This window comes from Pieris rapae, chromosome 18, assembly GCF_905147795.1.
Source record: "Pieris rapae chromosome 18, ilPieRapa1.1, whole genome shotgun sequence".
Lineage (NCBI taxonomy): Eukaryota > Metazoa > Arthropoda > Insecta > Lepidoptera > Pieridae > Pieris > Pieris rapae.
In genome coordinates this window covers 2874992-3018776 of record NC_059526.1, presented here as the reverse complement: position 1 = coordinate 3018776, position 143785 = coordinate 2874992, and the positions used below count along the sequence as shown (strand labels likewise).

The 143785-nt window shown below is 31.8% G+C and overlaps 13 protein-coding genes across 32 annotated transcripts; 5 read left to right on the top strand and 8 right to left on the bottom strand.

The window, feature by feature from the left end:
* Positions 1–4443: 4443 nt before the first annotated feature.
* Positions 4444–17106, top strand: LOC110995132. Of its 5 annotated transcripts, none has more exons than XR_002600239.2 (16): positions 4444–4710; positions 4859–5030; positions 5360–5542; positions 5969–6220; positions 6976–7096; positions 7625–7795; positions 8402–8516; positions 8850–8983; positions 10036–10167; positions 10480–10589; positions 11364–11499; positions 11873–12039; positions 13107–13264; positions 14400–14505; positions 15595–15691; positions 16881–17106. XR_002600239.2 is itself a non-coding variant. In XM_022262173.2 (16 exons), exons 1-15 carry the CDS (start codon positions 4685–4687, stop codon positions 15637–15639), a joined length of 2028 nt encoding a protein of 675 aa, XP_022117865.2. In that variant the 5' UTR covers positions 4444–4684; the 3' UTR covers positions 15640–15642; positions 16881–17106. The 5 variants fall into 5 exon arrangements, 3 of the variants coding, with proteins under 3 accessions (XP_022117865.2, XP_022117852.2, XP_022117844.2); XR_002600238.2 differs by having other exon boundaries at positions 15595–15805; XM_022262173.2 differs by having other exon boundaries at positions 15595–15642.
* Positions 17107–18432: 1326 nt separating this feature from the next.
* Positions 18433–27589, bottom strand: LOC110995004 (exocyst complex component 7). Its single transcript, XM_045632065.1, has 17 exons — positions 27350–27589; positions 27077–27242; positions 26610–26737; positions 26101–26175; positions 25742–25859; positions 25105–25316; positions 24864–24928; positions 24615–24715; positions 23129–23305; positions 22657–22838; positions 22078–22216; positions 21818–21913; positions 21507–21613; positions 20837–20943; positions 20043–20136; positions 19329–19523; positions 18433–18595 (listed from the first exon to the last, which is right to left on the bottom strand). Exons 1-17 carry the CDS (start codon positions 27395–27397, stop codon positions 18554–18556), a joined length of 2052 nt encoding a protein of 683 aa, XP_045488021.1. The 5' UTR covers positions 27398–27589; the 3' UTR covers positions 18433–18553.
* A 648-nt stretch (positions 27590–28237) lies between these two features.
* Positions 28238–29215, top strand: LOC110995044 (protein transport protein Sec61 subunit gamma). 2 transcript variants are annotated; one of them, XM_022262011.2, is made up of 3 exons: positions 28238–28397; positions 28481–28577; positions 28872–29215. In XM_022262011.2, exons 2-3 carry the CDS (start codon positions 28484–28486, stop codon positions 28982–28984), a joined length of 207 nt encoding a protein of 68 aa, XP_022117703.1. In that variant the 5' UTR covers positions 28238–28397; positions 28481–28483; the 3' UTR covers positions 28985–29215. The 2 variants fall into 2 exon arrangements, with proteins under 2 accessions (XP_022117703.1, XP_022117711.1); XM_022262019.2 differs by having other exon boundaries at positions 28258–28397; positions 28467–28577.
* On the bottom strand, positions 29088–33114 carry LOC110995024 (glycine N-methyltransferase). Of its 2 annotated transcripts, none has more exons than XM_022261984.2 (6): positions 32976–33114; positions 32309–32536; positions 31330–31457; positions 30523–30782; positions 29877–29992; positions 29088–29673 (listed from the first exon to the last, which is right to left on the bottom strand). In XM_022261984.2, the coding sequence occupies exons 2-6, from the start codon at positions 32515–32517 to the stop codon at positions 29511–29513; spliced, it is 876 nt and encodes a 291-aa protein (XP_022117676.2). In that variant the 5' UTR covers positions 32518–32536; positions 32976–33114; the 3' UTR covers positions 29088–29510. The 2 variants fall into 2 exon arrangements, with proteins under 2 accessions (XP_022117676.2, XP_022117684.2); XM_022261992.2 differs by lacking the exon at positions 32976–33114 and adding an exon at positions 32631–32747.
* Positions 33115–35961: 2847 nt separating this feature from the next.
* Positions 35962–47174, bottom strand: LOC110995201 (zinc finger matrin-type protein CG9776). The gene is made up of 14 exons (XM_022262260.2): positions 46239–47174; positions 45860–45945; positions 45407–45473; positions 45113–45279; positions 44767–44873; positions 44412–44546; positions 44103–44206; positions 43351–43469; positions 40940–41099; positions 40286–40340; positions 38969–39741; positions 38373–38419; positions 37946–38076; positions 35962–36986 (listed from the first exon to the last, which is right to left on the bottom strand). Exons 1-14 carry the CDS (start codon positions 46471–46473, stop codon positions 36533–36535), a joined length of 2640 nt encoding a protein of 879 aa, XP_022117952.2. The 5' UTR covers positions 46474–47174; the 3' UTR covers positions 35962–36532.
* A 1801-nt stretch (positions 47175–48975) lies between these two features.
* On the bottom strand, positions 48976–59139 carry LOC110995157 (zinc finger matrin-type protein CG9776). Of its 3 annotated transcripts, none has more exons than XM_022262182.2 (14): positions 58781–59139; positions 58510–58681; positions 57746–57939; positions 57499–57629; positions 56837–56968; positions 56442–56545; positions 55538–55656; positions 53123–53417; positions 52693–52801; positions 52288–52383; positions 51688–51926; positions 51324–51454; positions 50834–51036; positions 48976–50181 (listed from the first exon to the last, which is right to left on the bottom strand). In XM_022262182.2, the coding sequence occupies exons 1-14, from the start codon at positions 59033–59035 to the stop codon at positions 49785–49787; spliced, it is 2577 nt and encodes an 858-aa protein (XP_022117874.2). In that variant the 5' UTR covers positions 59036–59139; the 3' UTR covers positions 48976–49784. The 3 variants fall into 3 exon arrangements, with proteins under 3 accessions (XP_022117874.2, XP_022117894.2, XP_022117882.2); XM_022262202.2 differs by having other exon boundaries at positions 51688–51908; XM_022262190.2 differs by having other exon boundaries at positions 56442–56542.
* A 2822-nt stretch (positions 59140–61961) lies between these two features.
* LOC110995178 (neprilysin-4) lies at positions 61962–101100 on the top strand. Of its 2 annotated transcripts, XM_022262227.2 has the most exons (17): positions 61962–62146; positions 72605–72663; positions 86255–86397; positions 89691–89936; positions 90382–90584; positions 93318–93494; positions 94308–94415; positions 95041–95185; positions 95865–96079; positions 96464–96640; positions 96846–96949; positions 98086–98144; positions 98212–98260; positions 98558–98625; positions 99124–99257; positions 99917–100087; positions 100570–101100. In XM_022262227.2, exons 1-17 carry the CDS (start codon positions 62135–62137, stop codon positions 100744–100746), a joined length of 2247 nt encoding a protein of 748 aa, XP_022117919.2. In that variant the 5' UTR covers positions 61962–62134; the 3' UTR covers positions 100747–101100. The 2 variants fall into 2 exon arrangements, with proteins under 2 accessions (XP_022117919.2, XP_022117928.2); XM_022262236.2 differs by lacking the exons at positions 61962–62146; positions 72605–72663; positions 86255–86397 and adding an exon at positions 88875–89024.
* A 280-nt stretch (positions 101101–101380) lies between these two features.
* Positions 101381–102807, bottom strand: LOC110995192 (probable U3 small nucleolar RNA-associated protein 11). The gene is made up of 4 exons (XM_022262248.2): positions 102423–102807; positions 102152–102277; positions 101887–102078; positions 101381–101636 (listed from the first exon to the last, which is right to left on the bottom strand). The coding sequence occupies exons 1-4, from the start codon at positions 102651–102653 to the stop codon at positions 101427–101429; spliced, it is 759 nt and encodes a 252-aa protein (XP_022117940.2). The 5' UTR covers positions 102654–102807; the 3' UTR covers positions 101381–101426.
* Positions 102808–102909: 102 nt separating this feature from the next.
* Positions 102910–107444, bottom strand: LOC110995015 (sodium channel protein Nach-like). The gene is made up of 9 exons (XM_045632047.1): positions 107353–107444; positions 106661–106858; positions 106045–106314; positions 105837–105972; positions 105063–105230; positions 104714–104843; positions 104205–104310; positions 103729–103835; positions 102910–103518 (listed from the first exon to the last, which is right to left on the bottom strand). Exons 1-9 carry the CDS (start codon positions 107442–107444, stop codon positions 103388–103390), a joined length of 1338 nt encoding a protein of 445 aa, XP_045488003.1. The 3' UTR covers positions 102910–103387.
* An 888-nt stretch (positions 107445–108332) lies between these two features.
* On the bottom strand, positions 108333–112358 carry LOC110995172 (E3 ubiquitin-protein ligase TM129). Its single transcript, XM_022262213.2, has 5 exons — positions 111647–112358; positions 111410–111539; positions 111064–111318; positions 110626–110741; positions 108333–109910 (listed from the first exon to the last, which is right to left on the bottom strand). The coding sequence occupies exons 1-5, from the start codon at positions 112060–112062 to the stop codon at positions 109748–109750; spliced, it is 1080 nt and encodes a 359-aa protein (XP_022117905.1). The 5' UTR covers positions 112063–112358; the 3' UTR covers positions 108333–109747.
* A 1014-nt stretch (positions 112359–113372) lies between these two features.
* LOC110995059 (coatomer subunit beta) lies at positions 113373–130614 on the top strand. Of its 2 annotated transcripts, none has more exons than XM_022262030.2 (20): positions 113373–113532; positions 113609–113703; positions 113974–114203; positions 115450–115619; positions 115887–116094; positions 116918–117055; positions 117926–118124; positions 119552–119697; positions 120409–120549; positions 121350–121505; positions 122137–122222; positions 122953–123137; positions 123584–123759; positions 124158–124290; positions 124470–124616; positions 125528–125689; positions 126456–126601; positions 128422–128511; positions 128779–128931; positions 130377–130614. In XM_022262030.2, exons 2-20 carry the CDS (start codon positions 113613–113615, stop codon positions 130464–130466), a joined length of 2847 nt encoding a protein of 948 aa, XP_022117722.2. In that variant the 5' UTR covers positions 113373–113532; positions 113609–113612; the 3' UTR covers positions 130467–130614. The 2 variants fall into 2 exon arrangements, with proteins under 2 accessions (XP_022117722.2, XP_022117730.2); XM_022262038.2 differs by having other exon boundaries at positions 113382–113532; positions 113594–113703.
* Positions 130615–130889: 275 nt separating this feature from the next.
* Positions 130890–138109, bottom strand: LOC110995074 (troponin T, skeletal muscle). 10 transcript variants are annotated; one of them, XM_022262058.2, is made up of 14 exons: positions 137962–138109; positions 136429–136468; positions 136186–136227; positions 135702–135719; positions 135456–135473; positions 134859–134886; positions 134665–134790; positions 134372–134590; positions 133975–134193; positions 133712–133804; positions 133115–133195; positions 132830–132908; positions 131151–131374; positions 130890–131056 (listed from the first exon to the last, which is right to left on the bottom strand). In XM_022262058.2, exons 2-13 carry the CDS (start codon positions 136449–136451, stop codon positions 131151–131153), a joined length of 1170 nt encoding a protein of 389 aa, XP_022117750.1. In that variant the 5' UTR covers positions 136452–136468; positions 137962–138109; the 3' UTR covers positions 130890–131056. The 10 variants fall into 10 exon arrangements, with proteins under 10 accessions (XP_022117750.1, XP_022117742.1, XP_022117769.1 ...); XM_022262050.2 differs by lacking the exon at positions 132830–132908 and adding an exon at positions 132515–132593; XM_022262077.2 differs by lacking the exon at positions 132830–132908 and adding an exon at positions 132515–132593 and having other exon boundaries at positions 134859–134883.
* A 2751-nt stretch (positions 138110–140860) lies between these two features.
* On the top strand, positions 140861–143555 carry LOC110995216 (ribosomal RNA-processing protein 8). The gene is made up of 5 exons (XM_022262278.2): positions 140861–141163; positions 141249–141927; positions 142248–142422; positions 142725–142961; positions 143329–143555. Exons 1-5 carry the CDS (start codon positions 141095–141097, stop codon positions 143537–143539), a joined length of 1371 nt encoding a protein of 456 aa, XP_022117970.2. The 5' UTR covers positions 140861–141094; the 3' UTR covers positions 143540–143555.
* Positions 143556–143785: the final 230 nt, after the last annotated feature.

The following is a 143785-nucleotide window of genomic DNA, read 5'->3' as shown; positions in this document are numbered from 1 at the left end:
AAGACGTTAAATTTTAGATTAATAATTATAGCTTATTAATCTACAAAATTTTAAATGACTATATACACACTAACATTACTTTCACTAAAAAAATCAAATTCAAAAGCGCAGTTCACGAGCCCCTCATAATTTAATTCTACCTAAGTATAGACCCAATTACGGCAAAAAACATTGAGCGTTGGGGGAGTGCTGCGGTATAATAGACTCCCACAAAAAGAAAACAAGTGCAGACAGCCTAGCAATATTTAAATTAAGATTAAAAGACCATCTCTTGAGTGATCCCAATCTACGGAAATGAATGTTCATCCAAGTTCTAACACCGCAAATTGTAACGTTAGCATATAAGTCTCATGTACATGACTAATGTCTATTATGAATTTATGAAATGTATTTAAACCTAATTTGTTGTAAATTATTTACACATTATTATGGCCTAAAAAGGACCAAAAAGGAAAGTTAAGCCTCTGAATTTGTATAAATTTAAATGTCTCGCGGCGTCGCACGAGTCAAAGATAAGACCCACACCTGCCTGCTTCTGTTGGGTTTGACAGCTTTTTTATTGGATTTCCACTTTCCTATTCAATAAGTTTGGGTACCACTTACGAAGATAACTGAACCGTGAAATGCTTTACGGTTATTCAATTACAAATAGATACACACTCTATTATTTATAACTTACAAATCGGTGTTATTGCATTATTTTTACTTCCTCATAATTCTTATATGTTTACAATATAATTTAACATCTTAGTTATACTAAGTTTTACTGCAATAGACATTTTTTCTTAACCTAACGGCCTCATAGCAAAACTTGTATTAACGATTTTAGAGTTTGTAATTATTTTCATTTTTTTATATAAAAGCGACTGAGAAACACGATATCTTAAGTAATACAAAGTTAAACATAGTTTCGTAGAGTCTACGCCGTAGCTCAGGAGCTACGAATGAAAGCGTACACTCCACTAAATTTGCAGAAGCATTTTCGATGACAATCACAAAGGAGTCTGGAAGTCCATTATCCTGCTGTCTGGTCACGACATATCCTCACTCTTCATAATTAATTAAACGATGCGACAATTTTAATCGTGGTCTTATGGATATATTTAAATAAACAAATCCTTGATTTAAAAGTATAATTAAACATAGGGGCCGTTCAAGTATTACGTAAGCACTATAGGGGGGAGGGGGGGGGGGGGGGTATTTGATTTTCATATTTGGTGATCACGTCAACAATAATTAATTACTGTTTTACACATATGTGTATTAACCGCAGATTGTCTATGCTTGAAAACAAAATGCATTTTGTTTCGAGGATTATTCGGAATACTATTATTTTTCAGAGCTTTGCTTACTTTTCATGACAAGAGGAATAGGGGGGAGGATAAATTGCAGTTAATTTGCGCACGTAATATTTGAACGACCCCACACTGTATATAATACATACACAAATTGAAAGAGTATTTCACTATAAATAGTAAGTAAGCATTTTTAAGCCATTGGAGATCGTATAAATCTCAAGATTTCCAATAATAATGAAATATTGCATTCGTATCCAATTTTGAGCAGCGGACATCTCAATTATGCTAACACATTTCTTGCAAAATCGTATCGTATGATAATTCGAATCAACCTTATACTACGCTACAGTATATTACATTAAGATTTTTTCACCAACCAAAGCTCGCTTTGTGCGAGAATTCGAATAAAGGAATGTACGGGTAACAGGCAATGTATCGCAGGACATTCTTAATTGTAAATAGGGAGATAGCAATTTGATTTCGATTGGTCGGAACGCGGCGCAATTGACGCGTTGCGAAAAAGAAGTGCGCTATAATGGCGCTTCGTTTTCCGGACACCTCGACGTATCCCTGATTGGGTTCTGTGTTACAAAGAGATGCAGCGTGAATTGCAATTCTGTTCCATTTAATGTCGATATTAAACAGTTGGATCGGTTCTCGCAAATGCGTTTGATGTAGAGTACGTGTTCTAAGTTTATTCTAGGTAATTATGTGTATATTGGTTTCTACCCTATAGTCTGCAATAACACGTTACGGAATTATATTTAATTTATCCTATTACATGACAGCTGTCAATGTCAACGTGTCTTAATCTTTGGTTTAATCCTAGTGCATTCTATCTAGATAATATTATAGTAGATTTATAGACATCAGTCTAGGACACTAACGAGTAATTGGACTCGAGACAGATCGCTATTTTGTCTTACGACGTTAAATTGCTCCCATAGCTATTATCTCCCACTGCCTGGAGAACAATAAGTATTTTGTAGATATAGAAATCATCTCAAACACATTATTACTTGTATACATAAATATTATCCACCTCACCAAAGAGGTTGTGAAGAAATATTTAAAGAAGCGGGAGAAATTTGTTTTTTTTTGCATTAACAATTTAGTGTATTCTGTGAAATATTATTAATTGTTGTTTTTTTAATGTTACATTTAATTAACTTACTATTTTTTTTCTATTTCATATACATATATTGTTCATCTCTGTAATCGGTTTTGGCTTTGTATACTGTGTGTGTAAGTGTTTTGTTTTATATCATGTATGTTTGCTGATGATTACTAATAAATAATAAAAATAAAAAATAAACTTATTTCGTAAACATTAAGAGACAAAATTTAAAGTTGCATGTTAAGTGCACTAGAGACACTATGCTAGTTTGGTGCAGATATCAACTTCTTTGACGTTTAACATAAACGAGTTAACGTAACAGTTTCCGTGAAGACTTGACTGTTTCTTGATATTTTTATCATAGGCAAGTAGGTAATCTGCCTTATTTTTTGCCAAAAAACATTAATTGTAAAACCGATTTCAAAAATATAAACTGGTCAGGTTTAGTTATGTAGGTTTTAAGAAAATCTACACCTTTCTTTCATGTTTCATACGGTTCAAAATTAATCAACTATATAACTAATAACTCAATCATTCTATGAAAGCCTATTTACGTTGCAATAATCTGAATGATTTTATATTAAAAGCATAGTCAAAGTTGTTTGTTTTTGCCACTCACGTGGGCACGGGTACCTAATGTCACCAAAAAGCTGAGCATTTGGCTCGGCGCCTGCTCCCGATGTTACTGAATTAGCCAAATTCGTTAATGGCATCTGATTTATGCTCTCTGGCTTATGCTTTTATTACTTTGAATCTTACTCCTTGTATAATTTAGCTGTAAACGAATAATACGCAAAGGGAATGTAACATATATTAGGTAATTTACCTTTGACGTTATTATTTCAGAACATTAAGATATAGGAAAAAATTACTAAGATAATATTATTATAACATAATTGGATTTATTATAAAATTACTCTACTTCTGAAGCTACAATAAAGACTTATATAAATGTTTATTTTATGTTAGATTTTAATTATTATTCTTCGGTTTTATAATTTATGTTAGTTCAAAATCCTTAAATTTAGATTGATTATGGTTGATTGTTATACGTTTGTTGGATGCTTTGTTAACGACCCATTTTTTTCGGCATTTTTCATAGTAATAAAAAAACTACGGGTTTTAACAGTGATGGGCATGGGAATATGACATGATTTTGAAAATCATAACAGATTCATTTATTACTATAAAACCTATACAAATGGCTAATTTTTCGAAAATTAAATCAAACATCACTAATTTCCAATCAATCACCTCAGGTAATTCAAAACCCTTCTCTAGAAAGATGGCGTAGACACTTACCATGCCAGTAAACACGTTAACAAACGCATAGAGTTTATTATCATTACCGAGCCATTATCATTATTTAATTATATGCATATAATATGAAAAAACGATGAAAAACGGTCTCCGACAATATTTAACTCAAAAAGTTTTAGGAGACATTTCAAACAGGAGTTACATTTTTAATTAAGGCATTTTTGATAAATTAATGATAATTTTGTATACCAGTTATATACTTTATAACGTTTCTGTCATATAGCCCATTATACTACTACGCTTAAACATCTTAAGTAGACCTATATTATATTGTAGAGACCCTTATATCGCTTCATCCGTCCTTCTTGCAGTATCAATCTACAGGGGCTAGTCAGAGCCAGCCAGCACCTTTCACTTTAAATATCCTAATGTCCGCTACTATAGTGTACTCTCTCTAGTTTTCCGGCCCAGTTGGTGTTTAGACCGCTCGAGAATGCCCTTTAGGTCGAAGGAAGAGCAGAACCTTCCTTCCTTGAAAATATTCTTTATGTTGTTTCGACATATAATTCTTACGCTCTTCAGTTTATTAATATACAAATTTTACAGTAATTTACAGGTATAGAAACATAATTTTAAATATCAGCTTAAGTACATATTAAGAGTTGTCTGTATTTTGTTGTACATAATCTAAATTTTTGTATCCTGTCACATAGCTTTAATTAGTAACTAATGTCACTGTTATCTGTCAGCTATCTTCATTCTTGACAGAACACAATTATCCAATAACAAGTATTCCGTGTTGTGTTTAGATTTTAGAATTTGGATTTGTTTTTCTTATCCTCTATAGTGGTTCTACTTACAGTACTTAGTACTAACTGTAATTATGATTTGATAACTGATCTAAATGTATGTTCCTTAGAACAAGAATAACCGTAATTGATTTGAGCATATGGGGCCTGCATGGGAGTATAATTTGTGAAAACAATAATAAACAGCACATGTTATCATTATGGAACAAATATTACAATTCGATTGGTTTGTAGTTAAAACTATTTATATAATTAAGAGTTTACTTAAAGTGAAAATAAACTATGGTCGACATTTAATCTTAAAAAGTCGACTTTAAAAGTCGACCTTAAGTACATAAACACCCATATTTAAATACAAACATACATTGTTGTAGGACAAATTTTCAGCCGGAGACCGACAAATATTTCCTTACTGCTGAGGCCTTGGAAAATAGTGTTACTGAGAAAATTCTACAAAATAACTTTCACGATCCACTAATATCCAGCAGTGAGGATGAAGAGCAAGAAGTTATCAACTGGGATGAAATTTTCAGTAAAAAGAAAAATGTAATTATTTTTTATACTATTTAATTAGTTTCTTACTTTCTTTTACCAGTAAAATTATAAACTATCACCATAAATGAACTTAAAATCTTAATCTTTGCTCATACTTATAATTCTAACCTAACTTGAGATAAATTGAAAGAATTGCATCAAAGGCTTGATAAATTTAGCTATCTATTTATCAACGGACCTATTAAGAGTCTAATCGCGGAAACGGAGTCCCCACATACACATACACGCTATCTATTTATCTTTTGTTATTTATTTATTAATTAAACGTAATGTTTGACTAAATTGCTATATTGTTCATAAAACTATATTTCTGCTTACAGGATCAAAGGAACAACCACATTTTTGTGCCAGGATTTAGAGGATGTCCAAAATATCCAAAACTGTCGAGTCTAAAGCCCAATCAACAAACACAACTTCTGAAAGTTATTTGTGCAAACCATTCGCATGTTCTTCCACAGAAAACTTTTCCAAGACCTACTAAGATAGATTTTAAGCTATTTGAGGTTGGTACTCATTAATATTGTGTGTTCTATTGTTTGACCTATAATATTAATTTAAATTTTTTTATTTGATATCATAATAATTTCCTTATTATATTATTTAAAGTAAGTGCTTTACAACAGCTGTGGAGGTAAGTCACTGAACAGTGAAAGCAGTTAATTTGAAGTGTGACAATATTATAAATTACTCTGGTCTTAAAATAAATAACTGTTTTAAGACCAGAGTAATTTATAATCTAGGCTATTTAAAATAATTGTTACTATGTTGTATTTATTAAAACATCATTATTATGATGTTATATTAGGGCAAATAACACAAGAAATCTTGACATTAATCTTAGAATAATTTTAGATAAACCATAATTGCATTATTTCATTTTTAAGAGTTGTTAAAAAATTAGGGTTAAGCAAATTGTTATATTTTTACAGGAATTAAAACCAGTCTATGAACAAGAACAGAAAGAATTTATAGCCTGGGCTAAAAACCTTTGGACCACAGAACATTGTGTTAGAGCATTACGACCCAAGCCACCGGTGGAGTTAGTTTATGAAGCATATTTTAAATTAAAAGCTAGTGAACTTCAATGTTATCCAAAAGTGTATACCCTAGCAGCTCAAATACCACTTGAGGCAAATCAAGAAAACTACAATGAAATGATTTTTTGTGAAAATTTAATTGATGTAAGTATTTCAAGAGTAATAATAAGTCAAAGCAGAATTTTATTGCAATGTTTATATCATCAGAACGTCGTGAAGCGCGTCGCATCTGCCTCTTCTATTACCACTATTACATAGCAATCACAACCACTCTGTCAAGTGTGTACCGGATAAGAAGTTTATATCTTAACCTACTGTAAATTGTTGCTGCACTTAGGGCCTGTTTCACAATGTCCGGATAAGTTCCAAATAAGCTATTTATTACTTATTTGTAGGATAAACACTATTTTTGCGTTTCACGACTGTCAGATAGCGCTATTTGTTATGAAATGCCAAGTATCTTATTCGGAACTTTTATCTTTCGAATAATTTATGTGTTGCATAGCTATTTGGCACTTTATCCATACATTGTGAAACAGGCCCTTAAAGTAATTAAATTTTAAAGTTGGTCTAAATTACATTAATATGTTATCTTAGTCTTATAGATAATGGATATGGATTTGGTAAATAAAAGATTTAGACAAGTATAAACTAATAATGTATAAACATACATAATATATAATCTGTATGACTTATAAACTATGAAGGTATCAATTGATGATCTGACTTTATAGGCGTAAGTTGATATATCCTGTTTAGCAGATTTTTATATTAAGATATACAGAAGATTACCTGTAGCGAGAGTTCATTAAGTAGTAAGAAATTAGACTCAGGACTTAATTATTCAGACAACAATAATTGTCGTCTGAATAATTATTAAAAATATTTACATTTTTCAGGTTAATAACTTAGATATGCCAGAAATTCAATATGAAGCAATTGAGGAAAAAATTTTAATTGTAAAAAATTGTTCTGTGCCTGAGCCTTGTAATAAACATCCCTGTAGATTTATTCTACCAAGTAAGTTACTATTTTGATACACAATATATTTTCTTGAAATTATTATCTATATTCTGTAAATTTTAAATATAATGTTATACAATAGTACTTTGCTACTAAGTATCTAACAAAATTGCGAGTTAGTCTTTAACATCTATAAAGAAATAACTTAGCATATATACCATATATACCTGTAGTTAAATACGCAAAACAATATCTTTCCACAATGATTATAACTTTATGACTGTACTGAGATGCTGTAATTACAACATATTCAAGAGCTTTTGATGAGAGATGTGACTAAATAAAGCTTGTATTCACTTTGATTAGTCATTAGTAGAAAACAAGTGTGGACAGCGATTGATTAGTCCAGGTGATAAGTTGTCTGCATAGTAAAGTGATTAGAATCCTTTACTCATTAAAAAATAATTTTAAAAATAGCCAATTTTTTATTCTATGCCTCCATGCTGATAAGTTGGAATAATTAGTTTATATATTTTATTTATAGAAAAATGATGATTAAAGTAAAAATAACAATTTCAATTTTAGCTGAAAACTCAGTATCGATTCTACCAAAAACAGAGATAGAAAGAGAGCTAGCTCAATATGCTTTGGAGCAAGGCGCACAGTACATTGCTAGTGAGAGTGCGCTTAAATGTCTCCTTACAATCGATCAGCCCTGGCATATAACTATTTGCGTCAGTGAAGCCATAGATTCAGGTAAGTTAAAGAAGAAGTTCATTGTGTTCTTTTTTCAAATATAATGTAAGGCACATAAAATTATTACGCTTCGCATATGTTTTTTCTATTTCGACTTATCTGTGTCAAAATTAAAAAAGGTACTTCTCACATGTGTCATGTGTGGTTTTGCCGCCATTGTTATATTTGAATTTTCTAAGAATTTTTTTTTAATGTATAATATCAAATCGCCTCACAATGTTATAAAGTAAAATGGTGTATGAAACAGTTTTATAAAGTTTTTGTAGATGGAGATAGTTTTTGTAGTTGTTCAATTAAGTTAGAAAACAAAAGCGTCATATAGTGGAGGTCGCAGCTAGTTTTGGTTGTCACTAACGTCAAAATAGTTCAATAATTATTATTATTTTGATACATATTTTCAATCATAATTTTTGTTTTTGAGGATTATTGAAATGACGCGGAACTAATAAGAATTACATATATTATATGCGAGGTAAATGTGATATCGCTTTCCATTATGACTACGGCTTTCAATAGTCGTAATAGTGATCTGTGCTCAATTCTTTGACTATGAATACAATACGCGTGTAAAATCATACAGAAGTCGTAATGCGATGTAAATTTTAGATGGCGAGCGATCAAATGTCGTTGTGTTAGGTGACGAGTTCTCTATCAAGAAAGAGTCAGTGCTTCAACGGACATACAAAGCTTTCCAATATCTACTTGAAGACGCACTTGTGCCGTAAGTAACCTTACTTATTATTGCAGTGCTCCAAATTCAAATGTGACGGACTTTTTTTTTTCCTATAAGTAGGTTTTATTTATTAGCGCGTAAGTTGTATGTTCATAAATGATAATGAACATACAACTTACGCGCGGATTAAATTAAAACTAACAAGCACAGACTACAGAAATCATTTCATAAATTCGCATTTATATCTGTTAAAAAATAATTATTCCCTATAGCTAATTGTATTATAAACTTGATAAGTAGCTAACAAAAACCTGTAAGTATTAAAATAATTTGATTACATTTTAGCTGTTGTCAAATTAAATTTTCTTATATGACTTCCAGTTTATCAGAAAGATCGAGATTAATAAGCCAGAAAACATCTTCAGAGGACGACTCATTAAATGTCAGCAGTATGGATATTCACGAAGATTTGGAGCCATCCAGTGACGATGAGGACAACTTATGTATAGACACTGGTATGATTTATTTTAAACAGGGTGGTTAGGCAGAAAATTAAAATGTGATGGAAATAACTTCAGTAGTTCATTATAGCTACTATAGAGGGCGCACCAAGCGGAGACCAAGTGACCATTAAAATGGCTAACGTAACTTGACTGTTACGGAATGCGTAACTAATAATGATTACTTTAATAAGTATATGTTTGAAATGAAACGAACTTTCAGAGTGAACTTAGTAATAGATACATAAAGGTAGAAATGTAATTTTTTGAGTATGGGTTCACAATCATACTTTATAGGTTTATATAGAGTTGGATTCACTGCAATATGATTCCAGTATGATGGTAGTGAAAGCGGTGACACTGTCTTGTTAAATTTATTTCGTTGGTTATTTTAATTATTTTCTCGTTAATTTTCGTCACTCAATGCAAAGTCATTGACGGTCAATATATATTTTATGTATTTATAACTATAAATAAAATTCTTGTTTAGAAAAACATAAATTTTTTTTTACATTATAAATTAAATATAAATTGTGAAAAACACAAATGCTACGAACATGTAAGGCAAATTGTAAAAAAAAATTTTTTTTAATAAATCGTGTTCGTTTTAATACGATATTAGATTTGGAGCTTAGAAATTCAATTTGTTTTTTACAAACGTCAAATGCCTTTTTGAGCGATTCAATTTTAATGTTATTGTTTTTATCTGTAGTTTATGTATGTCAGTGATTATGTTATAATAAACGATGTCATTTGTTTTATTGGAATGGCAACACCACGCAATATCATTGACATCTTCTGTAAAATGCCGATATGTCAAAGTCAATTTGTCCGTAGTGCGTAGAATCGGTCGTTGAGTACTTGATTTGCTTGCTTATCGGCGCCTGCACTGGACGTTTGCACTGACTGTTTACATATTAAGTAATGTCGGACGACGGTAGTTCCCCCAATATTGTAATAATCAATCGCGTTGAGTCTACGACATGTATATACTATCTTGTACATAATGGATGGTTTCAGTGTTCTTTTTTTAATGAAACTTTAATAAATAAAATTTCATATTACAGGAGACGATTTACAAGAGTGTGTGCCACAGACTGAAAATATTAAAGACAAAAATGATAAGGAAAGTAGTGCTATCAATGGCGATAGTTCGTCAAATAAAAAAAATATAGGACCATATGTTTGCACTTGTAAAGGTAAATGTATAAAATATTTAACTACCTACCTGCTATAAATATGATTTTCTTAATAATTAATTAAATATAATTCTTCATAATAATTATAAAATAATAATAATAATACAGAGTTTTTCTAATATTAGAATGACTTTAATTACTGGCCTAATTAATTACATAATTCTAAATTCAAATAATACCATTTTAAATTTTGAATTTTACTTCGAAGTTCTATTTTTTTTTTGTTACATACCAGTAACTATAAAAATAAGTTTCGCTAACCAGTGAGTTTTTATAGATGCAGAAATAGATTTTTTATTTGAATGATTTCAGACACAATATTCGAAGTCCCTCCTCCGCGCTCGTACAAGAAATGGCGCATACGCAATAAAGTCACAGGTGAACGACATGATATTATCGTCCACTGCGAACATCGCGTTAGAGTAAGTTCGCATTAATAAGCTTTTGTCAGAACTACTGATTCGAACTTGATTAATTTTTGAAGATTTTCAAAAATATTACATTGTCATAATAGACGGTATAACCTTTTGTTTAATCGTTGTATAAGAACTTTTAAAAATCGTAAAACAGAATAGCTCTTTTGGAATAAAATATAAACATTATTAAACTATAAAGCTCGATTAATCAGATAATTGTAAACTTAACTACAGTACTATATTATAGGTAAATATTAATTAAATAAAAAATTCGTACACACGTAAGAAGTGAAACTTAATTAGGACCTTATTTTTCGAAAATAATCTACGATATGAAACTTTACAGAAATTGTTTAAATAAAGTTATATTAGATAAATTTTTAGACATGAATACAAATAATAAAATTAATTCATTTTACCTTAAAGATTATTATATAACTTCATTAATTGTAATGGAATAATTAGGTTCATTTTTATCATTATCATATAAGTATTGTTGTTATTAATGGCTTTTGGTAACTGAAACATGAAATATATTGTTTAAGATGGCGTGTAACGGAAAAATGTGACAGTATATTTTTCCGACGCCTACAAAGAAGTTTCACTTTAGAAACTAAAAATATTGCTTTCGGTGCCTACTCGTACTCCCTACAAAATATTTAGAAACATTTTCGTTTTCATACAATTACGGTGATTCATGGAAAATATAATTAAAAATAATTTTAATGTCCAGAATATCTGTATGAAATTATTATTATTATATATATTAAATTATTGCAGCACGCCACAGGAGAAATAGTTTTGGAGCCGATTCCCGAGTATCAACTTGAGTGTGGTGCTGTCTCGCTCTCGCGCCATAAGATCGCCGCTCTTGCTCTCTCGCTTTACTTGAGACGGAAGGCAAGTCTTCTTAAAGGTTAGTCGAGAGGCTTATTCGATAAGAAAACCTATAGATGACTGTAATGTTTCTAGGGACAGCTTTTCTTGCTTGCTTCACAAATCAACTGAAAAGAAAATAAAATTAGAGATTTAAAAATATATCATGAATTGTTATTTTTGTGTTCGTGTGAACTGGCTTTGCGTGTTCGGTTTTAATATTTTTATTTAATTAAATATTCATATACTTCTATTAATTTTGAACACGCGGTATTCTTTTTATACTTTAAAAACATGGAGTTTAAAACTTTTAATAGGAAATACTGTTCATAATGCAAACAGATTTTGTGATTCACAAAAATAAATGTTCATGAAAATTCTAGAATCTTAAATTTAAATTAAATAAATTTCAGTTCGAATAGATGGTTCTTCAGGTGAAATAGTGACAATGGAGAAATTGAGTTCCACAGAGTGGAGCGAGAAACACGGCGAAATGTTGCCACATATAGCTAACGTTTTACACACCACATTGAACCAACTTCAGGGTCTATTACCTGGCAATTATATACTTCAACATGATGTAAGTAAATTAAGTAGAAATAGATTTACAAATAAGAACGTAATTTGTTTATTTAAGTTATTAATAGTAAGGGGCCGTACAAGTATTGCGCGGTACTGGCAGATTAAGCAGAGTTACTGCAATTTATCCCAACCCTCTCTCCTCTTGTCAAAAGTAAGCAATGATCTTAAAAATAATAGTACATTAACGTATTAATTTTTTGTTAAAATCTTCGAAAATGCATTTAATTTTCAAGCTTAGATAATGTGTGGGTGATTTGTGTAAAAAAGTAAATAATTACTGTTGACGTAATAAACAAATTAGGAAATTCAAATACCCCGTCTCCCCTATAGTGCTTATGTAATATATACTTGAATCGAACCTGGTTAGTTCTGCGAGGCAGAGGCGGCCTTGGGTTGCAAATATAAAACCTTTGAATTTGATTCTTAATTACTTATTAAGGTTATAATTGCAAATTAAAATAAGATAATTAATTCTTTATTCACTCAAAATATAAATGTAATTATTTAGTAACGTGACAAACTGATATTTAAATAAGTTCTGGAAATTATGGACTTTCTATAAAACCTTTTTTCTTTTTCTTTTTTTTTGAAGTGAAACTTCTTTAGAATCGTTGTGATTTCAAACCGGATGCAACGAAAAAGCGACAGTAAAAAGAGACAGAAACATTAATTCATATGATTTAACGTGGGAGAAAATGAGATAGATAAACTTCTTTCGAATCGTCGTGATTTCAAACCGGATGCAGCGGTAAAGAGAGACAGAAACATCAATTCATCATATGATTTAACGTGGGAGAAAATGAGGCATTATACAGCCTCTCTTTACTGCCGCTTTTTCATTTGATCGAATTTCAAACTTTCGATGTTTTAGTTTTTCCCAAATTAAAAATTTATATTAAACTTATAAATTAAAATTTATCATTAAAATATACTGTTTTAAAAGAACACACACATTTAGATAATGGAAAATGATTAATTTATATATGATTAATAATAAAAAAAATGTTTTTGAAGGTTTCACTTCTACCATGTGTGAATTGCACATATGTTTTTTTTTAATTGTAGCCAAGCCACGGAACCAACGCCATGTTATACCGACCCGGCAAGTCGAATGCGGATTCGTTGGTACTAAACGTAGATGTGAATGCGCCTGCGCCGGCCGATCAGTCCGCGGACGTTAAAGTACCGCCAACGCTCTGCGACGACTTGCTGCCTATACATAAGTATGTATTATTTCTACTATTTAAGAAAACAGTCTTAATAAATATTTTTTTTACCATTTATTCAAAATAAACAAAAGACAAATAATTATGAACATCTCCAATGAGAACTGAAAATCCGCGCTGTTCTGGCGTTGGAGTGTATATTTAGCCCTCTACTTGCTAAATTTATTTGATAGCATTTCTATATTAGGGGGCGTCCAGAAATTACGTGAGGTGTTTTTTTTTTTAATTTTCTGTACCTCCTGGTAAGATGTCATGAGATTTTATTCAACCGACTCCACCATCCCCCAATCTCACGTGAGAGTTTTCTCTCTAACGTCAGATTAAATGAAATTTGACTCGACCCTTTCCCCCCCTTAAACACCTTACGTAATTTATGGACGCCTCCTAATGAATAATTAAATAATAAATATCATATAATGTGACTGAATTAATGCGTTTCTTATTATACTATATTTGTACTACACAGAAACACTAGTGACATTTTTTTTAAATCAAAATGTTATAACGTATAAAAGGCGTACGTATCCATATAACTTGATCGATTTGTCTTGATCTTTTTCATATTATGTGTGTATCTAGACTCAAATGTTTAGACTCGTATTGAAATTCCAAAATGTGCCCGGCTTAAAAGGTTTGTCATCTCTTACATATCAAAAAATGATAGCTGTCAAAATTCTACGCAATTATACATCGGAGTATACGTGCCATGTCATATTAATTTTTTTTAATTATGGATTTTTTTTTGTTCAATTAATTACTTACAATATTGTCCCGTATTGTCAAACATGGAGTTTTTAAATCACTTGATAATTAGTCTAATTAGTCTATTGCACTGATCCCCGTTATCCAAGACGTTGCGTTTACTGGATGCTATCTCCGACAGTATCGACATATTTGTATGTTCGCAGAGTGAATTCACAGTAGCGATATTATTTATATTATGTGTTTAATATTATTATTACTTTATTATGTTTTATTAAATGTTTCTTGACATTATCGCACTGGCATAGTCTGTAAGGATAATGTATGTATTTTGTAATAAATAATATAAAAAATAAAGTTAAATGTATAAGTTATATATCAATTTGATAGGCTTAAAATTTTTAATTTATCAAAGTTTAAATGTTTTTAGATATCGAAGAATTCTGCCTTGTGCGTTTACACCGTATGAAGACCAGCTTCCAAAGCAGCCACGCAAGGCCCCAACTAAGAACAAAACACCGCCTCAAGCTATCAAGGTAAACCAAATTATTGAGAATCATCTATACAATTCAATATCATTATCCAAAAAAAAAAAAATTTTTTTGAATCATGTCATATTTTTTTAATACTAGCGAAATATTTAAATTGTTGAATTGTTTATAATCTGTAGAGAATTTCGTATGATACAGGTTTAATTGCCATTTTTTATATTAAAGTTTAGTTCATCAATACAATTTCTCATCCAATTGAAATATATAGGGATATCAGAACCGTATTTCAAAACGTATTTCAAGTGTTGTCTTGAGTGCTTAAGCGTCTAGTTTAAATAAAATTTTGACATATCCACCTTCAACCTAGATTTGAATTTGACGTCGTATAGGAAAAACTAAATATAATTAGACAATTAAGTCATTACATTATTCACTCTGTATATAGCTTAAGCTTAGCTTTAAGAAATTAAAAATAAAATCTAAACTCTAATTTAGGGGGCTTCGCTATGTTTGCTGTTTGCGAATATTTTAAAATCATTCCCATTTTCCCAAACCATATCTTATTTAAGCTTCTTTTTCTATAAAACACTCCAAACAGATTATCCTTAATTCAACGTCCCCTTAAAACCATAACTTCAAAACCACATGTTCGACACATTACTATTTCCATACAATATCTGCTCTATGGAAAAATTAGTTTGTAAGATATCATCGAGGCGCCATTTAGCGCGAGTATGGCTCACTTATGTCAAAATTCAATATGTTTTTGACACCACAGAGCCTGACTTAGCGTTCAATCTTGTCTCTGAATTTGAGGGTTTATCTGTGAAGCAAAAATTTGTATGCAGCGAATAAAATCGCTAGTATTTTAAAATTTCTAAATACTATTCTTGTTTTTTTTTATTATAGTAAATTCTTGAGTTCGTCAAATCATATGATAATTTGATTTTTTCCAGGGAATTGTGCTTACGATATTATGTGTAATTTATTCGTTTGTTTTTTTTTTATTTAAAAAATATATATTTTGCTGTCATAGCGTGAGTCATTGAAAATGTATTTAACCTTCAAAAATTATATTATCGTAAGCGCATAGTAATTTAACGATAATGACGATTAAACAAATCTGTTCGTTAGAGCTCAGCAGGACGAGGCCGCAAACGCAGGAGAGGGCGCCACTAATCGGTATATCAAGTCAACTTAGTGATGTGCCAGTTTGTCGATAAGGGTATTGGTAAAGTTTCGACCTTAATTACATCGATGAAGCTGACGTTGACGTAAGACTATTGAACGTGATTTTACTTAGAAACTATCGAACCATCCAGCTATTAAAGAGGATTTGCATTCTGTAAGTAATACATTTTTCATATAAATATTTGTGCAAATCGTCTTTAGGTAATTACTAATAAAAGTATTTACAAATTTCTTCTCAAGAAATTTAATCAATTTCACAATGAGCAAATCAAGTCGCGTGCATTAATATGTGCAAATGAAGTCGCAGGCAATAAGTGCAAACAAAACAAATTTGTCAGTATCATTCAAAACTACATTTCTTCCATTTAATGTTGTATGTAATCCATCGCAAAGTTATAACTACAAATGAACTAAAAAAAAAAGTTTGGTAAAAGGTGCAATTAATTTTAGCTGCAAGTAGAGGAATTAATGTTTGTTAAATTAAATTCGAAGTGTTATAATATATACGAGGCGCGGTTAAAAAGTTCGCGGAATAGCGGGGCTGAGTTTACTCATCCAGGTAAGCGCTAATTGAGTGACTCGTTGTTAATTTTTATGTCGCTGTAAAATAGTTAAATCAGAGAGTTAATTGTATCTCTCGACAGTTAATAAAAGATCGAAATTCAATCCAGTCGCTAGCATTTTGATTTAATACCGCATTTACATTCAGCCGTAGTGAGCAAGGAAGTGATACTTACGACGAAGAATTTTTCGACGGTGTAAGTTATTTGACAGATCTGATAAATGAATTTGGGGTAAGTTAACTAACATTGGACAGGAAACACAGTTAAATGTTTCATTAGATTACCCTTCTCTGTCATTCCGCGAACTTTTTGTCCGCCCCTTGTATTCCTCTTACCAAGTCGATTACCATTATATTAATTCCTAATACACGCAGCTGAAAGGTCAGGTAACCTCATTAACCTTGAGACGAATGACCTTATGATCCCGATACTCACGCGATAATTTCGTTTTATTGTGTCGAATTAAAAAAAAGGTACTAATTTTTTTTTTACCAAGTTAAGAGGTGTTAGAATGCATTTTTGAAAAACCCAACGATATGTGTTGTCTAGATAGTTTAAGTTTTGTGAAGCTGTTGACAAATTACAATAATTATGTTTCAAAAATGTTTTCTTGCGCCCGGATTTATTTTGGATTTACGTTAGTTGTCTATGAAAATCTTGTTGCAGTGGCCAGCACGTTTGAGGGCAAGAAAGAAGAAAATCCAAGACTGACATTCTTTAGTATTTTCGTGTATAATAAATACAAATTGACCCCCTTATTTGTACGAAGTAAATCATTCTAATTTAATATTATAGCATAAACAAAATTATAAAGATATAAGAATAAGCAGCTTAGAATTGAATTGAAAGAATTGTATTATTTGTATAAATCACAAAACTGAAAAAATAAATTGTATACAATATTTTTTACTTTTATTACACCATATCTCATCCCCATCTAGCATTATTAGGGCATCTGCAAAAGCCTGTTATTAGCAAATATATTCTTAAAGAAATTAAAAAATTCTTAAAGAAACTCTCTAACTAAATGGGCCTTAAGTTACTTAATCCTTAGAATTGTCAGATATCTATAATGATCAGACAGAATCGACATTTTGTTTTATTTTAATAAAAATAGTTTAGAGGACTTTTTTGATTGATTTTACAGCCCGGCGGCAACCAACATATAAATGTTATCTTTATCTATATTTTTATGTAATTGTTTATTTGTTATATTTAATTTAATTTAGCTGTAGAAGTATGATATAAATAAATAAATCTTACGAGGCCATAAATTTGAAGATGAATTACTAATCTAATCCAAGTACAAGTATTTAGAGGTTATGAGTACTCTCATCACGCCAAACTGGATAAAGACGAAGTGGCTTAAATAAAAAGTTAAAAAAGTGTCGGGAAAGGGATTACATTTCCCACCATGGGGCCTAAGCCACACAGGGCAGGGTAAATTATTAAGGTCTATTAAAAAAAAATTGGAATTTGAATTTCAGTTTTTGAAAGTCGTTTCATGTTTGAAAATTTACTTACTGTCTTCGTAACTATTTTCTAGTAATTTCTTCATACAAACCTATAATTTAAGTTTTAGGTGAACAATTAAATTACATAAGAATATTCATAGGAAAAGTTTAAGATATGCTGGAATTACTAGAATATGTATTTAACGGAAAGAGTATATTGAATAGGCTTTCTTGAAAAATAAGTTATGACGTTCAAAACAATCAGAAAAAATTAAATTGCACATTACATCTAATTATTATCATATACAATTTCAACGGGTTTTTGTTGGATCTCAATTTTTAACTAGATAAATATACGTAAGCAGTGTTGGCCGCAAGCAGAAGTGGCTTCAGCGTGCGACTCTCATACCTGAGGTCGTAGGTTCGATCCCCAGCTGTGCACCAAAGGACTTTCTTTCTATGTGCGCATTTAACATTTGCTCAAACGGTGAAGGAAAACATCGTGAGGAAACCGACATGTCTTAGACCCAAGTCGACGACGTGTGTCAGGTACTGGAAGCTGCTATACTTGCCTATTAGATTTACTAAAAAAATGGTCATGAAAACAGATTCATAAATCTGAGGCCAACACCTAAAGAGGTTGTAGCGCCACTGATTTTTTATTTATTTTTAATAAATATACGAAATACGATGCTATGAAAGCCACAATCGTACTAACATACACTGCATAACTTAACAGCAATATAATAAATAAAAAAAACACATGATAAGGCCACTATATATTCATAAATAATAAATATGCTTAAACATAACAATGTAGCACAGTATTGATTAAATAGTATACAGAGTTTTTAACGGTTCGTTACTTCTTCTCTCTCAATTGAGCTAAGCGGCTTCATCGAAATAGCCATCTAGTTGGGTCGAAATCTGTAAAATACAAGTATTTTTAGAAATTTGTTGACTTTTTACAAAGGTGTAATTATGCCTTAAAAAACTATTAAAAATGAAAATAGTAACTGCAGTAAAAATTATTAAAATTGAAAATAGTAACTGCAGTAAAAATTATTAAAAATGAAAATAGTAACTGCAGTAAACATTATTATAAATTAAAGTAGTGTGTTCCAAAGTGTCATAAATTAATTCGCAATTATTAGTAAGACTGATTTATTGATAAACCCCGAATTTTTAAAAGATAACATTTACAATGTTAGAATAATAATGTAGCCAAAACGAATTCGCCTCATACACGAAGAACGTTTAAGTTTTTAGTTTTTTTTGTTTTTTTGTTGCTTTTGTTAATTGATTTTTTTTGTACTCTACCCTCTGATGGTTTTTCTTTAACGTTGTGTTTCTCATTAGGGTTGCCTGGAAGAAATCGCTTGTAAGCGATAAGGCCGCCCTTTGCCTTATATCTTTTGTTACTGTTTTTTTTTATTTTTTATTTTTGTTATGTGTGTTTTTGTATAAGGCAATAAAGGATAAATAAATAAATAAAATAAATAAGAACATTATCTACTAATAAAGACAATTTAGTATTAATTTATTGCTTAAGGTGTGTGGTTGTGTGTGTGTTTTATATATAAATCATCAATCTGAATCCATTAGATATATAGTTAAGTAGATAGGATCGGATATAAATATTGATTAAAACAAAACTTACCTGCATTGGTGTGTACTTAACGTACTTGTCGGGGTTCTTAGAGAAAGGCAGATGCGCATGCGCCTGATGGAAGGCAGAATAGGGCGGTAATAACGCCGCCTTGTTATCTCTTTTCAACGATTCGCGTAATTCTACGTCCGGGACGCTGTAGCCCCGTTGCGCACGCGTCGTTTCATCCCATTCGCGGTTAAACGACTGAAAAAAAATAATTAAATTAGTTAGTATATATATTAGTTAACATTATTACACAGATTCCTATGAAGTTTTGTGGATGAACAGACTCGTCCGAGGTACACAAAAGAGGTTAGATTAGTAAAAAACTTCAGCAAAAAATATGTTTAAATCTATACAAGCAAAATAATACATAAGTATTTAAAATCTGCATATAAAAATTAACAAATATTTAAAATATGTTTAATCTATGACACAGAAAGCACTCAAATTACATAAAAAACAATTTTCACACTGCTAAAATTGTTAACTATAATTATTTAAAATAAAATTCCATAAAAAACGACTATGAAATTGCGAAAAACAGCTTTAAAATAAACTTATTTTATCAACCTTAATTTTTGATACAAAAAAATTAAAAGTAAAAACCTCGTATCAATTTGGGGTCGAACTCCTCCCAAACGGCTTGACAGATTTTTATAATTCTTTATGAGAATAGGCCGTTTATTTATTTCATAGCTGAATTTACATACAAGGACTTACCGAAAACTTATCTTTCAGTAGCTGTCTGTCTTTGTCCCGTAATTTAGCTGGCAACGGCTCATCCAGAGTTATATGCGATAGCAGCTTATTCCAACTAAAGTACACAAGATAGAATAGAATATAATAGAATATCACTACATATTTTAAAACAAAGTCGCTTTCTCTGTCCCTATGTCCCTTTGTATGCTTAAATCTTTGAAACTACGCAACGGATTTTGATGCGGTTTTTTTTAATAGATAGTGATTCAAGAGCAAGGTTTATATGTATAATAATAATCATCCATTAAATAGTGGAGAAGTACTGTTATTTTTGAGGTTTCTAATGTGATGTCGTAAATAATTACATTTTTTCCGCTTACATTGCAAACGCAGGCCGAACCCCTACGAGTTTTATCAAAATAATGTACTGATAATAAAGTATTGTACACATTGAAAAGGTCTACAGAAAAGTCCGTGATGGTATATGTCTATCTCTTATGGATAACCCACATTTTTATATACATACAACGTTCACAGATTTTCTGTACTGTATTTAGTATCAGCATTGCACCCGTGCGAAGCCGGGGCGGGTCGCTAGTTAAAATAATAAATTGTTTGAATTAGTTTTATTATTTTTTAAATTTATTGAAATGCAGTAGAGATGTAATTTATGAAATAAAAAAGGTGCATAAATGTTTGAAGTATGAAGACTTTGTTTGCACTTTGAATAAACTACGAATAAGTAGTAGGTATGTACGTTCTTTTGTCTTCCACAGATAATACATGCAATAGAAGTTCTATGGATAATAAAATACCTTTGCAGATAATTATTCTTATAATCGTTGATCATACGTCGGTATCCGGCCTCACAATCCGGTTCAGACAATGCCAACATGTCCAAGAGACCGCTTCGTTGGAGACCCTAAATATGTAACACATATAAGATGGTTAAAACTTAATATTATACCTGGATCCAGACTTATTAATATCAGTTGGACACTCACATTGCCTGAAGGATAGCAATGTTCTTCTTGAACCGTATTATATTTTGTATATACATTATATTCTAATTATTAAAAAGTATGTATTAGAAAAACAGCTGAAATGGAATTAGACAAAAAGAGACAAAATAGTACTTTCGTGAAAAAGAGCTTTTTTTGCGACTTCTGTTAAATTACATACGCATATTTCCTTTAAAAGCCGTCTCCGACGAAATTAAACTATAAAAGTTTTCTAATTTAATATACGAAATCATTATTCACAAGCTTGCTACGCTATCGTCGATTCGACTTATACGTACATTACGTACGTACTAACGTACAAAATGTATATTTTTTTACATAATTGATTTCTTACAATTCTGTGCTAATAGTCATATGGCCTAGACTTAACTTAACTATGTATAAATATACATTCAAAATCTATATCATGAAAAATATGATTTTTAGAAATATCTTATTTTCGAGATAAATAACAATGAAATACCTGTAACAAATACAAGGTGTTGTTCAAAAGGAATATAGCTTTCAATGCGTCAGGGTACTGCTCGCCTTTGTTGCGCAGAGACAAATTCAGTTGCGCTAGCACCTTACCTGTATACAACCAATCTCATTTGAAAATTAAGTTTTGCGATATAAAAAATCATCATTCTTTACTCGAAAAATAATTCACAGTTATGTATCGAGTTCTTCAAGAAATATCTAATTATATGAATAATGTAATAATCATGATTATTTGAATTAATACTATGACATTGAATACAAAATCTACATAAATAAAAATGAAAGTATATTTACGGAAGTATATAGACAGCATTAGTGCGTTTCTATCTTGTACGCCGGTTATTTGAGATGCCGCGCGCGCATACGTCGGTTCTGCATTTAGGGCTGGACCTAAAAAAATACGTTTATTTAGTCAAGTCTAGTACGAGTACGTACGTACGTACAAATTTTTAGTGGCAGACCAATATTTGGGTTGAGTGAGATGAGAGTAGAATAAGAAGGGGTATTTTACATAAGTAAATTTAAACTAAAATCAACTAGATTTAAACTCATACCAATGACCTGTAGATGGGCAGCAAGGGCCTGGCAATAGGCAAGGGCTGCAACGGGCAACTGATGCACTGTGCCATCCACTGCCCCAGATGCACTATCATTGCGAACACCCTCTACCCACTCTTCCAAGGAACGGATACACTGAATACCAGAAATAAGAAATTAAAAACACAACGCATAAGTGGAGAAAACTCTTTAATTAGTACAGCCAAGATAACTATGTATCTGTTTTATATTCGGTTTAAGAAAGTACGTCCTTCAATCCTGAAACTCCATACCTCAAAAAGGATTTTAAATTCTATAGCCTACGTCCTTCCGATGACTATATCCTTGAAATCCCATCACATAACCCTTTCCTTCTTGACAAATACTTGAAGACCGTAGTGAGGCTATGAAATTCAGTTTCTGTCTCTATCCACTTCCCACCTACTCTATCTTCTTTTAAACCTCTACTGTACAAGCATTAACTATCCACATGACATCTAACTTCTTTTTATTTTAACGCATAAAATTCACTTAAAATGTAATAAAAATAGAAGTCGAAAAAGTATTTCTCTATTTCTAAAATTTGAAATTCTTACATGATGCTGACAATTCTGCAGTAGAGCTGTATAGGGTGATGGTGGGGCGGGATGCAGAGCTCGTTGCAGGTCTGGCTGCAACTTCTGCAACCGAGCCAATAAGGCCCAGCTGGCAGCGGCACTGCTGGAACATCTGGACGCTGCTTTGCGACTGCGGGAACACGCGCGTTCCACCTCAGTTGCTATACCGAAGCATTATTTTATTTAGAATGACATGATACATTTTTTTATATGTATATTTTACGCAAACCTCAGTTTATTTTAAAAAAATTATACTACACAAAAACTTCCCATACCTCAAAACCTTGTAAACCGATCTTATTGAAATTAGAACTATTCCTACGTTGGAAACGGTTTCTTTGCTTTGCCGAGGAATTTGTGGACAAACATATTCCAAAAATATCAAAGTACATGTAACTGCTAAATTGCATAATGTCTATATAAATATAAAATAAAGACAAATAGTCCTCACCCAATATTCCCAAACAATCCTTGAGCAGGGCAGCGAGCAGCGCGGGCAATCTGGGCAAAGGCACCAGCCCCAACGCGTGTCGTTGCTCGCGGCGTGCGATACGACACACGGCCGCTGCCAACGTCCCCGCCGCCTCCACTTCGCGCTCGTCCAGGGTTTCACTACATTCTTCCATATCTAGCACAAATATATATTTTTTCAATCTATGTAAGAATTTAATCCATGGGGGAATAAATTTGTGAAACCCGTCATAGATGAAAAACTAAATCTTATATCTTTAAACGAGCAATTCTTGTAATTGGAATCTCGGGATCGGCTCCAACGATTTTCATGAAATTTAGTATACGGGGGGTTTCGGGGGCGATAAATCATTCTAGCTAGGAATAAATGATAGAAAATAACAAAAAGGTGGTGTTTGAGTAGTCCCAATTTAAACTGAAAAATGAATCTTCCTGACATCTATCGGCGAATAATAATACTATTTTTTTTAAATTGCTTTAACGACACAACAACACTAAAGCTATTCCAGCATATATAATCTATATTGTTTATATTTCATCATTTTATTAGTATGTAATTCGTACTTATATATAATTTCCAAAAACACAATTTATAAAAAAAATAAAATACCGAGTAAAGCTCGGTCATCCAGGTACTCAGTATTAATTGCGTTTAAACCGTGATAGAAAGGGACAGATTGCGGATAGTCTTTCAAACCCTTATTAACACAAGTCTGTCGCCATGTTGCCATATCTAATCCTGTTTAAATTTACTTAGAAATTTAAAAAACGCGCGAATATCGTGAGTATTTTTAGGTTATAAAATGCCTAAAGGAGTTACTATTAAAAAAAACTACATTTATCTTCTTACGACATTTCACAGTGAATCAGTAGTATGCTCTTAATAATTCACCTTTATGTAAAGTGAGTGATCTTTTCTTTGCATTTCTAGTTGTTTTTTCGCTCATCAATTTAAAGTAATTAAAAGATTCTACTGGCTTCGCTCGGTTATTTATATAAAATAGTTAGACTTATACAACAAATTACTTTGCTATATTTGTTTTAAATATTGTAGTATTGTTGGATGATTTGCTTTTTTAAAAGAGTACCGAGAGTTTTTTACGCCAACTTTTTCTCTCCGCCTGCACCCTCCTTCTTTGCCGATGAGCAGGGATGCCTACAGGTTCGAATTTAATGACGTGGAATAAGTGATACCTAGATAATCTTACGTTCCAAAATAAACGTATGTATTTTATTTTATAGTATCGCGAACCTGATATAAGCACTATTATTAGTAATTTTTTTACACCTATAGGTTATAAAATCAAAGATTTCATACGAATCTCTAAGTCTATCGAAATAGCCTATGTTCATTAGGGCTAATACCGGGTTCTAGTGGTGAAAGAATATTTAAAATTGGACCAGTATTTGGAAACAAAAACTCAAATCCAAATTCTTTATAATACTAATGTAGATTAATATCTCACAAGCATCATTGATTGATCTCCTAGGTCCAATGGCCAAACCCGTGGACTGCTCCAGTGTTTGTGAGGCTTTCATCATAATGTTTATTGCACGCTTTTCTAAACTGAAAAATTTAAATAAATACACCTATAAAGAATTTATTATTCAAAGACAAATGTTACTATATATAAAAAAAAGTTTTAATAATTTAAATTGTTAAGATTGGTTATTTTGATAACAAACTAAAAAGTTAACTAAATAAACAAACTTACACTTTCTGTATTTTACTAGTCCTTCTTGATGTACTATCAGCACGATTTAACAAGTTTTTGTTTCTCTGAAAAAAATTTGATAACTTATTAATCTCATAAAGCCATTATCAGCAAAGTGCAACACAGCAAAATGTTAATTGACTGTTTTTCTGTGTCTCAAAAATTTTTTGTTTGTCATTAAATATTTATTTTCTGTTAGATGCTTAAATATCTATTAACAAATATTTTTAAAAAAACTTACCATTAATGGAGAAGCAGCCATTGATCTAGATCTCAAATAGTCTTTGAAAGCCACAAGTGAGTTCTTAGCAGCCGGTGCCCTGATAGCGAGTAAGGGCCCTGATGGAGGCCGACCAGCTGCACTGAGCCATGCAGCAGCCGCCCGCATAGTTTCAACACTAGTCACAGTTGTTGAGTTACTGCCACTCACTGATATACTGTCTACACTTGAATCTGAAATTTTAAAACATTAAAAGAAATAAACAACATTCTTAATGGTGTTAGTTACGGACCAATGCAAATGCATACATATTCAATGTATAATTTAATACACAATTCTAAATTTTGTATTAATTAAAAAAAAACTATCATTCAAAGTCCCAAAAATCACATATAAACAAAATTTTAAAAATACTTTATGCTAACAAAAATTGCCAATTCATATATTTACTTATATGACACTCAGTTATAAATTTTTTTTTTAACATGAAATTCTTTATTATATTTTAAACAGGGTCACGGTGATAACATGCACTTAAAGAGCAGTAACAAAAATGTGTGTAAACTCTTAAAGCATTGGTTTTAAATACTATTCATATATAACATATGTCTGACTACAAGATATTATTTTCCTTTATGTAAAAATCTATTTATAATACCTTCCTCAAGAGCTATCATATCCATGAGTGTTGTTGGAGAAAGAGGTCTTGTGTTGCGACTGAGAAGCTCCTCAAATGATGCTTCTAATTTAAGAACCCCAGTATTATATAGTTGGTTCTAAAATCATCAAGTCAAGATTATCTTGTTATATTATTATCTTGTTGTTCATATATATAGCTGTCTTTTTTTAATTCTCACTATATTGTATAAGCACAAGACAAAAATAGATTGTATAAAATTATACAATATAGTCTTGAATCACTGTGAACTTGCACTTGGCCCCATACAGGAGACATACATCAAAGTTATCTTATGTTATAAATAATTTTATTATAATATTAAAAACTTGTATACTCACAATATTTTCAAGTTCAACACTTTGTGGATTGTTTTTATTGAAATAATTTTGAGCTTCGGCTAGTTTATCCAGTGCCTAGAAATCCAAAATCAACTTACTTAATGTTAATTCTATGAAAAGGAAGAATGACAATTATTTACATACATATGAAGTTTTGTAAGAAAATAAAGATAATTTTGATATAGTGTATACTGTTCAGTTAGCGGTTATGCAAGATATTCTTTTCTGTTCATCAATGGTAATTTCTTGCTTTATACGCAATAAACCTACGTAAAACACCTTATAATAAAAAAAACAACATTTGTCTGGCACTGATAGTTGATTACATTCTTGCCTATAAAGAGTAATGTTCAATGAAACTGATGACAGAAATCTTAAGCTTTAGCTCTATGCCACTAGAAAAATATAAACCCTGCTTTAACAGTAATGGAAAGACACTAAAAATTACTTATTTTATTTTTTAAACATGAAATATAGCTATAGACCAATTTTAATAACGTAAATGTCACCTCTAAGTAAATATTGAGAGCTTCTGTAGTAGAAGTATGAGGCCCATTCTGGATTAGATCAGCTAATTCTCTAGACACCATGTAATAGTTTATTACATGTTCTAAAGATTTTACTGTGCGCTCCATGTCTAGAATTACACATAAATATTAAAGCTAAACCAATATAACATCTAGCAGACAGAATACTATAATTGCTACACTGCAGCCTAAATATTGGCATAATATCTCTCTGTTTTGCTTGCTTTGCTTTCTTTCTTTCTATGCTTTCTTTTATGTTACCAAATTCTAATCAATTTCTGGTAAGTCAACCTATCTCCAATGAATGGGCTTACTCAAAGACATCATCCTAAATCTTAACCTGGTGATATATTTATTATTTTAGCATGTATAAATGTTAGCAAAACATTTCTGAAATTTTAAGTACTAACAACAATTTTCTGAGTTTTAACAGCCAATCAAGTACTCACTTTGATGTATGTGCTGAAGTCGTGCTGTATCTCCATACAGTGGTAAAACTGCTTTTTCAAGCTGTTGAAGTCTTTGTTCGCAAGCACCTAGTACATTACAGACATCATTTGCAATCGACATACTGCGATTAGCAGCAGCCTTAAGCTCTTGCATGTTCATCATCTCCTGTTAAACAAGGACACGCCTCCTTTTACTACTTATAGTATAAGATCTTCTGTACCAAATGTTATCGTAATTACTAATTAAAACGTGTTATTTTGGTACCGACTCACCTTCTTCAATTTCATTTCTATTTCATACTTTTTCTCTACGGCATACATTATGAAAAAATTAAGTATATACCTCAACGATTAGCACTTTGTAATTACGAAGGTATAATGTATAAGAGCATGCTACAGAATATTCCGACACTTTCTCCTGTAATTTAAAACTATAATAATCTACATTTAGTCTCAGTATTGTTTTTTTGATTAATTATATAAATAAAATGTAATAACTAATAAACAAATAAAACTATATTTGCTTATCAGTCTTCAGTCTTTACAAAATATGACAGTGACAGCCTATGAAGTATAATTGTTATTTGTGAATTGACCCCTGACCGCTTAGTGCTAACTGCCAAACGCGGCTGTGTTATATACTTATTTCCATGTCTATCTATGGAAAGGAACAAAATAATTGCATTGAATTGATAAAATGTGCCAAAGGCTGCATCACAATGTTAGTTATGAAAAATTCAATAATATGCTCTACCGATCCGTTATCAGTATTGTATTAACACATGAAAGGTTAAATTATACACCTTCTTTACAATATTGAACTTTAATAATTCGGCCTTTAATTTTTTAAAATATTTTTGAATGAAGCTAAGAAATATAGTAAAATATGATTTATCATAACTCATAATATGTCTTGAAGATATGGATATGATGAATTAAAATTTAATTGTTCAATACATTAGTGAAGTACATAAACAATATATAACTAACTTTTATAATGACATTAAAAATATTATTATAAGGTAGTATTTTTTTAGATTTAATGAAATATTATAATTTAAGACAAACTAGATAGAGCTGTACAAATTTATAAAAAATAATCTCATTAAAATGGTCACCTATATTTAGAAAAAGTATCCGATCGCAGTCCGATGACGTGCCGTACTTGTTCGAAACGTGGCTGACGTTTTGAAAGCTGTCTTGTTTTGTCTTTTACATTTCACGTACGTTCACCAGAGAAACATTACGAATTTGAGATTTTTAAAGAAAATTCATACCTTTGTGGCTATTCCACTGTTGAGTGTACATATCTTTTAAATTTGTAAGTATATAAAAATATTTTTTTAGTAATAACATGTTTACTTTCTACCATTTTAATATTACTAATTAGCTAATTTATTTCAGAAAATGGACCAAATCGTAAAGTTCGTAGAGCCTGGCAGACAATTCGCTAAGGATTCTATCAGATTAGTGAGAAGATGTACTAAGCCAGACAGAAAAGGTCAGTGAATATATATATAAAATTGGATTATTCCGAAAAATGCTTTGAATATCCATTTGTATGTTTCGCAGTTGTTGCGCTGGCAGTTCGCCACTTTATTAAAATGCGAAATTTAAAGTAGTTTTAAGCTAGTACATCGAAATACAATATAATAATCAGCTATATTGATTAGTGATTACAAGCTAAAAATAAAAAAATACTTGTATTCATTAGTATAAAAAGTGCTTCTCTAACTTACTTTTTACAACTCCTAAATATAGAACTTTTCAATTAAAAGGACACAAATTATTTCAGAGTTCCAGAAGATTGCAATTGCTACAGCTATTGGTTTCTGCATCATGGGATTTATTGGTTTCTTTGTTAAGTTGATACATATTCCAATCAACAACATTATTGTAGGCTCATAGATAGTACTTTTAGCTCTAGTTTTAACTTATCTTTAAGTCCTCTGGTTTCTTTAGTTTATTCACTTTCATATTTTTATTTGCAATAAATTATTTCTTTTTTTATGAAAAATGTTTCTATTAAATGTTATATTGTCAGTTAACATGTTTCACTATTTCAATTGAGGTTTATGTTGGGAGCTTTAAACTTTTACTCACAGTGAATAGATCAATAATAAAAGATATTTATAACTATTCTGTTTATTTATTTACTCCTGGAACTTACATACATTAAATATTATGTACCTACTAGTATTAAGAAACTAGTAATACATATAGCCTATTTGTTCTCCTATCTTTATATATGGAGAAATAGTAGGCTTCATAAATCTATGTGCGCATAGAGTAAATAAGTAAATTTAAATTCTTAGCAATTTATTCAGTGAAATTTTTAGCAAACAATAACATTGTAAGATCTAATCAAAAAAAAGTCCAGATAATTGGACTGAAATAAAAATAGTTTTTTATAAAAATATACAAGGTTTTCAAGTCATTCTTTTTGCATGACGTGGATGTAGTAAGCTGGCTCCAGTACTTCATTAAGCGGTTTAAAGTCAGCGTATATACTGTGTTGAGCTTTATTTGAGAAAGCCTCATCTAACATTTCTGTGAATTTATCTAGTTTGTGAGGGTAGTAGCAGAGACGGAATTCACTGAAATGAAAAAATATATTATCCTACATGAAAATGTGGTGGCTTTGTTTAGTGATAGCAGATTATTAACTAATCATTCACACTCTAAATGATGAATTTCATAAGTATTGCACAAATATCCAACATGACTATAATGGAATTGAGTGAAAAATAATTAATAAATTTAATTACTGAAAAGTAGCGATTAAATTGTTTACAATTACCTTTTCTCAGCAATATCCCCATCCTCTGTGGGGCAAATGCAATAATCTAACGCAACTAGTTCCGGTTTACCGCGAACGACTAGCACCGATGTCTTGATATCTACTGGGTAAGAACTCTGAAAAGTAAGAGAGGAGAATATTATTTTAATTGGATTTATATTGCTTATAATACATGGGGAAAATGTATTTGTATATGTGTTACTGGGTATGTAATAAAGGAACTTCCTTCATTAAAATTTAAACTAGCCTCGTTCGTCTCTCGTATTAATAAAAACATATTGATTGCATTCTATATACATACAATGTTGTTTCTAATTTTTCTGAGTATGTTTTGGTTGTTGGGGATAAAACTACGCTATTAAGCAAATTTGCATTTGAACAATGGTAGGCGCAGAGTTTTACCAATACTGGTGAAAGTATATATATACTCTCGGATGTCAAACATAAATTGAATTGACGCACTGTATTTTTACTTCAGGCGCAGCGCCTATTAATACGTATAATATACATACTATTATGTACTACGTACGAATGGGCCAGGCCACCTTAAAGCGTTGCACTTCATATGTTAGATATTTCTTTATCTTTACGCTGTTTTAAACACATTAAAGTAATGTAGAAGCAAGATTTTTTTTTATAAACTTACATTATAATAAATTGAATGTCCTGGCGTAGAGCCCTTATCGATCATCGCATCGTAATTTCGATGGTCTATTATCAACAACCCTCCAGGTTTTAGGACTTTTGCGAAATTTTCTAAACACATCTTTTGTGTTCTTTGATCATCGTATTCATCTAGAAGATGGGCAAACGAGTTTCCAAGACAGATAAGGGCATCAAACTTGGCGCCGGGCAGAAATGATTCGATGTCTTGTGGAAGAGTTTCCCAACTGGCCTCTTCAATTACTGAAACATATTGTTTGTTTTTTAATTTTTCGAACGGTTTGGTTTTTTAAACTAAAAACATTATTTACACTACATTCAAGGTTTGTATTAAGGTGTTTTATTTAACTCGTTTTAAGTCACGTGGTAGGGCTATAATTAATAGAACATGCCTTCTATTAGTTGGCTTGTTGGGGTTAGATATAACATATAAATAAAATACTGGTACTCAAAAAAATTGTACTCGGCATTATAAACAATTATTATTATCGTCTTGCCAGATACATTGCAGTTGACCGCCTGAAGAGTTTTATTAAAAAAAAACTAGCGATTAGAAAGTGACGGAGAGTTGCTTGCCAGTTCCTCTCTTCCGTTTCACCCCCATAATTTGAGGACTTTTGTTTATTTTAAATAAAAATAAATTCATTATTGCTATTCGTTTATTACCTATATGAATAAATGTTACAGCGTCCCTGAGAAACCAACTACACTATTGATTTCAGTATCCAAAAAAGGGATACACTATAAAATCAACATTGAATTAGATACGCAAACTACACAATTTACTTACTCCACTCATCATATTTCTGATCACGCCGTTTCTCCCATCGAGCCTTGAGGGCGTGTTTCAACATTTTGTCGGACGCGTCCACTGACACCACTTCAAAGCCTTCGTCGACGAGCATCATAGAGTCTATACTAAAATTAAGTATAAATTATTTTATAAAGACTCCAATTGTGCTTAAATATCCCGAGAATAATTAGTAGATTCCTGAAACTGAGACCATGTCAGAAACATTTAAAAAGCATCGCTCATTCAAACTGTTAATAACGAGTGAATTGTTTTATAAGCACATTTTAAAATTGTCATATAATCGTAAGTCTATTAAATCAGAAGTAACATTATTATTTTTTAACGTATTGCATGTTATCTTAAAATTTTGACCCTCGGTCACCGCGATTATTCGGTCATAACTTCAAACTTGATGTTAAAAAGTTTATAAATGGACAATTCAACTAAAAAAAAATTGTTCAGTTCGAACCATTAGTTCCTAAGCGCGCGTTCAAGTAAAGATTGTATAATATAACGTATAGATTAGCAATAAAACCAATATTTCCTTTACTAAGAATTAGGAGAATAAGTTAGAGTATAAGAAAGAGGCAGTATAAGTTACAAGTTATTAATTTATAAGATAACAAAAAACGATAATAAGTAAACTTAACAAAAATATATTGTAACATAAAAACAATATTATTATTCTGTTTATCTCAATAATGAGAGCGTATTTATAAACAATGTATTAATGTGTAAGATTTTTATCATAACTGATTTAACTAGACTGGTTTATCTTCACAAATAGATCTTCGAAGTAGTTCGCGTATTTTTTTTAGAATTCGTACACATATTCTAACAAAAATTTAAAATTTGAATTTGTTTAACATATTTCTTTGTGAGTTTAACTGAAGAATATATACTATTTTTTAAAACTAAATCTAGATTGTACAAATTGTGGGTAATTTTAAATGAGCTAAATAAATAATAAACTTACCCTGTCCCGCATGCTACATCGAGGACTTTTACACAATTATGTTTTCTGAGAATTCCACTCAAAAAGGTCCTATAATTCTGTGTCCGTTTGTTGCTATCACCAATGTACTTCTTCCATATCCTCGCAGCCTTACCATCAGCATACTGATCTTTTACTCCCTCAGAGGGAATACCTTGAGAGCGGGAATGAAAGACTTTATCCGACGCCATGTTTTACGAGGGATGATGTCTGGAAATGGAATTCGCAGTTATAAATGTTTATATTGTAAGGACTACGGACCTCCAATAACACCCTATAATATTTATATACATATATAATTTACATTTTATTAAATTGTGAGGACCAACACAGATAACTCTTCACAATATTATGAGTAAACCATAAAATCTGGCCGGTATGAAACGCATTAGATTATTATGAAAATAATGCTAAGTCATCATCTATCAGTAGATAAATAATATAGCTCACAGTGACGTTGATTTATTTACAATTAATGCGATAACAAAGATAGTATGTATATTTAGAAAATAAATAAAACGTGTCCTATGTATCGTACCTAAACTATTAAATCTGTCTTATTTTATTTTTAAATATCGAACGAATGCGTTAATCTATTTCCTTGTTATTAACTAAACCCTTCTTTATGAAATAAAAATATTTTACTTACATAATTTATCTCCGTAAATATTTTTCGTCACACTGTGACGACGAACCGAGACGAGTTTAAGATGGCATCTGTTAACGTGCCGTTAGGTACATGGCATTTAATACATATGTATGATGTAACATTTTTCGTATTTTGCGTCGATGGCTTTCCTGTTATTTATAAGTTCAGTTATACATATAAACACCATTGAAAGATGTCGATATAACGATAAAGAGATTCCATCGATCAAATCAGAACTTGCAAAGTCTAGTTCAATGTTCTAGATCTCTTAATACATTGTTCACATGTGCGTTCAATAATATCAAATTATATTTGAACATAATAAAAATTAAATAGTTAAGGAAATTTTCCTTGTTTTTTGTCTGTCTGTATGCACATCGTATATCTTTTTCCAACCAGAAGAGTACAAGCCAAAGTAGTTTATTGTATTGTATTTTCTTTTTTAATCTTAGAATGTTTACATCTGGAAGAAGCTGATTTTATCATTTCGACGACTCTTCTGTTTTGTAATATTGTGAATGTGATGTAAACAAAGTGTTATTATTACTATTACTTCCTGTTTATTCATAAGTAGATACTGTTTTTAACATATACCTAGAAAATACATACATTGTGTGCTAAGTGTAAATCATTGTTTTCATATACGTTTAACCCCAATAATTACGCGGTCCGTGGCTGCAAACCTCCATAGATGTTAAGCCTCAGATATCTGCATATTTTGTATTGGTCTATTCTTAATTATTTGGTATATCTTTGTAAACTAGTAGAATGTTAAGCATAATAATTAATAATAGTTGCGTCGTGATATTTTTGAAGTGAAACTTCTTTAGAATCGTTGTGATTTCAAACCGAATGCAACGGAAAAAGCGACAGTAAACAGAGGCAGAAACAATAATTCATAAGATTTAACGTGGGAGAAAATGAGATAGTAGGCATTATACAGCCTCTCTTTACTGCCGCTTTTTCATTTGATCGAATTTTAAACTTTCGATGTTTTAGTTTTTGCCAAATTAAAAATTTATATTAAACTTATAAATTAAAATTTATCATTAAAATATACTGTTTTAAAAGAACACACACGTTTAGATAATGGAAAATTATTAATTTATATATGATTAATAATTAAAAAATTGTTTTTGAAGGTTTCACTTCTACCATGTGTGAATTGCACATATGTTTTTTTAGTGCAAGCAATAATTACGCATAAAGAAAATCCCGACGTTTCAACTTAGATTAACATGAACTCTATCTACCTAAAGAAAACTAAATTCACATGAATTAAAGTGTAAAACAGCGTTTTCTATAAGCTGCCTTTTCTATTTATAAAAATAGGTGTCTAATAGCAACGGAAAGCTCACCCGATGTAACCCTATACATCATTAAACGCAACACCTTCAAATTTATTTTTATTTATTTATTTTCCCGGATTTTACACTAGGAGTATATAGAATATATAATCAGTTCAGAAGTTTATCCATTACAAACGAACGCAAAAGACAAATATATCATATTGCTGTAGATGAAAATGTTATCAAAAGAAAAAACTAACTTCTTTTTCATATGTCTGTTTTATTTTATTATGTTTGGTTGACCCACAGTCCATAGATAGCTTTTATCGAAACGTTAGTGTTTTAATCGGACAATTTTAATTATGTTGTTGAGTAATTGTTTATAAATAGTTTAGTTAAAAATCTGTCTGTAAGTACTAATTAAATTTTATACTAAACATTTATTTATTCAGAAGATTTACATACTTAACTAAAAATCTTCACATATAGTTTTTCTTAAATAAGAACATGAAACAATAAATATTATGGCTGTAGAACAAAAAAGAAAATCAGAATATAATTTAGTTGTCAATAAAAGGTTACGAAGTACATCATAATCGAAACATTGAGTGTCGGAGCTTGCTGCCTTGCCGTCACCACACTCGCGGCGAACTTAATGTCAATTGTCAATACCTCATTAAATCTGTCCGCTGCTCTAACCATAAAGCTGCTTCCTCTATAATTTGTATTTAATTAAGGTACATTGTAATAGGTTCATGTTTCTTAGAGTTTTGTTATGTACGTAGGTTTACTTTGCTTAACAACTCTACATTCGTCCGTGTAGCTATTTTCATAAGGTTGAGAGTGTCCGCAATATACGCAACATGTTTTATACATCTATCTATAGCTTTGTCAAACTTATTAGAACTGTATTAAGTAAAACTTCCTTAATAGAGTTCTAATAAGAATAAGAAAACTTTGTCTCAAAATGTGTGTTGGACGTGCAGTTCATACCTAGTAATAAATAATTACAATATTATATAAGTACAAAAATCAGACAGCTGGACCAATTCGAGTATTTTTTTCATTTATTCCATGAATTAAAAAAAAGTGATGAATTATAGAGAGGAAAAAAGTAAAAAAAAACATAAAAATTGGACGGGACTAAAATATTTTTTTTTAATTAAATAAAAATCTATGATTTTTTTATAATTTATTTACGTTTGTTTCTATTACAAAAAGCTTAAATATATAAGTCTGTATGGTAATATACATGATATTTAAGGCACAAATCTAAACATTAAATATAATGCAAAAATACCAAAAAATTCAAACCTTAGAGTACCAAAGTTTTCACCGAAAAATACTAAGGTATGTAACTTCGTAATTTATTTCGACGGAAAAACAACTTTTCTTGTTTGGATTCGCCTATTCGCGCATCATAGCTCGCAGATATTTTATTATTTTAAGTTTATAGAAGTGAAACTGAACGTTTGATTCGAAGATTCGAATTTCTTCTCTAACAAAAATATATAATGACGATAACAATATAATCATTCAATTACAATTAATATTTTTTTTATTCTATTTATGTAAAAATTTGTTAAATATTTTACAAAAAATATATATTTGTTTTTTTTTATTTAATTTAGAAATTCTCTAATTTAACATTATTTAAAGTTGCATCTCATTTTTCGAAAAATAAGGTCATAAATATAGTAAAGTAAATAAAGTTTCACTTCTTACGTGCTCACACTAGTACACGCACACAATTTTTTAATTTTTTAATTGATATTCTTTTGTGCAACATATTTAATGTAAAAGGGACGGCATAAAGGAAGCTTGTTCGCTAAGTTTCGACTTTAAATCCTACGCTTAAAGCATAAAAAGATTAGTTCAAGATTTGGAAATCATTTTATACTCGGTATGATGCAAAACATTCCTGACTGTATACTGGAATGCCTTAAATTCCACGTGAAAATCTAAATCACCATCACCTAGCTAACCTTAATCTAAATCAGGTTCTTTTTGGAGGTAAACATAACCATGTTATTTTAATATTTGAAATCGGACTGTTGTGGAGACGGAACACCCGGCCGGCAGGATAATATAATATGTAGGTCCCTTTTTGATATGGGGCTCAGATTACTGTATATATGCCGTGATCATTTCTAATTGGTGATCAACCTTCTGTGCCTGACACGTCGTCGTATTTTTGGGTCTAAGGGATGCATATCGAACCCATTAGGCCAACACTGCTGTATGTAATTTTACTATATTTGCTTTGCATTAAGGTTGAATAGATGCGTTTTGATTATTGTCAGATGGTTGAACATCAATGTTTTTCTCATCATTAGGAGGCTGCTCTTGCAGATCCTTAACAGTTTGAGATTCATCTCTAATACCCTCTAGGTTTTTTTGTACTATTGAATTGTCTTCTATTCCATTTTTCTCTTCTTCATTCCCTTCTTGTTTACAGGTTTCATTTTCTTGCTCCATTTGTTCGTTGGAGTTCTGCGATATTATATTTATCATTGTTTTACTTTCCTGATTCATGCTATTATACAAATGTGAGAATGTTTTATTAAATTCGTAATATATCGGTGGTTCGCCCAATAAGCTTGTTCCGGAGTTAACAGTAAAAGGAGGTATCATTCCAGGATTCATCATAGTATCTAATCCATAACCCGTTCCCATATAATAAGGATACCCATAAGGATAATACTGATTTATGTCGACGTCACTGAAATATAAAAGTTTTAAACCAAAAATATATCAAGCAATTTTTTTCGAACAAAAGGAAGGTATGGAATGTTGCTACTAGACCGCTACCAATAAAACTAAATCGTATTTTAATATTATTTTAAGGAAAAACATTTCTTAAATACAGGGTGGCCAAAAAGTCGTGGATAAAACGCAACTAGATGGAACGCAAATAGCTAGGTCATCAGCTGTGAGAGGACCTCATCTATCCGCTAGTAACTAGTTGTATTTGATCCACGACATTTTGGCCACCCTGTGTATGATCATCATCTAGTATACACTTCTGGGCGTTTACTTCTTCTCAGAACTCTCTATAGTTACCTGTATTAATATTATTAAGGAGAATTATTTGTTTTTTATGCTTGTAAGTGCTAGTATCAGGATTCGAATTTCTGGAATGAACTTTATCTAAAAGCGCATGCGTATTTAACACTCGCATTTACGGTGAAGGAAATAATTGTGACACAAAGCGTCGACGACGTATCACAGAAGCCTGATAACCTACCTATTTAATTTTTTTTTCTAGTGTTTGAAACATACCAACATGGAACATTTGCTTTGCTGCCCCAGAGCACTTAGCAAAATTTCTGTTCACTTTTCCGAAATGGAAAAACTTTTTAGGTTGTTCTGTGATATTTTCTCCATATGAACCCCGGAGTTCATATCATAAGCATTTAATTAACAAATAAAACGTAGTGTTAATAAATAATTTAGGGTTTTAAAAAATAAATTATTGGGCTGAATACCCCTTAAGGGTTAGATAGATAGATAGTAGCCGATTCTCAGACCTACTAAATATGCATAATAAATTTCATAAGAATCTGTCTAGCGGTTTCTGTTGAGTATGGGAACTAACATTGTAACACGAGAATTTTATATATATATATATATACTATATATATATATATATATATATATATATATATAGAGACAACTTACGGTACAGCTATTGATGGATAGATAGGCAAAGGATTGTTGTTTAGCCAAGTGGCAGCAAGTTGATAAATGTTTTCGTTCTTTTTGCGTTTTCTGTTACATAAATCCGTCGCAGTCTTATTCAGTTCTTGCATCTGTAAAATAATTGGGAAAATGACATGGTCGAAATACGAAAATCATATCATTTCTCTTAGGAAATTTGGAATTATGTTTCCCAGTACACGCTAAATGTCACCGAGAAAAATACATAAAAAGAAAGAAGAAAAGTTTTTTAATGACGCTTTCAGGTACCACGCACCTAATAAACTCTAAGAAGACACAGTTCGAAGCAAAGACAATTGCTTTAGAGCATGGAAGATATTTCAGAGTTGATTCGATAAACACATTCCATCATAAAAGGTGATTTAAGTTAATGATAAAAAAAACTTACGTTCAATTTTGGTTTCCCTTCTTTTTCAGGTTCCGGCAACATTTTTGCTATAAGAAGAGAAGATGTTAGAAAGGGCAGTATTTTTCAATCAATTTGTTTTAATTTTTACCAATTTATAATAATATAGTCAATAATTCCAGGACTTGATTTGGACTTGATTGAAATAAGTAAAATAAAACTTTGGGATAACAAAAAATCTATCTATAGACCTCCTTAGTACACTTTACATCACCAAAAGTTATCTACGCAAGTGAATTAAAATATACATACTTTTTTTACACACTAGGGTTTAAATACAAAAAGATCTAGTCCTTTATGGTTTTTAAAAATATCCAAGTACTTATACAAAATAATATATATAAAATATTATAGAACTTATTTTAAAAGAGTGGAATTTCTTTCTCATTCTTCTCCACACGAGTTTCGTTAACGCTTTACGCTACGGAAGTTGCAACTAGAATCAATTTTATATTTTATTTAACGTCCAAAAGCCATTTTAGGTGGTCTAAGCGGAATAAATGATTTGACATTGAGTTACACCTATCGTTCCAGCTATCTTTACATTCACATTTTTGAGAAGAGAAAAATAACTTTACCATAATTTTCCTTGAATTTGGTTTTAGTTCGTGGTGTCTCTCGTAATCGATCACGGTCCCGCGAATCGCGTCTGTATCGATGCTTATATCTTGAATCCTGTCGATGTCTTCTTTCTCTGTCTTCTTCATCCCTCTGTCTCTCTCTCTCGTTATAACACAGTTTCGATTTCTCCTGGTGTCTCTCTCTATCGTTCATGCGACTCTCTTCTTTACTATCTTTATCTTTCCAACGTGCCTCTAAACGTCTCCTTTCAATATCATCTACCTCACGAGAGACAGAACGGACATAAACACATCCCTCTCTATCGTCAGAATACTTCCCTCTTTTGTTCATCCGTCTCTCTCCCTCACTATCTTTATCTTTCCAACGTGATTCTAAACGTCTCCTTTCATTATCATCTACCTCACGAGAGACAGAACGGACATAAGTACATCTGTCTCTATCGTCAGCATATTTCTCTCGTTCGTTTATCCGACTCTCCCTATCACTATCTTTATCTTTCCAACGTGATTCTAAACGTCTCCTTTCATTGTCGTCTACCTCACGAGAGACAGAACGAACATAAGTACATCTCTCTCTATCGTCAGCATATTTCTCTCGTTCGTTCATCCGACTCTCTCTATCACTATCTTTATCTTTCCAACGTGATTCTAAACGTCTCCTTTCATTATCATCTATCTCATGAGGAACAGAACGGTCAACACGATCACTTGTAAATGTAACTTGTCGGGATCGCGTTGAATCTATTTCAGCTAATTTTTCTAAGTTTGTTCTACAAAATTTTAAACAATGTATAAACTCGTACATGTTTTTTTTACAATTAACGTAGTAAGTAAAACTAGACTTTGATAGCTACAAAATACAAAACTCCAACTCTATGCTTTTGTATATAATAATAATATTTAAATCGATATAATAAAGCAAATTACTTATAACGACTTAAATATCGGGATCTAAGCCTTTTTTTGAACGTTATAGTGGGCAGGAGGCACATCTCATGTTAAGTGATACCGCCACCCATGGACACTCACATTGCCAGAAGCCTCACAAGTGTGTTGCCGGGCTTTTCACTTCAGCGGGCAGCTGGTTCAATTTAGTGGTGGTGCGTGGCAATAACTGCTTTAAAAAAAACAGTCAGTTGTGGAACAACGGACGTCGAGGTAATATATGATATTTTGTACTCTTGACGTCCGGTGATGACAATCGGTTATTTTGACTGTAATTAAATAACCTTTACTCAAGAGTATTTAATTTGCGTTTTCGATAAACAAATGAGATATAAACTAAAACTTCAATATTTTAAAATTGTAACTTACTTCAATATATTCTCTTTCCCAGGCTTATTGCGACGTTTTTCTTTCATACTTTTTTCTGAAACACATTAATAATATTAGTAGCTTTCATTAAAGCAGCCGGCAAATATTTTTTTTAATTTTAAAGATTAAGTCTTGTTGAAGAACTATATACGAATAAAGGTCATACATCCGTTATCAACACCGTAGGTAATAGCAATACGAATATACACCTAACCCTTCAATTTATATAGGGGCACTACAACCCTATATTTTGGTTAGCAGATTGCATCCGATTCCTCGATAATTTTTAATTTATAGACAAGTAGGTTTAATTATTAGTCTTCTGTCTAAAATTTGTTTACCGGCATGCCTCAAACTTAAAAAAAAATTTAAGTTTGAGGCATGCCGGTTTCCTCAAGATGTTTGCCTTCATCGTATGAGCAAGTGCTATTTGCGCACAAAGAAAATTCCTTTCAGCACCACCTCAGAGCTGAAGGTACGCTTAAGCCACGAAGCAAGGAAGTCTAATAAAAACGTTAAAGTAGGATTTTTTTTGACAAGACTGTCGGATCCGCTAGTATAATAAATATATTAAAGTACGATAAACAATAGTCATTTCAATATTGTCTCTTAACGGAATATTTTTCTCTCTAAGTCCTGAATTCCTCAGCTTACCCTTCTTAGGAGTAGGTTCACTATCTGAGTCACTACTGATACAAATGCTAACTATCTTCTCATTTTCTATGAGCCTATTAAAATTTCGAAATTTTTCATACGCCTTCTGGCGATCGGAAATCCAGTCAGTCTCAAAATGTGGGTTATGCTCTATAAATTCCTGAAATAGAAAAACACTTATATTGTTTAGCCGATTTTTATTCAATTTATGACATTTAAATCAATAAAGTTGATTAATTCAAAACATTTTATTCATATTAGTGCAATGTACACTTCGTCTGTTGAAAAAAATGCTTATAAATTTACTGACAGTTCTAAGACGAAGGGCGTAGGACGGGCAAAAAGAAATAATGGACACTCTTTTAAATCACTTTTTTTTTTACAAAATGTTTGTAAGTTCCTGAAACCATTAAATCACACGAAAAGCATCGTTGCATGGCAAGACTAGTTATTATGTTTTCCAATTTATATTTTATAAGTAAATTATAAATCTTTCATTTAAACAGTATTAAATGAAAAAAAAATAACACAAGAAGACAGTTTGTCCGAACAGCGATATTCTTCCATTATTTATTACCAAAATTAGGTTAGACATAAATTGCATATAAGTCTTAATTTAGGCTGGATCGTAATTTTTCCATTATGTCTCAGTGGTAGGGGAGCCCACGATGCTAAATGGGGATTTACTCGAGCGTCGTGGAGACCTATTGGGTTGCAAAGCTTAGATGATAAGAAGAAAAAAATGTTATATGATATATACCTTTTCATCGGTGGGGAAAGCGGCTATAGATGTTTAAATATGTAAAAAAAAACTGTTGCATGGACATACTCGAGCGCGTCAGATATTGATAGCATCAATGTCCTACATATTTTTAATAATGTACGTATGTTAATCTGATCATTTGCATGATGGGGGTGGTTGTACGTAAGGGTTAAAAATGAAAAAAAAAAATTTAATCGAGCGCGTCAGGTTTTCTAAGGGGGTGTTAAGTGCACCAAAAAAAAAGCTCTCATTCAATAATCTGACGATTTCGATCTGACGCAAACTCGCAGCCATTATTATAATGTGCAAAAAAAAATCGCCATTTTGAAATACTCGAGCGCGTCAGATTAAGATATATATGGTTCAGATTTATATTCTAAACGTACTGTCTCATAATCTGACGATTATCTAGAGGGATTTGCCTAATCTGACAAAAAAAATATTAGAAAAACGGTTCACCCTAAAGGCCATCCCTGCAATTCCATTCCTGGGCGCTTAAAATTGTACTTATGAGCTCGCTGAGTTCAAAGAAATAATATTTCTATGCGTTTGAGTTCTCCCAGCTCGAAAGTCTGATAGAAGTTTGATAGAACACTAGTTTTGAAATTTTCAAACCCCAATAACTTTTGAATGGATCAAGTAATTTTCCCGCGGTTGACGGCGATCGACGCATTTTTTAAGCTGTAATTATTTAATTTCATCAAAAACGATAATCCGATATGAAATGTCGAAGTTATGTGATAGAAACACTTTTTTCGGTTTTCTTTCGTTCACGATATCTCTCGAACGAATCAACCGATTTTGACCAGTTTGGTGGCGATCGACGTCGTTTTTCAAGCTTAAAGGTGGATTAGTTTTTAAAGTTGATGGATAAAGCCGTTTAAAAGTTATTGCAAAAAAACACTTTCAAAAAAACAAATTGTTATTTTTTTAGATTTTTCAAAATTTCTCAAAATCTATCGGTCTGAATCGGTTCAAATTCACATGAAATCTAATTTTGAGGGAAACGCGGAGATGGAAATGTAGGCATCACGCAGCTGCACGCGTTTATCGCACGAACTTTATCGACGAAATTTTGTTATTTCGGCTTGCGGAAATCGTCAGATTATATATTTTTCAATATTCTTGAATTATTTCATTCAAAATAAAAAAAAATTAGCTACGCTCGAGAATGTCAAGATGACGTTTTCTTTTTACAACTTTGCTGCCCTCCCCTCTCTTTACGTCACTCTCAAATTGTCAGATTAGTGGAATATACACTTTTTAGGATGTGATTAACTCACACTACCTTAATCTGACGCGCTCGAGAATGTCTGATGATCAATTTTTTTTTACTAATCTGATCCTGTATCCTTCACGGGCGGCCTTATATATGGGCCTCATATTTGGTGGAGGTACCTAACCGGGTACAAGGTATCCCCCTGTATATTAATCTGCCGCGCTTGAGTAAATCCCGAAATCCCCTCTTGGGCTCCCCTACTACAGTAAAGACACATAAATATAAAAAAAACTCTCACGTGGAACAAAATGCAATTCTATTTTTTTGCGAGTGATCTGCGAGTAGCCCTAACCTCAGTCGCAGAGTGCCTGTCATGAATTAAAAAAAAAATTATATCATATTATAAGTATTTTGATTATTGACACTTACATTATACTTGTTAGCGTGTATGATTGACTTCAGATGATTTGAGGCAGATTGCTCGTCGCCCATAAAGTGCTTGCACAGCTTACAGTACCACGCTGTTGATGGCACATAGAACTGAAGACCTAAATATATTCGTTTATTCAATCGATTTCTATTATTTAACACAAATAACAACTCAAAAATTAAATTATTTTCTCTCTACTCTCATTTTCTCGAAATATCATAAAGAATACGGACTTATATAAATAATAAACTAATATGTTTAAATTTTAATATAGCTAAATATTTTTTAGCAGACGTTATGATTAACCTGACCTGTGTCCCCGAAATGAATTCTGGGACGCAAATTTATCCCGTAACTAAACATTTTACCTAATATTAAGGGTACCTAAATTATGTGATTCGTAACTTTTAAACCAATTCTAAATAATTACTTTAAAGTGTTTTTTTTTTCATTGACTATTTATTATTTCACCTATAAAGTGTCCCGTTTTGACTATAAGAATCCGAGCCACATCGAAGTGTCAACCAAATCTTTAAAATAGTTTTCCCTCGCATCTCCACAGCGTAGCGCACATATTTCTTGTGAGATCTAATACACGCCAATTATATATGTATGTATTTATATAATTAATTTTTAATACTTAAGTTTAAATGGCTGCGTAAATTTTCCCGTACTTAAATGTGAAATTGTATTTGTGCAATTATTTAAAAGCTTTTTATAAAAGTTATTTTATTACAAACTAACAACTAACCTTTAATAGGCGTTCGTTTTGAGGGAGCAGAAGGCACATGAGGGAAACCTTCGTCGAAACCCGTCTCTTCGCTCCACGGCTTCTCAATGTGGTCTGCACTTTTTCTATGACATCATTAAAGACATGCGTTTCATATTCAAAAACACGAATCAGACAGATTTGTGAAATCACCACTAAATCATTCAGCATTAAGTTCTTAAAAATACTTTTTTCAGCTAGTTTAAAAAAAACACAAATAGATAATATCCAAATAATAATCCAAAAGATTAAGTAGTTTAAAGTAACATAACTATTAGGAAAATATCTTACTCCTGATGAAGGCTGGTATGCAAATGTTTTAGAAAATCTTTCGCAGTCTGTGGGAACATGTTACAAATCCGACACCAGTGTAACTCCGGGTCATAATATTCGTAATTATATTTATATTGTTTATGTGCTTGGGTACTACAAAAAATGATTAAATTTTAAACACACTTGATGCAATTTATCTAATTTAAATATTTATATGAAAAATCTTAAGATGTGCTTGTAAGCTTTAGCTAACTTAAGAGGCCATTTAAGTACTTATAACTAAGTTAAAGACAGCATTAGTGAACTTTCTTTTCACTTCCATTTAATATTAATTGTAAATAAAAGTCAAATAAAGGCGGTAATAAAACTACACCTGTCTTTTATTTCTGGATTGTAAGCTTCAGAACATTCTGCTTCTATGATTTCATCCAACAACTTTATAACATTGCCGGTAGCCTTCAACTTATTATGGAGGTCCAACTATTGACATGCAAGTGACGACAATAAAAAAAACACAGAAAAAATCACAAAAAGAAACATATTGAATCTATAAATACTTCATTACTATAACTTATTAACAAAGTTTCACATTTGAATCAAATTTAGAAATAAAAAAACTTGATGTTGGTTACTAAAAAAAATGCACTCCTGGTACAAAGTTTTACAAGAAATTTAAAAACTTGAAGCAACTAAGGCTGAACTGTTAAGACTAAACATACCTGCAGTTTATTATTATTTTTGACCAATTTATCAGTACTAGGTGATTTGTTGCTTTTACTATGAAGCTTTAAAGCTTTCAATTTATTTTTAAGCACTGTAGCACTTTTCTTACAATTGTCCCTTTGTCTTATTAATATGGTGATATGCCGTGAATTATCCAATTGTGCTGTGAAAAAATAAACATTGCATTGTTTGATATATATGATAGTGATATAGGATAGTGTAAAATGCAATCAGAATAAGCTGATAGACACATTATTTTTAAATCTGTTTTAGCAAATCATCATACTTACTTGAATTGTTTGACAAAGTATTGTATTTCAATAGATGTGATATATCATATTTAGTCTGTGAAGGCTCCTAAATAGAAAAAAAAATATTATGGAATAGAACTATATATAATTTATTCATAAATATGACTTTTAAGTCTAATGTCCTAATACTCCTCTCCTCGCAATCATTTCCTTCATCATACAAACAAGTGTTTAGTAGTCTTCCTGAATACATGTTAAATAAGAGTTGACGGCTAACTCTGTAGGGGCTTTGGCCTCAGCTACCAGCATTTTTTCAAATTATAGGGCAACTTTGATCAATCTTCTATGCCTGTTATAGATCGTAGATATTTGGGTTTAAATATTCTTTGCAAATCTTTAATTTCACCAGACAGTTTTTATTGTAAACAAAAGTTAGGAACCAAAAAACTGGGGATCCTTAAATTATTTAGACAAAATATTTTTAAAGGGAACCTGAGCACTAGTAGTTTGCATATCTGTAAAAAGTTTGAGTCTATTCCTTTGTAAATTTCTGTGATAGACATCAGATTTGGACGTCTCTGAAAAATTAAAATACAAATATCAAGAACATTTAATTGTGGTTTTAATAATATATATTAACATACAAAAACAATAAAGTATAAGTAAGTAGTAATAACTTTTATTAATTAATATAATTGATAGATTTGAAACAAAAATTCAAAGACATAATAATTATGGTTTTAAAAATTTTGCAACTGATAAAATAAATCAAGGGAGCAGTTTGAACTGTCAGGAAATAAATACAAGGAGAGAAAAGTAACTAACATCAAATAACTAAAATAAAATAATAACAATCCCAAAAATAACTCACCGTCATTTTTTTCTGTATAGTCAAACGTACATATAGAAGTATCTTCTTCATCTTCACAATATAGTTCACTAAGGTCGGGCAACTTAGCTATTTCGTCTAAAATGTAACTATCATCATTAACAGCTTCTGAGATAATAGGGCTACGGTCTCTTGCGTTCTTAGACTGAGGATTTTCATGTCGTTGCAATAAGACATCAAAAACTTCTTTACTTTTTGTCTTAATATTTTCAGACATGGTGTTTTAATTATTATTTACCTATTTTAAGGTGTAATTGTATGTATTTTAGAAAACATCAATATGTTAAAAAAACAACATTATTGAAGTACTGATCTTACTGTATTTATATTTGAACAAACAAGAATTCTTTACTAATAAAGTTTAAGTTATGAGTTATGACTCTAGTTGTTACTTGTTTAGGATTTGCCTTGAGAAGCTTCAAGCTATCTCAAATTCGATGGTGGTGATAAATGACAATTGACAACAATGAAAAGAAGCGCTGGCGCATCTGAGACATTTACGGGAATTGCAATAATATTGAAGATTTCGGGACAAAAGGTAGACTTCAGAAAGAAGAGCAGGCGCATCTGAGATATTTTTAAAAAACTGGCCCTAGTGTCTTTTGCTAATAGACTCTTTTGCAAATATCAACTGAGTCCTTCCATTTCACCGTGAGTTCTCCAGCTTGTGCACGAGTGGTCGACCAGTTTTCTTCAAACAAGAAGTTATTCTATTATTTTTATAGTGCTGAATGATAGATTGGAGACCTGGGAATTATCAAGTCTTTAGATATTTGGTAACTTGATTTGCCAGCATCGACCCCACAAACTATTTTCAAAGCTCACACACGAGTTTGCCACGACCCATTGTTATTTGAAAACTAATGAAACACACTGGAAATTTCAGAAGTTATACTGTCTCACTTGACAAATGAGACGAAGTATTACTTTTACAAATTTAAAATATGCAACATAATTACTAATAATATCTAAGGACAAATAAGAATAATCTTATTTTAATCACCGATAGACGATCTCTTTTACATCGATTAACAATTAGACGATTTATTTTGCTTATAACTACTTCGAATTTAAAACAGGATATGTGCCGTGTGATATGATTGTGTGTGATCAATATTAGGCCCCCTCTTGTTTCTTATTTATATTAACAGTATCAGTGAGTTGGGTTCAAAGGAGACATCTGCCTTTATACAGACGACACAAGTCTCTTTTAATTTGGAAACTCGGTCGAAGCTCTAATCATAATGATCTTAAACTGTTACGATTGTGAGTGGTTTCAGTCAAAATCTTTTAATATTACAAAAACAAATTATGTTCTTTTTGCAGCAAAAAACTAGTAAAATTTACTTTAAAGAAAAACCAAAGAAAAATATCTCGGACTTATTTTGGACAGTAACAGTAACTTGGAAGCCACACCTAGAAAAAAATAAACATAAACTAACCCCACTTACAGGTGCACTATGAATTAATAATATAAGAAATTGTCTCCCTCGAAAAGTGTATCTTATCTATAATTCTTTGGTAAAGCCTCATATCGACTACCTAATTGAAATCTAGGGTACTGCAGTGATGACTTTTAACTATAAATTACGGACACCAACTGAAAAGATATACGTAGAAACAAAAAAAAAGGAATATAAAACGTACATACACTGCACTTCTATTCTAATACGTAAAATATTAAATAAGGAAATTCATTCCAATATAAATTGTAACCAAACAAAAGACACGAAAGATTAACTTAAGACATGCTATTTACTTGGTAACCCGCTCTCCTAGAACTACGGAAGAATAAATTTGGAGTTTGAGGGTGTTACAATTTATAATAAGTTACCATCTCTTAAATAAAATAAAATAAATAAAAGGAGAACAAAATTATGGCCGGTTTAAGAAGCTACTAAAAGCTCACTCAATACATACAAATAAGTGATTAAAAATAACACACCTATGTAGATTAGATATACACTGCTAAATTTTAAATATTAATTACTTCTATTTAAATAAATATAAATTTATATACACATTATATATGTATAAATAAACTAAAAATAAAGTAGTCTTATAAAAATAATTAATATAAACTTGTTATAATATCAGACTATGCCATAAATGCCACATCTAGTAAAAAAATCCAATCCGAACATCTATCTTCTGTTTGGTTGACCAATCGAGTTTATTTTGTCTACCTACATTTTTGTAAGTTTATATACCTACGTACCTACATCTGTGCGCTCTAATAATTATTTATCTTATTTTATATTTGTTTCTCAATAAGTGAATGTATGCAATTCTAATGAGAAATAAAGTTATTCTTAACCTAACCTATGTATAAATTTAAGAAGCTAAAGTAGCATATCGGTTCATAACTAAGAATCGGCATAAATAACGCGATCGTAGAACAGTTTAATATTTTATAGATTTATAAAAATAGTGAAGTTAGAAAATATCTCACAGAAAAAAATTCACACTATAAAGAACTATTTTGCATCGAGGCTCGTATGTTTTTGGAACATACTCAGTAAATAATAACTTTAATTAATACTTTTTTTTAATTTAGCTAATGATTTATGGAAAATTTTTATTTTGTTTCTATTGGTTTTTCGGGTATTAATTATAATTTTAACTTTACTACCATAACAATTCTATTCACTCTAAAGAAAGTTTCCTAAGGATTACTCGTAAACACGATTTTAAGTAATATTATGATTAAATAAAACGATTTCATGAGAACTACATATAATCAACTGCCCTGTAATAAAAAAATAGAACATCGACATTTTTAAGTAATCTTAATTCATAATTGTTACTAATTAATATCCAATAAATGTTAGCTTTGCATTATTTTATTGCTTATTACAGTTCTTAAGGCATTTCATAAGTTTTAGTCTATCAATTAGATTTATATAAAAATTATACATTGTTAAAAATAAAATTAAAAAAACCTGGGTAATAGCTTTTAAGGCATACATTTAATGTCAGAATATTGTATATAATAAGAAGTGCAATTTGAATATTGAGTTTACAATTGTATGAACTTAAATATAATATTTAGGGTCTATTTCACAATGTCCGGCTAAGTTCCAAATAAGCTATTTGTTACTTATTGGTATGATAAACAGTATTTTTGCGTTTCACAACTGTCAGATTCGCGAAGTATCTTATTTGGAACTTTTATCTTTCGAATAATTTATGTGTCGCATAGCTATTTGGTACTTTATCCATACATTGTGAAACAGGCCCTTAGCATTGTTTATGTAAGCGACAAATCTATTATTTCAATTATGTTCTGGCAAATGCAAATTTAATTTAGAAATATTTGTGTAAAAATCAGAATATTTTTTAGGAAATTTAACTTAATCTAATATGCAAACAAAAGGAATCTACTCATACCAAATGAGAAAGTCACTGACATAATATCCTTACTGAAAAGTAGTTTAGATATGGTAATGGTAACATACATACAAAAATAAAGAAAATTTCACACTTTTTAAATTGTGTTATAACTTTATACATGCTATACACACAAAATCACATGCCAGCCCCGACATCAGATGCATCAATACCCAGCATGGCCAATTCATCCAACTCTTCTTTATTCCTCTCCATCTTCTTCTCATTCTCCTCTTGATTCTGCTGTCTTTTGTCATTTATTTGATTTTTCGGCAATATTGGGACATGGGTGTCATACAACTGTTGTCGAGGGTACATAGATGCATTCATTTCAAATGGTACCATCATTGGAGTCTGGCCCAAAAGGCTGATCTGCTGAAATTGAGGAACCATTCCCATCCCACCGAAGCCTGGGATTTGCTGGTTCATACCTTGGAATAACTCCTGTTGTTTCATGTCTGGTTTCACATCAGATGGAAAAATTATGTCTAATGCGTCTTGGAAGTCTTTGGGAAGGTTTGGAGGTTGGGCTCCCCTGTGAATATTTATTAATGAAATTATTAATTCCATATACATTTGTGTAGATGAAAAATTTTAATTGGTTGGTATCAAATGATTCAAATAAAATAGTATTAATATACATATATGTTTTATATTGAAAAACTAATGAAATGTGTATTATCTTTATATATATAATTCTTCTGTGAGTGTGTATGTCACTGAACTTCTCTCAAACGACTGGACCGATTTTGAATAATTTTTTTGTGTGTGTTCAAGGGGATCTGCGAATGGTTTAGATTCACAATTTTATCCGCTAGACGGCGCTACCATCGCAGTGTCAAATTGTAAATAATAATCGAATTTTAATTTTAGTCTGTCCCGACAGTTAGCGCTGCGATCAAATTAAAAAAAAGTTTTGTTATCATTGTGTTATTGTAGACCATGTGCTGGATCGTTAGATATTGTCATAACATTTGAATAATAATTTTCATCAAAATGGTCCAGAATGTTTTAGCTTAATAAAAAAAGTTTGAAATTTTCAAATTAAAGACGTGTAGACAGGACAAACGTCTGTCGGGTCCGCTAGTATATTATATTTTGCAAAATAGGTAAAGCTTAACCCAATTAAGTGGCCAGATAAGGAACATATAGTTCCCTGACCACTTGATCTGTTTTATGATACTTACTGGTGGTTACTTGGCACAATCTGTGGTGTTGGAGTGGGCATTGTTATAATGGGAGCAGGAGGGCATGGAGGCACCACGGGGGCTGCTGAAATAGGGGCTCCAACTAGGTATGGGTTCAGGAGCCCTGACATCAGCTGTTGCTGAGCTTCTGCTTGGGACCTTTCGAGCTGAGACTTAGCGATTTTCTCTTTAAACTCTGCTACCTGGAAAGGAACATGATGATAATGATTTATTTATATATCTGAAAATATCTTTGGAATATAGCTGTTATAAATTCCAAATACATTAATTTACCTTAATTTATTTAGATTAATAAATTTCATTTAGTTCCTCACATTTTATTATGATTGTTGACAAATGAAATTAATATGTATTTCCATATAAAATGTTTTCAAAAACTTTTGACTGCTGAAAACCAAATGTCGAATTTTGAAAAACAGCAAAACAATAGATTCATTTATTTAGCTTTAGTTTGTTAACAAAAACTCACTTTTTTCTGAATCTCTATATCCATCTCCTGTTGCTTCTTGCGGATAGCTTCACCGTCTATCTTCTTTTCATCTTCCTTCTTTATCTCCTCTGTTTTTGGCTTTCCAAGATGTTTGTAAACGGGCATTTTTCCTTAAAAGATCGTAAGTTTTGGTCGAAAATATAATATAAACATACATTTATAATTATAAAAGAGGAATCCTACCGAGTAAAGCTTAGAATACATGAAAGTTTAGAAAAGTCTGTAAAAATACGAATTTGCTGTTTACAGTGGGGTGAATTCAGCTATTTATAAGTTAATAGATGTATATCATTCTAAGTTTTTTTAAGTACGTATTTAAAATGTTTAATTGAAAGCCGCATACCAATAAAGGGCATCTTTTTTATCTCAGGTTTCTTAACTTCTCGTGGCTGTGAGTTTCTTCTGTCATCTCTCCTATCACGTTTCTCTTCTCTTCTCTCCTCACGTTTGATTTCTCTTCTGTCATCGAGTCTCTCATCTCTTCTATCATCGTGTCGATCATCGCGACGGTGAGACTCGACTAGACGACGTTCTTCTCGCGAATCAGACCGACGCATTTCACGGCTAGAATCATATTTGGATCTATGGAGATTATACTATGTATATTATTTTATTTGACATGTAGACTATTTTAGTAAACGATATTAAATATATATATTTCTGGTACATATTATCTTGTTTTTAATTATAAACTCACTAAAGATTTTTATAACATTGCAACCCTCTAAATGTAGTATTCCAAGGTATAAAATTATTAAAAAGAGCTGTAAAATGCTGCCGTTTATAAGGAATATTTTCTATAATTATAACATAATTCTGTAAAATATTAAGTAATTGGGTTGATTCCATTAATGCAGTTTAAAATAATAACTTACGTTAATTTTTGACATCGTAACATTTCTATAGTACTAATATTTGTCTATTAAATTATGTAAATAAATACCGATCTCTATCTCCTTCCCTTGGCGGAGATCTCTCTCTTTCCCTCGCATTGCGCTCCCCGCGACGGCTTAGACTTTCCATATGTTCCATCTTTATTCTACAATTATATGTAACTGAATTAAATTTTATATCACTTTTGTATTAATTAAAATCTTTTAAATAATCACGATATGCTTGATGGTATGATTGAATGCCTCAATTACATGCCTTCTATTACAAATATTAAAATACTACTTTATTGTGTTCATAACAATATAAACAGTCTAAAAAATATTAATTTTAATTAGTTTTAATATAAAATATATACTATTTGACCAAATCTATATTATTATCTGTGAAATGTTCCTTGCCGTTCTTTGTATATCTGTATAGTCAGTTTGTGTTTTGCTTCCTTGAAATAAGATACCTTTTAATGTTCTCAATGATCTTCCTCTCTGAATCGTGATGACGCTCTTCATTGTGTGAGATCCAGTCTTTTGCGCGGCTTTCTTTCATTTTTTCTTTTTCTTTCCTGTCTGAAAGGAAATAGATCTTATAGACGTAAAAAGAGAGGTTACAAAAATGCCAACGCATTAAACATTTATGTTAATGTATTTTTTTAGTAATTTCCTTCGTTATTTATTCGCAGTAAATAAATACATAAATGCTTTTTAAAATCAGTTATCAAGTATTGGGCGACCTAAAATTACTTCACGGCGATTCAGACTCAAGAATTATAGATAAATAATTGTTATATTTTGCAACCACAAGACAAAAAATACTGTCCTTTTTCCTTGCTTATCAGCCTAAATATATACATAAAAATATATTTAAATTATATAGAATCCACAACATACTTTTCTTCTTCTTAACGGGCTCACTATCAGAATCGCTGGAGGTTGTCTGCGAACTGCTGCTGCTACTACTTCTCTTCCTATTCTTCTTCCTCTTCTTGTCTTTTCTCTTTTTGTCCAGTTCTCTTTCAGGAGTCTTGTTTTTGGTATGAAAGCCATCTTTACTGAAGGTGATTGTATGTGCTGTATATTGGCCCTTATCCTCTTTACTCTTCTTGGTATCACGAGATTTCTCAAACGCCTTCTGACGATCAGACATCCAGTCTGTCTCCCAGTGAGGATTCTGTTCTACAAAGTTCTGAAATAGTATATTTCATTACAAGTGCGGAAAGCCTGTCATTGCAACGAGTTCCGACGAATGTCTACCCGAGCCGAGGCGCAGCCGAAGGTGAGGGTTGACAGTCGGAACAAGTTGCAATGACGGTTCCGCACGTGTACTGAACGACTATTTTTAATACAGTTGCGAAAAAATTAAGCAATTTTATTAAAGTATTTGCTTTTTTTCTCTTCTGTCTACGGAATAAATTCGTTGCACGTAGATATGTAGCGACTTATATGTTTCCGGTAAATTGTTCTCCGAAGCATTTTGTGCAATTATACTGCGTTCGGGTGGTATTCATTCAAATAAAATATCGTCTAAATTACTCATTTTGTGCAACAAATAACTCAACTCGAAAGATCATTTTTGGAAAATGGCGCCAACCATCAAAGAATATGAGCAAAGCTTTTTTTTCTTTTCTTCACCCATTCTGGGTAGGCAAAGGGAACTTGGCCCATACAGCCAATTCTTCAGTAGACTATTTTTATTGAAAGAAAAGCAAATCTAACTCATTGAATCCAATCATAAAATCTGATATTGTAACAAATTAAGTAGTAGCTTCTTTTTAAAATATTTGCATGAATCATAAAAACTTCTGTGATTTTTTTAGTAAAAACTTCATGGTTGGTTTTTTATTTTTAATATTTTTTTATTGATATGAAATAAAATAAACCTAACCTAACTTATTGAATCCAATTATTAGTAAACTTTTTAAAAATACGTATTTGCATATATTATAAAATTCTTTTTAATATTTTTTTAATTGATATGAAATGAAAAGAAACCTAACCGAACTTATTTAATCCAATTATTATAATATTTAGAAATCATATATTATAAAAACTTCTATGAATCTTTTTAATAAAACCTTCGTGGTTGGTTTTTTCTTATTAATACACATTGTTTTGACAGTTGGCAAAGAAAACGCACGAGTGCGGGAATGGCAAAGAAAAAGCACGAGTGTGTAATAGCCCACTTTCCGAACGCTATACCTCCCTGCAATATGCCACTTTTTGAGCAACTGTATTAAAATAGTATATTTCATTACAAGTGCGGAAAGCCTGTCATTGCAAAGAGTTCCGATAAATGTCTGTGATTTTTTTAGTAAAAACTTCATGGTTGGTTTTTTCTTTTTAATATTTTTTTATTGATATGAAATAAAAGAAACCTATTCTAACTTATTGAATCCAATTATTAGTAAACTTTTTAGAAATACCTATTTGCATATATTATAAAATTATTTTCAATTGATATGAAATGAAAAGAAACCTAACCGAACGAATTGAATCCAATTATTATAATATTTATAAATCATATATCATAAAAACTTCTATGAATCTTTTTAATAAAACCTTCGTGGTTGGTTTTTTTCTTTTTAATAGACATTGTTTTGACAGTTGGGAATGAGAACGCACTAGTGCGGGAAAGGTAAAGAAAAAGCACGAGTGTGTAATAGCCCACTTTCCGAACGCTATACCTCCCTGCAATATGCCACTTTTTGAGCAATTGTATTAAAAACATATTTTTAGCGTAATTTATCTCCTTCGTTTAAGATCTTATTTACTACTTTTATTACGACCTAACAAATAACCTATCTCCATCTTTAACCATCTGAGATAGACATCTTAATCCAAATATTGATAATCAACGAATTGTAATATGTAGTCATAAGTCAATACAAGTTATCCATGGTAGGTCGGATCGGTGTATGTGGCTAGATCTCTGTTTGAAAATCACAGTTCAACTGTGCCAATATCCTATCTTAAGATTTGAACTCACACCATTTTTAAAAATAATTAAAAAGCTTATTGATATGTTTTAAACATAAATATTTTAAAATTGTATGTATATTTTAAAATTATTTGTACAGTTTTATTTACTTTATTTGGTTTATATTGTATATCAAATATGAGTGTATACAGCCAAGAGATTGCATTCTATCCGTCGCCAAAAATGGATTGTCTTCGTAGGGTATTGGCTTGTATTTGGTTATTGGGATGGATATAGGAGATCGATAGACTGTCATGGTCTGATCTCAGATTGTGGATTAATTAATTATTGGGTTTGGGCGTTAAGCATTCAATATAAAAATTACTTACTGTATAATTCTTTGCATGTACTACAGATTTAAGATGAGCAGAAGCACAGTGTAGATCACCAATGAACTGGTCACACAATTTGCAGTACCAAGCCGTTGATGGTACAAAGAATTGTAGTCCTAGGAATATTGATTTAAACATGAGCACAAAATTGTAATAGCACAGTTTATCTTTCCAATTGAGACATTTTTGTGTCTGTTTCATTAAGGGTACAGTTTTTTATTTATTGGATAAAAAAAACATTTTATCCCTTGAATTTGGTCTCATATGGATAAAAATTATGTTTAATCAAAAACTTCATTTTTTACGGAATCAAAATCTGTGGTTTGTATTAATTTAACCATAGCAGTCTTGTTGAGGAGCGCGACAAATGTAGTTTTTTAATTTAGAATTTATGTTGGTTAGTGTTAGGCTATCTGTTATGTGATTGGGTAGACTAAACTAAATATGTTACTTCAGAAGGAAATATAAAACTTAAATTAATCTTATGGTTTATTATACTTACATATAAGAATTAATAAAAATTTATATTAAATTTTGAGCATAACAAATTATATTCAAATACAGGCAATAATGCAATTATAATTTACTTGAATTCAATGACATTAAAAGGGCTGCTGGCAAAAATTGGATGTAAAACATAGAATAGGGAGGAGAGTTGGAGGTCTTCCCCAGACAAGGGCCGCAGATTTAGTGTAACAAAATAGTATATGTATTTTTTTGTATAATGTTTCTAAACTAGATGTGGATAAGGAGTCTTAATAATAATAATAATTTATTTATTGCAAGACTATGGTACAACATGGTACAATTAATGTTTATTATTAAAGTAGACACTCGGCGCCTTGAAAATTTATGTAGCAAGTTACTGATACGGGATATTTGGATGTAAAACTTAACTTACCTTTAATAGGAGTTCTTTTCGTTGGAGCAGAAGGATAGTTAGGAAAACCTTCATGCATTCCAGTCAATGAATGCCACGGAGCTTCCATATGGGCTGCTGCACTTCTGTCAAAAACACTTTCTATAAATGTTTGCAATGATTTGCAAGTTAACTTTTGACAAACATGAACAAAGTTAAATATCTTTTATTTTATCTTAAATTTACTGGAAATAAATAAATAAATCTTTTGGGCCTTAGAGATGACGAGTATGAGCGAGTGTTTAATAGACAGAAAACCCCATTCTCGCCTCCAGGTCAACACTACTCTCATTCAACAAAACTCAGTTTAAATAATCAAAGATGGAAAATCTGCTGAAGATTTTATATTTTTTATTAATAATATGCTTTAAACTCACTTATGATGTGCAACTGAATGCAAATGGTTTAAGTAATCTTTAGCCGTTGGAGGAAAGTCATTGCAAACCCGACACCAGTGCATTTCAGGGTCATAGTACACATAGTTACATTTGTTTCCCACTGACGGCGACCTAAAAAAAATTAAAGTTAAATACCTTAATATTATTAACAAATAATTAGGGATTTTTTTCTTTAAATAATTAATCCATGAATATATAAAAGGTAAAATAAAACACAATACTTTTTTTTGTTTTCTTTAATTAGAATATTAATGAAGACAAACATTTTCATGCTTTTATTTATTATAAAAATTGATATTCTTTACTATACTTAAACATTTCTCATATATACAATATTTTACATGCACATCACATAATTACATTTTTTTCTCTTAAAAATAGGTGTAGTAAGCCATTAACAAACAAAAGCCAAATTCGGGGCATTCATAAAATTGATTTCATCTCTTTCCCAAATATGCTCCTTCCATCTAGCCCGCCACCTCTTGCAATTCTGTTTAAGGAATAGCTATTCAAAATAAATAAGCTTATTATTTAAACAACTGAAACATAACTTACCTGTTAAATAAATAAATAAAGTAATTTTTTTAACAATTTTGAAAATTCAATAATTTCAATATAAAATAATTTTAATTAAAACAAACCTGGATTTACGTTTCGAGTTGCGATCGGGAGAGCCATCTGAATCATTTATATTGGCTGCTTCTTCTCCGATGATCCCATTAAGCATGTCAACCACATTATTGATGGTTTTTAGTTTATTCTGAATTTCCAGCTATAAAAACATACATAAAGCAAACTTGTTTCTATATAGTACATAAGATATAGAGAATATTTTATCAAGCAAAACTAAACATTTAATTGAATACACAGAATAAAAGTAATCCGAACCTGTAACTTTGTATTTTCCTTTAAAAACCTTTTAGTATCTGGGCTTGGTGAACGCTTGGAGTCACCACGAAGTTCACTGCGCTGATCTTTTAATGTATCTAACTCTTTCTTAAGAATGCTGGCTTTTTTAATGTAGTCCTCCCTTTGTTTTGATAGAGCTGCTTTTTGATGACGCATTTCTGATTCAATTGCAGCTGTAAAAAATATTGTCAGTAAATAGCTATATGTAATGTAATTTAAGTCTTCAATTTCAAACTTATCAGAAAGAAGATAGGTGCAAGGAGAGTTTCTTATTTGATAACACAGCCATTTTGAAGGTAAATCTTTGCTTTATACTAGATATGAAAGTATTAGGTTGTTGGAACCTGAAATTTCTTGCCTGAAAAGTAAAATATAAAATCTATATTAACATATATATTAATTTTTTCAACACTATAGTTATCTAAACCAACAATCACATTTAATAATTGATTGACAGATTATTTTTCTGCAGCATTATTGTGTATTTCAGTGGTGTAGTTTACCTAGTTTATTATGTTGTTATTTAATCATACTACTTAACTTTAACTGCAACAACTTTGCTTTTGATAAACACACAATACAAACACAGAACTTACAGAGACCTTATAAAATTATTCCTTATATCATCACATGTATAATACTTATAAATAATATATAACTTACTTTGAAATAATTATTTTTTTCTCACTACAAGTATACACAAAATTATTTAACACTTCATAAGGATAAGGTGTAAATTGTACCTTCTTTTTTTATTTGATCTTCAACATTGTACACCTGTGGAGCAGGTGGAGGAGGAGGAAGAGACATCTGATTCCAAGAAGACATTTCATTGTTGGAATGTGGCGGTGCAGATGAGAACTCATCATAAATACCTGAGTAAGATGGCTGATAGCTTTGGTTGTATGCAGGACCCTGAAATTTAACAGTTTCTTTATCCTGTAATTGGATATATTCGTTTGAATTATAAAAACGCACGAGATAAAGTTTAAAAAAAATTTAAAATAAGCTTACATCTTGAGTTGAAAAACTAGCTGGAGGAGGAATTGAAAAATCTTGTCGATGGTTATCCCAAACTTCATGCGACTTTGATTTACTATTCATAAGATTATCGTCGATATCCTTCTTCGTTCTATGTGGAGAACTACTCCTTTTGTCACGAAGAGGACTGTGGCTACGCTTCATCGGCCGAGACTTTTCATAACGCCGGTAGGATTCCCAGTTACGATCGCGAGTATAAAAATCTTTTCGTCCCATATCACGGGACATCTCGTTTCATAAAACACCTCTTTTAGGTTTAATTGTTAACTTAAACTTCACAAATACTTTAATAAACTATTTAATATTAAACGGACGCTAATAAGTAATAACAATGCGTTTAGGGATGGCGATCTGAGATCGATTAACCGAAGAATCGATTTTTCGAGCAGAAAATATCGATTTTTTAAATCGATATGAAGTACTGTGTCGATTCACTGAATCGATATATCACCCTTGAAAATCGACATTCGATTTTTTCTGTTTTGGTATAAACCATACAATTATTTGCATTTAGTTGAATGTGCCTGAATTATAAGAGTGCTGCCGGTTAAAGAGTTAACTACTCATAAACTCGCGAGATGGCTGTATGTTTAGTATCCTTTACTCGCCTCTCTTTAATAAAAAAGTTACGTTTGTAGTCTTTTACTTTATGTATTTATAATCTGTGACGATTGATATTGCATTATTCATTTGTTGTTGTCGTTTAATGAATACTGTTATTAGCGTAATATAAGTATTTTCATGATTGATTTTCATCAGATTTTCATGTAGTGTTTGTTGCGAAATAATAACTAATTGAGAGTAGGTAAGTAAATAAGTAAAGCGCTTCTTATTTTTTACTTTGACGCTATTATTTTCAGTTTGTTCTGTTAGTTGTGATTATCATTTAAATTTACTTTTACACAGGAATAATCAGCATTGAAATAACTAATAAGTAATATGTGGAATTCTTATTGATGGAAGTGTTCATACTTCATTCACGATTACTTTATGTCCAATTATCTATTTAACGTCAAAGCATCAAATTATTCATCTTGTTTACAGAAAAAATAGTAAAGCTCCCATTATCATTTTAAAAATAAACTATCGCTTTTACTCTAATTTTATTTTAATCAAGTAATCGCCAGGCTAGGGATGGCGATTCTTCCCGAAAAATATCAATTTTTAAAGCAATTCGTATCTTAATTAATCGATTCACATTTGGTGCTATTTTTATATAAAGGTTACTTTTTTATAAAATGTTAAACTATTCTTTCATATAAAATATTCTTTTAAATTCACTAAGAAATTATGCTAACTAATCCTAATAGGATTTTGAATATTACTCGAAACTAGTGACTAATTACTTAAAATATCATTGTTTATCAAGTTTAATACATATAATAAATGAGGAATAAATATATTTTTTTCAGCATGTCGGGTAGAAGTGATTTATGGAATCATTTTATTAAAAAAGACTTCGGAGGCACATGCAAATATTGTCACCAGGACGTAAAAACTAAGGGACCCTTGGAAACGCAAACTTGAAAAAAAGATCGATTTTTTAAGAATCGATTTTGTAGGCCTCGATTTTTTCGTGAATCGATTCATTAGACTACGATTCGAATCGATTTAAAAATCGATCTTTTTCGTAAAGAATCGCCATCCCTAAATGCGTTATTAAGAAAATATAAATTTAATTTTGAGTTTTGACATTCCTATTTAGTTTGACGTTGACAATTAACATGTTTACGCCCAAATGGGAGCCTAAAAGTATTTCGGGCAAACCGCTATACGGTTTTTACTTTATGTATATTTATATGTATGTTAAATAAAAAAAGTACGTGAGACAAAGTACACAAGCCAGAAGTGAAACTTCTTTGTAAAGTAATTATTACTAAGGTAAAAGCCCCAATATATGATCATGCACCAGTATATGATCACTCTAAGTTTTTGTATATTTATATTTACACTGTTTCCACTCTGCTTGAATGATAATATAAATAAATAAAAAATGGCGTTTAAAGTTTTAATTTGTAACTACTAAACGAATAAATCAACCAATAGCGTGTATTTTTTCGATCTCCCTCACTCTCTCTCTCTCTCTCAACTCTGCCTCACTATACCTCTCTCCCACCTCTCGCTCCATGGTACTGTGCACTTGTGCAGGCATGTTTGCCCTTTCTCTCTCTCTCTCTTTCAATCGGTCTTAATCACTCTCTCCCTAAACGCTGCACAACTTCGCTAATATTATTGTTATGACGTGTCATGCTTTAAAAAATTACCCTCTTGCGCCTAATGAAGTTTCACTTCAAAATAATGTCAATATTTACTAATGAAAAAATTCAGTAAAAAAAAGTAGGCCAAATTTTTTCACATTAGGAATATCTGTCATAAAAGCAAACCCCAAGTATGTGGGACTCAGCCACTGCGTCCTATAACCCAACGCAACATTACATCCCGGTATTCTCATATGTAAATATGGCATACAAATCTCAAATAAAGTTATATTTTTATCCTCCGTACCTACTAATAAAATAGATTTTATTTTAATTTTAATCTTAAAATAAAAATATTTATTTTACCTCTTGAATAATAATATAAATATAATTTTTTCACATTATAGGTGTATAATAGTAAAGTGTAGACACAAAGATTTGATGACGAGTAGTCATCTATTCTTTTTATTATTTATACAAAAGCTCTTTCTATCGACATTACTACTATTTGTACCTGTTTTAGGATCTCAAAACTACTCCATAAGAGTATCATTGTAAAACGAAATTATTACCAATTAAAAAGTGATAAGCATTAAGGGTTTACCTAGAAAATATGTATTAAAAATTAGTTTCACATAAAACCCTCACCCAGATGTCAGAAAGTTGGGTGTTTTAGGTTCCAATAAAGATCCAAAATTTACCCTTTTAAAGGTGTAAATTACGGCTTAAATTAAAATGTTGTCACATTTAAAAGTTACATGAAGATACGAGCAAATCAGCAGTCGACAATATTATTTAGTACCTACAAAATAATAAATAACTATTGAAAAGTTTTAGTGCCTTCGATTTGAAAAAAAAAATTCAATTGACTACTATTTTCCGGCTGAAGGAAGTCAGGGTGTCGATCACGGGTCGTTGCACTTCATGGCGGGGAAGCAAAACCACCGCGATAGCTGAAACGCAGCCATTGTCGCTTCGCTACAGAGTACGCATGCGCGGCTGTTGACGTTGCCGCCAAAACTTCGGAGTTATGATAAAAAAGTTTATAAAATAAATTAAAATAAAATTCCGTGAACAAATCTAATTTCATTGTTATAAGTACTTGCTTAAGTGTGATTTTATATTGAAGATGAAATATAAGGTAAGAAATTAATTAAACAGTTTTTAAGATTTTATTTTGGAAATGCAGTATCTACAATTTATTTTACTCGAATTGTGCATTTTAATGTTATTAATATAATATATGATAGGAATATAGTAGTACGTTATACGACTTATTATTATTATTAAAGATGCTTTTGTCGTTTCGATTTCCACGTTCTTTTAGGGATTTTTAGGGTACCTTCATCTTTTAAATATAGTAAGTTTTATCATTAGAGCTGATATATTTTTTTGCATACTTTGTTCAAACTTTATTTGTAAGACGTATTATTCATAAAGCCATTAAGTAAAAAAATAAGAAAAACCCGCAAATAACTTTGTTATCTTTTTTGAATACACGCGAGGCGGATTCCCGCTTACCATAATATATAGTTAATTACTATTGAACTTTTTGTTGAGTTTATTATAACTATTCGTAAGCAACATTTTTTAGCAGTATTTCGTTCCTAAAATCGGTTAGTTTTCTAGGATTGTTTAAATCGGTCTTACTTGTAAATTAACTGGTATTGACTGACTTAAAAATAAAAAGGATGAGGTTTATATTATATTATTATTAGGTTATTTTAAAAGAACAACAAAAAAGAACTTACAACAACGTATCTTACGCGTTGTGTTTAAAGTTCATCTTTAGAATGCATCTATCCATATTATACCAAATTTAGTGCTTTATGTATAAAACGTCAACAAACATTCACACGTTTATAGAAGTAAATTTTTACAAAAGAAAATTCGTTATCTAATTTTTCAATAAGCAACATCCGTTAAATATTTGTTTTCGTATCGTAACTAGTATCTTTAATCACAATTATCTTTGAAATCGAAATTTCTTATAATTTTTGTTAGGTTATTTTCTTTATAAATCAAACAAGTAATCAATGATCTTTCACCATAAATGTCAAATTGCTAGCAAATAGTACTGCAGAAATTTCTTCGAATCGTAATTAAAGCATGAAGTTTAATTCTAATTGTACATGACAAATGCGCAAATCATTTTTCTTTTTTTCAATCCGCAAATAATTTTAATTTACTAAAACTATTCTACACATGGCTTGATAGGTGTGATTCTCATAGTGCTTCGAGTTTTATTTAAAATCATGCAAAACTTATATTTAATTATAAACTATGAATTTTGTTTCCTTCTTTAACTGAATCTGAACTCAACCAATATCGAATGAATACATTTATATGTGCTATCTAATTTAAAAATAAAACCCCAAACAATAAGAAAAAATATAACAACTTGAGTAATACGACATCAAATTAAATTATGAGTAAAAATAATATGGAATTGTAATAAAAATCCAGTGGCGCTATTGTGGTATCTGCTTCGGTTTCATTACTTTTTTCTAATAGTCAAGTACCTGGTCAGCCTTCCAGGCCTAACAGTTGTCTGGCGTCGTCGATTATTTCTTTCCTCGTGTTCCTTACCGTACGAGCCAGTGTAACGGCACATAGATAAAGTTCATTGGTACACAGCTGGGAATTAAACCTATGACCTCAGAGATGAGAGTCGCACGCTGAAGCCTGTAGGCGAACACAGCATTTTTTACTTGGGACTTGGTATAATACCCTAACTAATAGAATGTCACGTTTATAATCATACCAACACATTCGTAATTAACATAACTGATTAATACAGCCGGTAATTAAAATAAAGATTCTTAAGGGGGCGTCCATAAATTACGTGAGGTATTTTTTTTAATTTTCTTTCTTTTCTTGATTTCAACCTGAAAGTTACCATAAACAACAAATTTAATAATAAAAACAGTATTGTAAGATAAAAGAAATAAAATAAGGAATACGACATAACAATAGTTCAAAAATCACATTTACGAACAATACGAATTTACGTTTTGGCTTTCATAAACATTTACGAATATTTTAATACTACCATTGTTAAAGTTAATATCAAAACAATTGAAAGATCGTTACTAAATGAAAATAAACGCGTGTAAACCTAACAAGGCACTTATGACCTTTCATAAGTAAGTAAACATTTTTTTTTTATTATAGAACAGGAGGCTCACCTGATGTTAAGTGATACCGCCGCCCATGGACACTCTCAATGCCAGAGGGTTTTAAACAGAGCTATGTAACTATGACACAATGTTAACCCTCTATGTTAATAATGTCCCTTTTTAGAAAAGGAGAGATCTCGACACTCCCCTGCCGCTTAGCCACTCGGTCACATATAACCTGATTGTGTGCCTGATAGGCTAGGATGTAGGGGTCCCCGTAAAACAATCTATTAAATAAGTTTATCTTATCTAGCCGCTTCTGAGACTTACTGAATATGCATAAAAAAATTCATAACAATCTTTCGAGTCGTTTCGGATGAGTATGGCAACGAACATTGTGACACGAGAATTTTATATATTAGATTTAGTCTCTTGACAATTGCTGAAAAGCACTCGAAACATTGACAATTGACATACATAATATAATAAATGCCCTATTATATCTTATATAACATATATTCTTAAGACTCTCTTATAGAATAAAGCAGTTTTGTTTGAGAAAGGTGACTCTAAACCCTTTCAAATACAACGCTGTCAGATATATGTGAGGCAGACACAAAAGGCTTACCTATAAAGTACTATAATCAGTGAAATATATAGATCCAAAGCCGTGGATTATAGCGGCTAAATTTTTATGACCACGATACCTCACATGCATCTTCATTAATAATCCAACCTTAATTCTGATTGTTAGAAAAACCTAAATTTATGAAATACATATTTTCTATAGTTTATATTGTAACTTTCTCTATTCTATTTATATGTTATGATGATAAAAATTATATTAAAAGAACCTTAAACGTTTACGTAGCATCTCTTTAACTTCATTAGTCCTGTAACAACAACACAACCAATCCACTTATAGCATGTTTGAACAATAATTTTATATATATTTAAAAAAATGTGTCTCAACCAATAGGATATATTATGGAAGACATATTCTGAGTGTCACCGAACGTTCAGTTGTGGCAAGGAGCGATTTTGTTGACAATTGTTGTTTTCCGAACTTAGAGAACGCAGTTCATTGGATGTGTCCATGTGGATAGACCACACAATAGGGATCGAAGTAAAAGTATTTTTAATACAGTTGCTCAAAAAGTGGCATATTGCAGGGAGGTATAGCGTTCGGAAAGTGGGCTATTACACACTCGTGCTTTTTCTTTGCCATTCCCGCACTCGTGCGTTTTCTTTGCCAACTGTCAAAACAATGTGTATTAAAAAGAAAAAACCAACCACGAAGGTTTTATTAAAAATATTCATAGAAGTTTTTATGATAGATGATTTCTACATATTTTAATAATTGGATTCAATAAGTTCGGTTAGGTTTCTTTTCATTTCATATCAATTAAAAAGAATTTTATAATATATGCAAATACGTATTTTTAAAAAGTTTACTAATAATTGGATTCAATAAGTTAGGTTAGGTTTATTTTATTTCATATCAATAAAAAAAATATTAAAAAGAAAAAAACTAACCATGAAGTTTTTACTAAAAAAAATCACAGAAGTTTTTATTATTCATGCAAATATTTTAAAAAGAAGCTACTATTTGTTTCAATATCAGATTTAATGATTGGACTCAATGAGTTAGATTTGGTTTTCTTTCAATAAAATTAGTCTACTGAAGAATTGGCTGTATGGGCCAAGTTCCCTTTGCCTACCCAGAATGGGTGAAGAAAAGAAAAAACAAGCTTTGCTCATATTCTTTGCGGTTGGCGCCATTTTCCAAAGATGTTCTTTCGAGTTGAGTTATTTGTTGCACAAAATGAGTAATTTGGACGATATTTTATTTGAATGAATACCACCCGAACGCAGTATAATTGCACAAAATGCTTCGGAGAACAATTTTCTTCAACTTCGGAGGACAACAAACCGGAAACATATAAGTCGCTACATATCTACGTGCAACGAATTTATTCCGTAGAGAGAAGAGAAAAAAAGCAATAGTTTAATTAAATTGCTTAATTTTTTCGCAACTGTATTAAAAATAGTCGTTCAGTACACGTGCGGAACCGTCATTGCAACTTGTTCCGACTGTCAACCCTCACCTTCGGCTGCGCCTCGGCTCGGGTAGACATTCGTCGGAACTCGTTGCAATGACAGGCTTTCCGCACTTGTAATGAAATGTACTATTTTGTATCTAGCTTGTTTCGTCTTTATTTATCTTCTGAATCAAATACGATACACAACATTACTAACAGAACAATAGATTGACCCGTTGAAAGTGTGTCGTTCTGAAACCTACACAATAACTGTTATTCAATATTTGGTCCCGTTACAGTAGCCCAGAGGCGGTCCGTTAAAATCCTCACAATATCCTTTCGGGGCTGGACATTGACCTTGCAACAATGGTCAAAAATTTAGGTTACCATAACGTTATTTTTCTTTAGTGAGTCAAAAGCTCACTATCATATTATTAACAGATGTACAAAATTCGGTGTCTTTACGATATCTCTTGAATTCATTGGCTTCTAATGCGGTTATTAATAGATTAATTCTATAAAATAAAGCTTCCGTTGACGTTGAAAGACCGTTGCTTAGGTCTTTTAAACTTCGCTTTCATATTCTTCTCGAACATTTGTTTAAGTTAAAAGCAGTATAAAAATCACTTTTTGTTTATTAAATATTTAGTATATTTACGGCCCCAGATTTCATACATCACATGTATAGTTATTAATGCTTGTAATAATACCGTGACTGACATCTTCGTTAGCCTACGGTTAATATTAATTATATATAATAACAAAAATAAAAATTTACAATCCATAATACATTTAACTACGAAAAGGTTCAAAAATTTACAAAAAGTAATAAAAATGATTCATACATTTAACTAAGTGGTACCTAATTTGCCTGTGTGATGGTCTAAAAGTGAGGGTATGTGAAGGTGTGTATGTCGGGTATGCTTGTTCATCAAAAGATATTGATATCTATTTACATATCATTAATTGAGCTTAAAAACTAACACAATATATGACGTGATTAATGGCACTGTGACGTGTTTAGTAATGACTGTTTTAGGCTGAGTATTATTTTCATAAAAGCTATTATAAGAAAAGGTACAAGGTAGACATATTTCTGTATCTGTTTTATGGAACTTTTTGTACTGGTAAGGGATTTACTTTACAGGAGAAGGAGTCAATATGAGCCAACCCCTTACCTATGGAGGTCAATAGAAAAGTATTCTATTTTTAAGTAGAATGTTTTGTTTTGCCGCCCAAGTCACTGCCTTATCATGAACCTAGTCATTTCACAACTTATTGTAACAATGTGTTTACAAATAATTGTTTTTCTAGTCATTAATTTGTTTATATGTAATGGTCGCAGAATGAAGATGTTCTATACATAATTTATGACACGGCGCCATGACCACTTATCCGCATTCTAGTTTAATAATCTATTACAATCGGTCGTCTTTGAGAACATCAAATTATTTGCATTACAAATATAATCTACGCAATTAAAAAAAACATAATTCTATGTGTATTTGTTTTATTGAATCAGGCAAGGAACAATTATATAAGCATTTTAAATACACTATGACAGTATTGCTGGGAAAAGTACTTTTTTTAATTTTAACCGGTCTAGTACGTACGCTTTTATTAAGATTATCGTATTTTTAAATTTAAGTTTAATGTTGTTTGAAAATTCATTCAAATTGAAACTTTTTATTCAAATAGTATTGCTTTAAACAAAGGAAAAGTTACTATTAATATTTTAACCACGAAGTCGGTAGCACAAAAATTTATGTACATAGATTTCCAGACATTTTTTTAAGTATTAACACAGCAATAAAATTGAGTACCTACAGTCGTAATACTTAATTGTATAGAATTTATTAGCCATTTTCATTCAAATTACCATCAGATAACCTATTCTGATTGTGAAGTAGGGAGCTTTCGTAAACTTAAGCATCTTTAGTGCTTTGTCGCAACTTAATTTATTAATAATTAACTCAGTATGAATATTTAATGAAAATATTTATATAGTTTAGCACTCAATATATTTTTGGCGATTTTAGTTAAAAGTAAAATACATCAATATAAGTTAGATACTAAAATAAAATAATTAATTTTAAATTAAATTTTTAAAGGCAAGGTTTTGACAACAATTATAGATAATTAATGTGACATTTGCATGCTTATTTTTATATAGCTTACTGTTGTTATAAGTAATTAATCTGAATGTACCACTTACACTTTTCTTATATGTGACAATATATTGGCATAAGCTAAAGAATTTAACAGATTCGCCTAATCACGAAACATATACTTACTATTTAAATTCTATTAATTTATTCTAAAAACGCCAACGAGTGTTGAGTTTAATTTGATTGATACATTTACTTGTTTTAGAAACGTACGCAAAAAACAATAGTTGCGCAAGCCCTTGATAATCAAATAATTGGTAGTCAATCGCCTAGATCATGAACTTGCTTAAAGAAATTTTCAATTCCACCATAATTGCGGTTTTCACTGTCCATTGGCCTTAGAGATTGTAACATCGATGAGAAATCCATGGCAATCAGACGTCAGTTGCAACATGAACCAGTGCAAAATTGCAAATTCAGGGGTCACGGAACACTGTCACATCTATTTCGGGTTAATCAACTGTGAGTCACCCTGATCTTTGTCTCACTGGTCCTATCTTATCATCAACACAACGTCTAAGTGTTCTTACAGACATTCATGCAATTCGCTAATGGGAATTATTGTTATTCCTGTTTTTAAGTATCACAAGCGATAAAAAATACAATATGTTTTAGTATGTTTATGGCGGCGTACTGCCGCCGGGTTGTCTCAATCCATAAAATGTATCTCATGTATCTAGTAGTAGTAGTACCTTCAGATTATAACACAAATTACCAGCAAATATATATATTTAATTTGACTAAAAAAATTATATAAAAACTCTGGTATCTTTTATTAATAGTGGCTTTGTTATTCTTCTATATTAAATATTTATTATAAAGATGAATGAATCTTAGAACCTATAATTTGAATTTAGTATGAAGTTATGTTTTTTTTATATTTTTTGTATAAATAGTTTAAACTGTGCTTTATGTTTGAATGTGTATTCCGTTTTTGGCTTTTATGTAAATTACTTAAATAAAATAAAATTAAAAAATCGGATGCTACTTTTGGTGAATGGCTGGTTTTGTATACATGTATGCGGTGATGTTAGTTATTTCGACTATGTATTTGCGTGTTGTTCACACGAGAATGTAAGTGCGTGTTCCTATTTCACCATGCCTCCTGCGGATAGAGGACAATTTTTTTTAATAATCTTATTATTATTAATTACTAAAGATGTCATGTGGAACATGGTGTAATGGTTACAGCTCCTTACAAACATTGTCTAAAAAATCTTGGCGTTTAAGAGTGGCGGAGAGTTTATACCGGTTCTTCTTTGCCCTTATTTGAGAAGTGGCAGTAAATTTAAAATTAAACTGATTACAACTTTTTCAAGTTCAAGACATGTATATAATATAATTGCAATAAACTCGATGACATAGATACACCAATGTGTCATCCTCGTTCCTTATTAGGAACTATAGAATTTAACCCAATTTTTTTTTATAGAACAGGGGTCAAACAGGGGGGGGGGCAGGAGGCTCACCTGTCAAGTGATACCGCCACCCATGGACTCTCGATGCCAGAGGGCATATATAGTAAAGAAATATATAGCAGACGTGTTTAGTGTAGATAGTAATGACCGTCAAACAAGCTTAAAGATTACACTGATTTCAATTTACAGTCATATTTACATACTTAGTGAAAACTTAATGGACAACCGTAATGTAGACACGGTAGAAAGATAACGAGTGCGGTATCATATAGTAATTTACCTTTGAATGAGGAACAATTTATATGTAGACAATACAGAACAATGAAAGGGAAAGCAAAAAGAACGACAAGCCAATTCTCTCACGGACGGAGAAAACAGCCCGTGCTATACGCTCGCACGTTTATTTACTGATCATATGTATTTTGTGACTTAGTACTTGCTATATTTGAAGGCCCTCTCGCTAATGAAACGGTTTTAATATTTTAATTCAAGCCTGGGCTAAATTTATCTGGAGCAAAACGCTTCAGTATTGTCATTTAACCAACTAGTATTTAATAATTACAAATTTAATAATGGTTTAAAACATGAAGGCAAAATGCAATTGCTGCTTCAATTAGAATTGACGCAGCTGCTAACATATATTATGTTATATGTATAATGATTCTGTATCGAGAGCAAACAGTGTATATGGCGAGAGAACGAGGTATTTATTTAAAGTAACGTTGTGTAAAAAAAACTTGGCGATTAAAATGAGTGGTGGAGAGTTTATTGCCAGTTCCTCTCTTCCGTTCTACGCCTTTGATTTGAGAACTGGCAGTAAATGTAAAATTAGAAGCATTCAATGTATATTTCTTATTTGACGTCCATAAGGGTGCCTTATGTTACCTAAACAATGATTTATTTTTGATTTTGATTTTTGATATTTGCTACCGCGGCTAATAAATAGTCTACCCGAACAGATATAAGATAGCCTAACGCTTACCATCATAAACTCTTAATTAAAAAAACTATTTTCATATCCATTTGCTGCGCTTCTAAACAAGACTGCTATGGTTACATTAACACAAACCACAGTGGTTTTATAATGCAACATACTGTGATGCATTATATTATTTGGAAAAATAAAGGAAAAAATGTATATTTTATAATTCATTCCCAAAAACCTTTTGAAGCATATGAGTAATGAATTTTGAGATTAGGATCATATTATATGAACGAAAATACACTTTTACAAATCTCGCTTGCATTCACAAATCACAGATCACGGACATGGGTGACGAATATATTATATTTGCATATTTTTACAAGCATAACAATGGTGTCAGTAAGCCGACACAGTGCGATATGACATAACTATAAAAAGCGTGACAATTCAATATACTGCATTGTGAGCTCAACCGTTTGATCTAGATTTCATACCACTAAAACAGTTTTACAGATTTTTATCTAGTGAAGGCTTTATAATATTTCGGTCACATCATACTCTGTTCTATACAACAGTATCGTTCTGATTGTATGCAATTTGCGAGCCGTTTTTTGCCGAAATTCTAACAAAACCAATTTTTTTAAAACTATAATTGGTCAACAAAATACTATCTATTATACAGGCGTGTGAATATTGGTAGCTTTTCGTATCTTACATGCAATAAAAAAACTATACTTTCAAAGCGAAAAGTAGTATAGAGAAGGTATACAAGTATTTATAAGGATACTGCGAATAATGTCGTGCTACCTTGTTGATTGTAGTTCCTGTCTATTCGCGATCTGTCGTACTTTTGCAGCAATAAACGCTTTCACTCTCTTTCAAAACTGAACTAATAAATTTGCTAATAGCTTGCTATTGAATATCGCAATAAGAAACATGAATATTTAACAACATTTTCATCTTTAAATTAAAATTTATATCAAATGACTAACGATTACTTGCTATACGCCCTGCCCTTTGAAATAGACAACTTTTGCTTCTTCTACCGCAATTGCTAGGAGTTAGTTCAGAGGAGTTGCTCGAATACCTACAGCTGAGATTAATCAGCGAACGTCGAGGTAGAATGTGATTTACGTCCATCATTTTTCTGGTACACCACCATTATGTGGAAGCAGCTGCTCATTGAGGTATTTTCCACCCGACACGACGAAGGCTGTGGCATTGAGAGTGTCCATGGGCGGCGGTCTCACTTAACCACAGTCAGCCTCATGCCCGTTAGCCCTTTGTTCTATTCAAAAATTAAGATTCCATCCAATTCCAAGAAGTTTCCATTAGATTTGCTTCAATGTTCCTGAGATTAGCACGTTCGTCCTAACAAATTCTTCAGCTCTTATAATGAAAAAGTATAATTTTAAAATTGAAAGATACTATTAAGTTGATTGGATTCTTAAATTGTAATTGAAAACATAGATATAGATAAAGAGATCAAATTTTGTACTCTAAAGAGTGCTTCAAAAAAGATTAGGTCTTCGTGGTAAATGTAAGTCTAAGAGTCTAAAACAGTCCCTCGAGACAATTGCAGGCTAATGCGGTGACTAATGTACTGCAATACGCTAAACGTGTAGTATCTCGATTAACAACTCATTGTCTATACACAATGGACTGATCTCATTTATCCTTTTTGTTAACGTCAGTACTAGATTTTTAATGAAACCTAATTTGTGCAATAATAACTGTGTAATTGCATACAAATTGTAAATGGGCACTATATCATAGACATGTTCAGAAATTAAATGTTATTGGAATTAATAGTAGTTTTATACATATATAGATTATTTATAAAAAAAGGAAAGAGAAAAGAGATTAAGATAAAAACGATTTGTTTTGCAATTAATGTTTATTAAATCGTAAAATTGTTTTATTACAGGTGAAGGACGCCGACAGTGAGAGTCATCGCCGGTCAGACTCCGGCCTTGAAGAGAAACTGTAAGTAAAACTACTGTTATGGAACTTTACTAACTCATTTGAATAAAACTACTTTAATGGATATTAACGTAATAAAACGTAAATTTTCAAGAAAGCTTAATAATAATTACCTTATAATAGCTTTCCAAGATCTGACCACCAATTAACACCTTCCTAAAAGGAATACATTATGTATTCCATTTTTCGAAATTTGACTTAACGACCTTTGTTAAAAATATGTTCTAGAAATCTGACTCGGCATATGAGCATTTCAAATTAGATTTTTTGTACAAAATAACTACGATTCCATACGTTTAATTGTATGCAGAATGTTTATTGTCTAATTTGAACTAAAAACCTTGAGTTTTTGCTGCTCAACAATGTACCTCATAGTTTTTATGGCGTTTGCCAAATTATAGGCAATTTTTCGATATTCTGGGTAGCATATATATGTATAGAAACCTATATTATTTTAAATCTAAAGTTAATCATTGAGATGCAAAGTGTATTCAATGTTTCATAGTAGTAGCAAAGGGTGTATCAGTGTATAGGAAAGATATAGATTACAGTTTTCAGAAGCAAAAACTAAGAAGTAAGCGAATAATAAATAATTTGTTACCAAAGCATACAATATTGCGTACAAGATTGTCATCATCAAAATACCGTTACCACATTTTACTTGTGAAAAATTAAACTGTTCGCGTCGCTTGATTGTCATTGGTTGACGTTGACCAATCATAATGATGCAATGCTATCGGATGTTTTCAATACAGTGAATCCCTGGTAATCCAGCACCCCTGTAATCCGATGTCTTTTATTTAATATCAAATATATTTTCGACAATCATCGCCAATGTATGATTGATTTTTTTAGTAAAACTATCGTATAAATATAATATAGACTATCGTGTTGAATAATTTACTAAAATTGACATATATAATAAAGTATGATTTGTGCTTCAAAGTACATAAATATATCATTTATAATCAAATTTTTTTTTTATAGAATAGGAGCAAACGGGATAAACTTAATTATATATTATGACAAATTATAGACGATGGGATCTGTAATTTGTCAGATTACAAGGGACTCTTTTGTAAAAAAAAAATATCCGTAAGTAGGCAGTACCCTACATTTCAACAAAATCGATAGTCTGACATTACCCTGCAAAATTTTTATTCGTTCGATTAACGGGGGTCAACTGTAGTTGACATTTCAGCTTCTCAGTCTATTTGCTGTATCTTTTATATATATTGTGTATGTATTACTTATGAATTGAAGAGCAAAACGTGGTTAGAAACATAGGAAGTGTACAACCAGCTAACCACATCGTATTCCGCACATCGTGTTATGCAATGTTTCGCATTCATACTCGTTTACATTATCTTACTTGTATCTCCTTCGAACCTCATTAATTTTATTGTTAAGTATCGTCTATCTTATATTAATCTCTATGCCTTCTTGTAAGTACTTATATACCTTAAACGATTCCTTATAAAGGAAAGAATTTTTCAATAATTATGTATTCAGCATCGCTGTACGGAGTAGACGCAATAGGTAATAACGTAGACTCCACAATTTGTGTCAATGTTTTATAAAAAAAAATACCAATTACGATCCCAGAAATAGCGAACGTCGTTTTACCGTTTATGGGACCTCTATCAAATTAATTAGCAAAAAATTATAATATTTGACGTAGAAACTGTTTTGTATGTTATAATTCCCGTCTGTCTGAATGCTGTCTCCGACACTATCGACATATTTGTATGTTCGCAGAGTGAATTCACAGTACTTTATTATATTTTATCGACGTCCTGGTGGACAGAAAAACTGTGTCCAGTTTGTGTTCCCACCACACCAACTTCTATTTAAGATTATGTATACAATAAATAAATAAATAAATTTAATGTTTCTCGACATTATCGTATTGACATAGTCTGTAATGATAATGTATTTCTGTAATAAATAAATAAATTTTTACACAATTCGACTTTTCTGCTGAATTGTTTTCGAAATATTTCATTCATAAATATTCAAAAATATGGTTTGATAGTAACGAAATTTACCTAACAAATACGGGCAGTTAATCCTCTAACAAAGGTTTGTCACATTCTACGTAAAACATCAATTATACATTGTATCGTTACCGTAATGCGTAAGTTATATGTTATCTTACACAATGATACATAATCCATGCGTGTGTTCAGGAAATTATTTTCATGTAAATACGATACGTTGATGGAATACTCAATTAATGATTGTACGCCCTGACCTTCATGATGCGTTTTCTTTAATTATAAATAGGCAATTAGAATTACACCATTTTTATTTGTTATCTATGATCTGTACCACAAATCGATCGTTGCTAAATCTGTATTTCTAGAGAGGAAGTATTTATATGAAAATTTTGTACATTAAGTTAGTTGAAGTTCCAAAATGAATAAAAGGCCACGCTTAAATCAATCGGAAAACGATTTCAGTCACATTAAAAGATTGTACCCTATTTATTGTTAATTAATTGTATTACTATACTTTCTGCTTATACTTTCATTTAAAACCTTCATATGGAAAATTTAAACAAAAATTGAATAATGAATAAAATTTTACAGCCATGATCTAGTTACATAGTAAAGCATCTTATCTATGCTAGAACAGGTGACATAGGAAACAACTCATTACGTTTTTATCAGGCCATTGTCTTCGTTCGCTAATCGCTGTCAATTGGCACGTTTTGCATCGAGTTGTTGAGCTAACAAGTGTATAATGAAATAATTTTAATCATAATAATAATGTTTTTTATTAATTTAGTTATACAAACGCCTAAAATTATGTGTCACAATGTACACCTATGAACGGTAAAAAACGAAATAAACTAGCTGCCCACTGAAGTATTTCCGAACCAATTTGACTTAGGGTCCTTCAAGAAAAGAGCGTACCAATTCTTAAAAGACTGGCAACGCACTCGCGAGCCTTCTGGCATTGAGAGTGTCGATGGCGGTATCAGGTGAGCCTCCTGCCCATTTGCCCTCTGTTCTATAAAAATCCACATTTCTAATTTTACATTTACTGCCAGTTCTCAAATGTTGTAGAACGGAAAGAGGAACTGGGAATAAACAATCCGCCACTCTTTGTAATCGCCAAGGTTTTTTTTTGTTTTACGCCACGTTTGTAAGGAACCATGTATATTGTGTTTGAGTCTAATTTCGTATTTACAAAAAAGTAATGTCATATTAGTAAGATTTCCTCAATTTTATTTGAAATCATAAAACAATAATTTTAATATGTTCTTACTGTTGTAGCTACAGAATAAATATTTTGCGGTATCAAAAGTGTTTACTTTTTGCTTTGACAAAGTCGTCATTTATCTGAATCTACACCAATATTTAAAACAAAAACAGTGGCCAGGCCTCATTTCTCTATCTGTTTTATAATTACTTGTAATAACACACGCCAATGATTGTTTTTTGGGACTTAGCCCTAAGGATATTTATTTAATTACTATATTTCCTTCCGTACAAGCTAATAGACAGATAGTCCATTAGTGTATAGCTGGAGATCAAACCTTTATTTTGGTTCTAACCTGTTTTTTTATGTTCATTATCAGCACGATATAAAGTTTCACTCACTTTAAGATTGTAATAAATTACCATTTCTTGTTTGATTTTTTAGTTATTAATTCAAGAAATAAATTTCATAATATATTTTAAACACATAGTTCTTCGAATATAATATATCTTCAATTTTGAATTTAATATTAATAATAATAGAAACAAAAACAAATTAATATTTTTTTAAATTAAAATAAATAAATCAAATAATGTAACATTGCGATTAAAAGGTGTGGAGTGAAAAAAAACTATCGTAAAATTACTGCTGTCTATGTGATGCATACTGTTTTGCATACTATGCAAGAGGGAAGCTCGGATATCTTGATCATTCAATTTGCATATTAATTATTTCTGTACCAAAAGTACTTTACTATTGTATAAATTATTAAAGAAATTAAAATGTTTCTTATTTGTATAGTATTTTAAAGCAATACAAAAAATAAATCTCACTTTTTTATGTCAAGTGTGAGTAGCCACAGAGCAATTTTGTTAATAGGCCTTGTTAGGTTAAAACGAAAGTTTTAAGCTTAGTGATTTTGAAAATAAACTCGATATTAAGTCACAAGAGTAATTTAAAGCATTTTATCGCAAACCTGCATATCACGACTCGCGTGCGTGCGTTTTCCGTTACTATTTTAAATTATGCAATTAGTCACAGCATCGATTTTATATAAATTACGTAATTATTCAATCAATGGGTTTGATAATACGCATCCTTTTGACTTATATTATACTCAATGAGCAATAAAAAACTATGGAAGTTATAACATTATATTATTATAACATTGTTCTTAAAACATATAAACACTTTTTCCAGTAGCAGTTATTTGTGTCTTGCATCCGTTTCTTTGATCATTTTTATTTCATAGACAATTGGGTTATCAGCCTTCTATCTGATACATGTCGTTGTATTTTGGATTTGATTCATGTTTTCTTTTACCGTACGAGCGAGTGTTATTTGTGCATATAGCCAGAAAGTCTATTGGTCCACAGATGGGAACGACCTACTAATAAGGGTTTGGCTCATAACTTCTCTTACTTCATAAACTAAATCAGTCTTCCTAGCCTAATTTAGATATAATTTCGATTACTTCTCATCTCAACGTAATAATTGAGGAATGACTCTCTCATTTGACTCGGTAAAAACAATGTTATACGAATATAGTTTGAGTATACAAAAACAATTAAAATATAAACCAGTTTAGGCAATATTTTGTATGAAAAATGAGACACTTATTTTAATGAAGTTCGGATTTTATCACAGTTCTCAGAACTAGAAAAATACTGAATACGGATCTAACTTATTAAATAAAAGAGAAGGTAATGTAAAATATAAAGTTGGTAATGACGAGTTTATTTTTACTATTAAGATTGCGGATTCAACAAAAGGGCGTATTTGAATAATTTTACGATTATATAGATTGCGGATACAAGTCTTTTATCACCTCCATATGACGATCATAAAAGCAATAATTATATACATTTAAGATTATAATATTTTGAGTAAATCGTAAAGAGTACATCGTGACTGCGATCGTTCGTGACATCGGAGACCATACCGTCATAATATTGATTAAAATTGTGGTTAATTCATATTATTGTGGACATATATTAAATGTCTCTAGATTACAGTTAACTTTATTTTATAAACCAGTAATTAAAGTGCAACTGAGATTTTAGTCACTAAATATTCAAGGAGGAAACTCGAAAAATATGTTACATGAATCCCGTTTAAACCGTTATGCTTTTTAACTGATGATAAAAAGCACAAAATAATGCCAGTGACCAAAACTTGATAAGAACAGGCAAAAGTTCTTTAACCTTATTATTTCTCCTTTGTATTTGTTGCCGTCATTGCATTTATGCGGTCTGAGAAATGAATAATAATATTATTTATATTAACTAATAATATACATTACTGACATGACAAAATATTTAAACAATCTAGATTCTGGAATAATCTTGAATAGTTTAGTGTGTCACATTTAGTGATGATTATGTTTTTATATAAACGGTATAATATATGAAGCGTAGTTGATTTTGCGACTGGAAGATACGAATATTGCACAAAATGTGCGATCGTTGATGTCTTTTCTATGGGCTAAATGTAAACTTTTTAGTGCTAGCCGCTCGTATCAGATTCAGGACGTTAGAGAAGGGACACGTCAAAAATACCTATAACTACTACTACTACTACTACTACTCATTCATGGTGAATTTCATGAAAGTCGTTTAAGTGTTAGTCAGGGCCGTAGTAAGTCTATCCCTTCATGAAAAAGGCCTGAGTATAGATAGATAGATACAAACTAGTGGCGCTATTTACCATATATTGTTTAAAATTGTAATACATATTAATATTGTACTTAAACGTAATTTAAAAAGACTTAGCAATGTGTCTATTAAATAAATTTACTAAAAAGGTTTTTGTCCATATAGTACAGACACTAAAAAAGATAATTTACTATTTAATATTTACATCCGGAAGTGGCAGGAAACGACAAAGACGAGGTCATGCGAGGACAATACGATAAATAATGGATGCATAAAAGATGCTGTTTATAAATTCATTGTGAATAATTTGCGGCTTTCTTTAAACAAAAGTCTTTGTTTGACTGTGTAGATATAAAATAATCAATTAGTGATCAAAAGCAAGACGTAATACGAGCTTTTAAAATTTATCGAAATATCACAGAAACTTATTAATAATCAATTGGTTTTTATTACCTATGTATATAATACATTCTTTTATATATAACGAGGCAAACGCCCATGGATACTCACACTGCCAAAAGGCTCGCAAAAGGCCAGCCTTTTGGAAATTTGTACGCTCTTTTTGAAGGAGCCTAAGTCGTATTCGTTCGTCAATACTCCAATGGGTAGCTGATTCCACATAGTGCCTTAAAAAGTACTTTAAAAGGTGTGTAACGACGGATGTTCATGTTGTACGGATATAATGTTGTATTCTGCCTGGACGGCCAATTATGAATCTCAGCTGCAGGCATTAATTGAGCGCCTTGAGTTAGATTAAATGAATAGAGTAAATACATCTTCTTAGTGATCACTCATTAAAAAAACACATTCCCCATATCATGGTATAGAAACCGAATTCGGCGTCTTTAAAGATCAATTTATTACCTGATAAGTAGGTGACCTACGCTGTCCATACAAATTTAACAAGTGCTTTTGTTTTTAAATAATGTTTCGCGAAACTTTCACCGTTGTTCCAAGTATAAAGTACTTGGAACAAACGTACTACACGATGTGACCGATTTAGCAAGCATAGGAAAACACCTCTTTTTTTCGTTTGATTTTTGAAATCCTTAAGTAAAATAAAGAGACTTAGGTAAGTGGCATATGTAATTGATTTTTTTGATTCTGAAATCAGATTTAAGTTAATTATTCTCACGCCAAATTATCTATGTCAAACATTACTTCTTTATCTTTTGTTTTGTACTTCTATTGAATTCTTAATAACATGAAACTTTTCACCTTATTGAGTAAATCAATAAGGTTTTAAAATTATTTTGCCTTTCTATTTGTCAATTGTTATTTATGATTACTATGTAGGTAAAGGATATTGTAAATACGCTAAATTTGTGTGTTACTATATATAAGTTATACAATAAAGTCAAATCATCCAGCCGCAACAAGTTAATTAAATATTCCACGATTGATCAATTAAATGTTAAATAGAGAACTTATAACTTAAAAGTATGACAATGTATGCAATAATAGCAGAGTTTGAAGAGAAAGTGAGACCCTTAATGGGGGGTGTTGGTAGTAATGATTACTGTTATATCATCATCCCATAAACTTTATAGCTAGAGCAAATGATATAATTAAGTTTTAAGCGTAAAGCGGATGTATCTTTAGTCTTATTAAATAATATCTGTATTCAACACTTGTAATAAAAGCACTGAAATATACTTTACAGATTTAAAATCAATATAGTGGTATAATCCTAAGGTTGTTATGTATATATTGTGATGAAAGGTATGCAAATGAATATATACTATCTTTTTTCTCTTAAATGATTTTCTAAGACTTTAAAAATACTATTTTAATGACAATAGTATTTATTAGATTAGTAATATTCAATAAAATGGTAATATATCAGGAAAAAAACAACATTTATTTCCATGCAAACTTAACTACATTTGGCATTGTTGCTAAAAAAATATATTTAAAAACTAAATCACACGCTACCGCTTGTGACTGAAATCGCACTCAAAGGCTAGAAAGTAGCGAACGTGCACGGATTTAATTAAATACAACCGCTGACCGACCGATTTCCGCCGTGGCAATGAACCTGACGTTGAATCACTTGAACAATGATCCTTCATCATTTATTAATGTCGTGTGGGTGGAATTGAACACATATCGTTGTCATCTGATATTGAATAAAACGATTTAAAATTTTGCAAATTCAGAAGGACGTTATAAAGCATGACGCCGCGCTTACAATAGAGAAATAATTATTGTTTTTTCAGGTCTTCTAAGTCAGGAGTTAGTCAGGAGTTTCTCGATGTGCACTAATTTACTTTTAAAGGTCAATTCGATCAAAACAATAAAAATCAATAAACAATAATAATCAATAAACGTCTAATGGCAAAATTACAATTAACTTAACCAATTTCTTAATGACACTGGAAGAAACTAGCGTTAGATACAGGCTAGGCCTAGTTTAAACGCTAGTGGTCACAGAAGTATATTATGTATAAGGTTAACCACAGTGAATATTGTATATAGAATGTAATGTTTGTTTTGAGTCGAATAAAGAAATTTATATTTAAAAAAAGGAGTTTTAGAACGAGAGAAGTAGACATTGTTTGCTTCACACTAATACTTATTAGGAGACGTTAGTTTTGTTAATTTACTGTAAAAACCGAGGTCTGTTAACAAAGATTTTTTACGAAAAGCCATCATACAGTCATTTACATACTAGTAAGTATGTATATTAATACAGGAAAATTTTAATATAAGGGCAATACACTTTAAACTCCTTTGCATTATTTACATTACCACGAAACAACTTGTCATACAGACCTCTGCAGTGTTCTTCATAGAATAAGTTTTGCAATATCATTGTTATAAGAAGCCTTTGATGTCATACTAGATGTTACCCTCGCTTCTGAGTATACCTTCCTCATTACATTGTAAACAAATTTAGTGTTGTATTTATTTTATGTACTCAATCGTTGTCGCTAATTATATTGCTTTAGACCTGCTTGGAAAATGACTCAATAGACAAACGATAAAATCATTACATGTATACTACCTACATTTTGTCTTTTAAGTAGTACCCTCATATTTTAAGTTGAACGCCAAAAAATAATGCCATGATACAATGTTTTCATGTATGGTGCGTTTGAACATAATTTATGAATTATTTGCACAACATGTATTACGTGCTACTATTTAATATATTTATATAAATAATTTTAAATTGAAAATAATTTTGTTCTTTGGAGGAAACCCGTAGGAGTACTGTTTGTTGAGTACCCTACATGCCTTCGTACCGTTAATTCAGTTATCGTATTGAATTATCAAAACAATAAAAAATATATTTATCCTAAGTATACATTAAATTAGTACTATTAGGCACCTATCTGTTAGTGAAAAGTAATATTTCAGTCGCAAAATTTCTTGTTCACTTATATTTAACTGGTAACAGTACTTTGACATCAAAATTTAAATGAGTGTTTAACTACATATTATATTATCTTGATCTCAATAGAAAGTGTAAGAATACAGTACTTACGCCTACATGGGGTACAGTTACGTGATCGAATATGTTATAATAGTAATCAATACGCCTGTCTGAATACAATTCATTGAATACAGTATCATAAACTGTTATGAGAGTTTGGAAAAACTCTTATAATAATATTTTAGTAGTATTGTGAACGTTTCATTGATATTTTAGGTATATGAGTGTCTTATCAATCGAAACATATAGTTATTCTATTAGCTTTAATGAATATAACAAAAATATATAAAACTGTAGGTTATGATTGGACAAAAAACTGCTATCTTCAAATATTTTTACGTGTTTTAGTGTGTATAATATAAGTAGGTAATCGGCCTGTGTGACACACCGGTGTTTGGGTGCAAGGCATGTTTCCTAACGATGTTTTCCGAAGAAACGAACTAGTGTTGGTGGCACTAGATGTAAAGTACAGGCTATTTGTACATGTGGGTTTTGAATCTCAGGGATAAAAGTCGCACAACTAAGCAACTACGCCAATATTGCTATCATTATACAATATTTTACATATTTTTTTTAGTGTTTTTGTTAGTTGTAACACAAGTGACAGACGAAATTGTTATTACTAAATAAAAAGCATTTATTTTATTTTCACTGTAGGAAAATAAAATATACCTGGAACGTGTTTAGAGTCTCGATTACTGAAGTGCTCAGATGAATACAAATATTTACTACAGCTTGCAAATGATAGTGTAGGTCAATGAAATTTGAAGCGAAGTGCAAAGTACTCATGGCAGTAGGTACTTTTATTGGCACTTTACACTTTTCTTTATGCTTAGACGACTGGCTAGAGCTTAAAATGTAGGTAATTATTTCCTTTATACATATATGAAATAATAACTTACTATATGTTATGTGCCCCTAATACAAATAATTAAAAGAGGATGAAGGATGAACATAGCATTCAATACATGGAAACTACTTTTTATATATTTACAATTTATATCTTTTAGGGCCTGTTTCACAATGTCCGGATAAGTCCCAATTAAGCTATTTGTTACTTATTGGTAGGATAAACAGTATTTTTGCGTTTCACGACTGTCAGATAGCGCTATACGTCATGAATTGCGAAGTATCTTATTCGGAACTTTTATCTTTCGATTAATTTATGTGTTGAATAGCTATTTGGCACTTTATCCATACATTGTGAAACAGGCCCTAAGTGTCATCTATTTTAATAATTTAATGATACTAAAGATTATCAATGAATATTACCTAAAACTGTACATAATAATTAAAACTAAATAAATAAAACACAAAGGACAGCACCGGGTCTGGTCATCCGTATTCTAATTATGGTTCAATAATACAAAATGTTGAAATTTTTTCACCTTCACGTAAAAAAAAATATTTTATCTCAATAAATCAAGCTGGCACATGTGCAAGGAAGGCGTGCGTTGGCGTCGCACGTTGAATACTAAACACAGTACAGTCACCGTTAGAACAAAGTGATTATTATCATTAACAAGAAATACGTAATTTTCCTCATTAACATATGTTTACTTTGAAAAACCAGGACACTCACATTTTTTATCAAATTCTTCTAAGGATTTATGTTATTACTAGTTTTAAGTCACTCAATTACTATTGAACCCAAAAACTACGATTTTATAAGTGTCATCGCCTTAAATGAGTAAGTTATTATACATATTTGCGTATCTCTGTTAATCTTTCACTTTACTTTCACCTGAGATAATTCACAATTATTACAAACATAAGTTCACAAACGGATCTCGATTTTCCTACTTCCTTCTTAAATTATACTGTCATGTAATTGATATAATACATAATACAATTAGGTTAGGTATTTTGAATTTCTAGAAACTTACCAGGACTAGAACTTGATACTCTATAAAACCACTAGTGTTTTTAAATTTTCGCATGGGGTCCAAAGCTATGCGCTTCCTTATACTTGGGTACTAACAAGTCGTAAAGAACGATAGAAAAAGGTTAGGTTAGGTTAAAACCAAAAAAATAGCTTAAATTAACAAATCATGTTTGAATTTATGTTACATTATTGGATGGTACACCATTGCCGAGTGTCAAAAATATGAAGAAATCATGGAATTGTTTTAAGGTAAACCGTGATTCGTGATAAATTTATTAAAAAGCTTTTTTTACACATCACGTAAATAAAAAAAAATATGTTGATGCGGTGGCCTCCTTCAATATCACATATTGTGTTGTCCAACTAACTTTAGATTCCTTTGGATCTAGTTCGTTCATTCGTTCTATGGCGTTCTTCTATTTTAAGTGAGTCCATTATTTGCCGCTAGCTTATTATTTTTTGCTTGTATTACTAATTGTGTTAAAATTATATTTTATATATTTCAGCGTCTTTACACACATTCAAAAATATACTTAATGTAGATTAAGAAGCGTCTTTATTCCCCTTTTATATTTTCCCGTTACATATGCAAATAAAGCACGCAAAATATCTGGACAGCTTTATAATTTAAACAAAAACAAAATGAATACTACCAATTAATAAGCAATACCAATTAAAATATTTCACTGCCAATAAATTATTAACTCACGATTAAAAAATTCTCGTCGAGCATCGTTCATACAAGACAAGCCAATTTGTACAGTGACTTCCGGTTTATTCAAGCCTTCTTAGGGGGTTAAATCTTATCCATTTTATCTGGTTATAATCTGTAATTGAAGACTTCCCCAATATCTGTTTACATTTTGCGCGCGTCATTTTAAAAGCTTTATATAAAAGCCTATGATAAATATTTACGTAAAATAATTGAACTCTATAACAGTGTCTTTTATTAAACGCTTTTACTCACACAAGTTTCTAATATTATTAAGAATCATCACTTGAAACTTCTAAAGATCAGTATAAAAGATCAAGATCAAATAATAATTCGGAGAAAGGCTGATCAAACAAAATGCATTTTACCATTAGTAGTAAATTTTCATGTTATTAAGATTAGAAGAAATTATTAAGTTTTTTTTATTTTATTCAAAATGGAAATAGCTGATGTCGTCATTAAATCCCATTATAGCTCAACAGATAAAGTAAAGTCAGGTCATAATCGTACCAAAAGAATTGAATATCTTAAATTAATAAGCAATTTGCAAGAGCTCTTCCGTACGAACCGCCATCTTTGTCGACTGACACAAATATTGTAATTGGTTATTACTAAAACGGCGCTTGGTGAAATTAAATTGTATAACATTAAAATTATTATAATAAATTGAATATTTTCATCGAGAAACTTAAATTAAATCAGTACATATTATAAAATACATAAAATTGATACATATTAAAACCTTATTTTATTATTATTGTTTGAGTAGTAATGTTTATATTAATTGTTTACCCTCAATAATAACCATCAAATAACATCGGAAAATTGCAATGGTCTTTGAGATCTGAGATTTCTTTTAATGGCTTCATAAATTTAAGATTGTTGGAATATTATGTATAAGGAATAGAAACATTTTAAAGTTATACTTCATTTGGCGCGATAGAGAAAAATGATGAGATTGAATTTTCACGATGCGCGCGCACACCAACACCGAAATTCGACATCGTAAAGTTAGGTCTAGGTGGCATGGAAATCGATAACTATGTTCAAGTTGTATATTCTAGTGTTTCGTATCAGTACAATTAAACAGGGTGAATAAATTTATTTATGTAATATTTATATTTTTTTGGTGTTTTTAAATCAATTTCATATACGACGGTGATAGTATTTACTAATAATTTATTTATTTAAATAAAATCTTTTTGATTAATTTTAATATTTATCGTTAATCACTACTGCATTTTAGTTATTTTTTTTTCCATACACCAAAGAAGTATAACTTCTAGCGCGTGTACATAAGTACACACTCTTTTTTTTCTCTTTTGTTGTAATGTTTATGTCTCGTTTTTTTTTTATAAAATTTATATTGTGGTGTAGCCCTTCAGGCACCGACTTTATGTATGTATTAAGCAATAATAAATAAAAATAAAAATCTTAATATATAAAACAATGTTGGTTTTGAACGAAAACTGAAGATCGACTGAACCGATTTTCATGGTTTTCATTTATTGTATTTGTCTCCGAACCGAATAGCTTTTAAACAGCTTCGATACAAAATGTTCATGGATTTCGTAGGAAGTTCACCAACTGCTGCTTGCAAGCTGGTAAATAATATACAAACCCAAGGATTTCGAACGAAAAAAGTACAGAGCCTTATTATTTCTTATAATTCTAATACATTTTTCCTTTATTTTCAGAGAGAGAACAGTTCGCTGCTCATCGGTGCTTATCATAGCTTTAGGACTATGCCTTATCGCATTAGGCTTGTATACTACAGTATTGGTTATCACCGAGTATACAAGCCCGAAGCCCTGTCTTAGCGAAGTCTGTGTTGGTACTGGTAAGTACTTGAGTTACTATTTACTGATGTTTGATGACTACTACAAAATATCACGAGTTTACCATTTTTTTCTATATATATTTTTATTATTTATATATGTCGGTTAGTATAATTAGAAATACTGTATATTTGATTGTTATAATTACTAATTGTGAGCTAACTAGCGCAGAAGATGTACACTAAATTATATCGTAAAAGGAATACTCTGATACCGTTGCCAAAAGATGGCCTTGCTTATTTAAGAAAAAGCACCGTAACAATGACTAATGGAGCATGGCGCAACGTGTTTATTCCTAATGATATTTTTATGACTGAAGGCCTGTTTCACTATGTCCGGATAAGTTCCAAATAAGCTATTTGTTACTTATTTGTAGGATAAACAGTATTTTTGCGTTTCACGACTGTCAGATAGCGCTATTTGTCATGAAATGCCAAGTATCTTATTCGGAACTTATATATTTCGAATAATTTATGTGTTGCTATTTTTTAGCTATTTGGCACTTTATCCATACATTGTGAAACAGGCCTTAAATCTGTTAACTAAGTCCTATGTTTTGTGTAATCGGATTGATAAATTAACAGCTTATAATATTTTGTTGAATAAATCAGAGGTGATAAATAAAATAATTAATTTATATAAAATCTCTTTTTTATTAGAAATTCTACTGGCGTAACCGTATTTGTGCTATTTTGAGCTAAAAACCGATACATAGAATTGTTTAGATTCGTTGCGTTTATAAGTAATTAAATCTGCTAACGATAAACCAATTAATTCACGCGTAAGATGATAATTGATTAATAAGTTTCCATTGAAACAATCTATCGTCGCCACATCCTTAGCATTATAGCATTAGCAAAAAGTCTTGATTTCTCATAAAATCTGGTAGATTTACTTCATGGAATACTTATATATAGGAAAATAATAAGATAATTTTCCACACATAGTCATATTTATGTCAATTCATCTGCAGTTCAGTTTATATGTAAATATAATGATATTATTGGAACGTTATTGTGACAAGTTGGTTTCGTTAAAATTCAACATTGGTTTGACAAAATTATTTATTTAAAGGCCTAAAATATTGGTTCTTATATTAGACCAGTACTGCTTTTTATAGATTAACTGTTTTTCTAGCTTAGGCGCAAGCGTAAAAATCCCTTCATATTCAATATCGTGTACTATACACGTTGGAATAACATAATAATTAAGTAAATACATTTCCATATTATGTATGAGCTAAGTTATGTGGCATTTGCTTTGAATACCGAAAGAATGCATTGAAGAAGTTCCACCCCATTTGCATACGCATCTGCAATCATCACAACCGCTGTATTTATGCTGTAATTATGTAAATTACTCACGAATTCCTTAGCCATATGTATACAGAGCTTAGCATAATACGCGCTAATTAAAATCATCATAATACTAAATGAAAATAATAGATTACGCTTTTGCTGAGGAAGTCGGTTTAACCATTTGAAATTCAGGCTAGTCACTTTAAAAAATGCACACTACCCGTTTAAAAACTAACTTAATACACTAAAATCAGCTTATTAACAAATCAAAGCCTATTTAATATAAAATGTAATTAGCCAGGCGAGCAATGTAAAATATTATTATTAATAATAACGAATGCTAATTATATTGTTTACTCGAGTTGTTAGTGACCTATGATTTAGTATACAAATTAATTATTCATACCATAGATGGCACGTGTGAACCAATTAATTTTAAACTGCGCCATTTTCATCAATACTCTACTGTTATTGCATCAACCATAAGAAAATGCGCAGTGATATAAACTATCTCCTCATTCGGCTTTGCGCCTACGATTTACCTCTACAAGGTATATGAAGGTGTAATTAGTAAATCTTTTATATCACATTTAGGTTTAAGCATCTCCTACATTAAAATTGAAAATTTAATAACTTTCATTGCACGTAAAGGATAGAATAGTCAAGTTTGATTTAAAATGTGGTTCGAGATATGGGAAATATTAAACAATCAAAATGGTTGTAACTATTTGAAAGTTTTTTGACTATACATCAATATCAATGGAGGAAAATCCTATGGCGTGGGTTGCTTTAACATCCGTATCACCTTGACTTCCGTCGTTCCACGACTAAGCGATTCTTAAGGCAATTTCTGCCGCGCACCACCACGATGTGGAATTTGACTTAGGGTCCTTCAAGAAAAGAGCGTAACGATTCTTAAAATGCCGGCTGCGCGCTTACGAGCCTTCTGGCAGTGCGAGTGTCCATGGGCGGCGGTGACGGTGTCAAACTTCAGGTGAGCCTCCTGCCCGTCTGCCTCCTGTAACATAAATAATATTGTATGGCGCTGATTTTAATGAGAGTGACTAACAATTAGTGGTTCAACACGTGCCCACGTGTTATTAGGGACAATATATATTATAAACAAGTTCTAATGCGCTTAAATTCTTTGGAAACACCATAAATATAAAAACAATATGAAAATAGATCATATTATATTCTATAGTGGTCCTTTTGACACTTATAAAATACGGGTTCTTTGTTTATAAAATATAATTTTATATATTATAACTAATCGTTGTGATAATAAGGCTTATAAATGGCCGCAAATTTGTGGTTATTAATTGAAGTGGGTATGTATCTGTTACTTCATAATTTATAGTTTAGAATCTACGTGTTATACTAAATTAGTATAATATTAACTTTTACAGTCAAATAGACAGCTATAATACTTTATGAATACTTAATTACTTATTAACATTCACGGAAATTATGATGGTTTGTATATTTAATAATTTAAAATTATTGAATAAATTTGTACGGCATACATCCGCTGTATTATTAGTGCATGTCTTGAGACTTCAAAAAAGGGCACTTCATAGATTAGGCAGACGTTGATTAATATATGAGCTATTAATTAATTTCTGGCAATCTTTGTAGAAATACTATATTTGCATTCTGCATGCATTTTATTGATTATGCTAAAGGTGTAAATTGGTGAATGGTGATGACAAACGAAATAATACATGCAGATTATTATTACCTTCTAAAATATTGTTATATTTTTTTTGGTATAGAGAAAATTTTATAAACGAATATGTATTGGAAAATTCTGACGCCCAAATAGACAATTACAAACTAACGATACGAAATCAAAATTTAAAGAGAACTTAAAAATGCGATCGGGGCTATTTGATTTGGCGATTAACTTTAACTAACTAAGCTTTTGATGTGTTAATTATTTGGAGATATGCAATATCTGCAGCGTTCTATAACTTACAGTAATTATTATTTTTCAGCATCAAGAGTTTTATCAGCACTCAACAGAGATGTGGAACCATGCACAGATTTCTACGAATTCGCATGTGGGGGTTGGATTAAGAAGAATCCAGTACCAGAATGGGCGACTTCCTGGGACCAACTGGCGAAGCTTCGAGAGCAGCTGACCTCGGACCTGAGAGAAGTGCTGGAGGCTGGTGATGGAGAGGATCTACCCAAGAGTGTACTTAAAGCGAAGGCATTGTATAGGACTTGTATTGATACTGGTATGTGCTTGTTATTTTGTATCTTTTTTATAGTTTTTACTTTCTAAGTCAGTAAATATATTATTAACATATTAATAAACGCACTATAAACATCAATTAGATAAAGAATGTACAATAGTAATCTCAGTATATATTATTTATTTATTTATTTATTTATTCGGAAGCCAAACAGAAACATCCTTATAATAAAAACAAAGTCAAAAATAAAACACAAAACAAACACACTGGACGCATCCACAATAGGTTACACTTATACAACCATATGATACAAAAAAAAAATGACAACAAAACACATAATAATAGAGTTAAGACATTAACAGTTGCTTTATTTTATTCTTAAACAAAGCAGTAGTGGAGTGCGAAAAAGGGTCAATGTTTTTGATAGAATCTAAAGAAGAACACATCCTGTGAAGAGGCTCTGATCTTATATGGATTATTTTTGCAGACAAAATGGAAGCTGAAGGTATCAAACCTATCCAAGAACTGTTAACTAATCTCGGTCTACCACCGCGGCCTCCCAGCACAGTTAGCGCCAACTTCACCTGGGAAGACATTTCAGCTAAAGTGAGACGAAGACTGGGACTTAACGTGCTGATCAGTGTACAGGTGGCGGAAGATGTGAGGAACACTAGCAGGAACCGCGTTGTGGTAAGTTTTTGGAGTATTTCATTATACATTGGTTTATTTATATATTTATTCTTAAAACTAAATAATAATTAGGTTTTAGAAAACTTAACCCAGAATCGATGAGATTGAGGTATTATATATAATATTATTTTTGTCTAATAAGCTACGAGTAACTTATATGGGTATGGGTTATTTATGGAAATTTTATTTTCACTTACTTTCCTTCAGGTTGTTTTTATAAGCTTCTACTTATTGTAAGTCCTAAAACAACTGGAATGCTAACAAATAAAAAAAATATGACCTTACAACTTGTATAGATAGATATTTATCAAATATATTTAAATATACGTATAGATATTATATTATTTATTTCCTGATCCACTAATATTTTGTTATCGTATGTGTTAGTAAATATTTTTAACACTTAGTATGTATCAGGAACCTTCTCCGATAAGGGCCTCCTCCAAGGCTTGCTATCTTTCTCTATCCCTAGCTATTTACATCCATCGGGGACCCGCGATTTTTTTAGATAATATTTCATTTACTATATTCTTTTATAAAATGTAATAAACAGCACATAAAAGCAAGGAAATTGTTTTTAATTTATGGCAAATCGGAAAAACGCAATATAAGACTGAACCTAATACGTTCGTGACTAAATAAATGCAGAATTGAATGGAATCACATTCTATTACGCCCTCAAGCCTTCAACTTTCAGAGATATTCTAGTGATAAGGCGAACATCTTTTAGCAATTAATATTTGATCGTAGGTTTATTACCTCCGACCGTACGCTTATTAAAATTACCCTTTCGAGCGCAAAGTTCCAAAAAGTACTTTCACTTCAACCGTATTACGTAAGTGTGAACTTACTACGTACTTTCATACTTATGATTATTATTCTTATTTTATTCTATAATCTATATGAAAATTAAACAATATTAGTTTCGATGTTTTTCTTAGCCAAATATCGTAGATACATAAAAGGCATGAAAATCAGATGCGTTGTTAACTAAAAAGACGTTATTTTATGAATGATAGGAATTTTTTTTTTTCTATTCTATGGAGATTCATATATACCAAAATTCAACGAAGTATGTTCATTGATAAAAAACAGTTAAGTAAAAATTTAAGTAAGACATCTTGTCTCTACAATAGTTTAAATAAAACCCTTGACTTGCATAATCTTACATACCACAAATGTAAAACAACGTTAAACTATTGGCTCGGGACACTCAACTATAACAAAACAGAAGCATTGTTAAATCCTCTAATATATTTTTTTAATTAATCAATGTTTATTCTTAGACTTGTTTCGTCTTTCACACACACACACACACACATAATTACACAATCATCATAATACTCGAGGGTACATCACAGTACCCTCGTTTTTAAAACCAATTGTGTTGGTTACCATTGTTGAAACTTTGTAAATTTAAAAAAGAGAGAAACTTCCCTATCATAGGACTCTGACTTACTAGGGAGGCCTCAATCTGAATTCTATAGCTAAACAAATAAAGAATTTTGAATTTTGAGCCTGGCATTTGATAGCTAATATTTTAAAGGCGAAATCAACTTTTTAATATGGGGTAGGAAATTGCTAGACTTCTTACATATTACTCAATATTAGAAGGTGTGTGAATTGTATAAGTGCTGAACAAAAACGAACACATTTCAGCATTGTTTTTGTTATATATATATGTTGCGTTCATTTAAATGCCTTTATAAAACATAACTCTTCGATAATCCTGTAAGTTGTTATTGTAATCAAATAGTTCGTCCCGAATGTTGTCTGAGCTGCATCTAATATAAAATACAATGGAGAAGATTAAAATTCCGACCGTTATCGGCTGGATCAGCACAGTTTCGTGACGAACTGCGTCCTTGTGGATCATCCTGAAGCATCCGTGTTCATTGTTACTGAGATTACGTGCACCTTAGCATAATTCATTACAATATGTAAATCCTTCATTTTATTTTTAGTTTAAGAAATTCTTGTGTAGTATATTTAAAGTATATTTTTTGTGTTATTCCAGAGAGATATATCTTAGTGATAAAAATCAGCTGTAATGTCACTTTCAAGGCGCAATATATTTATGTAATCTTCATTTTAAATACATTGCTTACCGATACTACCGATTCAGTTTAAATAAATTAATATCGGTGCTGTCTAGAAAAACGCTCTCTCTCTCTTTTATTTCTGCCTTTTAAAATTTTTCATTGTACCTGTTTTATGTGTTAATTTTAGATGTAAAAAAAATGTTTATTATCTTATACTAGCAGACTCGGCCAAGCATTGCTGTGGCTAAGGTTTTTGTTATATTACATAGTAGTAAATTAATCAAGGGAAACCGTAGGAGAACTTATGTGAAACGTTGGTACCACGACACGGACCTAAACTAAACTACCTTTAACTCAGCGCCATCTGTTAGAATTGTATCAAATAATAAACAAATGTTAATGTTATCGTAATTTTAGTAAGGATGCCTATTTTTTTTGAAAATGAAATATAGCCTATGTCACTCAGGAATGATGTAGCTTTCCAACAGTGAAAGAATTTTTCAAATCTGCCAAGTAGTTTCGGAGCCTATTCAATTCATACAAACAAACAAACAAACAAAAAATCAAACCTTTCCTATTTATAATATTAGTATAGATAAATATGATTTTATTAAATATTTGCGTTAGCTCCAGTATAAACACTTATACTTTGAGTTCAATATGTGTCATTGTCAATGTGACATAATTCCAGATTGAGCAAGTGACCCCTGGCTTCAGCGAACGCTACCTCCTTCAGCCTGAGCAATTCGGGCAGGAGTTGGAACAATACCGCAAGTACATCAAAGAGATGATCACCATCGTAGATCCTGAAACTGATGCTGAGAAGTTCGCTAATGAAATCATTGAGACTAGCCAGAGTCTAGCGAGGGTGAGTATATTTTAAACCAAATTTTTCTTATAAAATTTACATTACTCATAAAAGTTATTTTACAAATGTCCCATTTTAGCGATTAACGTTTAATTACAGTTAAGAAGTATCTTTATCATATCATACTTATAACAAGGTGGAACATAAGAAACGGCTCAAATACAAGTCTTTACACTAATTTTCACTTTGGAGTAGTCTTGGTTCAAGTGCACAGTCGCAAATAAAAAAGATAAGTTGGCGCTTGGTAGATAGTGCTGCTTCCCTCACTCAACAAATAAGTTTCGCAATACAGCGAGCGAATGCCAAAGGGACCAAAATGAAATTTGTTTTAATTTTCTATGTATCAATTTTAATTGTTAATATTATTATGTAGTTTAAGATAGTTGTATATACCTACTGTATTCATTATACACAATATTTGTGCGTTGGAATTAAAAGCTAATTTACTTATCGAATGATTTCATAGACTTGACATTATAGGGATCGCTCAAAATGTTACTTTTAATCATAAGCTTGCTACTATCCTAAATATAGTAGATATTAATATAATATAAATATATAATTTAGGGCCTGTTTCACAATGTATGGATAAAGTGCCAAATAGCTATGCAACACATAAATTATTATTCGAAAGATAAAAGTTCCAAATAAGATACTTCGAATTTCATGACGTGTAGCGCTATCTGACAGTCGTGAAACGCAAAAATACTATTTATCATACCAATAAGTAACAAATAGTTTATTTGGAACTTATCCGGACATTGTGAAACAGGCCCTTAGTGTTTAAATATTAATCTTAATAATAATTTAAAGATAATGACCCCAATGGAAGTCCGCCGTAGTGGTACACACCTGTTCCACGATGTAAGCGTGTCTCAGTTCGTGCAGGGAACTGGAGCTGGTCCCGCACAATGGAGTGAGGTATGTTGTACATATCTATCATATATATGACCGAAGCTTTATTAGAATTAGTACATTTATTCAGGACATTAAAAACATTTACTAGTTCTCAAATCAAACGCATAGAAGGGACGAGACTGCTTAAAAGTTAAAACTTTGCGTCACGAATAAAAAAAAAGATTAGAAAGATTTATTTTATCAAAGGCTCTTTGCAAAGTAACACGTCTATGTTATTCGAAGGACTCTATTTGTTGCAGTATTTAAAATAAGATTTGAAGGTTTATAATGCTATATAATACTGTACCTGACAATCATTAACCAAATTCCAATTTTACTGATCTTTTTGTTATTTATAAAAAAGATTAGATACAGCCAGTGACGCTACAACCTATTTAAAATAAATAAAAAGCTTCATTGTCCCGTTACGCTCATTGTATGCATGCGCCACGTCGTACAATGAGCGTAACGGGACAGTAGAAGAGATATCTCTTATACTCGAACACAAAGTATGCAATAATTGCATTAATGTTTTGTTGACGTTGTCACGTAAAACTAATATCCGTAAACCGACTTGAAGACAACCAATTTGTTTTAACGAAGATTTAAAATGTTACCTTTACATTTTTTATATTTAAAATGTGTTCAGCACGACTGGGACAAGTACCTGAAGCTGGTTTTCAGCAACACATCAGTGGAACTTCATCCTCACGAGGACCGCCTTATCGTCATGGACCTGCCCTATCTTCAGAAACTGGCGACTCTACTCTCAACCACTGAACCGGTGCTTATCGGTAAGATATAGTTTATATACGGTAGATATTTAAGCTTAGTATTCATAGTCGAGACTTAGGGCTGAATATGACATAGGGATTTTTCAATTTTATATGTGAATTTTGTATTACTCCTATTTGTCAACTGCGGTACTCAGTAAATTAGTGTCAGCAAAAATATTGCAAATAATGTCTTAATAAATAATTTTGGACCTTTAAGGTGTCATTGTTAATTGTCTACTATCATCAACTGTCAAAGTGGCGTCAATTCGTTTGAACGTGGTCTAACTCACGGGTATTGAGAGTTAGTGCGTTAAAATGCCCAAAACTATTAAAAGCCTGTTAAGAAAAGTTATTTACAATACGATTATTTGCCGGAAATGGACTCAATCAGACTAAATAACATTAGCTTCAGACAGAATTACATTTCGACAGGCGTTATCCACTTACTCTTAAGATACATGGGAGTGACATTAGCTCACGCTTTATCACGTGATTGTTTTCATAGAAATTCGTTTAGTGGGTCACGCCAGTGGAAAAGTGACTTTGTCTCAAGCCCCAAGTGTATAATTACTGTTGCTATAATCATAGTAAAATTTGGCCCCCAGAGGAGGTTTATTATTTTATTGGTCGGGCTTTATCTGTATTTTTTTGTGTGTTCCTTTAGTTTATATTGAGTAAATAAAAAAAAACTCTTCAGAACGTTTCATCTGGTGGAGTGTATTCTCGACTGTTTCACCAATGACACTGACCTCATTTCGTGAGCTCGGTTTCGAGTTCAGTCGTGCAGTATACGGGCTTCGAGCGCGTGCTCCAAGATGGAAGACTTGTACCGCCAACGTTAACGCCAACTTCGGTCTTGCACTGTCTTATCTCTACGTTAACCAGCATTTTGATAATGCTTCACGGATTAAGGTAGAATTTTATATAAACATATTATTGAAGTTACAGCTACAATTTATAAAAAAATGTGGGTAGTGGTTCATAAATCAAAAATTGTTTATAAAGCTCTGAATGAGGTTTGAGTTTTGCTTTAGTTTTTATTATTTTATTTTTTATCTTTTTTTGTTATTATATATATTTTAATTTTTAGGTATTATTTTTTGTTTTATATTTTGTGCTAAGGTATATCTCTCCAAGCACTCAGTTTTTTATTTGGTAACATGAAAATGTGGGTAGTTACATTATTTTCTTATTGTGGGTTAAATATACTTAGATAGGCAATTGTTTAAGTATATCTCTTGAAAACCAAGGAAAATGTTATCAATTCAAATTGTAATTTTCCTATACATCTTGTAGGCGATAGAAATGGTAGAAGACGTACGAGAGGCTTTCGGACAAACGGTCCGCCATCTTGAATGGATGGACGGAAGTACGCGAGATCGTACTTTACGCAAATTACGTGCGATAAGGAACTTTGTGGGATTCCCCGCTTGGCTATTGGAGAAAGCTAAGCTGGACCGGCATTATGAAAAGGTATGTGTGTAATTTGTACTTAAATTTATTCGTGATAAATTGTGTGTGTATAGTAGCTTGATAACTATGTAAGAGGTCGAGAAATAAAAATCTAGCCCTACAGTTTTGCCCTAACGCATAAATATTACTTTTGTGGCCCCACCTTTTTTTCCACTTAGCATAGACATATCATTATGAGTAAATGTGTAAATAAAACTGTTTCCAGGCGGAAGTAATCGAAGGTAACCTTTTCGAAACATTCTTGAAGCTAACTAACGCGGCCGTCGAGAAATCTTTCAAATCGCTTAGGGAGAAACCGGATCGAAACAGGTAAAATATAAAAACTAAAAAAAAAGCTCTTTTGTCTCTTTCTGTCTAATTGTGTTAACGCTGTGATAAAACAGGGGACAGATGATTGATTTGTTTTTCATGAATCTTTATTCTTTTCATTATGTAAGTTATTTTCTTATCTTAATATAATATATAAATCTCTAGTAACGATATTTGTCCACGATGGACTCCTAAACTACTGAACCGATTTTAAATTCTGGTTCTCAGTCTGGTCCAACTTAAGAGATTGGATAGCTTATATATTTAATTATAGTTGCAATTGTTTTTATTGCAAATTATTTAATTATAATTTGACACAACTCCTACAGATGGCGCTGTGTTAAAAGTACCAACCTTTCACATAACTTCTCCTACCGTTTCCCTTGAATAGTTTACTACTATGTAATATTATAACAAAAACCTTAACCACAGCAAGGCGTGGCCGAGTCTGCTAGTATACACTAAAATTTTTGTGTTCGTGGCTCAACAACCTTTTTTTTTTTTACTCTTATTTATTTATTTATATTATTTTTAGGTCTGTTTCATTACCACTGCATGCCCGTATCACTTAACATCAGATGACCCTCTTGAATACTTAAAAAAGACAAAACGGTCATGGTACGTGAACTAAAATACGCTTTTTGAAGTTATATGTACTTGTTTTGGCGCGTTATGAGATAATTTTTACGACGCGCGTCCACACCATCACAAAAAACCGACACCCTGAAGTTTGCTATAGTCAACATTTTAGTTTTTTGTGATGTAAATAAACTTATTTAACTAGATAATGCGTTATAATAAAACTTTCAATATATTTAATACCTGTTTTAGTGTCGTTTTTTTATATACGAAGAATTAAATTTTTCAAAATATTTAATCTTACACCAAAGATGTATTAATTCTAACGCGTGTACATATGCGTTTGTTTTTTTTTTATTTGAACAGAAATGAAAAAAAAACAGGTGTAATGGTCTATGGACCGATAATCGACTATTTTGGCCCTTGCTTGGTGGTTATGAGCCTTTGATTACATATTACATGCCGTATTAGATAGGGCAAAGGTTAGCAATAAAGCTTACATACCAAGCTATGTATGGTGTTGTGACTGGTGACTTCTAACAACTTAAACATTTCAGATGGGTAGCAACAGCTACCACGGTCAACGCGTTCTATTCAGCGACTCTCAACTCAGTCAGTGAGTAGATTTTTATATATTTTATTTTTATTTTGAATTGTAATTGATAAATAATAAAAAATTGCAGCATTCCCAGCCGGCATCCTGCAACCGCCATTTTATGGAAATGGAATTGAGTAAGCATATTTAGTTATTATACTATAAATCCTACATTGACACCTTGAGTATTGAAAAAAAAAATCTAAGCTAGAGGCAAAATAATATTATAGATAGAATAATAATAAAATTTCGGCTTTGAACAGAATTTTATATTTTTTTTATATTGTCATAAAAAAAGTAATTCTTATTTAATATCTATGTGGTCTAGAGAAAGGTATGTTTCATATTAATATTCTTTGAAGTGTCACTATAAAAAGGGTTTCCAATATTTAGTTTGAAGAAAATATATTTTTTTATTATTTATTCAATTTTAGAGCAATAAATTACGGTTCGATCGGCGCCATTATGGGACACGAAGTAACTCACGGATTTGACGACCAAGGTGAGAAATAAACTTTAATTTTAAAACACAGGTCAGGATATTTTTTTAGGTTTGGGACTCAAAAGTCAAATAGGTGGATAATAAAAACGTAAAGTCTTAAAATCAATTAAGTTAGACAAATAAATTATAAGTGGGTATTGTATGAAATTTTGCATACTTTGAAGTATCATAATTATAACTAAATCAAAAATAATTAATGCGTAACAAACGTCATTATTTCGGTTGTGCAAAGAAAACATTCTTATATTTTCATACAAAAACCTATCACAGTTTCTGGAATAGCAAAATGTTCCATGTATATGTACCCGATATGTACGAAAAAGGTACGCTAGGCATTAAGGAGAAATGAAGTTTGCGGCAGCTATATATCGACTAATATTAAAACTTAACACAAAAAATATAAACATTTTGATTAATACCGTGGTTCTCTTTCCGCACAGACTATAAAAATTATCAATAAAATAGATGTAACAATTGTAAAATTTTAATAATCATAAGGTCGTCGTTATGATGAAGAAGGAAATCTTCGTCAATGGTGGTCCGCAGCAACGCTGGAACATTACCATGGAAAAGTGCAGTGTATTATTGAACAATACTCGAAATATCATATGCGACAGTTGCCAAACTATACGGTAAGACGAATAAAAAAAATTCAAACTATCCAGAGTTTGTATGAGATATTGTCGTTCTAATTAGGCTTATAGGATCGTGTGCTAAATTCTGTATATGTAAAAATAAATAAAAAAGCCTTTTAATTCTTACAGCAGAACAAGTTACATTAATTAAGTTTACTTACATACTAGTGTTAGTTTTGTTAGTAATTAAATTTGTATCCTAAATTTAGTTGTGTTAGTTTTTCCTATTTTTAAACTATTATTTTTCTATAAGAACTCCTCTATGGGTGAAGGCCTCTGTGTATGTATTTTTTTAAAATCGGTTTCTTAGATTTAAAAAAACATGGACATCACTGAATGGAAACTAAATTACGTAAATAACAATAATTCTAACTTAAGCATATGTCTTTCTAATTAATGCTTTGTTAACAATAAAATCAAAACATTATTTATCTCGAATTTGTTACCTCAGAAAATAAGTTAGAGCACATAATATTATGCTACGATTTTCTAACACAGGATCATTTTATTACGACAATTAAAGTATTTTTTAAATATTATATTCACTAATTTGAGAAGCTTTATTTACTCCAAATATTGCGCAAATAATTACTATATATCAAAGCAAGCAATACTTGCAACCCTTGTTATGTATTTGAATAACCAAATTTATGTAGGTCCATGGATTCAACACACAAGGTGAAAACATAGCAGATAATGGCGGGTTACGCGCAGCGTTAGACGCTTACTCCTTGTACGCGAAGCGACACCCAGCCGCAGATCGTATGAGACTACCCGCACTACCACAATATACGCCGCGACAACTTTTCTTTTTAGGCTTTGCTCAGGTAAGAGTAACCTTATAAATAAATAAATAAATCAGTGGCGCTACAACCCCTTTAGGTCCCCCAACCCCTTGGCCTCAGATTTCCGGATCTGTTTTATGATCATTTTTAAATCTAATAGGCAAGTAGGTGATCAGCCCTAAGTGCCTGACACACTTCGTCGACTTTTTGTGTCTAAGTCATGTCGGTTTCCTCACGATGTTTTCCTTCACCGTTCGAGCAAATGTTAAATGCGCACATAGAAAGACTTTCCATTGGTGCACAGCCGAGGATCGAACCTACGACCTCAGGTATGAGAGTCGCACGCTGAAGCCACTAGGCCAACACTGCTCATGAGAGTAACCTTATGCCAAAATAAAAATGTATAATATAACAATAATAATATTTCATAATTTGTTCTTATTACTAATTATATAAAATATTCATATTTTGTAAAGACAACAAAATTAGCATACTAGGAGTACTTAAATAAAAATATCTACTAGGTTTGGTGCGGCAACTCAACGGTGGGTGCTTTAAAATCAAAAATGGTTGAGGGCGTGCATAGTCCCAATAAAATTCGGGTTATAGGAACTCTCAGTAACTCCAAGGAGTTTGCAGAAGCCTGGCAATGCCCATCTGGATCACCTATGAACCCGCAACACAAGTGTGTTCTGTGGTAGTGAGTACTTAAATAAGTCATGGTAGTTACATGGACATATTACTGTTACCGGTTGTGTGTATTAATTTAAGCTACCGATATGGTTTGAACTGTAACTTCAACCTATAACATGTAAATTTAATGTGTATCCATTTAATTCAATAGTGTAGTGAATTTGATTCCTATAAAAAAATTGTTTTCATGACTGCAAATATACTCTACTTGTACAAAAGCATGATCATTGCTGTGCAATGATAACAGCTTTTAAATTTTTAGAACTAAGTAATATGACAAAGTTACCGTATTTGTGAATTAGACGACTGTTAGATTTAAGTATATTGATGAAAAGCTGTGAAATTTTACCCATAAAAGTTTGGTTTCAAGTACCCTTATCACAAAATGTTTCCAAGTAATATTAAAAATAAATATGAGTTTATTGTTAATTATAGTAAGAAACTCTGTACATTAACAATTAAGAAAGCTAACTATAATTATTTTTCCTCCTTTTAAATTCATGTCCACTTACAGAAATTTTGTGCTAAGGGTGGTAAATCTTTATTAGAATAAGAATAAGACAATTATTTTGTAAATAATTCAGTGAGAATTTAGGATGTAACTAAGATATTAATACTCTTGAGATTATTGTAATAAGGAAATAAAGAAATTGAAATATTTATTACTACAGATTTTCAACAAAGTGTTTTATTTCTTTCTGTTGTATTGGAATTTATAAACTGGTGCTGATACAGCTGTACCTCTCTGTACCTTCTTAGGTTTCATATACTTGGCATCATGGAGGTGCCGTTTAAGTTCCATTTTTTGTTGAGTCACTGTTAAATGCTTTTCTCTATCTATTCTTTTTGACAATTCTTTATATGTTTGTTCCTTAGCTTTCTTGGCTGATTGGAGTATCTAAACAAAAAAGTCACTTGCTTTAAAATGTTAGCAACTTAAATTAAATATATGGTGATATATTTATTTATAACCATGTTTTGCTTTATGATGTAAAGATATACATTAGTTTAGAGACCAAATAAAAATGCACCTTCATTTTTATTTTTGAACTTAGTTATTAAAGGAATTATCTTTTTGCTTATATGTTAATGTAAGTTATTTAACTTATATAGAACATTACAGTTCATTTCTTTATAGAAAATGTTACCTTCTCATCAATTTCTGGCAGGCTTAACTTATGAAGGTCTGAAAGGCGTGGTCTATTCGATTTCCTGTTGATAAGTGCAGGATGTGTGTCCAATCTTTTGGCAATATCAAAGTCTTTCTCTTCTCCTTCATCCACAAAGAATGTGTGCGTGTTAGATGTAGAGTCTGCTATCTCAGTCATATGCAGCTGAGACTAAGATAAGAAAAAAAAATATTTAGAAATAAAGTATAATAAAAAAATATTTTAATTTACAAAGACCACCAACCTGTAACCTCTGGATCCTGCGACTTTCTATAGTACGTTTCATATTGATATATTTTATATCTTGAGTTTGCATTAACTTGATTTGTTCCACTGAGTGCTCATCATCTTTTTCTAACTCATGGTGTACCTGAAACCATTTATAATTATGTAGGTATGCATACCGAGGCAAATACTAAATTAGTCATTAAGAACTTATAATTTTACAATATTCAGTAAAGAACTTTATTAAGGAACTAGGAACTATTTACACGTAAGTAACACTGTCAACTTACTCCCTCCTTCACCCTTGAATTGATCATGTGAAAGTAAAACTCATCTGGATTTTTATCGAGCGCCCGTTTACGTATAAGCTTAAGAGTTTCCCCCTTTTGATGATAGTCATCTGCTCTTTTCTTATAGTCTTTCTTTTTTTCTAGTAATCCCAAATGTTTACGAGACTCTGGTTGATGCCGCTCACGATGAGTTTTTTGGTTAGCCTTTGCGGCTTTCTTCCACGACGACATTTTTTAATATTGGTTTAAATTTAATAGATAAAACACCTTTGCTTCGGGAATATAATGTACAACTATGAATTAAAACGATAAATCACAAAAAAACATATAAGTTCCACAATCACACTCACGTGTACTTATGTTTTGACGTAATATTAAGTATTGACTACGGAGTACAGACTACATATAGATATTTACAAATCTACAAGTTTTGATATTAACAACTAATGATATGACAATTATCAATAATTGAAAAGGCATAATTATTAAAAAGAATGAAAATGTGTTACATGTATGTGTATACACACTAGTCACTACACCTTATCATCTAGCAGGGTTTTGTATTGGTGATATGCAGTAATATTTGTTAGTGTGAAGAAGATATTGGTGACCTCGACCATATTTTACTTTCTTGGGTCCACATATGACCGCACCTACTTTCTGAATTCCTTACAATTATTACATGTTCAGTGTTCCATTTTCGACCAAAATCTCCTGCTCTTGCTTTATCCTTTATTGTATGATTATTAAGATTGAATGCTAATCTAAATATTTTGTTTTTAACTAGCTTTTCCGTATGTTTCTTTTTGATGTGTTAGTTTATGTTTACTCGCCTGAAATTTCCCTACTTTTTACTTGAAACCGACATACATATAGTTAAAACTGTTGGAAAAACTAAAACATTAATTATACAAATGTGGCTAAAAAAGTAGTATTAGGTACATATCTTATCCTGATTTTTTTATTTAATTATACTGATTAATTTCTGTTGACCTTTGAAAAGCAACAGGTAATCTTATTAAAATAAAAAATAACAGTTCTAATAAACTGAAGAATCCAACACCAAGAAACATATTAAATACTCCTCCTAAAGAAGCTGAAAAAAAATCTCGATTAATTTTAAAGACTATAAAAATGTATTGCATTAACACAATTTGACTTTTGTTGTAACATCAGACCGACATAAATAATAGTTTGTGCTACTACCACATTTCTTCTACATACCTACATTTTATTAAACAGAACAAAAAACGTAGTAGTACTGAAATATAAATAATTATCGTATTTCCAAACATTTAGTACATACAGAGCAAAGTTATCCACGTTTCCGTTGGTGAGACCATGGATACGACTGTACCAGTCATACCAAGGCTAATAGTTAGAACACTTCCCTTTGACACATTCAATCCAGAACTAAAAAAGAGAAATAATTATTTGGGAATACTAATTAATCTGGCCGAATAATTATATATAAAAATATTTTTTTTATAGAACAGGGGGCAAAGCTAAGCGTTTGACCTTTGAATATATTATATGGCATAGAGGCTTAATCGTGCGGTCGTTATTGTAATTGGACGTAATTTAATTCCATAAAGAGACAAACGCGAGTTATGTGCGCTAGAAATACGAAATAACGTTTCATGCGATTTTCACATCCAGATATAACTGATGCAACGTAAAAATTTGTATTTAGTTTTGAACTGGTACCGCTAGTACGTTGCACAGCGTTTTACATTTTATTTACTAGATAAATTATTAATATATTTTTTATTATGAACTTACTATATATTATCTATAGCATTGTTAAAAGCATTCATAGGGCTGGATTCGACTATCATTCGTGTTGACACCTTCTTGCAAGTTGGCAAGCAATTGCACGTTGTTTTCTCTGAAAATAGAGCTAGACCTAGAGACATTTAGAGCTGGAGATATTATTTAAATTCATCTTTATTTCATTAGCATGTGTATACGCATTATCATCTATTGTGGATGAATATATGACGTCATGCATGCGTACAAAATTAATCCACTTACATAGATGAAAAAAATTGCTTTAATTAATATTCGTAACAATAATATGGTGCCGCCTAACAAGATCGTGACTTAATGAAGGTCCCTAGAGTCGCGGCAACTTTGATCCCGACAAAATAATATTTTTTTTTGGGATAATATACATAGATGATCATCCTCTTTAAATGTTTAATAATACATTTTAATAAAACAGACACAGAAATGTGTCTACCCTACACGGGTCATTGACCTTTGTCCAATATAAGTAATCTTATAGTTACCTCGTTTATCTGTTCTCAAGCAGTTAAGTTTTGGAAGCGGACAAGTTTGAAGCTTTTTTGTCGGCTCATCGGGATCGTCGCTGAGTCGTATAACATCTAAACATCCGCAGCGTTCTTCCAGGCACTTTAACTAAGTACAAAATAGATTTTTACATGTACAGGAATATTCCTTTTGAATACTTTTTGTTGTTATAATTATTTAACCTAAAAACATTCAGTTAGACTAAAAGCTTTTCAGTTCTATAGTACGGTATACATTTTTAGTATTGTTTTTTTAGTATTCAAATTGGTGTTTTTTTTTAACTAGCTAATATTCACTGTGCAATGATATTAAAAAAAACATAATTACCAAACAACGACTTCGCGAATAGAACTGGCGTGCTGCACAGGTACCATCCAGTAATTTATGTGGATCATTGTCGACTACGGACGCGAAAGACAGTTGAGCTCTATACAAGTGTCCGGAGTATAACAACGCCGGCTCGAACCATTCCTCCACGTCATATTTAGTGAAAAACTAAATAGAATTCTAATATGAATAAAATTCTTGTACCTATCATGATCAGTTGCTTCAACGTGTAGCCAATAGGAAACATATTGCCATGAACAATACTTGTAAAAAAGCAAGTCTCAAAAGTTGTGAGGTACATGTAATACCCAGTCGGTTAGTTTTCCGTTCATAACGGACCTTCCTTCTTACGTTATTAGCCAACAACATATTAAGTAACTAAATCAATATTACAAATCTATTTAATTTTTTCTTGATTTATTTCACTAATCGGTTTCTAAATTAGAAGCTTCTATGTCATAATATAATCAATATACAGATTTTAATTTACAACGAATATTGAATATGTTTTTAAATTCGTAACATCATTTTTGTAAAATGTCCGACATTTGTAAATTTAAAAATACTCTACAGGTAATGAAATAATTTAAATCAGTCCAGGAACTTTTAGCTTTATTATTATAAACTTTTAAAAATTTAATGAAAATGTCTTTATAACATTGATATAGAATATAGATATAATATATATATATATTGTGTCAGGTACTTCTGTGTAATTATTTATTATCGCTAGAATCCTATCTGGAAATAGGTATCTTTTTATTTTGTTATTTATCGCTGACAAACCCGTGGTGAAGAATAGTAATAAATACATACATGGCAGTTAATAAGCATCGGTTTATCGTAGCACTGAACAGCTAGAGTCAATCTTCGTGTAATATCTAACTCTGAAGATGGAGTTGATTTAAATCTGAAATAGTTGACCATCTAATAAATAGACAAATATATTTGGCGAAATTTTTCAGCAAGAGTTTCAGTATACCTTGCGCGCGATGAAACACAGCAGACCCCCCACTGAGTGAGATCCTTCTCAAATAGACGATTGCAAGGTATTGATCTGCTCTGCCACTGACATTTAGTTAAAATATATTTACACGGTGGCATTATTTCAAAAAGTGCTTCCGTGAAAGTCATCGCATAAGGCTCTAAAACTTCGTCGACTAGAACAAGCTGCTCTTCCGGCACATATTTTCTGCGAAGGATCTTTTCAAATATGTCCGGAAAGCTTTCAGCTGTGGTCTCGTTCACTTTACTGGAAAATTTGTAGAGTAAATATATATATATATTTGTATTACATATAATGATACGTATGAATCGCATAAATAAAATAATTACTTTTTTGAACAAAAAAATGAAGAGCAATTTCATTTGTTATCATTACATAATTTATAAAAGCTGTTTTCCCGTATTCTGAAGACAATATGTATTAAGATTTAAAAAGTTATAAACATAGGAACGAGCGAATACATACCGACCCCGACACAAGATGGTATGAGGATCATGATAATAAAATAAAATTGTTACTAACATATTGTAAAAATAAATTGGCTGTTTTAAGGTGCCAAATATTAAAATATTTTTTTCCGTGTTAAACTTACAAGTGGTTAGTAAACATTGCTGCAACTGTGATCGGTGGTGGACAGATAGCAACCATGGGCATTTCGAGTTCATCAAGGTCTGCAGCGACCTCCTTAAGTGTAATTAAAGCGGGCACTTGCAGGAATCGCGCCCATACCACAGTACATAGGACCGCGGCACAACCGGCGCTTGCGCAACAACATATCAGCCATACTATTCTGTTAGCATAAGTTTACAGTTACATTATGTAGGTAATAAACGGTTTAAAGCAATTTTAATTCTATCTATGTTTTACTATTACAAAGCTGAATAGTTTTTTTAACGTGTTTACCTCTGGGCCGGTTTGGATAGGTATCGGAAAAAGGCAGTAAAACTGAAAAGCAGCAGTTCAAACACATAACATTACATTCGGGCTCTGTGCAGTCGAAAAAATTATTGAAAAGCATTATCAAGCCCGTGCCATTACTCCGAACTTCCAATAGCGAATTCGATTCAGAAGTCAAAGTTAAGATTTTGTACCACGTCATTCCAAAGTTTCAACAGACACTCAAACTATTCTTCTATACACAGAAGGGTTGGGATTTAAACCGCTATTAAAAACTACAAAGCACAGAATATAGCAAATGCAAATCCCGGCGAAGCAAGCAACTTAAAAAAGCATGTGAACCAAATTTTACAAGATGAGAGTCAATAATTATAGGTACCTTCTTACCTATCACTATAGTATTGTGCAAATAAGTATTTAAATCCATGAAGTGTAGATGTCTCAAAAAATCGCCTCACAGCTCGAGTGTAGGATCTCATTATTAAAACCACATGAATAAAATTCAAATGTGGATCCAATAGGTAAATGACTAGTTGCATTCAATATTCGTTATTTAAATAGCTAGGTTAATCGACGATGACTATCAACTAATTACACGTTTTAAAATCGATTGAAAACGATTTGTTGATACCATCTCGTATTCTCAGACCTTGATAGACTATATTCTAGTTGATTTACTTTCTCTATAAAAACAATAGACATAGACAATTATGTGTCGAATATAAACTACTGCTATGGCGATGGTTTTTGTCATTTTTCTTTTTGCTGTTAAATAAAACACATAATACTCATAAAATGTATTTATTAAAGAATTAAAATATACAATTTGCAAACAAAATGTATAAAAATTAATTTCTGACATTTGTATGATTAAGTAAAAAGAACTTTAAAACTAAATACCAATTATTTAAAAACGCATTAAAGCATCAAACTACAATTAAGTTTTTTTTGTGATTTTTTTATTAACTCTAAAAATATAACTAACTTAAAAAAACATGTGGCGACAATTCATTGCGATTACATTAAAATAGTGCATTATTTAGAAAATTAATACACCAACTGTCTTTGGCAAAACTGAGATTGTTTAGTACAATAAAATGAAATAATGGCTTTGTGAACATGAAATGGCAAGAATGAAACTTATGTGATGATAAAACATTGAATTGTCTAACAACAATACTACTTCTAAGACATTTAATAATTTTAAAAATTAATCTAAAATATGAAATTTAAAATTATAATACCTAAGAAAAAAATTGCATTAATCCTCCGCCATCAGCTGGGAGTCGCAAATTGTAAACTACCTATGTATTATCCAATACCTTAGCTAAACATACTTTGAGATATATATAAAGAGTCTCTTTTGAAGTATATAATGAGAATGACAATAGTGAAGATGAATTGGTCTCGTAACCAATTCTTGAAATAATGCACCGTTCAACCCTAGCGTAAAGTACTCTTGACTAAAATACCAGCAGTCTTTTATTTTTATACAAATAAAAACTATCAACTAATATATAGGAAAATATAAATTTGAACACCTTATATAATTAGGAAATATCTTGTAAATAATAAACTCGATTGTTTATGGATGTTGAGATCTGCACTTAGCATAATCTACATTAAATCGAATAGTTGATGTAATAAAATATGATCAACACTTAACTTCGAAACACGTATGCTGTGCATCTAATGGCTCGTCTTCAATATAAAAATACATGTAGATACACATTCTACCAAAGAAAAAATATGATAAATCTATAAATCTGTCTTATTGATCTATAGGAGTTGAAAAACATTTATGATGTGTGATGTAGGTAGAGTCCGCTTCAAGAATTCTTAACCATGAATCCTTTAATTGTCTTTGAGTAATTGAAACTTCGGCACAGAAATCGCATTGCATTAAAGTCCATAGACATTATAGAATACTTTATCATACTAAATGTACTTCAGATTTGTATATTCTATTACTTTTTTACGTGACATTGAAAGCTAAATAGACTTATAGTATAGTAGAATTATAGATTGTCACTGCAACATTTTAAATAATAGAGACAGAGCTCTCATCGACCCATATTGCGCTAACTGTATATTAAACAGAACACATAATAATAAAGTAAATAAATCTAAACATATACAGGGTGGACAAAAAGTCTTGGATCGAACGCAACTAGGAGATAGATGGGGTCAGCAGATGCAAAAAATTGTTCTACGGGTCCTTGATATCTTGACCTCAACTCCTGCAGAGTTTACTATTATCTTCAATACACAAGAAACAACCATAAATAGCTTGTCTAACGAAAGGTCTCACCGGTACCAATCTAGTGGATAGTATAAAAAATACAGGATGTTGATTTTTTCCAATTGTCATAAGAATTAGTAAAAAAAGTAAATATTTGTATAAAAACGCAAAATAAATTATAACTCTGCAAGGGTCGAGCTTAAGTACCTCCTGTATTTAATTTTATGCAGCTGATGACCTCATCAACCCCCTAGTTGTATTTGTTTCACGACTTTTTGGCCATTCTGTATATAATATTTATATTATTACTTAATGATAGTTATTTCATTATATAGATAGTTGTACAAGTAACATGCCATGTGCAAGGCCCATATTCTTATAGGAACCTTCAACCTTCAGAAGTGTGGCAGAGACGTATAAATGACGGCTTTTTAAACTAGATTGAAATTAGATGTACGTCTTGCTGCACTATGAAATTATTGTTTGACGCACCATTGCATATAAGTCAGCGCAATTGTGTCGTACCAAAGTTTTCCCTCTCTAGTGAGAGACACGTCTTTTCTCAGCGGGGCTTACGTCGACCATACAAAAAACAGCGCGGCATACAGGACACGAGCCCCGTGCCGCCAGCCAGGCATTGGGCGATAAGCTGCCTGCTCGAGCTGCCCACCAACGAGCCATGCATGGTGCGCACCAAAGGACTCTAAAGCAATCAGTAATTATGAAAAATTTATCTCACCTTTGTGTGGAAAATGCAAACAAATGAATACCAATAAAAACGAGATTTCACTAGTATTTTCTCAAAGTTTAATAGTTAATATATATTATATGTTTTAAGAGTGAGTTAAAGATAAATGTTTAATTTGTATTCAAAATAAAACATAATAAGGGCCTGGTTCACAATGTATGGTTAAAGTGCCAAATAGGTATGCAACACGTAAATTATTCGAAAGATAAAAGTTCCAAATAAGATACTTCGAATTTCATGACGTATAGCGCTATCTGACAGTTGTGAAACGCAAAAATACTATTTATCTTACCAATAAGTAACAAATAGCTTATTTGGAACTTATCCGGACATTGTGAAACAGACCCTAAATGTCATATTGTAAACTTTTCTTCCAGTCCAGTTTGTTAAAAAAGTTAAGTAAAATAACATTTTAAAAGCAGAGTACATAAATAAAAAGTGAAAGTAAAGTGTGTAAAAATGGCATAATACACCTTTAAAAAATTGCAACGATTTTAGTGGATCTGTATTTTTATAAACATGAGTTTTATAAATAACAACTATGTTAATACCATGCAAATTATTGACCAACACAGTCTGACTTGATCACAGATCAAACAAAGTTTTGAAGACAATGACAATGAAATAAAAATCAATTACAAGATAAATAAATATTTTGCTTAAAACTCACCTGCAATTACACTGTTGGCAAGGTGCTCTGGTACCATTCAAAGAATCAGATACACATCTTTTATTGATCTTAATATCAGCTTGATTGTGCATACATCCTATACATTGTTCTAACTCCTGTTGGAAATAAATAATATAAAATAAATTGCTTTGCACTTTTGTATATTACTAACAAGGAGACATATGTATGGTATGTATGTAAAAGTATAGAAACATTGTAATATAAGGCATCAATCAACTGTTGTGTTGTGACTAGTAGCAATTAAATAGTGGATGAAAAAATATATTGTAATAATGAATGAGTTTTTACAATACAACTGTTTATGATAAATGTTTAAATAAAAATTATTAATAAATAATTTCTACTTTCATCTGGGCATAACTGTCAATATATAGAGTATATTTTCAAGTTGAGAATTGATTATTTGTAACTTATTACCTGATCTACATAATACACAGGGTTCTGTCTAACATGATCCTTGAATACACTAATAAATCTTTCAATCAAAGGGGGAATCAACGAAATGTGTTCTGGTACCCTAACTGGCCGCTCTAGTCTTGGCTGTAATTCCCGCAAAGTTATTGATGAAATACGAAATGAAAATGGTTTGACATTTTCCCTTTCTGGGATAGCTTCTATGTTCAGATATTGCATTTCACCTTCACCTGTTGGGGCTAAGTCATGAGTGTCAGTCTAAAAAAGAAATTATAAATCATTGTTAAACATCATAGATGTATACAAAATAGTCATTACTCAAAAAGGATACTAATAGAAAACTACTTACAGCTGTAGCAACTAAAGTGCAGTCCCCTTGTTGTACCAGGTTAACACTGTATTGAGATACTTTAATGATCCAGCGGGTTGTTATTTTCACAGTACTTACATTATTCAAAGGTATAAAAATATTGTTAGAGCTGCAAATTAAAATATTTGAAAATTTAATAGAATTTATTTAACTCAAGAAAAATAAAAAGTGGAATGAAATTGTAAAATTGTCACTAAAATAACAATATATACATACCCTCTAAATTCCATGTTAAAGGTTGAAGCAAATGTTCTCCAATCTCCTTCAACTTCTGCATAGGGTAGAAGAGCTTTCACCACAGGATGATTTATTTGATTGTGTTCCCACCAACAAGTTATTTTATACAGGGCAATAAGAGGAATCATACAAGATGCAATAAAAAGGCAAGGCATCCATTCTCCTTGTTCACCACAACACCACAATGTTACAACATACCCCAATGGCAAAAAGGAGTGTATTAAAAGTGTTATTGGTATTCTCCTCATGTGATATTTAACAAAGTTATTTTCTTCTGAACCAAGATAGCTTCCAAACAATTGCGGTATTGTGAAGCCAGCGGATACGAACTCCGTGGGAGGGAAAACTATGCATAAAGCGAAAAGTACGTAAAACAGAGATATTAAAACATCCATGTCTGATGTAAGCCGATTCCTGATTATAGTTTTTAGAGTGTGGAATTTACACACACAGACCCTTTATGTGCACGATAAAGATCACTGCTATAACTTGCAAATCAATTTAGTAAAAAAAATATGAAAATACGGTGTAGTTCATTAGAATATGCTTATAACCAAGTAAATAATATTATTTCAGCTGTTCATTGTTCAATGACTGAAATCAGAGATGAGAATTGTGAAAACAAGTAACAAAAACAAAGCGCTGGAAGCGGCATAGATATTTAAGCCTAATCCACAGACGAGACTTGAAAGTTAAATAACCTACAAAGTACAAACCACTAACCAGGGTCTTGTCAAGATTCCATAAAGCCGGGTTCACATTTGTAGCATGTTGACGTATCACGATCAGTCGTATCGTATCTACTATATGTATCATAAATATGGACGCTCAATTTGTCCATGTCGTACTTATCAAATACTGTATCAAGTCTGTGTATCGGCTTTTGCTTTACAAATATAGAGGCTCACTTTTCTTCCGATGTATCATTGCCTGATACGCGTGTCTTTCAGTGTCCTTTCCTTTCTCGTACGGTTCAGTCATGTCTTCGTTCTCAAACGGTTTAGCCATGTCAGCAATTGCTGACAATTTGGCGCTGACTTGCGCCTGTTATATTATCATTAATAGTACTTCACAACTTGATAAGTTTTTTAAAACTTTCGTTTTCCCAGCTTATCGTGTTCCTTTTTCATTGCGACTAACAACTACTATACTTCGTTCAACAATGTTTATGAAATTGCATTCACATTCAAACTTGTTCGATACGACATGTATTCCCTTTGATGATCGCGAAAAAACCGACAATGGATGGTTCGCCGTGTATCAAGTATCGTATCGCGATACAGTATCAAAATACGTCCACACCACCGATTGTGATACGCGTATCGGATACGAGGTGTATCAAGACACGCGGTTAGTGCGGATCGGGCCGTATCAGACACGGCGTGTATCATTAACGAGTATCATTTTGCTTCCAAACAAGCGATCATGATACGCGCCGAAGCCACGCAACGGATGTACGATACACCGAAATGATACAAATGTGGACCCGGCTTAACATAACAGTGGTGTAGAAAGTCGAAAACTAGACTTTAAATTACTACTATTCTATAGAAATGTTCATGTCGACATTCGACAAATTTTCATACAAAGCCATTAGCCAACATCTCTGTCATATTGTGTTGGTTGTGACTTGTGAGACGTAAGTTATGACAGTTGTTATTTGTCAAACATAATTGCGATTCGTAATTTCGTGACACGTATTTCAATTTTCATTACTTTAACACTTAACTTTACCGATAAATATAAAAAATCAGCTAAAGTAGACTTTAGTAATTATTAATATTATTATAATTGCTCTTTGAGCAATTACATAAAATTTTCTATCTTTATGAATTACTTGTTTTAGAACCAAATAAGTCACACAGGTTGGTTTTAATAGTATGTAAGAAAATAGTTATTGTTTATTACTATAAACATTTTATCTAGTTATTTTTGTTCCAGCAAAATGGCAGGCGTAGAACAGCCTTGTTATACTCTAATTAATTTTCCAACAGACACTGAGCCATACAATGAGATGCAACTTAAAATTGATCTGGGTATGTGTAATGCTCATGTAAATATTTAGTAATTGTCATTATAATATTTTATATTTCCTATTGCTCAATAAAGGGTTAAGTTTTATTAACACTAACACCAATTAATACTATCAATATATCAAGCACTACTTTCTGTGTCTACATAAACTTCAATTTGGATTGAATGTTTAGTTTATAAATTCACCTTAAATTATAGTAGTCTTCTGTAAACTTGCATGTTATTATAATATACAAGTTATATTAATACTCATATATGACATTTTTATCCAGAAAAGGGTGATATCAAAAAGAAAATTGAAGCTTTAAAGAAGACAATTGGTATAATTTTATCTGGTGAAAAAATACCAGGTCTTCTGATGATTATCATTAGATTTGTCTTGCCATTGCAAGACCATACAATAAAGAAGTTGTTATTGATCTTTTGGGAGATTGTCCCAAAAACATCACCAGATGGCAAACTCTTACAAGAAATGATCCTTGTATGTGATGCATATAGAAAGGTAATGGTCCTATGGTCAATATTCGTAATTGTACAAAGTTCTGAGCCACTATTATTGTTATAGTCTAAGCCAAATTTTGCTTAATTTTTTTTTTACTAAACTTACCTTTTTTAATAAGCATTACTTTCGTGAATGTATTTTTGCTATACTGGTAGGGCCTATAAATCCTTCAATAGTCATTGGAAATGGCCATTTGTGAGACTTTTTTATTTAATCTGCAAGCAGTAAGACAAATATGGGCAACCACGCTGGGCCGAATCCGGCCTGCTGTAAGATATTATCCAGCTGGTGAGATCTATTGAAATAATCCAACCAAAAATATTACATTAGATACATATACTCATGGGCGACACATCAAAATTATATATATATATGTACATATTTATTGCTTCTCAAATAGAAAAATAAATTCAGAGGGTCGTCAGTTTCAAGAAAAATTTACTGAAGAATTCTTTTTTATTGTATTTGTTTGCTGTGTAATGAATCCATTTCAGTAATGAAAGAATGCAGTTTTAAGAGGCTTTACTCAACTAAATATTCTATGCTGCACTCACTGACAGGACATTTAAGAACAGACAAAATCCAGAAGCTTACCGCAAATTTGGAGAAACAGCAACAAATGTTTCGTAAACCACGATCACAACTTGTTAATCTTGTGAAAGCTAGTTTTATACTTATCTTAAAATTGGCTAAGGCCTTAAAAACATTTGCAGAAGGAGAATTTATCAAGAAGTGTGTGTTTGCTTGAATTTGTTTTTTCTTTCAAAAATTTAAAAAAAATACTTGAATTATTGTTCAACATATAGAAATGATGGCTACCTAACCTAACTTAAATATCTCAAAGGTTTATTTATTTATCCTTTATCGCCTTATACAAAAACACACATAACAAAAATAAAAAAAACAGTTACAAAAGTTATAAGACAAAGGGCGGCCTTATCGCTTACAAGCGATTCCTTCCAGGCAACCCTAATGAGTGACAACAATAAAGAAACACCAATAGAGGGTAGAGTACAAAAAATGAAAAACAATTAACAATAAAAAACCAAAAAAACTTAAAACAAACGTTAACCCATTAAGTGCGTGAGAAGATCCAGACGGTTGCCCATACTTGCTCTAAAATGTCATTACAAAAAAAATATTTTATGATGTGACAACTTGTTAAATTTACAATACATCTATCTGCATGAGATGAACTGTAAAGATGGCATTTTGTAGAAACAGTTTTAGTAATAATATTTTTTAGGATCTTCAACATCCAAATGAGTTTCTTCGTGGTTCAACACTACGCTTCTTATGTAAGTTGAAAGAACCAGAATTACTGGAGCCTTTGATGCCTGCAATCAGAGCTTGTCTTGAACATAGACATTCATATGTGAGGAGAAATGCTGTCCTTGCTATATTTACAATCTTCAGGTACAATCTATTTTCTTATTTTCATTTTTAACTGAGGTGAAATTTATATACTCTATTGTATTATATAGAGTTGAAATATTAATGTAAAACATTGTATTTTTGCTAACACTGCTAATAAAGATTGGAACATCCCAGTATACAACATGAGATATAATATGTACAGTAATAATAATAATAAATTTTTTTTATTGTTTCTCAAATTTTTTTTACATCATTAAATGATGTAAAATCATCATCATCATAAAATATGTGCTTTTTAATTTGTAGGAACTTTGAGTTCCTAATCCCCGATGCCCCAGAACTGGTGGCTAACTTCTTGGAAGGTGAACAGGACATGTCTTGCAAGCGTAATGCGTTCCTGATGCTGCTACATGCTGACCAAGAGAGGGCACTGTCCTATCTCTCCTCAAGACTAGACTCGGTTCATGGCTTTGGTGATATCCTGCAATTAGTTATTGTAGAACTAATCTATAAGGTAAAATTTATTTATTTCAGAAATACACACATTATCTTTACAGCCTATGCCAATACGATAATGTCGAGAAACATTTAATATAATATAGTAAAGTACATAAAAATTAAACACATAATATACACAATATCGCTGCTGTGAATTCATTCTGCGAACATACAAATATGTCGATACTGTCGGAGACAGCATTCAGTAGGCGCAACGTTCTGGATAACGGGGATCTGTGCAACAGACTGGTTCTTGCCGTTGGTAAAATTTAATGTCTAATGTGGTAAACTTTTTAAATTGCATCTTAATTTCTAGTTATACTTGATTTACGTTTTATAAATTTTGAAATTGTAAGGAAAGAAATATTTATACACAAATTAACACAATAACAAAGAAAGTTATAACTACATAAAACACATAGAGTGAAGTGTTGATGAGGTCTCATCCATATATGTACCTATATGTTCGCTGTAGATACTTTGGCAAGCCTTATGAGCTCAGCTCTGATTTTCAGTGATACTATTGAGTGTATATGGATAGGAACATACAAAGTGAAATAGAATCGATAGAAAAATAATGTAATTTGATTTGAAATTTGTAAATAACCTTTTCTGTTATGTTGATAACACTTTTACGTCATTGTTGTTCGACATCCTGATACTTAATGTAAAAAAAAATAAGGAATATAATTTTTATGAATACACTAGCTGACACGGCAAACGTTGTTTTGCCATTTATATATTATATTATTTCTATAAAACATTATTTTGGTTCAATAGTAACTATTATATATACATAATAATATTTTTTTTTGGTATTAATTAAATAATTTCTTCAGGTGTGCCATGTGAACCCAAGCGAGCGTTCCCGTTTTATCCGTACAGTGTACGGTCTTCTGAATGCCCCAAGTGCCGCTGTGCGTTATGAGGCTGCTGGCACACTCATCACATTATCCAACGCACCTGCTGCACTTAAGGTAATAATTTTTTTAAGTATAGATAACGGGTGGCACAACAGAACGTGCATTTATAGGCTTAAAAATAAATACAAAAGATATGGTTGAAATAATATAGGATGATTAGGTTTAAATGATTTAACATAGACATTGGTGAAAGTAACTTTAAGAAGTGACAAAAAAAAATGTGAGCTGTCACGGGACGCCTGGCAGATGTGAAACATCGAAATTATTTTGTAAAAGTAATATGCAGAAAAGAACAGAGTGTGATAGAAACTAAATAATGTCATGATGATAAAATAAAATATTACGATTTTTTCCAGATAACGATGACTATTTGTTGAATAAACATTATTTTCATTAAATATTTTTAATGTGAAATTTACTACTGCATTTAGACTGTATATCATATAGCGTGGCGATGCGTCGCCACGCCAGAAATCGGGTTTACGTGCGGCTATAGATGTTTCACATCAAAAAGTGACGAAAAATAAAGCTTACATGACCAGCTCAATGGAGAGTGATAAGAGTGTCCATGGGCGGCGGTATCACTTAACATCAGGTGAGCCTCCCGTACGTTTGCCCCCTGTTCTATAAAAAAAATTTAATAGTACATATATCATCGGAAATTTAAAAAAAGTTTAGCGAAATAAAATAGCCAATTATAACAGATCATATGAATTTTATTTTATTTTTATTTTTTGTACTCCTACAGCTAACACAAAATACATATAATATCAAACAAATACACCGAGAACATAGCCACAGATGGAATACATTATAATAAAAAGATTTACAAAAAGGAACAAACAAACAAAGTAGTCAATACAATTAACTAACTGATTAAATTTAATTTAAATTATATTTAACATATGATATTTGCTATCGCAGGCAGCGGCAGCTTGCTACATTGAGCTCATTGTGAAGGAAAGTGACAATAATGTGAAGTTAATAGTGGTGGGGAAGTTGAGTGCGCTTCGGGCTGTGGGAGGCGCGGCTGCAGCCAGGGCTTTGCCTGATCTAGCAATGGATGTCCTGAGGGTATTGGCGGCCTGTGATCTTGACGTTAGACGTCACACCTTGCATCTTGGTGAGTGAATGAGTGATGTGAATCTGTCAATAATTTAGCTTTAATCACAACAAAATTATATTATTTATCTATGGTTCGATTAACTATTTAGTCTGTGCGGAATGAAAATTGGAATGCGTATCTACTTGAGTTAATTTTACATGTATGTAATATAACCAAAACATTTTTAAACGCAACACAAATTATATTATTTATCTTTGGTAAAGTAAACCATAGATTAATAATATAATTTGTGTTGGTTTAAACATACTACAAGAGTAAATTACTGTTTTTATATCAGATTCGTGTCCATCTTCTGCCGTTTTACGTATTTTTAACTACCTTACTATATTCTATATTGCTAAGTGGAAATATTTTTATGTGTATAACTACTGTTCCGATTGAAAAAAACACGAATACCCCAAAATAATTAGTTCTACGCCCTAAACTTTATTTTATGATTTTTCGCTTAATTATGAACGAAATGGAATAGAAAAATTGTTTTGTATGGCTTAGATTGGTATTGTGATAGTTATAGTAATAATAAATCACTCAATTGATACATAACGATAAATTTCAATGTAAATCTTAATATATATATTTCTTGTGTGCGTGTGTATGTGACTGAACTCCTCCTAAACGACTGGACCGGTTTAGACGAAATTTTTTGTGTGTGTTCAAGGGGATCTGGGAATGGTTTAGATTCACAATTTTGTCCGCTGGACAATGTTTTTTTAATTAATTTTCAATTTATTAGTTGTTGTTGATTTTGGAATGTTTTACATTGGATCCGACAGACGGCGCTACCATCGCAGTGTCAAATTTTAAATAATATTCGAATTTTAATTTTAGTCTGTCCCGAAATTTAAGAAAAGTTGTGTTATCATTGTGTTATATCGTGTGTGACCATGTGCTGGATCGTCAGATATTGTCATAACATTTGAATAATAATTTTCATCAAAATGGCTTATTAAAAATTGAAATTTTGAAATTAAAGACGTGTAGACAGGACAACGTCTGTCGGATCCGCTAGTACACATATGAATTTATCTTCAACTAAAAACTAAAACAACAAATTTTTAAAAATATCGTTCTATCTCCTAATTAGAAAAGCATAACTTTTTTTGTCTAATTAAGACCTAAAATATCGAATGTTAATTAAAGTCAAAGTAAAATTTAGCGTTGACTCATTTAAATAACGGTAAGATACTACAATATCTTTGAGTAACATTAAAGCAACGGAAATAAAAAATAATCAGCCATACCAAGACTAGTAATAAATACACGATTAAGTCACTGATCCATGTATTCACTGTAGGTGTTAAAATTAGTAAAAAAAAGAGTGTATATTGATAACATTTGTTTTAGTTGGTGTAGAAGGCTCTTTTTTACTAATATACATTAGTACTGTACAAGATTTTAGGTAATGGTTCTTTTTTTTTATCTAGCTTTGGAATTGGCGACGCCCCGTCACGCGGAGGAGTTGGTGAGCGTTTTGCGTAAGGAATGTGCGCGCGCCCACAGTGCTGAGCATGAGGACGCTACGAAGTACCGACAACTGTTGGTTCGCGCTATGCATCGCGCTGCTATCAAGGTAAACTGTCATTACAGAAGATTTACTGTATACGGATAATTTTTTTTTTAATTTCTTGTTTATAATGAGGTATGACTCTGGCCCTGAAAACTTTTGGATGATTTTTTATAAAATGGCGAAATCTCGAAAGTGTCAATATTAATTATTAGTTGACGATCAACTGTCAGTGTCGATTTGATTGACCGTGGTCTAAATCTTGGATATTAATGACGGAAACGATAAAAAGCCATTTAATGTTGCTATAATCATAGTTCATCTAGTGCCTGAGAGCAGATTTTTTTAAACTGCTCTTCATGTTTTGTTATTTCTATACACATTATTATTATGTATTAACGAAAAGAGTACTTTTTATTTCGAAAAGAAATCCGTAATCTTTTTGAGTGAGTGACTTAAGTCTATTATCCAACGAATTTTGAAAAATAATGGGTCTATATATGATTCACCCAAGGAAGCCCAGTCTTCAAATTACCGCATGTTGGCAAGGTTGATACTATTTCTTCAACTTCAAAAATGAGGGGACCAATTAACATAGATTTTATTATACAGTTTATCTAGTACTTCAAGGGATGGAAAAAATATTCAAATTATCAAGAGATTCAAATAACGAGTGTCAAATTATTGACAGTCGACTGTTAAACTTTAAGGACGGTAATACGTTCATAATGCTTAGTTACAATTATGAGTTTGTACATTTATGGACATATATTATAGTTTCCGGAAGTAGCTGGTAGCGTGGCACCAGCAATGATAGAACAGCTTGGTGATGGTGGAGAAACTGCGGCTCAAGATGTGATGCTGTTCCTAAGGCATGCACTTCACTCCTTCCCTGATCTGCGGTCTACTATATATGAGGTATCGGTTTTTTACTTATATATAATTTATATTAGTTCACTATACATTCACTGAAAAGAAATATTATTGAAGGTATGAAATATTTTTCTTTGAAAAGAGATTTGTGCAAAAAACATGTTATGTTTGGTACTCAAAATGGTTTTAAGCCAATAGATCCGCACTACGTTCTACAACTTTACAAACTAATTATAAGGAAGATAATTTGATGTGATGGAATATCATACAAACCAACACAATTTTTGGTGTCATAAAGACGTTTTAAATTATTAAACAAATGTCTATGGACAACTTCTTCAATAATCAAATTCAATAGTTACGTAAACAAAGAAAGTACACAAACAAGAATCATACTTAACTTTAAGCTATAAATATATGATATTTTCTACAAAAGCGCAAATAGATCGCGTAATACAACAGGCGTTGCTAGTCATTCAGTTACAACAATCTGTTGAATGAAGAGTTACTTATATTCTCGTGCGAATGAATAAATTTCTTATATTCTCCTATATTTTGTATATAAAATGTATTTTTATTCAAAAATTATTAATCCAGTGTTGTATTATCGAGATTTGTTCGATCACTTTTATTTTAAAGGCAAATAGGTGATCAGCATTCCATAGATACATTAATTTTTGGGTTTGAGACTTTTCAGTTCCGATTCCAAGTTTAATTCCGCACATGTCCATCTAACTTAGATAATATTTATTATAATTCACATGCACAATGACGGGGATGAGGTTTAAGATACTAGACCAACATTAAAATATTAGGATACGATACAATGTACAAATTATTATCAGAAACTTCTGGAATCCGTGAAAAATATCCGCGTGGGAAAGATCGCCCGATCAGCCCTTTGGCTGGTAGCAGAGTTCGCGGACACACCCCAAAGAGCATCTGCTGCATTAGATGTACTTGCTGACTTACTGCCAGCTGATGATGGAGAAGCCAAATCGGTACGTAAGGCCGCTTTGTAATCATGACATACATAAAAATCAGTGGCGCTACAACCTCTTTAGGTCTTGGCTTCAGATTTCTGGATCTGTTTCATGATTATTTTTAAAACTTTACGATGCGGGGCGGGGTTTAATGCATTGAATAATCAAGTAAAATACTTTACTAACTAAAACAACAAAAAAAACCAATAGCGCTACAATCTTTTTAGGTCTGGGCTTCAGATTTCTGGATCTGTTTCATGATCATGTTTATAACTTTACGATGCGGGGCGGGTTTTAATGCAATGAATAATCAAGTAAAATACTTTACTAACTAAAACAAAAAAAAAATCAATAGCGCTACAATCTTTTTAGGTCTGGGCTTCAGATTTCTGTATCTGTTTCATGATCATTTGTCAATCTAATAGGTAAGTAGGTGATCAGCCTCCGGTGGCTGACACACGTCGTCGACTTTATTTTTATTGCTAACTAAACACTTTATAAATACCTGTTTTGTTCTTTTTTTAATTTTAGGTATCATATACAAAGTCTCAATACAGATAAGCCGCTAAGGGCAGGACATTAATATGTGTTTGACTGTAAAGCATTTTTTTTTAATTAAGTGTCTTATTACCGTGTATGTTAATGCCAGGAAGAGGCCAGCAAGCCAGAGGCACCACGTCAATTGGTGACCAGTGATGGGGCTTATGTCACCCAATCCGCATTCAGTGTACAGCAGTAAGTTATATAAGAATCAATATTCGCAATTGATATTTTTTAGTTATTTTTATCGCCTTTCCTAATATGTAAATGAATTAAAAATAATAAATTTGTATATAGCCATTTTTTTGAGAAAAAAAATCATTTCTACTATGTATATAAATGCACCCTGGCTTAGGGGCCGTTCAAGTATTAGGTACACAGCACATTTACTGCAATTATTCCCCCAACCACTTCCTCTCTCAGAAAATGTCAGCAAAGCTCTGAAAAATAAAAGTACATACCCAAATAACTTGAATTTTGGCGCGATGGAGAAAATAGATGTGAATTTTTACGATGCGCGCGCACACCAACATCTAAATTCGACATCGTAAAGTTAGGTCTTGGTGGTATGAAAATCGATAACTATGTTCAAGTTGTATATTCTATTTTTTTATATTTAGAACTCGTGTTTCTTAACAGTACAATTAAACAGTGGGAAATTAATAAATATTATTTTGGTGTATTTTAATTATTTATTTATATAAAATCTACTACTACTAGCTAATGCATTTTAGTTATTGTGTTTCCATACGCCAAATAAGTATAACTTCTAACGCGTGTACATAAGTACACACACTTTTTTTGACATAGGCATATAACAGCATAATAGACCTAATAAGTAATACAATATCTTAATAAAGAATAGCAGGAAATAGGAACATCTTTTCCATGCCCCAATAGAAATTTGCAACGTATCGTGTTATAGGCCGTCGACGACAACGTCCACCAAAAACGGTCTCTCAGAAGCAGTGAGATCGGGTGAGAGTTTCACTGCTGCATGCGCCTGTTCTGCATTGTGCAAGCTCGCTCTGCGCCTGGAAGATCCCCAGCAGAGGTTTCGTGCTCTGCTCTTGGCTGCGCAGCTGGTAGCTTACCATAAGCTCGATGCAAGTCAGTAGTATTTGAATTATTATAAATAAATAAATAATAAATAAAATCATTTATTTCAGACCAATTAATAAGTCCATATGTTGTTAGTATAGTAAAACTTATAACTATGTTAGTAAAATTATTAGGCGTGAAATCTCCTAATGTCGTATCATAATTTTTGGTAATTACTAATACTGCTTCATTAATTATCTTCTTTTCACAGTTTCCTAGGGCAATTTAAATATCATAATATTGTATTATATTCTTTTCAGTTTAGTCAGCCCTTGAAAAATACTCGATAAATTGAACAAAATCAATATTAATACATATTAAACTTTTGGTAAATTGAAATTTATCTCTGATCCATTGACTTTCGTATTATCAAAAGTCGACTGTAGTTTCTTAAACTAATATTATCAGCGAAACTAAAGGTTCTTCCCCTTTATGATTGCGTCATCCAATTTCAGACGAAACCGGTGGTCTAACAACGGATGATATAGAGCACGCGGCGTTGTGCGCACGCGCAGGTCTGGAGCAGTCAGGAGTAGTGCGAAGTGCTCTATTGCAGGGATCTCGTAAGGCACTCGCTGCCCTGCTCGCGTTGCCTGATCGAGCATTGCCGGATCTAATGCCTGATGCTGAGGTATATTAAGCACCATTTAACCCTTAAACTAAACCTATGTTTTTGCTTGGTTGACCGTTTCGAGTTTGTTGTGTCTACCTGCATTTTTGTTACTGTATTTGTTTTGTGAATTTTTGTATAGGTACCTTCTGTGCGTTCTAGTAATAATTATTTAGTCTTGTAATGTTTTTCTCAGTAAGCGAATTGTTTAATTCATATGAGAAATAAAGTTATTCTAACCGTTAAAATAAACATTTTACAGTTCATTTTCTTAAAAAATCAAAAGAATAATCTAACCTAAAATCATGAAGTAACTTTGTAAAGTGATACTTTTATCTCAGCAGAGTTTAATTGACTAATTGAATGAAAACTTATTTCGTGATATATATATAAGATTCTGTGACTTTTGTATATTACAGAACGAGCAGACAGAAAAGAAGGCTGAGCGTAAAGTGGAGATTGAACAAGGCATCTCCTTCGGGATGTTGGCTGGAGCAACAGCGCCTCAACAACACGACATGTTTGAGCTGTCTCTTAACAAGGCTGTGCAGGGTAAGAGTTAGTAGAGATAGAGAAAGAGAGGAGAATTGTGTTTATAGTAATGAACTGAATTAATTCTTTGCTTATCCAAAAATCGCTACATATTAAATTGATTTTTAAACTTGGCATCGCTGACCAAATCTACAGTGAAATATTTTTGGACAGCAATTTATAGGAAAAATGAATTTTAGGTCGCACACCCCCGAGCAACGCAAACGCAGGTTCGCTGTCACGCGTTCGTCAATTGACCGGTTTGTCGGATCCGGTGTACGCGGAAGCCATTGTATCTGTCAACCAGTACGATATCGTATTGGACGTACTCGTCGTTAATCAGACAGGTATGTTAAGATTTCAATGTAATTTATAAGTGTAAAATAGTTTTAATATTGCCATACTTGACTTAATGTACTATGTCCTACGTCCCCCCAAGTGGGGCAGAGGGGATCCAGCGTAGAAAACCAGTCTGATCAGCCCCGGGTAGCCCTCTTAATTTCACTCCATTCCAGCTTCCCTCGTCTCTGCTATGATGTTCAGTTGCCAGGTCTGTTTTGGGCGGCCACGTTTCCTTTCGCCTTGAGGATTCCAGTCGAGGGCTTGTAAATGGTACTTGTATCCCTCCGGAGCCTATGGACCCATTTCTACCTTCAGCATTTAATAAAACTATTATTTGGCTGCCATTTGCATTTGGGCCAGTATATGTTAATGATCTGACGAAGGCAGCGATACACGAAGATCTGGTTTTGTTCACAATAAAAAAGTTTTGACATTATACTCTCCTCTTAATCATATTATTATTTTGTTAGTGATTTGTTTTTAAATAATACTTATACGTAAAGTTATTATTAAATTGTGGTACAAGACTCTGACTCTTGTGAAGTAGGACCGTATATTATTCATATGATTTGCATACTTATACAGTTTTCCCTTGTTATGAAATCTCGACTACTAGCCACATTACCTTACAAATAACTATGTCATATGCACGCATAGTTTGTATTAGGTGAAGTATTGTCATGTTCACGTTTCAGAAACTCGTACGATTTTGACACTTACCAGTACTGACAGTTGACACGTTGACACTTCATGACACTAGGAGTATTAGTGATCTTATATTTTCGTGGATCGATCTGTCCTTAATGGTTCCATAATCTTCCTCAGCAACAAAACGCCACCGTGACAAACCCTTAACCTGAGAAGAAGAAACTAGATCCTTTTATAACATTAACATAAATATATTATTTTCTTCCAGACGACACCCTTCAAAACTGTACCGTGGAGTTGGCAACACTGGGAGAGTTAAGACTAGTGGAGCGCCCGTCTCCTCTCGTATTGGCCCCGCGGGACTTTGCCACTATCCGCGCGCACGTCAAGGTTGCCTCTACTGAGAATGGAATTATTTTCGGCAATATTGGTATGTCTCTTGAAATGTATACAGTTTTACTCATGGTCTTATTAATGGTTTATATGTATTTAAATGTCTAGTATGAATATTTATATGGAGCTGTTCTCACCTCTGGAAGGAAGAACAAGTTCCTTCCACTTGATCCTAGAGTTGTGCGAATCTTCAACCAATTAATACCTGCAGCTGAGTTTCATCATTACGTCACGGCAGATTACGAAATTCCCACGAACCTTACAAAAAAAAAATAGATTATAAGTTTGAAATTAACGCGGGGAACATCACATCAGATGTTATTAAATATAAGAAAAAGAAGCCGAACGATGAAATTGTTGTATTTTTTAAATAAGAATTATTACAAATATTGGTGTCTAACTAACTCTGCGCTGTCAGTTTTCTAAATGTATTTTTCTAAATGTAAGATTTAATAACTAGTCTTGTTATTCATAAATATTACTTGTCTACGGCATCCCTTACATAATTTATAAGTGTGTCATAATGAATAAACAAAGGTAGAAAATAAGAACATGAACAGAAGTACATACATGTCTGAAAGGATAATAAATGTATTTATGTAAATAAATAAAAAATAAATAACTTTTAGCAAGCATAATGCGTAAAATCGTTAGAAAAACTCAGCCAAAGGTAGCCAAACTTAGCTAAATAGGAAAAAATAAAATATACTTCCAATACGTATTTACCGTACAGTTCGTGTCATGGCCTTTGTGCGTGGAAAATTATAAATAAACATTATATAATATTGATAATTTGTTATCAGTATATGAAGTGAGTGGCGCTTCGTTGGACCGCGGTGTGGTTGTCTTGAACGACATACACATAGACATAGTGGACTACATTCACCCAGCTGCCTGTTCTGATGCTGACTTCAGACGCATGTGGGCCGAGTTTGAGTGGGAGAACAAGGTAATAGTATATTTCATTACAAGTGCGGAAAGCCTGTCATTGCAACGAGTTCCGACGAATGTCTACCCGAGCCGAGGCGCAGCCGAAGGTGAGGGTTGACAGTCGGAACAAGTTGCAATGACGGTTCCGCACGTGTACTGAACGACTATTTTTAATACAGTTGCGAAAAAATTAAGCAATTTAATTAAACTATTTGCTTTTTTTTCTATTCTCTCTACGGAATAAATTCGTTGCACGTAGATATGTAGCGACTTATATGTTTCCGGTAAATTGTTCTCCAAAGCATTTTATGCAATTATACTGCGTTCGGGTGGTATTCATTCAAAAAAAAAATTTCGTCGAAATTACTCATTTTGTGCAACAAATAACTCAACTCGAAAGAACATTTTTGGAAAATGGCGCCAACCGCAAAGAATATGAGCAAAGCTTGTTTTTTCTTTTCTTCACCCATTCTGGGTAGGCAAAGGGAACTTGGCCCATACAGCCAATTCTTCAGTAGACTATTTTTATTGAAAGAAAACCAAATCTAACTCATTGAGTCCAATCATTAAATCTGATATTTAAACAAATAGTAGCTTCTTTTTAAAATATTTGCATGAATCATAAAAACTTCTGTGATTTTTTTTAGTAAAAACTTCATGGTTAGTTTTTTCTTTTTAATATTTTTTTTATTGATATGAAATATAATAAACCTAACCTAACTTATTGAATCCAATTATTAGTAAACTTTTTAAAAATACGTATTTGCATATATTATAAAATTCTTTTTAATATTTTTTTAATTGATATGAAATGAAAAGAAACCTAATCGACCTTACTGAATCCAATTATTATAATATTTAGAAATCATATATCATAAAAACTTCTATGAATCTCTTTAATAAAACCTTCGTGGTTGGTTTTTTCTTTTTAATACACATTGTTTTGACAGTTGGCAAAGAAAACGCACGAGTGCGGGAATGGCAAAGAAAAAGCACGAGTGTGTAATAGCCCACTTTCCGAACGCTATACCTCCCTGCAATATGCCACTTTTTGAGCAACTGTATTAAAAAATATTAAACCCCTTTGGGTACAATTTGTCGTGAAATACTGGGTATATTAACGCTAACAGAGACACTGAACCAGTGCGTATAATGCTTTATTTTGTTTTGTAAAAAATAATAATGTCTGGCACTATGATAGTTGACATTTGACAGTTGACAATCTAGGCTACTGAATAAGTAGAATCCACTCTATAAATATCTAGTTTCATTTATGAAAGCAACATTATTGATATGAGACTATGGCATTTATATTTCTTGAAAAAATAAGGCTCATTCTCCTCACTTAATTTTTATATTGCATAAAATTTCGATATTTAGGTCGTAATTAGTAGTATCTTTTCATATAAAAAACAGATATAAAAACGTTTGTTTTTGTGTTTTGGAGACCGATTGAACAATATTTTATTAAGTGTGTGATTTTAATTTTCGATTGAAGATGAAACCATTCAAATCAATGTTTAATGATTGTAATAAGATTTACTATCAAAAAACATACAAAGTAAAAATAATTTTAAAGTGCACGTTTTTACCTGTTTTTTTGGTTCATTTCTCTCAATAAACCAAAATAGAGTCAAAACTGTATCGAGTGTTATGCTTTAGCTATGACATAAGTAAAATTTTATATTGAAAAGGTTTGTTTTTTTTCGGATTCAGTAATTATATGTGAATAATTGTATTCTCTATGTAAAAATGGCCCAGGAACCGTATACAAGTACCTAAACACCATGTTTTAATTATTCCATTTTAAGTAAAATGCTGAAATATTGTGTATTGCAGGTATCCGTGAACACAACTATTACTGACCTTCGGGTATACTTGGATCATTTGTTAGCCTCCACCAACATGAAGTGTCTCACACCAGATAAGGTATTTTCATATGTCATGAATTTGTTTTAATTAAATTGAACTCGATTGGATTCGTAGTTAATGACAGTAGAATTTTTGAAATTATTTTATTACGTTTTTTGAAAGCTATCTTCTACGTAACAATAAATGAAACAAATTATTTTGTATGACTAAAATTTTTTTTTCTTCAACCATAATTAATAGTTTAAATCCTTATTAGTTTAATAGACGTCTAGTAAAGAACTTTCCAAGAATTTGTTTAAACGTGGTTTATGTATTATTTTGCAGGCTCTATCCGGTCAATGTGGATTTATGGCGGCCAATCTGTACGCACGATCCATATTCGGAGAAGACGCGCTCGCGAACCTCTCTATTGAGAGTCCCCTTCATCGGACGAACGGGCCCGTTGTTGGACACGTGCGGATACGAGCTAAGAGCCAAGTGAGATTTATCTATATTTATATACATTTATAAATGATTTTTTAATCCTTTAGTGGGTGCTAGGAAGAACCCCGGTAGAATGTGATAGCGAACCCGGAGCCTCTGTAACGCGGCTTTATAGGTATTTGTCGAGGTGTTTTTAGTGGGTATTGTTCACCCAGTCTCTGAATAGCAGAGATTTTGGTGTGGGTCGAGTCCAACATACCCCTGCAACTTTCTAGGGCAGGGGATGCGCAAATGCATTTCCACCTCGAATTAAAAAAAAAAAAAAAAGGGTGCTAGGAAGAAACTCAAGACTTTCTTTAGATAACAAACTTCTTATATGTAAGTCATCCTAAAGCCCATTTGGATATATGGCATCCAACTGTGGGGTAGCGCAAGTGATGACCAACATAAACATACCCCAGCGACAACAGAACAAAATCCTAAGAGCAGTTGCAAAAGTACTATGGTATATAACCAACAACGAAGTTCACGAACGCATAAAAATGAGAACTATCAAAGAGGAAATCGGGAGACTGGCAGCTAAATATAAAGAGCGGTTAACTCACCATTACACAGTGTGTGAGTCGACTAAAACGTCACCATATTCGAGAACTAGAAGACCGGCAGTAACTCCAGGCAGAAGATGAGTAGATGCTTCCAATGGGAAGTCATTCCACATGACAGCACCGCAGAACAAATTCGCTCATAGCGTTAGGGGAGACTGCAAATTACCGCAGCGAAAAAAAATGAATTGTTCGTTTGTCTCGCTAAAACTCGAGAATGGCTGGACCGATTTGGATAATTATAATCATGAAATATTTGTAATAAAAACATAATATAAAGAAATTACACGAACTTCAAAATACCTGTCAATAAAATCTGAAATGTCTTTAAAATTACTGAACTGATATTGATGAAAGTTTTAGTTGGAATATTATTCAATTAAAAAAAATGATCATCTTAATGTGACTTGGCGATAATTTGAGGAAAGTATAGATAGGTGTCTGCCTAAGATTGTGCCTATTTTAAAATTAGACATATGAGACATATTTTAAATTATTTTTTCATTAAACAATGTTGAGACAAATATTCACAAATTTAAAAATTTGCCTGAACCTATGTATGCGAATAACGCAAGATTTTATATTAAGTACACACACATTGTAAAAGACATAACATTTTTTTAACTGAACTATCTCTTTCTGTCAAATTGTGTTTACGCTGTGATTGAAAGAGATGGACAGAGATTTGGATAAAATGATGTAATAAAACTAAATTAGTTTCTGTGAATAATTTTGTAATTATTTGTGTTACAGCATTGTAAAAGACATAATATTTTTTTAATTGAAGTATCTCTCTCTGTCAAATTGTGTTTACGCTGTGATTGAAAGAGACGGACAGAGATTTGGATTAAATTATTCTTATTTCTATGAATAATTTTGTAATTATTTGTGTTACAGGGTATGGCTCTCAGTCTTGGTGATAAAATCAACTTAATGCAGAAATCACCTCTGCAGAAGCTGTCGGAAAACGTTATCGCCGCCGCATAATCCTTCGTAAGCTAATTTAGTGATTATAATATATTCTAATTTACAGTATAATATTCAAAATTGTTTTTATTTGCATTTATCATGAAACATTGTCAATGAGTATTATAAGTGAATGTATATGTTAATTGATAAATATTATTCTAGTAAATATATTTTTATTTTAACCTTTCATAATTGATTATTTCAAGGATATTTTAAATACTCTTGTAGGATCGTTGAAGTTTATTGGCTACTTATGATTGAGAGTCAATAAACAGAATTGTGTCCCTTTATTTTCAAAATTCTGATATTGTTGTTTTGTGTTCACAGTATAATATCTTAATATACTTTTGATACCTATAATGTTAAATGTGATTTATAAGTGGGGGGAGGGGGGGTAGGGGAAGGTAAAATGCTATGATAAATAAAAATAAAACTACATAATCTTATAATAAATTAGTTTAATGCTGCCACAGGTGTTGGTGGCGAGTTGCCGTGTTGTTACAAGTGAACATAATATAAATAATAAAAATAATTTATAATAAGTTAATGGTTATGCAACAGTACAGTCCGCTTCCATCCGGCTCGAGGGTGGCTCCTTAACTTAACGCCTTGAAAAAAAAACAAAAAAAAAAACACTTTATATAAATGATGGTTCAAAATGGTATTGAAATATTTTATATATTTAAAAGTTCCTTATATTACCTATTCCTCTTCTTCCTCCTCTTCTTCTTCCTCTTCTTCCTCTTCCTCCTCCTCTTCCTCCTCTACCTCTTCCTCTTCCACGACTTCCTCCTCCTCAGGTTCAGGTTCGAATTGGGGTTCCTCATCTTCGTCAGGCTCGGCCTTGACGTCTTCCTCGCCTTCGGGGGATTCGAGTTCGCCCTTCTTCTTGCCGGGCCTCTCACCGAACCATTTCGGCAGTCTCGCTAATGTTATAAATGATTTATTAACACTTACTATGAAATATTGTGTATAAATAAATAGTTTCATTCATGGATTATAACGATACGCGTTGCCTGAGCAAGGGATACTTTGAAATGTGCAATCCCTTAATTTAATAATAAGACTTAGGGACCTTTTCACAATGTCCGGATAAGTTCCAAATAAGTTAATTATTACTTATTGGTAGAATAAACTATTGCTGCGTTTCACGACTATCAGATAGCGCTATTCGTCAAAAAACCCGAAGTTTCTTATTCGGAACTTTTTTTTTCCGACTAATTTATGTCTTGCATTGCTATTGGTACTTTATCCATTGTGAAATAGACCTTTAGTCAAAATCAGCTTTTAGATTAATTTCGTTCTAAAAACCTTAACACAAGATAAGAAAGACCGATATAAAAAAATCAATGGAAGTTTTCATAAAAAATCACGCTTAGCTTTTCGGAATATATGAATGACAACACAAACATATTAAATTAAGGGTCAATTTATACAAATGCAGAGTAGTACAAAACTGATCATAAAAAATTCCACCTTAACTCTATTCAAGACGCGCGCATTCTCGCTGTTAAGATTGAATATGTTATAGTATTGTCTTTTATTAACATAACTTTTTCTTTAAATTGAATTTGTTATGTTCAGTTTTGGATAAACGGGACTCGTCGCTACTATGAATTGACCCTAACTCTAACGACACAATTATTAGTTCCACATTCACCGAATTTCTAATAATGTGGGAATCACATATATGGGATTGTGTAGTGTAATGTTGACGTCTGATGCATCCGATGTCATTTGGCTGACTATTTTTTAATCTACGTTAGGTTTTATTTTCTTTATTCATAAAATAAAAGTAGTAATTGCACTATTAAAAGAAAGTATGCTTACGTCTCTTTCTGTCAAATTGTGTTTATGCCGTGATGGAAAGAGACGAGTACTTTAGTTAACACGTTGCAATTAGATGATTTAGTTTTATTGAATAAGTATAAGTTTTTATAGCTTTAGCAGTTATTACTTTAGCGATTTTATAAGCTTTAATTGTCCAGCTTTTTAACTGAAATTTAGAAAGATCTTTAGCATTTATTTTCCCAATACTAAGCCTTTTTTAAGCCAGCCTCACTTACCCTTCTGCCTGCCACCGAACTGGTCGGCTCTCTCCTGCCACACCTTCTCGATGAAGTCCTTGTTGAGTTTTTCAAGGTCCTGTATCGGGGTACATGTTATCACAATGGGAAACATAAAGGGAATAGGTGATACTCGAATTATTCAATTGATCAGTTTAAATATCGAAAGTTTATTTTGAACATCTATCAGAGATTTTTTAATATATTCTGATCAAGTGAATAATATGAACAGTGGTTAGGAGCATGCCTCATGACAATGGGCCACTATTGGCGTGTGGGGACACAATTGTATCTTAGAACACCACATCGCCTTACTTTTATTTCGGTTAGCGAACTGCTCAAGTTTCTCCTTCCATAACTTATCCATATACTCCGATAATTGAGTATCGTAACCCTGTATAATATTAACATTAATTTTTACTCTGAATTTTCTTTACAATAATAAATTAGTCAATTAAGTACCACAGGTTCATTGAGCTTTTTCATACTCGAATATTACATTTGAACGCCGTATATAAGTAAGATCCTTCTTAGAAACTTTCTGATATTAACACATATTAAAATATATTCATTTGCTTTGTCAGTTGATTTTATACTTACACCCTCGAATAGTTTCTTCTTGTCGTCATACGAGCGCGTGTCAACGCGCCTTTCATATTTCGACGCGACTTGGATTTTAGGCTGAAAGAAATATTTATATGAAAAAACTAGCGGATCCGACAGACGTTGTCCTGTCTACACGTCTTTAATTTCAAAATTTCAATTTTTAATAAGCCATTTTGATGAAAATTATTATTCAAATGTTATGACAATATCTAACGATCCAGCACATGGTCACACACGATATAACACAATGATAACAAAACTTTTTTTAAATTTCGGGACAGACTAAAATTTAAATTCGAATATTATTTAAAATTTGACACTGCGATGGTAGCGCCGTCTGTCGGATCCAATGTAAAACATTCCAAAATCAACAACAACTAATAAATTGAAAATTAATTAAAAAAACATTGTCCAGCGGACAAAATTGTGAATCTAAACCATTCCCAGATCCCCTTGAACACACACAAAAAATTTCGTCTAAATCGGTCCAGTCGTTTAGGAGGAGTTCAGTCACACGCACACAAGTAATATATATATTAAGATGTCCAATTGGCTAAATTATGTGTCATCATATGAAGCTAAAATACTTACGGGGTGCTTGCCTGTGAGTGCCTCGGGGTCGAGTCCCTTCTTCAGAGCCTTGTGCCTTAACTGTTGCTTTTGTCTTTCTTTGAGCTCTTTTAACTGTAGGAAAATTATTATCAATGAAATTGAGTGAATTAATTTGTTGGATACTCTTAAGATTTTCCAATTTAATGTATCTCGTAAAGTTAATAGACATTTGGATTTTTTTTTAAATTTTACTGCATTTGACGCAGCAGGTTTTTATCGAATCGAAGAAAAGGTTAACTCACGTCGTAGTCCTGCCTCTTTTGTCTCTCCTCAAGATCGTACTTTTCGGTTTCGAGCTTGATGATGCATTCCCAGAGTTCGGTGGCCTTTTGGCGAAGCTTGTCTACAGACAGACCTTCGATGGTCAGGGGCTTGATGCGGATGGATAGGGAGATTTTCTTTTCCTCTTCTAGTTGTTCCTTGGTCTTGTTGCGCTCCAGTTGAGCATTGCTAAGGCCGAACTGTAAACGTAGACTATTAGAGTACCATGTTTGCCAGCAATATGTAGCGATGTGAGATGCTTTATTAAACAAATTATATGTATGAATTTTGGCTATCTAACGTATCCATGCATTTGAATCAAAATTGAAAGTAGTTTCAAAGCCTAAAATTTACTGTGATAAACGTATGTGCACTCACGTTGTCATTCTTCTTCTGGATGGTGAAGTTAGGTCCGGTTTTGTTAGAGGCATCCTTCATGGCCTGAAGCATAGCCTGCCTCTTCTTTTCGGCCTCCTCGAGCCTCTGTCTCTTCTCTTCGATGTCACGCTGTTTCTTCTCCTCTAGCTCGCGGACTCGCCTCTCTTCCTCTTCCTTCTTCTTCTGGGCGAGGCGTTTCTCTTCTTCCGCGCGGGAGACCTATAAAAGCGACAAATTTTATTTATGTTGACTGAGTTTTAAATTCAATTATTTATCTCGTAAGTATAAGTTACCTTGCGCTTGGCCTGCTTCTCCTTGAGACGTTTGAGCTCATCTTCTTCCTTGGACCTTTGTTTACGCCATTCGTTAATGTATTCCTTCAGCTGCTCATCTAGATCAGACCGCTTTTGGTCTTGACGCTGTAAAACATTTATGATTAGTACACGGACATGATAATTAAAACATATATTTAAAGGGTGATTTATACCTTAATGAATTCTGGATCTCCCTCACTGCTGGAAACAAAATTTTAATTAATAACACTTCCAGGGAATGAGTCAAATTATTGACTTTCGGTAACATTTAGCTTTAGTTAATATAGTTAAGTTGTAGTCGTACAGTTTATTGACTTATGTAACACATAAAGTGCCATTTGCTTATGTGAACATGAAAATTTAAATATATTATATATTATATAATATACACATTGTATTAAAACATTTAATCGGAATTATTGTGTATGTGTACCATCGTGATATTACGCAATGGTTATGAATATTTAAATTGAAATGTGGTTTTAAAGACACAAATGTTTAATGAAAACACAAAAATTAGGACGTTTACGGTTTCCATGCGAATATTTAAATCCGAATTTTAGGTATTCGACACATAGATGTGAAACGGCGCGGGCGCATCGCGAACATCAGAAATAGAACGCGTAGATCGTTAAAAATAGACGTCGCGGCTTGCTCAACATTTAATGTTCGTTCGGAAAAATTCTGGCAAAAATAAACGTCCGCGCCGTTCTAGTTATTTATTATGGGATTACATTTAGTTAGTGACACCAGAGAGCGGTGCGACTTACGCGATCGACGGTCTACTCCTAGAAACAGAAAATAACAATCAGCATCAACCACATCGTCGCCGTATTCGTTCATAACACTGTATACAAGCGTAGGATTACATAGCACATTCAAAGATTCCGAAACAAAATTTATTATATATTATACTAGGTACTTGAACGGCAAATCATTGTATTCTTAGTGCGTTGATTATTGCCACACACGGCTAAGCGAAGCGCTGAAAGTTTGAAGTACTGAAATCTACTTACTCTTGTTTGGGAGCGGGCCTATTGAGCGGTTGCAGGAGCGGGAAGGAAAATAATCAATAATTAATATCGTATTCTAATATAATAACTAAAGCTAAACACATATAAGCGAAGACGGACAGCACGACAGAGAGTTGTTAATAAAAAAAAACTGTCGAAAGCGATGGCAACTAGCGTCCGAGTGAGTTCATAGCTAATAAAGCATCGACCGAGCACTAAAAGCAACATTGTCTTAGCCTATCGAGCCAAGCGTGCGAGTGCCGCCGCGAAAGGGCGCGTCACTTACTTCCTGCAACAAAGATATAGGATACGGTGAGGCGTGCATCAAACCTGACACGACAGAGAACTGAAACTAACTGAATTTACAGTGGTGACACTAAGTGATAGATCTCATCTAGATAAGGCTTTAGAAGAAAGGCAGAGAACCCTCAAGCTTAAGTCTCAAATCAGAGCTAACTCGAAGGACGCGTTCTGCTGCGCTACTTACGTCTCTACGACTTCTTCTTCTACTTCCTCCTCTTCGGAGCCACTGTTGAGAAAATACACCGTTTATATTTTTACATAATTTTGGATAAGGTACATGTTAGCACATTATAGGTTCATTCTGATGTGGATTGTACAAAATTGGGGCAAAAACATAGGGTCATTCAATGCAAGAATTATGAACGTGATAGTGTATTGATTTTAACTGTACCTTGTAATATTTGTTTTAAAATAATGTATCACTTACGAATATTCCTCTTCGTCAGACATTTTGGTAATGTGTTACTCTGAAAAAAAAATTGGTCTGTAAATAAACAGGTTCTTATATTAAGGGTCGATTGTGTTACCAAGATTGAACCAAGACTCGTAAGATTCATAAAATTTTTGACGCGCAAAGTCTCGTTTCTTAATTACCCTAAGATTAGACTTAGCTGTAAGTATGACTCCCGTATATCATATCGAATACATTGGCACATAGTTTTTTGTAATATTGATTGTACGCGTTGGATATCCTTCATCTTAAACTCGAAATATTTGGCTACAGCCACTAGTGACGTAAATCCGTAACTATTCGAAATGTGTAAGTTATCCTCACAATGTAGACTTAACAATACAAATTGGCTATGAATCAAAATATTGTACTGTCGATATAATAAACATTGTTTTAACCTTCACGTTATGATAGAATTATTACTTGTTTGTTATATCTTTACTCTATTAAATAATGAGTAGATATAAAATCTTTAAATATCTTTATATCTACTGTTATTTATTAGGGCAGTCGATGTGTTCGGCTAAATTTTACGGATACCTTACGAAGAAAGTTTCAAGGTCAAATTTAAAAACGTACGAATGTGCGAAATTTATAATTTGATCTCCTTTCAACACATGTTACTATTGTTCGCCCCTAACTATCGTTATATTGATGATACCATATCTATCGGTTCCCTAAGGAACAGTTAATCATAATTATTTAACTCGAACTTATAATCCTCGAAACTGGCAAAAGAGAAGTTACTTTTTCGAAAATATTTTATACTTTATTTGCAAAGTATGTAATTTGAAATATGAGCGTATTGTTTACAGAAGGTTATTTTTGGCGGTTTTATCTTCTAACCAACGGGAGCACCTACGGACGGCGCTGGCACGCGTTCAACAAGTTTATATTTGGCAGTATCGGATTGTGCTTGGAGATATCGTCTTGCGGAGCTTAATTTTTTTAAATGGCAACATTGTAGTTCTAAATTAGTTATAGTTACTAGTTTAAGGGGCACTGAAGGGGTTCAAAATTTCATTATCTTGAAGAGAAATGATAGATTAAAGATCAATTAAGTAATAAATATGCATATATATTTGTATATAATGACTATGACTGGTATTATAACCTTCAGGCTTTCTGTTTTAAGGTAATATATGGACCAATATATAATTAAGTATGGATTCAAATATTACACATACAATTACTATAAAAAAAAATCTCAAATATTTAGACTAAGGTTAAATTTTGTTATAATAAACAGATACCTTATTTGACTAACTCGGTCGGTACACAGTTAAATACTATACTCAAACCTCAATCTTAAACTAATTTATAATGTATTATTTTCACAATTCATCAAGTGTACAGTGTGTAGTGTATGTGTATATACTTATTATCCAAAATGAAATCCGCGTAACATAACTCCGCTAAAAGCGTTGACGTAAAACCAGATTTGGCAATCGTTTAAAAGTCCATCTGCACGTAAACTACACACTGTACACTGCACTTCACTGCACTTACGTCGCACGGGTAGAAAGCGGTCAGTCAGTCTTACACTGGTGCAGACTGGCAGCAAGACGTTGGAATGTGGAGTCCGCGGCGACCGGGGCGGCTCTGAACGCTACGCGGTTTGTTAGCGCTCGCCCCGCGCTTGATATTTTTAGCCGCGGTCAATTTTGAGCTGATCTCGGCCAGCTCCGGTTTCTGTAGTACACGTTAGTCTTGCACCGGACGTGAAGGGCGTGGCTATTAGGTTTTATTCAATCACAGTTTAGGTTGTTCGTTTGAATCACATGCGATTCGGTAATCGGGTTGTGAAGTTGTTTACGAAATGAATTAGATACTAATAGGGTCGGTGGTGGCGAAAACTTTATCTTCTTATCTTTTACTTATAACTTTAATAAGATGGGCTGAATTATGAACAGATACATACACATAATACATCCTGTATGTATGTGTATGTATTAGATGCTTAATGTTTTATGAATATAAATATACTTATACAACGACCTTATTTGGTCTGGACCCAAGATGTCTGTATCGGTTTCTGGACCATTTGCAATATGCAAGTAAGAGATCAGCCTCCTGGGTCATCCTTCTGACACAAGCAGTTGTCTCTAAGGCAAGCAAGGAAAATGCGCACATATAGTTAGAAGTTCATTCATTTCAATCATTAAATCTGATATTGAAACAAATTAGTAGCTTCTTTTTAAAATATTTGCATGAATCATAAAAACCTCTGTGATTTATTTAGTAAAAACTTCGTGGTTGTTTTTTTCTTTTTAATAGATAATGTTTTGACAGTTGAAAAAGAGAACGCACGAGTGCGGAAAAGGTAAAGAAAAATAACGAGTGTGTAATAGCCGTCATCCCAAACGCTATACGTCCCTGCAATACGCCACATTTAGAGCAACTAATACAACTCATGCAGTAAAGTACCTAGATGGACATTCCTTATCACGGTACATTAGTTTTTTCAGTACTTTGCTTGTCAATGCTTTTAAGTGGCAATCGTGCATATAAAGTTTAAATTGCCATAAGAATAATAAAAGTCGAAAAAAAAAATTTCTTGCACTAGTAGACGGGTTTCTTTGTATTGTATCGTAGATACATACTTACTAAAAATGTACATACTATATTGTGTAGTATTTTCTATAACATTTTGATGTATGTGCCAACATAAACACAGGACACCAAGAAGAAAACAGACGACACTCAGAACAACAAGACGAGTGAACATGTATTTTTTCCCTTGAGCGTTTCTATAAGAATATAAATTAATTACTGTTGTATGTGAAGAAAAACAACTTAACAAAGATAAAACTGGGTTGTGATTTATAACAAGACTAGATAGAACATCCCATAAATGGTGACCCCGACGTGATCTTTTTCCAAAATGAAGTTCCCGATGTGTTTTTTTTTATTTCTTTACAATGAACGACGGAGACCTCTTATTCTCATTTGAAACCTTTACAACAATAAGTTGAAGGTCTCGCAACAAGGTATCCAAGATCTCGTTCTCAAAGCCCTTCTCAACCTCGCTCCAGATCTTCCTCTGGTACCAAACTATGTTTCATGGCAGGTTTTCCAAAAATACCATAGGGAAAAACCAGGGAAACGGGCAGATCAATCAGTACAGGCGGCATCTGATTGTGCAATCCACGGCCGCCGACTATTCGTGGTTGATGCCAGGTCCGGCAGAAGGGTTAGATTTAAGACTAGGGTAGATTTGTAAATCTTAAGTTTTAATTTGTAATGTAAATTTTCTGTACATTTTTATGTAAACCTTTAAGTACCTTTAATTTTATTGTTATATACTCTCTACTTAGCTTTCCTGTCTCCGTAGGGGGGTGGTGTAGCGTATCGTAGATACACACTAAAATGTACACACTATATTGTGTAGTATTTTCAATAAGATTTTGATGTATGTGGCATCAAATACAGGACACTAAGAAAAGAAGAAAACAGACGTCACTCAGAACAGATTTTTATGCTCCGACCGTGCATGACCTACGATAGCGTAGTCTTCGCGCACTGTGCCCCCTCGCATATCCACCGGCTACAGGTGCTACAATCGCGTTTCATGAGAATCACGACCGGTGCACCCTTTTACGTGAGAAATGTCGATCGCCACTACCTGGAGCTCCCTTCAATAGCCCAATGGATGAAGTTGGCGTCCAAACGCCACTTCGACAAGCCTAAACACCATCCTAAGTCCTAACCCATTGGTGCGTAAAAGCATCAATTACTACCCCTTCCCGACTAAAAAGGCTCGCAGGAGGCCCCGACACATTCTAACGGATCCGGATGATCCAATTACAATAGCAAACAACAAATTAAAAACCGCCCACGCGGCCAATAATAATAAAAGCAGCAACAATCAGACTAGGGTTAAAAACCACCTTCACCGGAGAAAGAACCTTTACTTCGCATTTCGATCACTCCAGTGAGCTTCCGTCCTGGCCTTCAGGCGATTAACCCGCGACGGCCCAAACCGAGTTTCGAGTCTCACAAGAGACGCGACAGTTGCGCGAGTCGCGGAAAGCCCACTCTTTCCGGATAAGCTAAGCTCGCCAAAACAGCCCGTGCTGAGCTGTAAAGGCCCTTAAGGCCAACAGCGAGATTCCATTCAAAAATAAAACAGATTTTTAAGACGAGTGAACATGTATTTTTTCCCTTGAGCGTTTATAAAAGAATATAAATTCATTACTATTGCTTGTGAAGAGTAAACCACTTAACAAAGATAAAAATAGGTTGTGATTTATAACAAGACATTATTTAAAAGAACACCCATAACTTTCTAGCTACAAGCCAATTTATTTTATGATACATGCATCTGTCAGTCTTATTTTCAACTGTCAATACATTTCACAATAAAAAGTGTCAGTTGCCAGTTGCCATTTGCCAATTATGATTTCGCAGTTCACACATGTTTTTCATGTGTTTACCTTCTCAGGACGTTAAACTTTGTGTAAATTGTTGACTTATTACATTAAAATAAATAGAATATTAACGAAATTTCCTATTAAGTTATAAAATATTAATAATTGAATCAGTTCCGTATAATATTCCAGAAAAAAAAAACAATTTTTGTGATGTTTAGTGTATACGCAGTTTAGGTTAGGAAATTTAAAACAAATTTTAATAATATAAAATGTTTCAAATACCCGATTGGGAAGACAGTGTACCATCTTCAGATATTAAGTTCGATGTAACAACTTCGGTGAGTAATCATTATAGAGAGTCAGGACTTAAATTCATGAAGTTTTAATGAGTATTTGTCTATTAAATAATTTATATTTTTTCAGAAATATAAAAAGAAACACAATAGTAAAAATATTGATCATGCCACTCAAGTTGATACTAAAAACAATAGTATGATCCCACACAATGGACTTTCAAAATCAAATAAAAATAAAAATGTTGATGAAACCTTATTAAATGGAAAAATATTGAATTATAAACGCCCATTGTCATCAAACAAACAAATGGAAAAGAATGAGAGTCCTCATAAAAGTGATATCCATTCCAATATAATGGGGAGATTTGTTCGATTGAAACCACCAAATAACTTGGCAGAGCAGACAGTAGTTAGCAAAAATCTTAAATCTAATAATATAAAACAAAAAAAAATGCAGAATACTATGAACAATAAAAGAGAATCTGATAAATTGAAAACTATACAAATAAGTCCAAAGCAACCTTTGACTAAAATTAATAATAATGATGTTGATTTAAATGAAAGTTTTGATCAAAGTTTAGATACAGATCAATTAGATGAGGTCATTATTAATGCCAAGAAAAGAAAACTGAATTCATTTAATAATAAAGAAGAAAAAGATGTAGTAGAGATGTTTACTGAAAGCAGCAAGCCACTTTCAAAGAAAAAGGCAGTGATAAAGAATATGTTACTTAAAGTTGGTCACAGAAACACTGTGCAAGTAAATGGAAACAGTTTAAGAGAAAGAATGCTACAGCGGCTGAAAGGTACTTATTGTAATATTCTAGCTGAATACTTTTATGATCTTAGGTTAAGTTATGTTTAAAAAAAAACTTTACTAAGTTGAACTTCAACTGATTTCATTTTTTCTATAAAAGTGCATGCATGCCAGCACATTCTTGGTTTTACTCAGACTTGTGCTTTAAACAAAATCCAGCCAGTCACTTGAAGCTTGATGTGTTAGGGATGGATTTGTGTTTATCATTGATTCAACAGTTAAGGTGAAACAAAAAGTGGAGTCAGCTTCCTATTTGAATATTTTTATATATAAATTAATAGAATTACAGATCAATAATATTTCTTTCAGCTGCTCAATTTAGGTATATAAATGAGAAGTTATATACATCATCAGGATCTGATGCTGTAAGGTTATTCCAAGAGGATCCTGATGCTTTCAAAACATACCACCAAGGATACCAACAACAGGTCAAGAAGTGGCCTGTTAATCCAATTGATCTTATTGTTCAAAGGATTTCAAAGATGTAAGTCATTTACTAAAAGGGTATTATCTGTAATCAGATATATTTAAAGAAACCAGTATTGCTTTGTCAAATAGTATGGTGTGAAATAATTATAAATGAAACCTTATATTCTAAGTTCCATTTCACAGACCAGTAGCGGCACACACACATATTTACAGTTCACACCTAATATACAAAATACACAATAATATATAAAAGTAAAAGATAATGACTAACTGAACTGTAATATTCAAAACAGCTTGTACTTGCATTAAATATAATCATTGTCATAATATCAAACAGACTTGATTTCAATATTTCAGGCCAAGAACCCACCTCATAGCTGATATGGGTTGTGGAGAAGCAGTACTATCTAAACGAGTGGCTCAGAAAGTCCGTTCTTTTGACTTGGTGTCATTTAACTCTGATGTGGAAGTTTGTGATATTTCTCATACACCATTATTGGCCAGCTCAATGGATGTAGCAGTGTACTGTTTAGCATTAATGGGCACAGATCTCACACAATACTTGGTTGAAGCCAACAGAGTGCTGAAGACTGGGTCAGTATTTTCATAACATAATATCTGTAGTCATGCAATTTTTTAGCATTTAATAATTTTTCTGATATGGTATTGGAAGCACTTGACTATTCATATATTATGATGCAGTAAATTTAAGAAAACAAATAGTGATTCATTTTGAAAAACCAAAGAAAACAATTAAAACTGAAAAATATTGCACATATTTTTGGAACCACAATAATGTAAGAAAACCCTTAAAAGAAAAGGTTTTAACTGGGGTTTCAGATGTTGAATATAATATATAAATATCAAATAATTAAACACACTAAATTCTATAATATCACATACATTAAAATCAATATGAGATTGCCATTAATGTAATTTTTATTATTTCTACCTATTACAGTGGTTACCTACTTATAGCTGAAGTAGAAAGTAGATTCGACAATGTGGACACATTTATCGCAGAAGTGCAGAAAATTGGTTTCTCTCTCAAAATGGTGGATAAGAATAACCAAGTATTCTACTTCATGGAGTTCACCAAGATTCGGGAGGCTCCCAAGAAGTCGAAGTTACCTTATTTGACTTTAAAACCATGTTTATATAAGAAACGATAAAGACAGTTTGACATAATGTTTTGGCCTTTTATTTGAACCTCTCAAAAACCCTACCAACAGTGGTGACTGATAAATTAATGGAGGATATTTTTCCAACAAATAAATAACACAAAACAATTAATAGATGTTATTACTGTTAAACATTAGTGTTAGCTTATTTAAAAAAAGTAAAGCTAAAAATATTGTAGGCATAGTATTTATTTGTTCAAACTATCTAAAAGAATCATAGAGACCGAACTTTGAACT

Excerpts from the sequence above, each read along its gene's own strand:
- LOC110995132 (XM_022262152.2), top strand. The coding sequence starts at position 4,685 with ATGGAACAAATATTACAATTCGATTG. Across the intron at positions 8,984-10,035 it reads CAACTTATGTATAGACACTG|GAGACGATTTACAAGAGTGT; the intron begins GTATGATTTATT and ends TTCATATTACAG. Across the intron at positions 11,500-11,872 it reads GAAGGCAAGTCTTCTTAAAG|TTCGAATAGATGGTTCTTCA; the intron begins GTTAGTCGAGAG and ends AATAAATTTCAG.
- LOC110995192 (XM_022262248.2), bottom strand. The coding sequence starts at position 102,653 with ATGTCGTCGTGGAAGAAAGCCGCAAAGGCTAACCAAAAAACTCATCGT. Across the intron at positions 102,278-102,422 it reads ATTCAAGGGTGAAGGAGGGA|GTACACCATGAGTTAGAAAA; the intron begins GTAAGTTGACAG and ends AAATGGTTTCAG. Across the intron at positions 102,079-102,151 it reads GCAGGATCCAGAGGTTACAG|TCTCAGCTGCATATGACTGA; the intron begins GTTGGTGGTCTT and ends TTCTTATCTTAG.
- LOC110995004 (XM_045632065.1), bottom strand. The coding sequence starts at position 27,397 with ATGTATGCCGTAGAGAAAAAGTATGAAATAGAAATGAAATTGAAGAAG. Across the intron at positions 22,839-23,128 it reads GGATTGTTTGGGAATATTGG|CAACTGAGGTGGAACGCGCG; the intron begins GTGAGGACTATT and ends GCTTCGGTATAG. Across the intron at positions 18,596-19,328 it reads TTAAGTACACACCAATGCAG|ATTTCGACCCAACTAGATGG; the intron begins GTAAGTTTTGTT and ends TGTATTTTACAG.
- LOC110995157 (XM_022262182.2), bottom strand. The coding sequence starts at position 59,035 with ATGTCCCGTGATATGGGACGAAAAGATTTTTATACTCGCGATCGTAAC. Across the intron at positions 57,630-57,745 it reads AGGAAAATACAAAGTTACAG|CTGGAAATTCAGAATAAACT; the intron begins GTTCGGATTACT and ends ATGTTTTTATAG. Across the intron at positions 53,418-55,537 it reads TACATGCAAAGAATTATACA|AACTTTGTAGAACAGAATCC; the intron begins GTAAGTAATTTT and ends ATACTATTTCAG.
- LOC110995024 (XM_022261984.2), bottom strand. The coding sequence starts at position 32,517 with ATGGCGTCGGATAAAGTCTTTCATTCCCGCTCTCAAGGTATTCCCTCT. Across the intron at positions 31,458-32,308 it reads GATGTAGCATGCGGGACAGG|TATAGACTCTATGATGCTCG; the intron begins GTAAGTTTATTA and ends ACTTAATTTTAG. Across the intron at positions 29,993-30,522 it reads GACATTCAATTTATTATAAT|AGTTCTTACCCAGTAGATAT; the intron begins GTAAGTTTATAA and ends CTTACTTTTCAG.
- LOC110995044 (XM_022262011.2), top strand. The coding sequence starts at position 28,484 with ATGGACCAAATCGTAAAGTTCGTAGAGCCTGGCAGACAATTCGCTAAG. Across the intron at positions 28,578-28,871 it reads TACTAAGCCAGACAGAAAAG|AGTTCCAGAAGATTGCAATT; the intron begins GTCAGTGAATAT and ends AAATTATTTCAG.
- LOC110995059 (XM_022262030.2), top strand. The coding sequence starts at position 113,613 with ATGGCAGGCGTAGAACAGCCTTGTTATACTCTAATTAATTTTCCAACA. Across the intron at positions 116,095-116,917 it reads TTGTAGAACTAATCTATAAG|GTGTGCCATGTGAACCCAAG; the intron begins GTAAAATTTATT and ends TAATTTCTTCAG. Across the intron at positions 123,760-124,157 it reads ATCTAATGCCTGATGCTGAG|AACGAGCAGACAGAAAAGAA; the intron begins GTATATTAAGCA and ends TGTATATTACAG.
- LOC110995172 (XM_022262213.2), bottom strand. The coding sequence starts at position 112,062 with ATGGATGTTTTAATATCTCTGTTTTACGTACTTTTCGCTTTATGCATA. Across the intron at positions 111,540-111,646 it reads TTTAACATGGAATTTAGAGG|CTCTAACAATATTTTTATAC; the intron begins GTATGTATATAT and ends TTTAATTTGCAG. Across the intron at positions 109,911-110,625 it reads TGCCAACAGTGTAATTGCAG|AGTCCTTTGGTGCGCACCAT; the intron begins GTGAGTTTTAAG and ends TGATTGCTTTAG.
- LOC110995201 (XM_022262260.2), bottom strand. The coding sequence starts at position 46,473 with ATGTCTGAAAATATTAAGACAAAAAGTAAAGAAGTTTTTGATGTCTTA. Across the intron at positions 40,341-40,939 it reads TGAACCTACTCCTAAGAAGG|AAAAAAGTATGAAAGAAAAA; the intron begins GTAAGCTGAGGA and ends AATGTGTTTCAG. Across the intron at positions 38,077-38,372 it reads AAGGGAAACCAAAATTGAAC|ATGCAAGAACTGAATAAGAC; the intron begins GTAAGTTTTTTT and ends ATTATTTTACAG.
- LOC110995015 (XM_045632047.1), bottom strand. The coding sequence starts at position 107,444 with ATGAGATCCTACACTCGAGCTGTGAGGCGATTTTTTGAGACATCTACA. Across the intron at positions 105,973-106,044 it reads TGTGTTTCATCGCGCGCAAG|ATTTAAATCAACTCCATCTT; the intron begins GTATACTGAAAC and ends CAACTATTTCAG. Across the intron at positions 104,311-104,713 it reads CTTGAGAACAGATAAACGAG|AGAAAACAACGTGCAATTGC; the intron begins GTAACTATAAGA and ends CTCTATTTTCAG.
- LOC110995074 (XM_022262058.2), bottom strand. The coding sequence starts at position 136,451 with ATGTCTGACGAAGAGGAATATTC. Across the intron at positions 136,228-136,428 it reads TCTGACGAAGAGGAATATTC|TGGCTCCGAAGAGGAGGAAG; the intron begins GTAAGTGATACA and ends TTTTCTCAACAG. Across the intron at positions 134,591-134,664 it reads AGAAGCAGGCCAAGCGCAAG|GTCTCCCGCGCGGAAGAAGA; the intron begins GTAACTTATACT and ends TCGCTTTTATAG.
- LOC110995216 (XM_022262278.2), top strand. The coding sequence starts at position 141,095 with ATGTTTCAAATACCCGATTGGGAAGACAGTGTACCATCTTCAGATATT. Across the intron at positions 141,928-142,247 it reads AATGCTACAGCGGCTGAAAG|CTGCTCAATTTAGGTATATA; the intron begins GTACTTATTGTA and ends TATTTCTTTCAG. Across the intron at positions 142,962-143,328 it reads AACAGAGTGCTGAAGACTGG|TGGTTACCTACTTATAGCTG; the intron begins GTCAGTATTTTC and ends TACCTATTACAG.
- LOC110995178 (XM_022262227.2), top strand. Across the intron at positions 90,585-93,317 it reads CTAGCAGGAACCGCGTTGTG|ATTGAGCAAGTGACCCCTGG; the intron begins GTAAGTTTTTGG and ends ACATAATTCCAG. Across the intron at positions 96,950-98,085 it reads GAGAAACCGGATCGAAACAG|ATGGGTAGCAACAGCTACCA; the intron begins GTAAAATATAAA and ends TAAACATTTCAG.